The sequence below is a fragment of the Bubalus kerabau genome, chromosome 18 (genome assembly GCF_029407905.1).
Source record: "Bubalus kerabau isolate K-KA32 ecotype Philippines breed swamp buffalo chromosome 18, PCC_UOA_SB_1v2, whole genome shotgun sequence".
In the NCBI taxonomy this organism is placed as follows: domain Eukaryota; kingdom Metazoa; phylum Chordata; class Mammalia; order Artiodactyla; family Bovidae; genus Bubalus; species Bubalus kerabau.
Genome location: NC_073641.1, coordinates 7,624,706 through 7,768,884, shown reverse-complemented (window position 1 = coordinate 7,768,884; position 144,179 = coordinate 7,624,706). Strand labels below are relative to the sequence as shown.

Sequence of the window (144,179 nt, the reverse complement as noted above, 5' to 3'; positions counted from 1 at the left end):
CAAATAGCTGTGAAAAGAAGAGAAGGGAAAAGCAAATGAGAAAAGGAAAGATATACCCATTTGAATGCAGAGTTCCAGAGAATAGTAAAGAGAGATAAGAAAGTCTTCCTCAGCGATCAATGCAAAGAAATAGAGGAAAACAACAGAATGGGAAAGACTAGAGATCTCTTCAAGAAAGTTAGAGATACCAAAGGAACATTTCATGCAAAGATGGGCACAATAAAGGTCAGAAATGGTATGGACCTAACAGAAGCAGAAGATATTAAGAAGAGATGGCAAGAATACACAGAAGAATTGTACAAAAAAGATCTTCATGACCCAGATAATCACGATGGTGTGATCACTGAACTAGAGCCAGACATCCTGGAATGTGAAGTCAATTGGGCCTTAGAAAGCATCACTATGAACAAAGCTAGTGGAGGTGATAGAATTCCAGTTGAACTATTTCAAATCCTGAAAGATGATGCTGTGAAAGTGCTGCACTCAATATGCCAGCAAATTCAGAAAACTCAGCAGGGGCCACAAGACTGGAAAAGGTCAGTTTTCATGCCAATCCCAAAGAAAGGCAATGCCAAAAAGTACTCAAACTACCACACAATTGCACTCATCTCACATGCTAGTAATGCTCAAAATTCTCCAAGCTAGGCTTCAGCAGCATGTGAACCATGAACTTCCAGATGTTCAAGCTGAATTTAGGAAAGGCAGAGGAACCAGAGATCAAATTGCCAACATCCACTGGATCATTGAAAAAGCAAGAGAGTTCCAGAAAAACATCTATTTCTGCTTTACTGACTATGCCAAAACCTTTGACTATGTGGATCACAATAAACTGTGGAAAATTCTGAGAGAGATGGGAATACCAGATCACCTGATCTGCCTCTTGAGAAACCTATATGCAGGTCAGGAAGCAACAGTTAGAACTGGACATGGAACAACAGACTGGTTCCACATAGGACAAGGAATACGTCAAGGCTGTATATTGTCACCCTGCTTATTTAACTTATATGCAGAGTACATCATGAGAAACACTGGGCTGGATGAAGCCAAGCTGGAATCAAGATTGCTGGGAGAAATATCAATAACCTCAATATGCAGATGACACCACCCTTATGGCAGGAAGTGAAGAAGAACTAAAGAGCCTCTTGATGAAAGTGAAAGAGAAGAGTGAAAAAGTTGGCTTAAAGCTCAACATTCAGAAAACAAAGATCATGGCATCTGGTCCCATCACTTCATGGGAAATAGATGGGGAAACAGTGGAAACAGTGTCAGACTTTTTTTTTTTTGGCTCCAAAATCACTGCAGATGGTGATTGCAGCCATGAAATTAAAAGATGCTTAGTCCTTGGAAGGAAAGCTATGACCAACCTAAACAGCATATTAAAAAGCAGAGGCATTACTTTGCCAACAAAGGTCCATTGGATGTGAGAGTTGGACTGTGAAGAAAGCTGAGAGCTGAAGAATTGATGCTTTTGAACTGTGGTGTTGGAGAAGACTCTTTAGAGTCACTTGGACTGCAAGGAGATCCAACCAGTCTATTCTAAAGGAAATCAGTCCTGGGTGTTCATTGGAAGAACTGATGTTGAAGCTGAAACTCCAATACTTTGGCCACCTGATTTGAAGAGCTGACTCATTTGAAAAGACCCTGATGTTGGGAAAGATTGAAGGCAGGAGGATAAGGGGACAACAGAGGATGAGATGGTTAGTTGGCATCACCGACTCAATGAACATGAGTTTGGGTAAACTCCAGGAGTTGGTGTTGGACAAGGAGGCCTGTCATGCTGCATTCCGTGGGGTTGCAAAGAGTCAGACACGACTGAGCGACTGAACTGAACTGAACTGACACTGAAAATGTATTTGTCCATTTTTAAAGCTTTATCATTCAATAATAACTTTCTAGGAGGGAGAAAAAGAACAACAACTCCATGATACACCATGAAAAAGACCTTTGGTGCTTACAAAATTGACCAGGAGCTTTGGGAAGCTCAGCAAGCTCCCTGGACTCACCCTCTTCATGCTCCAGGACTGCCCACTGTCTTCAGACACAGTCTGGCATATCAGGAGCCAGTCCCACCTCTCCATCTGGGCCCAGCTCAAGAGCTGTCCCCTTGAAGTTGGCCCTCACTTAGATGACCACCTGGTTCCTGGGACTGCCTTCACCATGGGCTTCCTCCTTCTATCATTCCCTAGCTTTATCTCCTCACTCCCAAGACTCATCCAGCCTAATGGGGGGCATCCAGACCTTCACATCAGGGTTGTACAGAAAGTGGATTGCCAAGGCAATGGCCCCAATTCACCTAGCCACATGCACCACCTCCATCCCCCACCAAGGAGAGCCAAGAAACCATGTGGCCACCTCTGAATACCCATCCTTTGCCCTCACCCCCTAGCCTTTTATGCCACAAATATTTTCACAAAGCAAACTATTTCCCACTAGAATGAGGGAGACAGGGACTGGGCCCTGTTTACTGTCTCTCCCATCCCCAGGGCCTGGAAGCATGCACGGCGGGCACTCAAGAAACTCACTGGCTGAGCTCAGGAAGTCACATGTTCTGTCTTTAAGTCCACCAAGTGTGGCCAGTTTCAAATTCTGAAGACATAGACCCTCAGCAAGCAGAAAAGGAGTAGCTTCTTCTGTCCTACCCATTGCTGACCAGCTGTGCCCTCAGTGAGCCTGGACCTGTCCTGATAAGATCCCGGTTGTGGACTCGCCCTGTGATTTCTGACCTCCTGTGGGCAGGTGCTTCCCAGGTGGCGCTAGTGGTAAAGAACCTGCCTGCCAATATAGGAGAGGTAAGTAATGCGGGTTCAATCCCTGGGTGGGGAAGATCCCCTGGAGCAGGGCATGGCAATCCACTCCAGTATTCTTGCCTGGAGAATTCCCATGGACAGAGGAGCCCAGTGGGTGTGAGTGTGGGGTCCATGGGGTCACAAAGAGTTGGACACGACTGAGCGACTGAGCAGCGCATGGGCAGCAAGATGCCCTCCTCCCTCCTGATGGGCAAGTCCCATTTTCTTGCCCCAGATTTTTTTTTAAGAAAACAAACCACCTTATCTTGTAGGCCTCGGGCCATTTTCCTCCTCTGAGCCTGAGTTTTCATTTCCTGAATAATGTAATCCTCAAATCCCTATGTCAAGGACAAGTCAGGGCTCTGCAGCCAACACCGTTCCTGGCTTCTAGGATAGCAGTTATAGAATTTGCATTTTTCCTCGAGCTTGATCTCATAAATTCCCCCAACACACCCTGGCTGAGGATTCATCAGACTAAAGATTTCCTATATCTCCTTTCCACAACCACACTCAAGGAGAATATCTAATTTTCTGCCGAGCCTCGGTGCTAAGCGGCTTCTTTCCCAAGGTTTTGCTTCACCAAAAATATTGATTGCTTGAAGAAAAAGCCACCATTGATCGTGCTTTCCCAAAAGCCTTAATGAACAGAGCTTCTGCAGGCAGAGTCACGATGCTTTGTGTCCCAGTAGGGGCTGAGGACTGTCGCAGGACACAGCCATACAGAGCCCCCCAGGAGGGAGACTGACAGGCACCTCATTAACTGGCTCACTCTGTACTGAGCTGAAAGCTCTGGGTGAGGCAGCCTCTCAGATGAAGAATAGAAAATCCTATGTAGAAGAAAGAGAAGCAGTCTGACTACAACCCATGAGACTGTGGGAATGAGGGCTAACATCCCTGAGCCTCTGTCTTCTCATCTGCAAAATGGCCATAATCATGTTCCCTTCGTGCTGTTCCAGGACAACACAGTGATCAAACATGCCCCGCACAGACCAGTTGCCCAATAACCTCTTCCTTTCCCTCCAGACGTTTATAAGACTGGAACTAATTCCTCCACTAAGAAAATGAGCCTCTTACACAGTTTTTGTGTTTGTTTTTGTTTTGTGATCATGTGAAAGTATCAACTCAAAGTGTCATTTTGAGCATGGACTTTGTACTTAGCACTGAGCCCAAACAGCCTGGGGAGACGACAGAGAAACCTAAGTGGTGTCTGCTGCCTGGGGAGAGTTTATAACCTGCTGGAGAACTTAAAAGGGGATGCTTGCCAGCAACGAACATCCCCTAGAGGCAGCTTTTCCTCCAAAGCCCTGAGGACAGGGTCCAGCTCTGGCCGCTGCCAACCATGTCATGTGGACCATTAGTTAGTGTCATGGAGTCTGCTTTTGCATCTACGGAATTGACTTTTTAACATCCACCTTCTGGGGATTTTAAAAAGCCTAAATAAAATGATGTAGGTGAAATACTCAGTATTGTGCCAGAAGCGTAGCAGACATGCCATCAATGTTTTTTGAATTTTATGACCCAACAACCAGGGAATAATTGTATGATGCATCCGATGTATGATTGAGCTGCACTAGAGGGAAGTGAACGGAAAATGCTGAGGAATCTTGACCACAGTCTTGCAGCTTGATTCACAGTAGCTTTTGCTGTTCCCCTGGGATTCCTTCCCAGCAGGAGGCAGGGCGTACAGAGAAGTAGATCGACGTACGCTGCTAAGCGGGACACATTGAGTTTCAAATCCAGCTTCATGAGTCACCTGCTGTGTGCCCTTGGCTGGCTGGCAGGCTTCATAGACCTCAGTATATTCTCACATCTATAGGATGGCAACAATGACAGGCCTCTTCTCCCAGGCTGGGTGAGGGTGAAATGGTGTAATACACACGGAACTGGACCATAGTGAGGCTCAGGAGATGTCGGTTATTATCTGGAGGAATTCTGGTCCCTCTGTAGGCATGGGGCTTCCCGGGAGCCTGGTGAGAAGCAGGGAAGAGAAGAAGGGAGGAAGCAAGCAGGATGGAGGCTCCACACACACCCAGGGTGAAGGAGTCCAAGAGAGGAGTCAGCATCGCACCAGGAACAGGAGAAGAGACATGAGATTTCTTGAGTCCCTGAAACTCCTCAGCCCAGGCAGGCCAGGACAGCTGGTCAGCCAAAGACATGCTTGAAGCAGCAACTGCACGTGGAGAAGCTGAGCTCAGCCAAGAGGACAGTGAAGGTGAACCAAGGGGAGTGCTGGATGGTCCAGGCAAGGCGAGCTAAGCCTCAGAGAGTATTTCCCAGCCCCAGGGGCTATTGTTCAGAGCACCAGTTTGGCACAGAGCCTTGCTTGTAAGGACATCTTGTCAACCACTTCTGTTGCCCTACACATCCCCTAGCACCCTTGCCTGGGTTGCACTGACGTTTCCCAAACTGGTGAGTCCCCTGCCACCAAAACAGGGGATGCTAAAAGAGCCACTAACCTTCCATCCAACTAATAAGAGCCCAGAAATAAGTAGAGATACCAGGAGGAAGGTGAAGTATCAAGACTAGAGGACAGAATAAGGAAATGGGTATGTGCCCAGCCCCCAACAAGGAAGCAGTGATGGCTGAAATCTTCAAAGGGATTTGTAATAAACATACATGTGTTTGACTTCACAGTTCAACGAATGTGACTATAATTGCATAAACCATGACAAGCAGTAATGGTGATGAGGAGAGTTAACATTTCTGAGCATTTACTGTGTGTCAGGCACATTGGATCATTTTTAAACCCTCAGAGCAATCCCACCACACAGGCATAATATAATCTCTATGCCCATTATATAGATTAGGGACCTGAGGCTTCCTGAGGGCAGCTCACTTGTCCAGATCACTGGAGCAATAGAAGACCTCAAAGCACTGTTTGGCTAAGTCCAAGAATTTGATTCTTTACAACCAAGAACCGCAGTGGGGAGGTGTATGCCCCTGTAAGCAACTAGGGTAGGGTGTCCCCAGAAAGAGAGAGCCAAGCATAGCTTTCTTGACATTAGAGAAGCATTTTTGGCCAAAGTCATTTTGTGATCTAAACCTGGGCATGATGCTTGCCCTTGAACAGGTCTCTGTAACTAATGATCTTAAGGGAACAAAAGGATGCAGATTAAGTGGAACTTAAGAGATGATGATGTTGATCTTTTTTGACCTTCCTGACTGCAATCAGCTAAAGCTTGGACTCTGTCAACTGCCCAAGCCCTTCACAGATATACATGTTTCCTTAGCTTAAACTTTCCCCCCATTTTGCTGTCTGGGGAGACACTGCTTTGGGAAAAATCTCCAGCATTCTCCTTACTTGCTGCAAGTCATATACTCTCCTCTCCTGATCTTTGGCTCAGTTGTGTCTTTTGGCTCCACACCCAGCAAGAGGCAAACCCAGATTTTTGGCTAACATCCCCCAAATGAAGATCCGTAACTCCAATAAGGGGGAACACGTGCTGGGCAGGCAACCCCCAAGCCCACAGCTCACTGCACCTCAAGACACACTACCATCCCACACTTGCCTTTAGCACCAGCTGTATGCAATAAAATCCAATCTAAAATTAAGCCTTGCCTCAGCCTTTTTGTGTTTCAGTTATAGAGTCATTAAAAGTAAAAACCTTCTAGATGCAGAGTCATTGGCCATACGCTCCACATCCTCCAGCCCCCAAAGGCATATTTTCACATTTCACATTTCCCCAGTTCAGTTAAAATAGTCGTTTCTGACAATTAGTCAAGAACTCTCCCTCAACCTAAGAAGCCTATTTTTTTGCTTTCTATCTCTAGGAGAACAGGGTGTGTAATTATAAGAACCTAATTATCAGCTCCTTCAAAAGAATCAGGTTGCTTGGGCTGTGTTAGTGGCGTTGAACTCAACAGCACTGAAAACCATACTTGTACCACATTATAATTATTGTCATCAATCATGCTCCCCTTGAAGCATTAAGTGGAGACCTTTTCTCTGGAAAGAAAACAAAGCAAACCCTTTCTCACCCACAAGTAGTAGCAGAAGGAGAGGCTTAGTCATCCAGATGAGAGCTCCAATCCCAGTCCTGCACCAGGCCCTGACCTTGGATGAGTCACTCAACATTTCCGTGTCTCGGTTTCTTCATCTGTTGAGTCGGGGATGACATGGTTTCCCTCACGTCATCATGTGAGGTTAGCAAAGCAATGGATGTCAAAGCAAGCCCTAGAGTGCCTGGCCCAAAATAAACACTGGCTAAATGGTAGCAGGGCTTCTATTTCATATCTTTGTGTAGTTTCATTGAATGAAGATGTTGGGCTGACATGCTCTCAGTCCTGTTATAAGCTATTGTTTATTATCCAGACAAGAAGTTCATCTCTTTGGCTTGAGGATGTCACTCCCCTTCCCTCCTCTTCCTTGGGGGAAGCCCAGATCATAGTACTCCAGGAGACAAGAAAAGACCAGTAGCTTAGGTTCCCCAGCCTCAGTTACCCCGTCTGTAAAAACTGGCTGGTCATCTCTCGTCCCTGGTTGGTTATGAATATTAATAAAATTACATGAAGTGTCCTCCTCAGCACCCACACTGCTGCTCCATCAAGGAGTTGTCTTCCTCCTGGTGCCCACTAAGCCACCCGGCGCTCCCTGTGCTCCTACCCGGGAAGCAGAGTGAGGATCTGTTTCCTCCTGATCAGAGAGGGCAACAGACCTCTTTGAAGGTGCTCAGCTGGCTAAAGCTGGAATGCAAACTTGGTCTCTGTGTTCCTGTGCTGTTTCTGGTAATCCACAGCCACCTTATTCATTTACTCAACAAAGACCTCCCATGTGCGTCCAATGGGCCAGTCCGGGCTACTGCGCCAGTCCAAGCTCATTTGGCCAGGGCCTGAGCCCGAGCTGCAGCTGCACAGAAACGTAAGGGGGAGCGTCTGTGTTTCTCCTTTCCGCGCCTCCTCTTCTCTCTTCCCGGCTTATTCTTCCTCTTGTTTTCTTCTCCCTGGGGCTTCACCACCCACACAGCCACGTTCTGATGAAGTTAATAATCAGGGTGTCAGCTTTAAATACCAGTTAGCTCAATGAAGAGAACCTACTTGCAAAGAAAGAAGAAGAAAAAAAAAAAAACCTAACTAAAGGAAAATTCCAGTTGAGCTAATCCATTACCATGGTGCCCAGACTGTAGGACATAGTTATATTGCAACCATGAATTCATTCATTCATTTTTATTCTCCAAATATGTATGAGCATCTCTCTTTTAGGTATTAGATATAGCTCTGGGCCAGAGGTCAGCAAACTTTTTCTGTAAATGGCAAGATCGTGAATACATAAGTCTTGTGGGTCACGTAGTTTCTGTCACAACTACAAACTCTGTGCTGTTATGGTAGCATAGACAGTACACAGGGAAACAGAAGTGACTCTGCTTCAGTAAAACTTTATTTACAGAAAAAGGAGGCAGGCTGGAGTTTCCCCACCCCTGCTCTGGAGCTGGGTCCCAGAGGAGACGGTGACCCAGGAGCCCCCTTGTGGAAATCAGAGTCTGAACATGAGGCTTTTCTCAGACGGAGCACTGTGGTAAGAGTGAGGATAAAAGGGGCAATGATGATAGATAGCAGTTAACTGCATATGGAGTGACTACCATATGCCAGAAACTTCACCCGAGTTATTTCATTATTTTTCCAACAACACTAAGAAGGAAATATTATGTATCATCACTTACAAATGAGAAAAATGAGGCTCAGATGGGGAAATGACTTGCCTGGACCACATGGTAGTGATGGGTGGAGACTTTGAAGGGGAGGGTTTGGGGTCTCCGATGGTGACCTACTGCTGAGTTTAGTAAAGATACCGTTGGGGGAATCCCCTCTCCTCCCACCACAGAAGATAACTCCTTCTCTCACTAGACAAAGTGAGCACGGACCCCGGGAGTGCCCAAAGGCCTGCAAGTATCCCCAGGGCAGGAACTGGGTTTTGTCCAGTCTATCTTCCCTGGGCCCTGGAGGAGGTCCTGGAAAGCCTTCTGAGTTGTTGGCTAGCTTCCTCCCCCAAGATATTCCACCAATATAATGGGAAAGACTAGAGATATCTTCAAGAAAATTAGTGATACCAAGGGAACATTTCATGCAAAGATGGGCAGAACATTTCATACAAAGGACAGAAATGGTAAGGACCTAAAAGAAGCAGAAGATATTAAAAAGAGGTGGAAAGAATACACAGAAGAATTATACAAAAAAAGATCTTCACGACCCAGACAACCACAATGCTGTGATCATTCACCTAGAGCCAGACATCCTGGAATGCAAAGTCAAGTGGGCCTTAGGAAGCATCACTATGAACAAAGCTAGTGGAGGTGATGGAACTCCAGCTGAGCTATTTCAAGTCCTAAAAAATGATGCTGTTGAAGTGCTGTACTCAATATGCCAGCAAATTTGGAAAACTCAGCAGTGGCCACAGTACTGGAAAAGCAGTTTTCATTCCAATCCCAAAGAAAGGCAATGCCAAAGAATGCTCAAACTTCCACACAATTGCACTCATCTCACACGCTAGCAAAGTAATGCTCAAAATTCTCCAAGTCTGGCTTCAACAGTTCGTGAATCAAGAACTTCCAGATGTTCAAACTGAATTTAGAAAAGGCAGAGGAACCAGATATCAAATTGCTGACATCTGGTGGATCACAGAAAAAGCAAGAGAGAGAGTTCCAGAAAAACATCTATTTCTGCTTTGTTGACTATACCAAAGCCTTTGACTGTGTGGATCACAACAAATTAGGAAAATTCTTAGAGATGGGAATATCAGACCACCTTACCTGCCTCCTGAGAAATCTGTATACAGGTCAAAAAGCAACAGTTAAAACCGGACATGGAACAATGGACTGGTTCCAAATTGAGAAACGAGTACATCAAGGCTGTATACTGTCACCCTGCTTATTTAACTTCTATGCAGAGTACATCATGCGAAATGGCGGGCTGGATGAAGCACAAGCTGAAATCAAGATGGCCGGGAGAAATGTCAATAACCTCAGATATAAAGATGATGCCACGTTTATGGCAGAAAGTGAAATGGAACTGAGAAGCCCTTGATGAAAGTGAAAGAAGAGAGCGAAAAATTTGGCTTAAAACTCAACATTCAGAAAACTAAGATCATGGCATGCGGTCCCATCACTTCATGGCAAATAGATGGGGAACAATGGAAACAGTGACAGACATTATTTTCTTGGGCTCCAAAATCCCTGCAGATGGTGACTGCAACCATGAAATTAAAAGATGCTTACTCCTTGGAAGAAAAGGTATGACTAACCTAGACAGCATATTAAAAAGCAGAGACATTACTTTGTCAACAAAGGTCTGTCTAGTCAAGGCTATGGTTTTTCCAATAGTCATGTATGGATGTGAGAGTTGGACTATATAGAAAGCTGAGCACCAAAGAATTGATGCTTTTGAACTGTGGTGTTGGAAAAGACTCTTGAGAGTCCCTTGGAGCAAGGAGATCCAACCAGTCCATCCTAAAGGAAATAAGTCCTGAATATATATTCGAAGGACTGATACTGAAGCTGAAGCTCCAATACTCTGGCTACCTGATGTGAAGAACTGACTCATTGGAAAAGACCCTGATGCTGGGAAAGATAGAAGGCAGGAGGAGAAGGGGACGACAGAGGATTAGATGGTTAGATGGCATCACCGACTCAATGGATATGAGTTTAAGCAGGCTCCAGGAGTTGGTGATGGACAGGGAGGCCTGGTGTGCTGCAGTTTGTGGGGTAGCAAAGAGTCAGACACGACTGAGCGACTGAACTGAACTGAACTGCCTCCCCCAAGGACACACAGGGTATGTGACTGGATCAGGGATGACTCCCTCCAGTTCTTGGCCCCCCTCTCCTAAGAGCTCATCACAACCTAAGGACAGGTGTGTGTGTGCCCCTGCCTCAGGATTGGAGGCAGCATCCTTTACTCACCTTGAAAGAAAGGGCGGGGGAGCTTCTAACCTGCTGAGGCCACTGCAGCCTCAGCCCCAACTGTCACAAGAAGAGGTTAAAGAGGGAAAAGAGCTTTCTTCAGACACACACAGAGGAACATTCATTTCCTAGTAAATTCTAACTGGTAAAAGCAAAATCAGTCAAAACTACCATAAATAAAGCATCACATTCGTCTTTTGCGAAACCACTGTGATCTCCTGTGTCCCAGGACGACGGGCAGATGTGTGTTGAGTAGAAACAACCAGCTAGGGTTACTTTCTCCTTTATTTTTAAAAAATAATGAGCAGAAACAGTAGCCAATTTTTTTGCCCATTAAAATTTTTGATTTCCCATGCTTATTGTAACCAAGGTCAGAAATACAGAAGTCAAATAAATTTTTTCATTTCTGCCTTTCACTCTGCAATGGCACATTTGTGAGCTTCCTGAGAATGAAATGTAGCAGGCTTTCATCACATCTCAGAGTCTCAGCCCACAGGATTGATCACTGTGACCATTGCTTTTCTGAAGCAAGTGCTTTCCTGGGGTGGGTAAAGATGTGTGGGAGAGAGAGGTCCAAAGAAGGACACATTTTAAATCATTGACATTGAGCTGACTGCCAGTCTGTTTCCGGATAAATGCATGTCATGGAAATCTGCAAGGAATCTTTAAGAGACAGGAAACTATATATTTCTTTTGACACTCTCTGGGTGCTAGAAGGATGTTTCCAAACCTCGTCTCAAACAGTGGGCCCAGAATGTGTCATTACCCTTCAGGCTGCTAGCTGAAGGACTGTGTACAGGAGAATGTGTGTGGTAGGATTCAGTCTATATTCAGGAAGAAGAATTTAAAACACTCATGATCTCAATTCCTCTCTCTAGGGGAAAAAGCAGGCTGTAGGGATGCCAAAAACTGTAGCTATATCTGTTTGCAAGCCTTTTCTCTTGTATATTCATTTAAAGGAAAGCTATTATAGGGAGACCTGAGCTTATCGCATTATTTCCCTCCTTTATTTTTGTGTACTCGCCGGTCCTTTTGCCTTAGATGCCCTTTTCTCGCTATTTCCTTTAAAATTCCAGCCCAGAATTCTGCTTTGAATGTGATGAGTTAACTCCTAGCAAACATCAGTCCTCCCAGAAATTACCACTATAAACGATGCACAGAATACAAAAAGCGACTACATCGAAGGCTCTGGAGACTGATCGAAAGCAGACACATTTTGGAGGAGAGTCAAGACATAGCAAAGACTGGAACAAAGCGAGTTCTCCATTCCTGCAGCTTTAGTCTGGGGGTGGGCTGTGATCTTAGAGTGGTGATAGAAAACCATCTTTCTGACCTGAGGAACCAGTGGATAGAGCCCACCAGAGAGCGAAGGGAGGAATCTAGGAAAGGAGCGAGCTAGAAAAGGGGATTCCCAGGTTCTGCGTGTCAACTTTACCCACGTATCTGGCCAACCCTATGAACCATGCATGCCTGGGGAAGACTTGAAACAGCCCAATAAGGATGAAACACTGCCCTGACAAGTGACTGACCACATCCGCAGGTAAGCCAGAGATGACAGTCTGAATCCAACTAACTGCTAAAACAAAAACATCAACGTCCTTGTGAAGAGCATACTCAGAAATAAAGGAGTCACCATAGCATGTTATAGCAGTATGTGGTGGCTCTTACCTGCTAAGGAAGAAACTACCTGCCGATGCAGGAGACACAGGAGGTGTGGGTTCAATCCCTGGGTCAGCAAGATTCCCTGGTGGAGAAAATGGAAACCCACTCCAGTATTCCTGCCTGGAAAATGCCGTGGATAGCAGAGCCTGGCGGGCTGCAGTCCATGGGGTCTCAAAGTGCTGGAATTCTCTAGGCAAGAATACTGGAGTGGGTCGTCATCATGAAGTCGGTCAGTCGTGTCCGACTCTTTGTGACCCCACCGGGCTCCTCCATCCATGGAATTTTCTAGGCAAGAGTACTGGAGTGGGTTGCCATTTCCTTCTCCAACTGGAGTGGGTAGCCATTCCCTTCTCCAGGGGATCTTCCTGACCCAGGGATCGAACCTGCATCTCCTGCATTACAGGTGGGTTCTTTGCCACTGAGCCACCAAGGAAGGCCTGGACATATAAACTATAGGGACAGAAACAGATCCATAGTAGCCAGGGCCTGAGAGTGGGAGAACGGTTGACTACAAGGGGCCTGAAGGACTCTGAGGGATGGTTAATGGAACTGTTTATTATCTTGATTGTGGTTATGTTTATACAACTCTAAACGTGTCAAAATGTGCATTGCAGGGGCATACACTAAAGGGGTAAATTCTACTCTACGTAAATCATACCTTATTTTTTTTAGAAAAAAAAGAAAACATCACTATGATGTCTGAAAGTAACCATACACATTCTGCATGAGTCCATTTATCTAAAATCCTAGGAAAGGCAAATTAATGTATATTAATCAGATCAACAGTTGTCTGAGACTGTGGGGTGTGTGAAGGAGGCGTGCACTGGACAAGGGTATGAGGGATCTTTGGGGGATGCTAGAAATAAAGCTGTGTATTGATTGTGATACTTTTTCATAAGTACATGGATGCATACGTCTGTCAAAACTCATTGCATTTTAAACTTTAAATGGATGCAATTTGGTGTATATAAATCGTACCTCAGGAAGTTTATTTTTTAAAATCCAGCTCAAATTTTGTCTTGTCTATGAATTCCTCTAAGCTCTCCCCAGGTATCATGGATTCTTCCCTCCTCTGGATTCCATGGGTATATTATATACATGAGCACCTTTCACAGAACTACATTGTCATGTCTCATTCTTCTCTAACACCCAACACAGAGCTGAAAATTCATTCTTTCAACAAATATGTAATGTGCACCTATTACGAGCTAGGCAATTACTGCGCCTTCATGAAGATTACAGTAAAGCTGAGCGACTGAGTGACTTCGCTTTCACTCTCACTTTGGAAAGGGTCGTGGGGTACCTTTCTGAGAAGGCACACTGAAGTTGGAACTTGAAATCTGAGAAGATGCCAGCCAGGCAGAGTGTGTTCCTAGCCTGTGTGATGCCCTGAGAAGGGAACTGGAGGGCCTCTTGGAGAAGCTGTAAAGAAACCAGGTGGTTTTCACCCAAACAGGGAAGGGGAGAAAATAGAGGAGATAAGAGAGAGGCAGGGAACCCTGAATCAGGGCCTCAGAAGCACTTCCATGGTTTGGTAAATGTTCTCAAATGTTGGTTGGATAAGTGGCTGCATTGATGGATGGACAGACAGATGGATGGATACAAGGACAGATGGATGGGTAGATGGATGGATGGTAATATGGACAGATGATGGCCACTCAACTCAGAAGGTACACAGATCTGAATGTGAGCTATCATTGCCTCTTAGCAGCTGTGCAAAAAGGCAAGTACCTTCCTATATCCCAGACTTTGCCTCCACATCTGCAAAAAATAGAGTTTATAATCGTAGTGACCCCAGAAGGATATTGAGAGAATCTAGTAGGATCATGCAAAGAAACTGCCATTCTCTGATGAGCATGCTCTCTCTCACCTACGTGTGTGCATATGTATTATACCCCATCATGCTCAGGAGCCTTGCCTCAACTTGGCATGACTAGAAACAGAACTTGGTGAGGTGCCTGCAGTCAACTGGGCTCAGAATGCATCAGAGTCACCAGGTTGGATACGTAAGCCAGAGTCATGTTCTGTCATTCCCTGAGAAAGAAGGGCTGAGCCACTGATGTGAGGACATGCTTGGCAATCATCAGAAGACAACTGAGGCAGAGCAGGGCCAGGGAATGGATGCATCTCAGGGGCAGAGTAAGGGGAGGGAATGGACAAGGAAAATGGTAATGATCTATTGAAGCCTTCTTGGGGTGGGAAGCGCTTACACAGATTTTCTCATTTGATCCTCACTGCAACTCTGTAGGTTCTATGAACCTCTCTTGTAGGTTCTATGAAGACCTACGAGACCTTCTAGAACTAACACGCAAAAAAAGATGTTCTTTTCATTATAAGGGACTGGAATGCAAAAGTAGGAAGTCAAGAGACATCTGGAGTAACAGGCAAATTTGGCCTTGGAGTACAAAATGAAGCAGGGCAAAGACTAATAGGGTTTTGCCAAGAGAACGTACTGGTCATAGCAAACACCCTCTGCCAACAACACAAGAGAAGACTGTACACATGGACATCACCAGATGGTCTACACCAGAATCAGATTGAGTATATTCTTTGCAATCAAAGATAGAGAAGCTCTATGCAGTCACAAAAACAAGATCAGGAGCTGACTGCATCTCAGATCACGAACTCTTTATTGCCAAATTCAGACTTAAGTTGAAGAAAGTAGGGAAAACCACTAGACCATTCAGGTATGACCTAAATCAAATTTCTTACAATTATGCAGTGGAAGTGACAAATAGATTCAAATGATTAGATCTGATAGACAGAGTGCCTGAAGAACTGTGGACAATGGCTCATGACATTGTACAGGAGGCAGTGATCAAGACCATCCCCAAGAAAAAGAAATTCAAAAAGGCAAAATGGTTCTCTGAGGAGGCCTTACAAATAGCTCAGAAAAAAAAGAGAAGCTAAAGGCAAAGGAGATAAAGGAAAGATATACCCATTTGAACGCAGAGTTCCAAAGAATAGCAAGGAGAAATAAGAAAGCCTTCCTCAGTGATCAGTGCAAAGAAATAGAGGAAAACAATAGAATGGGAAAGATTAGTGATCTCTTCAAGAAAGGTAGAGATATCAAGGGAACATTTCATGCAAAGATGTGCACAATAAAGGACAGAAATGGTATGGACCTAACAGAAGCAGAAGATATTAAGAAGAGGTGGCAAGAATACACAGAAGAACTGTACAAAAAAGATCTTCATGACCCAGATAATCACGATGCTGTGATCACTCACCCAGAGCCAGACATCCTGGAATGCAAAGTCAAGCAGGCCTTAGGAAGCATCACTATGAACAAAGCTAGTGGAGGTGATGGAATTCCAGTTGAGCTATTTCAAATCCTAATAGATGGTGCTGTTAAAGTGCTGCACCCAATATGCTAGCCAATTTGGAAAACTCAGCAGTGGCCACAGAACTGGAAAAGGTCTGTTTTCATTTCAATCCCAAAGAAAGGCAATGCCAAAGAATGTTCAAACTACCACACAATTGCACTCATCTCACATGCTAGCAAAGTAATGCTGAAAATTCTCTAAGCCTGGCTTCAACAGTACATGAACTTGCAGGTGTTCAACTGGATTTAGAAAAGGCAGAGGAACCAAAGATCAAATTGCCAATATCCTTTGAATCATCAAAAAAGCAAGAGAATTCCAGAAAAACATCTACTTCTGCCTTATTGACTACACCAAAGCCTTTGATTGTGTGGATCACAACAAACTGTGGAAAATTCTTCAAGAGATGGGAATACCAGATGACCTTACATGTCTCCTGAGAAATCTGTACGCAGGTCAAGAAGCAACAGTTAGAACTGTACATGGAACAACGGACTGGTTTCAAATTGGGAAAGGAGTACATCAAGGCAGTATTTCTCACCCTGCTTATTTAACTTATATGCAGAACATATCATGTGAAATGGCAGGTGGATGAAGCACAAGCTGAAATCAAGATTGCCAGGAGAAATATCAATAACCTCAGATATGCAGATGACACCACCTTTATGGCAGAAAGCAAAGAAGAACTAAAGAGCCTCTTGATGAAAGTGAAAGAGGAGAGCGAAAAAGTTGGCTTAAAACTCAACATTCAGAAAACTAAGATCATGGCATCTGGTCCCATCACCTAATGGCAAATAGATGGGAAACTGGAAACAATAACAGACTTTATTTTCTTGGGCTCCGAAAATCACTGCAGATGGTGACTGCAGTCATGAAATTAAAAGATGCTTGCTCCTGGAAGAAAAGCTATGACCCACCTAGACACAGTATTAAAAAGCAGAGACATTACTTTGCCAACAAAGTCCCATCTAGTCAAAGCTATGGTTTTCCAGAAGTAATGTATGGATGTGAGAGTTGGACTATAAAGAAAGCTGAGTGCTGAAGAATTGATGCTTTTCAGCTGTGGTGCTAGAGAAGACTCTTGAGAGTCCCTTGGACAGCAAGGAGATCCAACCAGTCAATCCTAAAGGAAATCAGTCCTGAATATTCATTGGAAGGGCTGATGCTGAAACTGAAACTCCAATATTTTGACCACCTGGTGCAAAGAACTGACACATTGGAAAAGACTCTGGTGCTGGCAAAGATTGAAGGCAGGAGAAGAAGGGGATGACAGAGGATGAGATGGTTGGATGGCATCACTGACTCGATGGACATGAGTTTGAGCAAGCTCCAGGAGTTGGTGATGGACAAAGAAGCTTGGCGTGCTCCAGTCCATGGGGTTGCAAAGAGTGGGACACGACTGAGGGATTGAACTGTACTGAACTGAACAACTCTCTGACACTAGGAGGGGAGTGCTCTTTATCGACATCCCCATTTTACAGATGAGGAGCCAGAGGTTCAGAGAAGCATGTTGCATTTCCAACCAAGGTGCCCCTGTGGAGTTAGGGGTGTTCTGAGAAAGTATGCACACCCTCAGCATTGAGTCCTGTGCCCTGTAGAGTTAGGGGTGTTCTGAGAAAGTATGCACACCCTTGGCATTGAGTCCTGACTGAGCACACTCATCTGTCTCCATCACAACAGACCAAAATGTATGCATTTCCTATGTGTTCTTTGATCTGGGAAATGGTTAGAAGCACCAGGGCGATTAATTTACCCAGGGTCACCCACAGGTGAGTGGTGGAGGGGGTATTCAGACCCTGGTTCCCAAGTTCACCCTCCACAACAGGAAATGCCCTGCTATTCCCACATCCTGGCCCTGAGGTCTCACACAATGACCACTTTGCTCTCCTCACCTCCGGCAGGATGTAGTCAGCCATGAGCCTCTTTGACCCTCCCACAGACCTGGCAGGGCAGGTAGGATTCCACCCACTATACAGATGAGGACATCAGAGCACCCTGCAGGTCTTCTTCCCACTCGCAGAATCTTGTCCAGGCCATGCCTTCTCTACCTTACCAGAGCAGGGGCAGTGGGGCCAGGATAGCTCATGCTTGGTTCTAGAGCTCCCTGGGGGCCTCTGTCAGCAGCTGCTTTGTAAGCCTGGTGACCACTTCCTCACCCAACCTTCCAGGCTCAGCTCAAATCCCACCCCTTTGGTCCCACCCTCAGAATCTAGTGATTCTCTGCATCTCACGCCCAAGGCTTTGTAACAGCAGCTTCTCCTGGGATTATAACTGGCTCTGCAATGGCAGCATCCTATCCTGGAAAGAACTTCGGAGGAAAAGATCTCCATGCACAGGGCTGTGATTCACTGGGAGACAGAATTAACAGAACCTGAAGATGAAGTGGATGTGGGGAGAATGCTTGCTGAAGGAGGGGTAAATACACCCAGCTCTCTGGTATAAGCAAAGGTGGAAAATGGTGCCATTTGCTGAGAGGGGATGGAGGAAGCCATCTGGGGCATCTATGGAGGGGACGGGATGATTGGAAGTCCCCCATGGAAGCAGGAGTCCCAGCTCCCATGACAACAATGTCACAGCAGAGAAATCTTCACAAGGAATTGAAACCTTTGGAAGCAAAGTCACCTAACACCCCCTTTCCCTCAAGTCCCAGCTATTACTGATATATTTCTAGACCTTCATTTGAATGGTGGATGAATCTAGAAAGAAATGGAACCAGGAATTTTCAGTATGAATGAGCTCAGCTGGGCTTAGATGGTAGGAAGTCACCCACTTTTTCGATTCCAGCTGTTGTCTAATGAAACCCTTGTTTGGGGGGAGGAAGGAGAGAAGAGAAAGGTGAGGGGAGACAGATGTCAACAGCATCTGGGGTCCTGGGCTAGGCATAGGGCTGGCCTTAGAGTCAGGAGGTCTGCCTTCTGATCACCGTGCCACTGTAACGATGGCTGTAAGCCTGCCCTTTTGCTGGAATGCTCCAGCTTGCCTGGAGACTTTCTCGTTGTTTCAAGGCCACTTTCTGTGACTCTCGAATCACTCTCAGCAGAGTTAGGCACTTTCCTCTTTGCTCCTCAGCAGCCTGTTCACCCTCAACTACAGCAGCTGCCATATCTAATTATGATCATTCCTGGTCAGTGTCACAAAGTAGAAAGAACCAGGAGAACAGACTATTTGGGGTTCCCAATCCAAGCCTTTCCTCTCACTATATGTGACCCTGGGGAAGTCTCTGTTGCTCTTTAGGTTTCTAGACCTCACTGTTGTGAGGTCTCAAACATGGGAAGAAAAATGTGCATAAACTGCATATTATCATGATGGGCACATGCTAACTTAACGATAAAAAGTAGGCCCTCAACCCAAGAAGATGGCAAGTTCTGTTAGGACAAAGACCCTCTATCTTCTGTATTTTCAAGGATCTGGACATTGCTACTAGCTTGAAAAGTGTCCACGTCCTGGCTCTGCTTCTTACCAGGTGTGTGTGTTGTTCGTCGCTCAGTCATGTCCGACTTTTTGTGACCCCATGGACTGCGGCCTGCCAGGCTCCTCTGTCCATGGAGTGGGTGGCCATGTTCTCCTCCAGGCGATCTTCCCAATCCAGGGATTGAACCCAAGTCTCCCACATTGCAGGCGGATTCTTTACCATCTGAGCCACCAGGCAAGCCCAAGAGTCCTGGAGTCGGTAGCCTATCCCTTCTCCAGGGGATCGTCCCAATCCAGGAATCGAACCAGGGTCTCCTGCATTTCAGGTGGCTTCTTTACCCAACTGAGTTACCAGGGAAGCCTCCCTTTATCAGGCAAGTGACCTTAGAGCAGATGATTTTATTTCTCTGAGCCTCCATTTCCTCATCTGTATGGTGACTTATAGGGAAAATGTATATGAGAAATGTGAAGTGTCTGGTAGTGTCTGGCACCCACTGTTATAAAAGCCTCAAATTGTTGGATTTAGCCTTTTAAAGTGTAGAGTCTGTGAGATCAGGAGCTGTTTCTGTTTTCACTAATGTAACCCTAGGCCTGTCGTGTACAGTGGCACAAGTCGTGCACTGCTCCAGAGCATCCTTCCTACAGATTCGATGTGCATCCTGTCCTCTAGAGTGGCGCAGTGCATCCACCCTGCAAGCAGTACGTCTGGCATTGTTCTGGGTGCTGAAAACAGGGTCCTACTCTCATGAGCTTGCATCACAGTAAGGAAGGGTAAACACAAATAAGACAATAAGCTAAATATTACAATAAATAAAACAGGGTGATGTGACAGATGGTGAGAGCTGGGGAAGCCTTCAAGGTGACAGTGACTTGAACTGCAGCATGAGTGTCAACTGTGCAAATGTGGAGTGAGGTGTTACAGGGAAATCACAGAGACGAGGGCCCTGGGGCCGTCATGAGTGTGGTGAGAAGCAGGCAGGGGGCCAGCCATCTTGAGCACACAGGTCCTTCTAAGGGATCCGGGTAGCCACAGAAGATTTCCATTAGGGGTGGGATGTGATCAAGTTTGTGATCGGCAAAGGGGAGGGGTGGAAGCAGGGACCAATCAGGAGACTGATCCAGTCATCCTGATGGTGAAGAATCCACCTGCATTGCAGGAGACACGGGATTGATCCCTGGGTCGGGAAGGTTCCCTGGAGGAGGAAACAGCAAACCACTCCAGTGTTCTTGTCTGGAGAAGTCCATGGACAGGAGTCTGGGGTGTTACAGTCCATGGAGTCGCAGTGAGTTGGACACAACTGAGCAGCCAACACTAGGATCAGAGGGCGAGTATTGGAACCAGAGAATTCAGTTAGTACATACCAGAGGTAGAGAAGCAGTAGACACAAATGGATGGGATTTGGAAGAGAAGGACTGAGAACTGCTCTCGTCTCGGGTTAATGGGGAGCTGCTTATGGAAACAGGAAACCTGAAAGGGGAGAGTCTGCAGTGTCTACGAGGCAGCCTCATATAGCTAATGTGGCTCAACTGGTCAATAAAACCCACTGGATGAATGAATGAACGAATGGGACTCCATGTCCTCTCTAAACTTGGGATAATAATTCCTCCCTTTGTGAAGATCAGAGGAACTCATGGAGGTCATGGAGGAAGAACCTTGTCTCTGATGCTGCCCTGAAATGGGACAAATGGCCCCAGTGGTCTGACCCTGAGGGGCCCGCCCCCCTTCCACCTGCCTCCTCCAGGAGGATGGGAGGTGGCACTCCTGGTGTCCTGGGGAGGGGCCGGGACTCTGCAGGACAAAGCTGCTGCTCATTCCCTGTGCATTCCTGTAACCCCCTAACCCCACTGTTCTCCACACCCCTCAGCTCTCACATCTGTTTTTTTCATTTTCTGGCAGGTATTGTCTCTGAACCAAAAGTGTCTGGAAACACTGCGGATTCGTGAAAATGTCAGTGCTCTTCTTTCTGCTCCATTTCACTGTAAATGCTCTTCAGAGAGACCTACAACTTCACAGTAGAGCTATGGGACCAGAGAGATTTGGGCTTAGATCTTGTTAGTCTTGAGCAAGTTGCTTCCAGTCTCTGAGCCTCAATCGCTCACCTACAAAATGGGCTACTTGTTCAGCCTAAGTGTTTACCCTCAGATAGGCCCTAGACCCCGGCAGAAGGTCTGGCCCAGAAGAGTAGCAGATTGAACGCTAATGCTCAGCTTTCTCCCAAATGAATGTAAAAGCACAGGCCCCAGGAAGCTGACTTCCCAGATTCAAACGTCTACTCTCCAGCTGTTCATTCATTCAGAAGGTATTCCTGAGGCCTGTCCTGTGTGCCAGGGCCTGGGCCAGATACTGGAGCAGATGGAGTGTGAGTGAGACAGGGAATCCCAGATCTTGGCAAAGGAGAGTCATGTGAATGGGCAGAGAGTGGGCTGCAGGGGGATCTGGGAGTCAAAAGGCCCCCCGGTCAGCCTCTGCACAGGCTGCGGAGAGGATAGGTGTCTGAGCTGAAACCAGAAAGGGAAGAGCTCCCAAAGGCAAGATGGGGAATGTCACTACTCCAGGCAATCAACAGCTCAATGAAGCCTAGAGGAAAGAAAGCACTTACAAAAAGGAGGGAGGAGGAAGCATCAAAAGGGGAGGCCTCACATGCCATCCCATCCCTTCACAGAGGGCCTGGCAGCTTTAGGCCCCACACAGCAGTGCTATTCAATTTAAGGAGTGTCCTGAGGGTACGGGCCATGTGGGTGGGCCATTAGCAGGAGCACAGGTCTGAATTCTGGTTGCTTTGCAGAGAATGAATTAAGGATGGTAGATGGAGCAGGGAGTGCTGAAATCAGGCAAGAAATCAAAGCTGAATTTCTCTTCTACTCATGAGCCCTGGAATCAGAAGGGGCCTCAGTTTAAATCTCAGATTAATATTTAGACAGACATGGCTAAGTCATTTTTTTCTCTTTAAATCCTGCATTTCTCACCTGTAAAAAGGGAGTAGTTGTAACATTCATCTTTGAGCTGTTGCGTGTGTGTGTGTGTGTGTGTGTGTGTGTGTGCGTGCATGCTTAGTTACTTCAGTTATTTCTAATTCTTTGTGACCGTATGGACTCTGGCCCACCAGGCTCCTCTGTCCATGGGATTCTCCAGGCAAGAATACTGGAGTGGGTTGCCATGCTCTTCTCCAGGGGATCTTCCAACTCAGGGATCAAACTTGCATCTCTTACATCTCCTGCATTGGCAGGCAAGTTCTTCACCACTAGCGCCAACTGGGAAGCCTCTTGGAGCTGTTATAAAATATTAAATGAGTTGATCTATGGACAGTGGCTGGCACGGGACAGGTGAGTGGTAATCAGAAGGTATCACCTCTGCTCCTCTTCCTCCCTGTTGGGCACGTAAACACCCGCTACTCTAATACACCCTTGGATTTCAGGTGAATCTCTCCCCATTTTTACAGCCAGTTCCAAAGCAGCCACTGTCAGCAGGTCTGGGTTGAGGGGTGAGTCGCAGAAAGGCCTCACAGGATTTGTGCTGTAGCTCAGTTGCCTAGCAACAGCATCAGCCTCTGCATCATTGTGGAGCCAGGCGGCATCAAGCACCCATCAAAACAAAGGCAGCAGCAGAGCTGACTCACAGCCAGTCACTGGGAACTGGTGGGAACAGGGCCTTTATTGGAGGGTGAGGGGAATCAAGTATACCCAAATTCTAGCTTGAGGCAGGGACCAGCCTCAGTTCCAGCTCCGGTTTTCTCTCCAGGGGCCCACCCCTCTCACCAGCCCCTGGACTCCCTGGTACCAGGAGGGGACTGAGAGTTGCTCATGTGCCACTGTTTGCCAGAGCACCCTGTGGGCATTATGTGTGCTGTCTTCAGGATGGTTCTTCTCCAGTTCCTCTGGAGGAGGAAATGGCAACCCACCCCAGTATTCTTGCCTGGAGAATCCCATGGACAGAGGAGCCTGGCAGGCTATGGCCCATAGGGTCGCAAAGGAGTGGACATGACTGAACAATTGCACTGCACTCAAGAAGATCAAAACTGGGCTCCTCGTCATCCCTCACCCAGCTCTTCCCTCTCCTGAGTCCTCCTCTCTGTAATGGTATCAGCACCAACGGGGAAGCCACATGGAATAAAGTAGGTGTCCTGGTGGGCCTTCCCTCCCTCCTCGACTTCAGGCCTGTCACCAAGTCAGCAACTGTCCCCTCCCCACCCTTCTTCCCAGGTCATTTATCCAAATCACTCTGACCTTGGTCTCCCGGCTGGTGTGTTCTCACCCCTGACTGGTGACGGCTTCCCACCCCACACTCCACCCCACAGCTCCTCCCAAAGGCCAAGTCTGACCCTGGCACTTTTTTGCTTCAACCTTATATGGCTCTACCCACCACAATTTAAAGCCCAGACTGCTTACCAGGGCCTGCAAGATCCCACTATGCAGTCCCCATGCCTGCTGCCTACTGTACACAGATGATACACACACACACAGCCATCCTGGAAGCGGGTCCCGCTATCCATCAAACCTTCAGATGACTGAAGTATCAGCCAACCCCTGGGTTAGAGTTTCATGAGAGAACCCGATCCAGAACCACCCAGCAAATCCACTCCCAGAATCCTGACCCACTGAAACCTTGAGATAATAAAGGTTGGCTGTAAGGTGCCAAGTTGTAGGGTGATTTGCTCCACAGCCATGGATAACTAATAAGATGTCCTGGAGGAAATTGTCTAATCTCTCTGTGCCTCCATTTCTTCATCTGTAAAATGGGATTAATAAGAACACGTGGACAGTGTGAAAATGTGAAAAGAGTTAGTGACTAGGGACTGTTTATCACAGTGCCTGGCCTCTGTGAAACATTCAATAATTATCAGTATTGCTTATAGTTTCTATTATTATTTATTATAAAATGTTTCTTCTTCATCTCCAAAGACTCTCATTTCCAAAGTGTGATTCTCCATAGTAACACTGAACAACTTTTTGGTATTTTATTTTTGAATATAACTTGCGATGTTTGACAGTTTGTGGAACAGCACCCTTCAGTATTCTCCACTGTTTTCTGGTTTCAGTCCCTGAGTCATGTCCGACTCTTTGTGACCCTAAGGGCTGTAGTCTGTCCAGCTCCTCTGTCTATGGTATTTCCCAGGTAAGAACACTGGAGTAGGTTGCCATTTCCTTTTCCTCAAGATCTTCCTGACCCAGGGATTGAACTGCATCTCCTTCTTTGCAGTTAGACTTTTTACCACTGAGCCACCAGGGAAGCCTCTCTGCTTCTTTACTTGCTTTCTTCAGTTCAGTTCAGTTCAGTCGCTTAGTCGTGTCCGACTCTTTGCGACCCCATGAATCTCAGCACGCCAGGCCTCCCTGTCCATCACCAACTCCCGGAGTTCACTCAGACTCACGTCCATCGAGTCAGTGATGCCATCCAGCCATTTCATCCTCTGTCATTCCCTTCTCCTCCTGCCCCCAATCCCTCCCAGCATCAGAGTCTTTTCCAACAAGTCAACTCTTCGCATGAGGTGGCCAAAGTACTGGAGTTTCAGCTTCAACATCATTCCTTCCAAAGAACACCCAGGACCGATCTCCTTTAGAATAGACTGGTTGGATCTCCTTGCAGTCCAAGGGACTCTCAAGAGTCTTCTCCAACACCACAGTTCAAAAAGCATCAATTCTTCTGCGCTCAGCCTTCTTCACAGTCCAACTCTCACATCCATATATGACCACTGGGAAAACCATAGCCTTGACTAGAGAGACCTTTGTTGGCAAAGTAATGTCTTTGCTTTTCAATATGCTATCTAGTTTGGTCATAACTTTTCTTCCAAGGAGTAAGCGTCTTTTAATTTCATGGCTGCAATCACCATCTGCAGTGATTTTGGAGCCCCCAAAAATAAAGTCTGACACTGTTTCCACTGTTTCCCCATCTATTTCCCATGAAGTGATGGGACCGGATGCCATGATCTTCGTTTTCTGAATGTTGAGCTTTAAGCCAACTTTTTCCCTCTCCTCTTTCACTTTCATCAAGAGCCTTTTTAGTTCCTCTTCACTTTCTGCCGTAAGGCTGGTGTCATCTGCATATCTGAGGTTATTGATATTTCTCCCGGCAATCTTGATTCCAGCTTGTGCTTCTTCCAGCCCAGCGTTTCTCATGATGTACTCTGCATAGAAGTTAAATAAGCAGGGTGACAATATACAGCCTTGACATACTCCTTTTCCTATTTGGAACCAGTCTGTTGTTCCATAACACTTGTCAAATATGGAAACATACCAAACCACACCATGCTCTATTTACCTCAAATTTCCAACCATAGCAGAGACTATTTCTATATAGGAAGACCAACTAATTTCTGTTACCACTCTCATTGTTTGCAAAAGATAAGAGAATGAAACAGTTTCTGGGAATTCAGCTTCCCAATGAGGGAAGCCCACATCATCCATATTAAATGCTAAATAGAAAAAAAAAAATCACCAGCCTATTATCTGCACAGTTGTTCTCAGCTTATTAGATCTGTCAAAAAAAGCCTATATTCTGTGATCGCTGGAAGTCAATGTCATTACTCTGCTTAGAAAAAATTTCAGCCTGATGATTCTCAGCCTTTTCCTGTAGTGTGATGCTTACCCTAAAAACAATAACAATAGAAATAAAATAATAGGTAGCCACAGTCCTTACTACCAAGCTCTCACTCTGCTGAGTGCCTTATGTGCGTGAATCCTCATGTGCGGGAGCGTCCTCTCCAGGGATAGATGGCAGACTTGAAGCTCAGAGAGCTGAGAGCTGTGGCCGAGGTGCCCCAGGGAGCAAGCTGCAGAGCCAGGGCACAAACCTGCCCCATCAGACTTAAAGCTGCTGCCCAGGGGCATTTGGCGATCTGGTCCCCCCTCTCACCTCCTCAGGCTCTTCCAAAAGATTGAGCTCTGGCTGCAGCCAGTTTCTGAGGCTCTGTCTTTAGAACATGCTTCCACTTGCGCATCAGGGTCACAGGAACCCAGAGAGCTCTCCCCTAAGCCGGGAGCCTGGCTTTGCTTCAGGGTGTAGCACATGTCCCAACCCCCACACCATCCATCAGCTGCCCCAACAGCCCTCTGAGGCCTGCAGATGGAAAGAAGGCCCGAAGGCGTGGAGCAAGTGAAAGTGCCATCCAATCCCGGCTGGGTGACCCCAGCATCCCCTGGCTGAAATGTCACAAAGGCCCGGGCACCGGAAAGCAGGAGGGGCCTGGCTCCATGCTTCAGGACTTCTGATTCAGAGCTCTGCCATCAACACTCTCCTTGAACTTGTCTGTTTGGACAATTCCTGTTCCACCCCCTCTTCCACCCAACAGATGCCCCAAGAGGTGGCTGGCTGTGGCTGTTAGCCCAACAGTGACCTAGCCAGCAGCTATCAGGAAAGTCATCTCTTCTGGCCCTTTGTCCTGGGTGCCAGAATAGGAGAATGTGCAGAATTGAGATTCTGGCATCTGTGTGAGACCCATCAGATATTAAAGTTCAAAGACTTTGTGTTCATCTGCCAAAACACAAGCTAGCTTTCCGATCTTCTTTCTCACCCAGGAGGAAGCACTGAACACCATACAGCTAAAGCGTGAAAGACGGCAGGCTCTCCTTTTGGTTATCTCCCAGAGGCAGGGGGACAGAGAGCCTTTATCTGGCGATGTGATGTTTGCACGACCTTTCAATAGGAAAGCCAGAACTTGAGAGTGGGCGGGAGAGGCCACACAGCCTGCCTTTCACCCTGTTGCCTCTTCTATTCCCTTGTTTAGGGATACTTAGCTTCTCCTTACATAACTCTACTGATGGAGAGCTTACCGCTTCTCAAGACAGCCCTCCCGGAACCCAGATTTTGGAATCAGAGCCCTGGATTGGGTATTTGGTCCAGCACATGACCCTGGAGAAGCCACTTTACTCCTGTCAGTTCTAGCCTTTCCCTTTCCATAAATAGGGCTCCTGGTTCACAGGTCTACAGGGAGATTCATATACAATATTGGTTATGGATGTTTTGAAATGGCAAGCTGCATGCAGACGGCGAGGGTTATTTTTATCATAATTGCCGCTATTATGAGGCTGTGACACAGGGCTAATTGTTCTGGAGCTTCTCTGATGCAGCGCCCACACTCGCTCCCCATCAGCCTCTGTGCACTGGGTTCCCACCATGGGTCGATCACGGTGGTTGTGGCGAGAGAGAGAAGCATTTGTCCACTTTCTGAAGATGCCAATCCAATGTGAGAATTGTCATTCTGGAAAAATACTGACCAAGGTGGCACTCACTTAGACTCCTCACTAATGAGCCAGTCATAAGGTCATGTGCACCCAAGAGAGGGACATGCTCCCACCACCTCCCTCCCCCTCCTCCTTTCTGCCAGCAAGCATTCTAGAAGCTTCTGTGGTAGACCAGAGTCCTTCCCAGATCACCCAACATAGTCCCAACACAGGCCGCCCCCCTAGTCCTTCTCCTGCTAATATTTTTCCTTCTCTCTGCTTATAACCATCAGACACTTCTTATTTATTTCCCCCTAGCTGTCCTCTCCTGCTAGAGTAGGGCCTTCTGTCTCATGTTTTCCACCCAGGTCCCAGTGCCAGCCCAGGACCCGGCATAAGAGATTTTGAATCTATGGCAGTTGGATGAATTTATAAACAAGTGCAGAACAAAGTGCAATCTCTGGACCCATAGAGCTCTGGTGGAGGAATAAAAGACAAGTATAAAGATGGTATCAACCCAGAGCGATTAGGGCCATGATGACAGATAACAAGGAATAGCAGGAACTCTGCTCCTGAGGTGTCGGGGAAGGCTTCCCTGAGTCCAGACTTGAGCTGGACCTTGACGGGTGAGTAGGAGTTAGCCAGGTGGATGAGGAAGCTCTGTGTCCAAAGAATCAGGGTGTGGAACAGTGGGATGCATTGGTGGTAGGACATTTTGTTCTTATGGCTGCAGCTGAGGGTTTGTAGGCTCTGCTGAGACAAGTGGGGCTGGGGTGGGGAGCTGTTTCTGAAATACAAGGTTAGGACCCAAGCACTTCACCGTTAAGAGCAATGCAGTGTTCAGAGAGCTTCTGGGCATGAGTGTGGTGGGATACAATTACAGTTAGGAAGATCAGTTTGATGCAGTGGGGAGGAGAAGGTAGTAAGAGACTGGACGCAGCAATGGACAGGGAGGAGGCTGGTGGCAGAGAGCAAAGGTGTGGTTTCAGGGGAAGGACAGGTCTAGGAGAGGGGTGTGTCCAGGGGAGGGGCACGTCTAGGAGAGGGGCGTGTCCAGGGGAGAGGAGGAGCCTCCTGAACAGGGCAGGAACTGGGAGCCAAAGATGCTGCCTGAATGAGAATGTCTGGAATCTGCATGAGAACAAAATTAGCAACTTCAAAGACCTGAGAGATTTTTACATGAAAAACTCAACTGCTTTGTGACATTAGCACTAGTCTAGATTCCAGAGGTAAAAAAAGGAGATAGAGCCACATGTATATATTTTCTATGTGCCAGATACTTTTGGTTCATTGCTTAGCTTGGTCCATGAGGTGGGCATTATTTTCTCCATTTTACAGGTGAGGAAAAATGTTAAGAGAGGTTGAAGAAGCTGCTCAATTTTTCGTAAGTAAGGCAGTGTCAGGAATTAAACCCAGATTCTTCTGATGTTAAAAGCCAAGCACCTCACCTTCTATCACCACCTTCCAGAAGACTCAGTGGGCATGGGTTTTAGAAAGAGGGGAAGAAAAGAAAGTAGCAAGGGACAACACTGTGCTGCCTGCTATGGTATGAATGTGTCCCCTCAAAATTTATATGTTGAAACCCTAACCCCTAAAGATGATGAAATTAGGAGGTGGGGCCTTTGGAAGGTGCTTAAGTTCAGCACTGCTGAACACCACATTGCTCTTATGAAGAAGTGCTCGGGTCCCGACCTTGCATTTAAGGGTGGAGCGCTCATGAGTGGGATTAGTGCCCTTATAAAAGAGGCTCCAGAGAGCCCCCTCACAATTCTCACCATGGGAGGACACAGAGAGAAGGTGTGGGCTATGAACAAGGAAGAGGACATTCCCTGGAAGGTGGCAACCATGCTGCATCTTGATCTTGGACTTCTAGCTTTCAGAAATATGACCAACATGTTTCTGTCATTTATAAGGTACCCAGTTACAGAGCAGCCTGGCAGGCTACAGTCCATGGGGTTGCAAAGAGTTGGGTACAAGTGACTAAGCGTGCACACACACACACATACACACACACACAGTTGGTGGTATGGTATTATAGCAGTCCCAACCAACCAAGACATTGCTATTGGAGCTCACCTCCATGGGGATCTTTATTGCTGCTAAATTCTGTCTTGTCTAAGTGTTAATAGTAAAGAGAACAAATTATCTTTTTTCTTCTGTGCTAGTTAGGTTAACATCAAACATTTTTTAAAATCCTGCCTCATTCCTGGATTCAGGCACCATTCTCCTTTTCATACATTAAACTGAGACTGTGGAAATGCAAACTCTGACCTGCTTTGCTCCCTCTTTTCTGGCACCAATTGTCGAAAAAACCTTTGGCTTTAAAATGAGAATTTCAGAACAGACGGTCCAAGCTCTTAAAAGGGAAGGAAATCCCAGTTATTGAATACCCAAGAGAGTGCTATTACCGGAGATGCCTTCTGTGGGAGATTGTTGAATCATGACATATAATCATCTTCATTTTACAGATGAGAAAACTGCGAGTCAGAGGTGAACTTTTTCACACGGGGTCACACTGGTAAATGAAGACCAAACATATCAGATCCAGCACATGGGTCCATGCCACCAAGTGGCAAAGGCCATGGCCATTTCTTCATCACTGGGCACAGCATGGGTACTTAACAAATGTTTGTGGAATGCATGAGTGAGTAGATGGATGCGTGTCATCTTGCTCACTGTGACATCCACTTCTGTACCCGCATTTCCATGGAGTAACGAGTGTTACTTCATCCAGGTTTGTTGAGAAGATTGACAAATCATGTCCTTCTTGGTGCGGAGCAGCAGAACAGTCTCCTGCTGGGGTCCCAACAGTATACCTGTAGTACAGAGCTGTCCCTGCCCCCAGACCATGACTGACAGAGGGTCGAGCCATCAAGGTGGGCTTGTGTAAAGCCACTGCAGAGAAGGCAGGCTGGGAACTTACCCAACCCATCTGTCTGGTTTCCTAGGCATAGAGGGACCTTCCATTTGTATGCAGATGGGGCCATGTGACTGGAAGAGGGTATGATAAGAACAAAGAGCTTGAGGCAGAAAATAACAGGATTCAGGGTTGAGTTATTAATACAATAAAGTGGTAAGTGTGGCTGGGGTCTGCCATGGCCACTTTTACCTGACATGGCTTTTCTGGGGGTCATACAAAGTTAGATAAGGGGAAAATCTTAGGCAGCAGACTCCTCTTTGCTTTCTTCTTGGACCTGCCACAGAGAGATGGACCAGCTGAAAAGATGGACAAGAGCTTGAGCTTAATGGGAAGTTGAAGATGATGGGACTGAAGGTGATGATGGTCCAGGAGTGTACCACTGTGTGGCTTTCAGTTGAAGTGACAAAAAGTGCCCTGACTCTGGTTCCTGTACTAAGAGCATTTATTTATCTCTCATAGAATAAGTCAGAAAGTGATCCAGGGTTCGTATGTGAGCTCAACAGTACTAGCAGGCTAAAGCAATACCCCTGGGGTTCTCTTGTCCTTCTCATAGTTGCAAGATGGCTGTCATGGCACCAGGCATCACAGCCTCACTTGATCATCTTCAAACATGGAGGCAATGGTGGAATGGGGCAGAGTTTATCCTCACACACCTCCTTCTTATTATGGAAAGTTTTCACTGGTCATATGCTGGGAAGAGACTAGTATTTTATGTTCCTGTGGTCACCATGCCCCCACAGCCGCTATTCAGTCTCTAAATTTTATTGGTCAGTTCAGGAAAAGTAGACAAACATATTGAGCTAATCAGTCAGCCAGCAGGAGTAATAGCTCATCTTCGAACAGCACTTTATGATTATAAAATGAGTTCACATACATTATTTCCTTATGTACTCAAAGGCAACTTTTCAGGAAGAGGAGATCATCCCCATTTTACAGATGAGAATACTGAGGCTCAGAGAGAATGACTAGCATATGGCAAAGCTACATTCATCTGACTCAAAACTTCCCCCGCTGCATCTACTTACTCTTCCTCCATCCAAACCATCTGCCTGGTTGGCTAAAGGGTTCTCACTGCCCAGAAGTTTCCTTCAGAAGGAAGGGGAAGGGGAGAGGGGTCCTGGGCTGTTAATCCTCCACTCTATGCAGAGAACAGATACACAAATCTCCGAGTGATGTCTCTAGATGGTCATCTGGAGTTAGTTCACATTCTAGGCTCTACTGATCTTTCTGTAGACTGGAGGTCTTGGCATGGCCATGTGGGGAATTTGGGTCATCCAAACAGGAAGACCAAGAGACAGACATGGCAGATGTGGGCCTTACTGACTCCCAAAATCGGCTCTGGAGAATCAACAGGAGAGGTTGTGCAGGAAGCATGGTGCAGAGTTTATGAGCCTATATTTGGAAAAGAGAAGAGGGGGAAATTTATGCCTCTCTTGCCCTCACTTATGCCCCAGGCATGGAAGGAGTGAAACCGGGGAGTGTCTCTCTTCTGTGTCTCCCTCCCTCTCTCTCTCATATCCTTCCCTCCCTCTGTCTCTCACTCCCTCTGTCTCTCTGTCTCCCACTTTCTAATCTGTCTCTTTACAAACACACACACACACACACACACACACACACACCCCATCAGGAAATCTCAGACCGATCCTTCAAAACATTAAGTACACAAGGGGTTGTCCCACCATCATTGTTATTTCTACTTTGACCTTCTAGCCACCCTCACATCCTAGATCCCGCCAACGTCATCTCTCACCTGAATTGCTGCACGAGCCTCCTAACTGACTCCCACACTCATCCCGCTACATTTTCCTGCCTCGGCAGTCAGTGTGTTCCTTTAAAACCACAGGTTAGATCACGACACTCCTCTGCTCAGACTCCTGCAGCACCGTCTCACCTCACTCAGCATGAAAGCAAATGCCTTCTGTGCCCTGCAAGGTCCCACCTGCTGCCCCCAGAACCATCTCCCAGTCACATCTGCTGTGTCCACTCAGCACCAGCCACTCCACTTCCTAGTTGCTGCTCAGACACACTGAGCTCACTCTCTAGCTCAGGGTCTTTGCACAGGATCTAGAATGCTCCCCGGCTGGCACAGAACTGACTCCTTTAATGTATTCAGGTTTGGGCTCAAACACTACCTGAGAACCCAGTCTCTATAGGTTGGGAAAGCATGGCTTTGTCTAGTTCTTTCATGGCTGTATCCCCAGCACCTAGGACAGTGCCTGATGTTCCTTTGTGATCAGTGGATACATACTGGATAAATAAATATCCCGTATTGGCAACTAACCAAGGGTCAGTCAGGTGGAATTCTGGATTTTGATGGATGTTGACAAAAACCAGATTAGCCAGCTCCTTCACTCCTCCAGATCTTAGGCTCCACTCTAGGAAGAAGCAGGGGAATATTTGATCATGTCCATCACCCTAGAATGGGGACTAAAAATAGAATTAATATAAATGATAGAAATGATGTTTCTTGCACTAAGTGTGTGGCCTGGGATTTTCAGTAGGCATATTTTCCTTGAAGCAGAAATCATCAGCCAGTTGGGGGCAACCCATCCACAGCCTTTACAGTTTTCTATAGGGCCAACTCATCTGCTTTTTTCATTTCTGGGCATACTTAAAGAGTAGTGACTCCCTTCTCTGTGCCATACCTGGGCTGGTGGGCACTAGGCTACTGCCAATGATAAGGATTAACGTATATTGGACATTTACAGTTTCAGAAACTTTGCTAAAGGCTTCCCAATGACCCTGTGAGGTTTGTAAGGCTTGCACTATTATTAACCACCTGTTAGATGGTCCCTGACCTAGAAGCACTCAGCGTTCCATTGGGAAAGCAAAGACACGAATCAATAATTACCATACAGCACAGGCTTGAGCAGAAAGAAGCACAATGCTGCAGAAACACAGGTGGGAAGCTGATTAATTCTCTTTAGGGTGAGGATCAGCAAATGTTCCTTTTTGCAGCTACCCTCCCAGCCTCTTCCTTTTTAGGGCTTCCAAGTCACTAGTGCCTTCTTTCACATACCCTGTCCTGGGCTGTTTCCATAGCTCCTCCTCCTTCAGCTCTAGTCTCCTCAAAAATCTGCCCCCCAAAGTAGGATCCCATCTCCCCCACTAGAATGCAAGCTTCCTGAGGGTAGGGCCCCTGTCTATCCTGTTCACTACATAACAGAGATGCTCGGTGGGTATGTATTTACTGGACCAATGTCTATAGGAGTGTGGGAGTAAGTTAACTGAAATTACAGCAGGCTTGGTAGGCTGAAGGGAGGGGAGAGAGGAGCAGAGCATCCTTGTTTTTGGATGGTTAAGCTGGAGAAGGGTTGCCAGAATGGTGGCAGGAAAGAGCAAAGACCCATCATAGATGTCCCCTGCCCCACTCTGCTTCAGAAACCTTGTGGTCATTATTACTGGCCCCTGGTATGAGTACTAGAGAGTTCTAATAGAGCCCTTAGAACACTAAGCAGAGTTCTTAGAACCTACTAGCGTCTCTTGATATTTGATGAATGAGGGAATAACTGGAAATTACTACCTTTCACTAGCAAGAAAGGACATGATCAAATATTCCCCTGCTTCTTCCTAGAGTGGAGCCTAAGATCTGGAGGGGTGAAGGAGCCTTAAAAAGGAAGAGGCTGGGAGGGTAGCTAAGCAAATGCACAGCCAAACAGGGAGGTGCCTCCCCCAGCTTTCCTTCCTCAGCGAGTAAATGACTGTTCTCACTGGCCCACTCACTGGAAGCTTTGATTTAGGCAGATCTGAGTTGGTACCCCAACTCCACCACCTCGGAGAAGCTGCTAAGCCCCTGACCCCCAGCTTCTGCTCCTGAAAACAGAGGTGACAGTATCTGCATGAGAGCTGAGAGGACTGAATGAGATGAGGTGGTCTGTAAAGCCCTCTACATATGACCGGTGCATAGTAAAGTCATAATAAATCACTGAGGCTGAAGGAATGGATGGATGAATGAATGAATGAAAAAGGGAATATGTGTTTTGGTAAGACCTTAGAGTTTGTAAATATGAGACACCTGGATGCAAGAGAAGCTGAAAATCCACATTTCCAAGCATCCTGAGAGATCGTGCTAATTGAAAAGTGTGATGTGAGCCATGCTGGAGCCTTACTTCATAACCACCCTCCTGATAGAACTAGAGTGGTGGCTTTAAGGGCATGGTCCAAGGATGCTGCTGTGATGATCAGCATCATCCTGTCCTAGTCTGGCCAATCAACCAGAGGCGTACCTCAGCACATGGAGAAGGCATCGCCACAGCAGAGACTGGGTGTTTTAGGCAGCTCCTAGAGAGCTTACTGGACTTTTGCAAACTTAGTTTAGTAGCTGAGAGTGTGCACTCCTGAGCTGTCTGAGTTTGAAAATCAACTGTGCTTTGTATTATTTGAGCAGCTTTAGACAAGTCACATGACCTCTCTATGCCTTGGTTTCCAAATCTATCAACTGAGAGTAAAATAGCATCTGCCTCTTTGGGTTGTTGTGGGGACTAGTGAGTTCTCACAGGGAAAGCATGAGAGCTATGCCTGGAGCACTGTAGATACCCAAGAGACGGATACCGGTTGAAAGCAAAATCAAAGAGATTTTATAACCCTCCCTCACTCCATGTTTGCTCTGCTCTGGATTCTGGACTTGGAGGATACAGAGGTAAATAAGATGTGACTTCAGTCCTGACGTCATGCCCCATCTGGTGAGGGAGGCAGCTGTATCAACAGACAGTGGCCCTCGGTGATCTTGGTGCCATGGTGGAAGACTAACAGGCCGTGAACCCCCACAACAAGGGCATCCAAGCCAATCTAGGAAACCAGAGAGTCCTTCCTGGAGGAGGTGAGGGACTTCAAGTGGGAAAGGGCACCGAACCAGGAAGAGAGCAGGGGAAAGAGCATCCTATGTAAAACATCCTATGTATTTACAAACTGTAAAAGACTGTGTGTGCCGTAGCCCTGAGGCGGGCAAGGTTGGCACAGGCAGGCCACAGGAGGGTGAGAAACACACTGGCAAGGTAGAGGGTGGTGGTCGGCGGGAATCTGCAGAGCCCGCCCTGTGTGCAGACCCTGTGCTCAGCGCTGGGAATGGGAAAAGCCGACTGGAGCAGCTCTCTAGGGGGCACGCACTCTAGGAAGAGCAATGGAAACCTAGATTACTATATTATTGTCAGAGTAATAACGTAATACGGAGGGCACTAGGGCTAAATTTTGCTCAGGTGCTGGCAGGAGCCCTAGGCAAGCACATGAGAAGAGTTTTAGAAGCATTCTCAGAGGAAAAAATAACTGCAACCATGCTTTTCCTTTCCTTCCTGCTCCCAAGAGGTGGCATGGAATGTGGTTGAGAGTGCCAGCCCTCCATTTCAATCTCAGCCCTCCCCATTTGCCAGGTTACTGTGTGGCCTTGGCTGAGTCTCTTAACTTCTGCATCTTCACTGGGATCGTTATAGAATTACACAAGTTAACATAACTCAAGCACGGAAAACCATGCCCCCCACAAAAGTAAATGCTCTATACGTTTGATGGAACAGACCCACTTATTCAGTGACTGTGTATTAAGGTGCACTGCATGCCAGACATAGTTCTAATCACTGGAGACACGAACAGTTCAATTCAATTCACTCCAGTTGCTCAGTCGTGTCCGACTCTGTGACCCCATGGACTGCAGCACCCCAGGCCTCCCTGTCCATTACCAACTCCCAGAGCTTGCTCAAACTCATGTCCATTGAGTCGGTGATGCCATCCAACCATCTCTTCCTCTGTTGTCTCCTTCTCCTCCTGCCTTCAATCTTTCCCAATATCAGGATCTTTTTTTTTTCTTTTTTTTTTTAATTTTATTTTATTTTTTAACTTTACAATATTGTATTGGTTTTGCCATATATCAAAATGAATCCGCCACAGGTATACATGTGTTCCCCAGCTCATGGCTCTGGCTGGACTTCAGGGTGGTTGGTGTGGGTAGTGATTGGAGAAGATGTTGCAGGGATAAAAAGGCACTTGAGCTCTAGCCTCCGTGCCATAGGAGTCACCATAAATCAAACTGGATGTTTTAGGAAGATCACCATACTGTGTCAGTTTCCTCGGGCTGCGGTAACGAAGCCCTACAAACTGGGTGTTTTAAAACAGAAATTGATTGGCTCACAATGTAGAGGCTAAAAGTCTAAAGTCGAGGTGTCAGCAGAGCTGTGCTCTCTCTGAAAGCAGAAGAATCCGGCATCACCTCTTCCAAGCTTCTGGTTATTTGATGGCAATCTTCATAGTTCCTTGGGCTTTCCAGGTGGTGCTAGTGGTAAAGAATCTGCCTGGCAATGCAGGAGACATAAGAGATGAGGGTTCTATCCCTGGGTCAGGAAAATCCCCTGGAGGAGGGAATGGCAACCCACTCTAGAGTTCTTGCCTGGAGAATTCCATGGACAGAGGAGCCTGGCAGGCTACAGTCCATGGGGTCACAAAGAGTCAGACACAACTGAGCTAATAACAGTTTAACTGTTTTTTTTTTTCACTAGTGATCTTCACTTGATTACTTATTTCCAAATATAGTCATTTTCACAATTACCAGAGATTAGGATTTCAGCATATTTTTAGAAGATGCAATTAAACTTGCAAGTATGGATAACCTCAGAGTTGTCTCTGGCCCAAATTAGCACATATCTGTATGCTGGAAAATAGAGGCTGGCCTGGGAGAAAAGGTGAAGACACATGAGAGCTGTTTTTTCGAAATTTCAGCCATAAACATTTGCCTTTAAAACCTTCTCAAAAGTGTCTGGTGGGATTTGTTGCCTGGATTCAAACAGCTGTTACCTTCCTGCTGAGGATATGAATCAATGATCTTTTCTCAAAGGCTATAAAATTCAAGACCTTATCTCCCCAGTAGAGAAGTGTTTGCCTCCCCTGACTTCAAATGCATTTCAGAGACACAGCGGTCCTCCTGTTAGCTCCACCTGAACAGCAGTGGGCTCCAAGGGCTGAATTCCGTCTGCCCCCTGAAAGGGACATCTCTTTGCCTCTCTGGTCTCTGCAGTGGGAGGTAGGAGGAAGGGGTGGGGTGGAAGACTGAAACTTACCAAGCTCTGCCACATGCCCAGTGGGTTATGGACTCTGGAAAGAACCAGAATTTGAACCCAAAGATGCTAAACTTATCAGCCTTTGCCACAGTCATGCCTCCCTGCCTTCCTCTCTAGGCTAGAAGAGTGCTAAGTAGGTGGCAGTCTTGCAAAGTCCTTTCAGATCCTTTGTGTGTGTCAGAATAGACCAATTGCTGTAACAAACAACCCCCGCATTTTGGTGGATCATCGTAAGAAAGTCTCTTGCTCATTCACACAGAAGTTCAAAGTGAATGTTCCTGGGTGGTAGATTCCCTAGGTAATGAGGAAGAATCATGAGGCTCTAAGCTGGCTTGTCACCACTCCATGGATGCTGGCAGAAGGCACCGGACTCTGGATCAGAGGCACACAAGCTGAGTGCCACATTCACATTGGCTCCCCTTGCCCCCAAGCCCCATGGCAGCCAGTCTGGTGCTGCACAGCCAGCTTACATTGGATGGGGAGACCCATGCTTCCGGAACCAAAATCTTTTGGCTTGGGTGGTAAGTCTACCTGATCTTTGCCCTGGAAGGAAGTATTATCTTTATTCTAAAGGCAGCAAACAAACCTGCCCTCTGCTCCAGAAGCAGACACCTCTTTATCTTCCAAAGCTCTTCACTGTAGAAATATCCTTGAAAAGAGTAGTCCAGAGTGAAAATTGCTAGTGCCTCTGCTCTCAAGACATACAGAAAGGCAAGAGCCCCAGCAAACGCTGTCTCCCAGAGGGACTCCCCACCAAACAAGGGCTCAAGGATCCAGCCTCCTTCCAAACCCTCCTCCAGATCCTTAGAGCTTTCTCTATGTAACTGGAGGATAGTGAAAGAGAATAAAGGATCAGGAGGAGAGAGAATTTAATGGTGCAGACCTGAGGTGGTGTGGTCATATGACACTGGCCAGAACTCAGTCTCTGAGCCATGACTGTCCATAGAAGGCTGGGAAGTGTAGTCTAGCTTGTGGGTGGAAGGAAGAGAAAAAAGGAATGATTTCATGAACCACTAGCCAGACGCTGCCATTCTTTTTTTTTTTTTTTTTCTTGAGGTATACTTAATTCGGAGAAGACAATGGCAACCCACTCCAGTACTCTTGCCTGGAAAATCCCATGGACTGAGGAGCCTGGTAGGCTTCAGTCCATGGGGTTGTGAAGAGTCAGACATGACTAAGCGACTTCACTTTTACTTTTCACTTTCATGCACTGGAGAAGGAAATGGCAACCCACTCCAGTGTTCTTGCCTGGAGAATCCCAGGGACAGAGGAGCCTGGTGGGCTGCTGTCTATGGGGTCGCACAGAGTCGGACACGACTGAAGTGACTTAGCAGACTTGATTCACAATGTTGTGTTAGTTTCAGATATACAGCAAAGTGATTCAGCTAGATAGACAGACAGACTTTTTCAGATTCTTTTCCCTTATGCTGCTGCTGCTGCTAAGTCACTTCAGTCGTGTCGGACTCTGTGCGACCCCATAGACGGCAGCCCACCAGGCTCCCCCGTCCCTGGGATTCTCCAGGCAAGAACACTGGAGTGGGTTGCCATTTCCTTCTCCAATGCATGAAAGTGAAAAGTGAAAGTGAAGTCGCTCAGTCGTGCCTGACTCTTAGCGACCCCATGGACTGCAGCCTACCAGGCTCCTCCGTCCATGGGATTTTCAGGCAAGAGTACTGGAGTGGGGTGCCATTGCCTTCTCCGTCTTTTCCCTTATAGGTTATTGCAAAATATTAAGTATAGTTCCCTGTGCTATAGAGTAGAATCTTGTTGTTTATCTACTTTATATAAAGTAGTGTATGTATGTTGACCCCAAACTCTCAGTGCATCCATGCTGCTGCAATGGCACTAATTTATTCTTCTTTATGGCTGAGTGGTATTCCATTATATATATGTATTCATGTATGGATGTGAGAGCTGGACTGTGAAGAAGGCTGAGCGCCGAAGAATTGATGCTTTTCAACTGTGGTGTTGGAGAAGACTCTTGAGAGTCCCTTGGACTGCAAGGAGATCCAACCAGTCCATCCTAAAGGAAATCAGCCCTGGGATTTCTTTGGAAGGAATGATGCTAAAGCTGAAACTCCAGTACTTTGGCCACCTCATGCGAAGAGTTGACTCATTGGGAAAGACTCTGATGCTGGGAGGGATTGGGGGCAGGAGGAGAAGGGGACGACAGAGGATGAGATGGCTGGATGGCATCACTGACTCGATGGATGTGAGTCTGGGTGAACTCTGGGAGTTGGTGATGGACAGGGAGGCCTGGCGTGCTGCGATTCATGGGGTCGCAAAGAGTCGGACACAACTGAGCGACTGATCTGATCTGATATATATATATATATATGTATATATACTACATCTTTCTCATCTATCCCTCTGTTAGTAGACATTTAGGTTGCTTTCATGTCTTGTCTGCCATTGTGCTTTAATCCTAAGCTAAACTTTACAAAGATGTTTCAAGATTTCCAGGAATCTCCTAGGAAGCAGAGGTAAAGATAATGGGGAGTGGGATCAAGAAACAGAAATAAAGGGAGGACTACTTCTCTGAACATACAGTGAGGTGTCTGTTTAACAAGAGTACAGAGACTTCCCTGGTAGTCCAGAGGTTAAGACTTCCACCTTCCTATGCAGGGGGTTCAGGTTCAATCCCTGGTCAAGGAGCTAAGTAAGATCCCACATGCTTCGTAATCAAACATCTAAAATATAAGTCAGAAACATCCAAAATATGGGAAAGAGACACGTGTACCCCAATGTTCATCGCAGCACTGTTTATAATAGCCAGGACATGGAAGCAACCTAGATGTCCATCAGCAGATGAATGGATAAGAAAGCTGTGGTACATATACACAATGGAGTATTATTCAGCCATTAAAAAGAATACATTTGAATCAGTTCTAATGAGGTGGATGAAACTGGAGCCTATTATACAGAGTGAAGTAAGCCAGAAAGAAAAACACCAATACAGTATACTAACGCATATATATGGAATTTAGAAGGATGATAACAATAACCCTGTGCACGAGACAGCAAAAGAGACACTGATGTATAGAACAGTCTTATGGACTCTGTGAGAGAGGGAGAGGGTGGGAAGATTTGGGAGAATGGCATTGAAACATGTAAAATATCATGTATGAAACAAGTTGCCAGTCCAGGTTCGATGCACCATACTGGATGCTTGGGGCTGGTGCACTGGGACGACCCAGAGGGATGGAATGGGGAGGGAGGAGGGAGGAGGGTTCAGGATGGGGAGCACATATATACCTGTGGCAGATTCATTTTGATATTTGGCAAAACTAATACAGTTATGTGAAGTTTAAAAATAAAATAAAATTTTAAAAAAAAAGAAAAAAAAAAACAAAAACAAAATATATACAGTAACAAATGCAATAAAGACTTTTAAAATGGTCCACATCAAAAAACCCTTTAAAAAAAAACAAAACCACAAGATTTGAAAAATGAGAGGCACAATTTTAGAGACTATACTTAGTATATTTAAGAGACTATTTGAGACTATATTTCCCTGGGATGACTCCTCACCCCAGTGTGAGGAGTTCTTTGGATGTGGGACTTTGGGTATTTGAAGCCAACTGAAGCAGCCAATCCAACCAGTCCATCCTAAAGGAGATCAGTCCGGGGTGTTCATTGGAAGGACTGATGCTGAAGCTGAGACTCCAATACTTTGGCCACCTCATGCGAAGAGTTGACTCATTGGAAAAGACCCTGATGCTGGGAGGGATTGGGGGCAGGAGGAGAAGGGGACGACAGAGGATGAGATGGCTGGATGGCATCACCGACTCAATGGACGTGAGTCTGAGTGAACTCCGGGAGTTGGTGATGGACAGGGAGGCCTGGCGTGCTGCGATTCATGGGGTCGCAAAGAGTCTAACACAACTGAGCAACTGAACTGACTGACTGACTGCCTGAAGCAGCCAACATCTTGGCTCCGTAGCCTCCAGAAGTGATTTTGCCTTTCTGAGCCCCATGCTCTTCATGTAGGAAGTGAGACATAACCTTGTCAGCTACCTTACAGACACTGTGCTGAGGGGCCCAGGGAGATGATGGGTGGGGAAGTCTTCTATAAAGGATCTCATGCATGTGAGCCAATTTTGAAATATTGTTTTTCTAGTTTTCTAGTTTTCAGAAATTCTAGTTTTCAGAAACTAGAAGGTTGGGGTGGAGCAAAGGGAATTGGATCTAAGCAGGGGGAAAGCTCGGAGACCTCATCATTGAACTGGTTTAACCTATAAAAGAGGAATCATGAGACTCAGGGACAGTAGACCTGAGAAGACTCATCCAAGGCCCCCCAGGGAGTCTGTGGCAGATTCGGAACCCAGGCAGTGAACACATGCCTTTCCGCTGCCTCTCGTGGAATCTCTGCCTTCCAATCCCTGTATCTAGCAGGACCCTTGTGGAGTCTACTACATCCCACACAGATGAGTGTTCCTGAAAGCCATTTTTGCTGTAGATGGGGAGAGCCATCATAGATGCTCAAATCCTTATTCTCTGCTCCTCTGCCCTTCTGGTTGCCTGCTGCTGCTGCTGCTAAATCGCTTCAGTAGTGTCCGACTCTGTGCGACCGCATAGACGGCAGCCCACCAGGCTCCTCTGTCCCTGGGATTCTCCAGGCAAGAACACTGGAGTGGGTTGCCATTTCCTTCTCCAGTGCATGAAAGTAAAAAGTGAAAGTAAAGTCACTCAGTCGTGTCCAACTCTTGGCGACCCTGTGGACTTCAGCCTACCAGGCTCCTCCATCCATGGGATTTTCTGGTTGCCTACTGCTACATAAATGGAGTGATCGCAAAAGGAAATTTTTTTCACTGCCATGAGTATTTATTTCCTTCAATAAACTCTGGCATTGTATTATGAGAGCCCTAAAATATTGATATTCCCCATGATTTGGAGTCAATAGGGAATAAAGTACTTTGCACAAATCCTGGCTTATAACTCTGAGATTTAAAAATGAACTTCAGCATTTCTGTTCAAATTTCAAATAAAAATATTGGATTCAGTCTGAGTCTGCCCAATTTTCTAACCTTCATTGGAGTATAAATATGATTTGCTTTCTTCTTAAGTCCAGAAATGTGTTTGACTAAATCTCCTAACTGTTTTTGTTTGCAAGAAGCTAATTTAGCATGCAGCTTGTGTAGGATTAGGCAGGGAATCTGCTCAGATGGACTGCCCCAGTCTTTATCTGCAATGAAATGTTCACACGTTTCATCGTGAATGCACTATCGTGTATTAACAACCAAAATAGAATTCTTTTTTTTTCCACCCCAAATCTGGTTCTCTTCCCAGGTTCCCTGTCATAGTAATGCCAGTACCATCACTTAGATGCCCAGAAACACAAGAATATTCTAGACTCTTCCCTATTCCTCTCTGCCATGCTTAATCTGGTACATGCCTCATCATTTCTGCCTCGTCGTGTATGTCTCCTAAATCAGTTGACATGCCTCAAGCCCTTTTATGTGTTTAGTTCAAGTCTTACCCTCTTTCCCCCAGACTATTACAACAGAGCCCTGACTGGGTCCTCTGACCCCCCTCCCTCCTCTGAATTCTACACCACCTAAGCTCGCAGTCAAACATCCTTCTGATGGTCTGCATTTTTCTTTGTTTTACTCTTCTCTCCTTCCTTCCTGATTCTTTCTGAGCATTACCCACCTCAGCACTCAGCTTAATCTATCTCATGTGCGTGTGTGTGTGTGTGTGTGTCTGTGTTAATCACTCAGTTGTGTATGATTGCAACCCCATGGACTGTAGCCCACCAGGCTCCTCTGTCCATGGAATTCTTTATGCAAGAACACTGGAGTGAGTTACCATTCCCTTCTCCAGGGGATCGTCCCAACCTAGGGATCGAACCTGGGTCTCCTGCATTGCAGGCAGATTCTTTACCATCTGAACCACCAGGAAAGCCCAAGGTATCTCATATGTGACATTAAATATGCATAGATTCCTATCAGTTAAGAAAGGTTGCTTTGTATAAAATGCATTTTAATTTAAATAAATAGTATCATGCTATTAAGTTCATTCGGTTTCCCTTCTTTCTCTGTTGTGTTGCATGGAGATCTTTCCAAGCAGCTATAAATATACCCGGTTTGAGGTTTCAGGCTTCTGCAGACTATCCCAGTGGGCATCTGTTATATTTCACTTGTTCTTGCCCCAGTGCTGTTCACTCAAGTTGCCTTCCATCCTCTCTTCCACTTCCATTCAGAGCCTAGCAATGACTGTCCTAGGACATGCTCCTTTGCAGACCTCAGAAGTGAGTTATCTGTGCTGTAAACCTAAGAATGTGCTAAAGGGAATGTACGGAATATGCAGGCTTCATTTTGCTAAGCGCTTCAGAGCACTTTCCAGAAGGACTCTGCCAATCAATGTTCCTGTTTCTAAGCAGGGGAGTTCTGGTCTCCCCACATGCCCATCAGCATGTAGAATTATTTGCTTGTTAATGTTTGCAAAGTCATACATGTAAACTGGTGATCACAGTTGTTCTCACTTTCACTTTCCCCCATTTCTAGTGACTTTGAGCCCTTCTTCATGTACTAATTAGCCATATGAATTTCCTCTTCTGTCCCTCTCTTTTGCCCAATGTCTTATTGAATCCTGCCTTAAAAAAATTGATTTGTAAGAGTTCTTACATACCATTGGCTTCCTTGGGGGCTCAGCTGGTAAAGAATCTGCCTGCAATGAGGGAGATCTGGGTTTGATCCCTGAGTTGGGAAGATCCCCTGGAGAAGGGAAAGGCTACCCACTCCAATATTCTGGCCTGGAGAATTCCATGGACTATCCATGGGGTTGCAAAGAGTTGGACATGACTAAGCAACTTTCACTCACTTTTATATACCATTAACTTGTTGATACGACATACTACAAAGACCACCACTGAGTCTGTCATTTGTCTGCTAACTTTTCTGGTGCAATTCCTCATTGAGGGAGAATCCTCCACTTTAATGCCAGATTCATCCAGGTTTGCTCTATGGCTTGTCGGGAATGCCTCCCGGTTTACTCCTGGTCCCAAGCAGGTGATGACTGCTGAGATAATCTCATGCCTTCAGGGTTATCTTCCCTTCATGGATACACATGACTGAGTCACAGAAGGGCACCTGGCTTCGCTGAGCCAGTGATCTCATTATTAAGGAAAGTGAAATGGGGACTCAGAGCAAATCAATCAATCTCTTCCCAAGTGTGGCTATCAAATGTGGAAACTGTTGATGACTATTTTCTGCTGTGATAAAGCTTCAGGATGACCCCAAAATATAACAGGTGTGTGGAGAGAAGCAGAAGCAGGACTCAATGGGAGGATGTTGCAACACAGATGTCCTCCCCACTCTCTTGCTCCTGAGGTCCAGCCCCCTAAGATGACCTAGGGATCTTCCTTTCTTATATTTCCCAATCACCTTACAAAAACCAGTGTTTGGGCATTCAAACACCATTTTTTTTTATATTGATCACATTCTTTCGCCACATCTGCTACTACTTGCTAATACTTTTCTCTCAATTGACTAGATACTTTTTTCTTAACACTTTTGATTTGAAGAGGAAATTTCATGCGAAGGCTGTAAATAAAAAGTTTACAGAATTTGTCTACCCAGAAGTAATAATGGAAGTGAATATAATAGAAATTAAAGGATGTAAATGCTAACTTGGTACCATCACATGCTGAAGAAATGCATTCAGACAGAGTGGACCCAACCTGAGACTTTCTTCTCAATGTAATCAGGATCCATAGAGGTTTAGAGAAAACGTAACCCTTTCTTGGAGTCATTCAGTGTGACTGCATACCTTCTCTCCAACTTCCTAAAAGCGTCTTCCTGCCTTAGTGGTTCTGAAACATGGACACCAAAGGGGAAGGGGAGTGGGATAAACTGGGAGGTTGAGATTGACATATATATATATATACGCTACACTGTGTATGAAATGGATGACTAATGAGAACCTACTGTGTAGCACAGGGAACTCTACTCAAAGTTCTGTGGTGATGTAAATGGGAAGGAAATCTAAAAAAGAGGGGGATATGTATAAGTATACCTGATTCACTTTGCTGTACACCACATAATAAAGAAACTATACTTTAATAAAAAATTTTTAATCTAAAAAAAAAGCTAGTTTTCAAATAAATCCCTTCTCTCTCCCTCTGATAAATTTGTTCTCCTTTATCTACATGTATTAATAGCAAGGAGATCCAACCAGTCCATTTTAAAGGAGATCAGCCCTGGGTGTTCTTTGGAAGGAATGATGCTAAAGCTGAAACTCCAGTACTTTGGCCACCTCATGCAAAGAGTTGACTCATTGGAAAAGACTCTGATGCTGGGAGGGATTGGGGGCAGGAGGAGAAGGGGACGACAGAGGATGAGATGGCTGGATGGCATCACCGACTCGATGGATGTGAGTTTGAGTGAACTCCAGGAGTTGGTGATGGACAGGGAGGCCTGGCATGCTGCGATTCATGGGGTCACAAAGAGTCGGACACGACTGAGCGACTGAACTGAACTGACTGATTAATAGTTTTCTGATCATGGCAACCAAACACATAACAACAAAATGACGTACTTGCAATTAAGGGGCCCAGTGGTTCTAATTAGCCAATAAGAACCAGGCTTGCCAGAAGATGGTGTGCATCACCTCCATGAACAAGTAGTCCAGGACTCGGTTATAAGAACCCCTCCTAGAAGCAAGAGAGTCTGGGAAATGTAGTCCAAAGCTCAACAGCTAATTCCTTGCAACAACTCTATACCATGGAAGGAATGCATAGGTCTTTTATGGACGGTGTCTGCCACACACTGTCCCAGCTAGCACAGGGCCGAACAAGTTATAGGAACTCAGTTGAGGGAGGGAAGAATGGTAGAAAAAAGGGACAGAAGAAAACAATTTGCCCTAGTTCTTTTCCTTTAGGTGGGAAAAAATTCTACTCATCCGTAAGTCTCATCATTTTAAAGGAGCATGAACTACTTTTTCTACAGATGTATGAATAGTTAGGATAAAGCAGTGAAAACTTTATTGTTTTATTAAGCAGATTTATCTTCACTCCCAGAATCTTTGGGGGAGTATATCATGCATAGATTTATTCCTGAAAGGTCACTTGTAAAATACTTTTCTATAAATTAAATCTTATCTTCCCTTGACCTTCACAGCGCTATCGGAGTTGTTCTCTGGAAACATATTTCTAAGCCACATCCTCTTTACGAATCCAGTGAAACATGTAATATCACAGTCTTGAGTGTGTGTGTGTAAGATGGCCCTTGAAGCAAGTCACACAGGGAAATGACCTGGGACGAAGAATTGCTTAGATATGGTATTCGTTTCCTAAGGATGCAGTAACTAAGCACCACAAGCTGGGTGTCTTAAACAACAGAAATTGATTATTTCATAGCATCTCCTGAGATGGAGTTGGTGGTGTTGGTCCCACATGTTGACTATGAGGAAGAACCTACCCTGTGCTTCCCTCCTGGTGCCCAGTGATTTGCTGGGCACCTTTGCATTCTTTGACTTGTGGGTGTGCCACCCTGCTCTCTGCTTCCAGGTTCCCAGGGTATTCTCACTAGGGCATGTCTGTCTCTGTGTCCAGATTTCCCCTTCTCATCAGGACACCAACCGTATTGGATTATATGACCTTAACTTGATCATCTGGAAAGAACCTATTTTCTTTTTTTTACCCTACAAATTATTTTTATTTTAACTATATTTTGTTATTGATAACACTATTGATATTCCTGTTTCAGAATACCATCTATGTGGTATGGCTTCCTTTTTAGAAAAGTTTTAGGTTCACAGGAAAATTGACCGGCAGGCACAGAGATTTCTCACGTAGCCCTGGTGCCCACATATGCATCTTCTCTCTCACTATCGACATTCCCCATCAGAGTGGCCCATTCCTTACAACTGGTGAACCTGCTGAAGTGTGTCATTTCACCCAAAGTCTATAGCTTACTGAGGGTCCACTTTGAGGGTTCACTTTGGTTGCTGTACTTTCTATGGGATTGGGCAAATGTAAAATTACATATATCAACCAGTACAGTGTCGTACAAAGTAGCTTCACTTTCCTAAAGCTCCTCTATCTTCTACCTATTCATTGCCTCTCCTCCCTAAGCCCTGGCTGATATTTTTACTGTCTCCTTAGTTTTACCTTTTTCAGAATCATATGGTTATAATCACACAGTTGCAACACCTTGGAAAAACCCTTTTTTCCAAAGAAGATTGTATTCTGAGGTCCTGGGGTGTCAGACTTGAAATATGAATTTGTTGAAGACATAATTCAACCCATAACAGTCATTGTCTCAAAATCAAAATGTCCAAAGGAGAAATAGCAGGGACTGTGTCAGAACAAGGCGCACTGCCCGGAAGCCAGTCCGCCTCTGTGATGCCTCCTGATCCGCAGCGAGAGGACAGAACACACCTCTGATTTCTCCAGGGTTCTTTACCAGGACTGAAAACAGGTACTGACCTCTAAATAATGGGTTGTGGGCTCATCCAGAGAATTAGAAGGTGGGTGCAGAGGCGGGCGGCCTGGGCCCTGATCCAGGTTTACACTTAACCATAAATGACTTTATCACGAGCCTTTGCTTTCTCCTCTATAACCTAGGCTGATGCAGAGCTCATAAGATCATCATAATGACTCAGTGAGCAAAACACCTGATAAGTAGCATTGAGCTAAGGCGTACAGAGCGATGCTTAGGACAAGCTTACCCTAAAAGAGTTTTATGGTGAACAGCCATGTGCCCACCACCTAGATGACATTAGTGCTTTGCTACATCCCCGTAACACACGTTTCCATCTCTCCACCTCCTCTACCCCTCCATTACTGCATCTCATATTTGATATATTTCAAAGTAAGTTGCCAACATCAATACTCTGCCTCCTTAACACTTCAGCACTCATTCAGCATTCAATATGTTTTTGAGATAAAATTTAGCATAGTGAAATGCACAAATCTTAAAAGTACCTTGTATTTTGACAAGTGATACCCCTATGAAATGCAAGCAATTATCAAGACACAGAACATCCATCGACTCCAGAACTTTCCTTCTTGCCCCTTCTGAATCAATTTCTACACCCATCTACTCCACAGAGGCAGCCCTTGTCTTGATTTCTATCATTAGAGACTAGTTTTGATTGTAGCAAAACTTTATATCCAGAATCAGACAGTAGGTACTCTTTGCGGCAAGCTTCTTTCACTCACAACATGTTTTCGAGCTACCGCTGTGTTATCATATGTCTCAGTGGGCCGTTCCTTTTGTCTCTTGAGTCATCTTCCGTTACACAGATAGATCACAGCTTGTTTAGCTATCCTCCTACAAATGGACACCTGAGCTGTTTTCTGTGTTTTGGTTGTTCTAAAAAACAGTGCTATGGATATTATTACATGAGTCTTTGTATCCGATGTGCTTTCATATTTCTTGGGAATTTAACTGTGGGTCAGAGAGTAGGGATATGCCTAATTTTATTCAAAAAAAAAAAAACCTCCAGAATGTTTTACAATGTAGCTAAATCATGCTATGCTCCCAAAACCTTCCTAAGATTTTGAAAAAGGAAGATCACCCAGGTGGCCTCTCAGGAAGGTGAACTGGAGGAAGGAGGGCCCAGACCAGGCAGATGATGGACAGAGAGGCCTTTGCAACCTTCTGGAGCAGGGGACAGGAGCTGCGTAAGGGCCTCCCGAGTCCCCAAGACCTCTCTCTTCTGTTTAAAAGGTTCATAATGCAGCAGAATTTTGATCCTGTGTGTGTGCTCAGAATAATCCCACACTACTACCGGGACACCAGATGGGGCTGAGAGAAAGAAGTCTCCATTCTGAATTTAGACAGTAATTTCTTGGGAGAAAAGAGACTTATACATGTGGACTACTTTAACTTTTGTTCGAGCATTTTTTTTTTTTTATTAACTCTAAAGAGGTTTGACCTATTTCATACCAAAAGGGGACACTCTGGGCCTGAAACGAGGTATTTCTGTGCTGTTTCTCCATTTGTTCTCCAACCAGAAGCTGGTGCAGTGAATGGTCTCCCTGGCAGCGTCCCCCCACAGGGTTCTGGGTGCTGCCCAGGGAGCTAGGCTTAGCTTGTGTTGGAGTCTCTAGCTCTCTTAACCAAGCTATGAACCTCTTAGAATTTTTTTTTTTTCTTTTGGCCACACCTGTGTAGCATGCAGGATCTTAGTTCTCTGACCAAGGATCAAACTCATGCCTCCTTCAGTGTAAGGCTGGAGTCTTAACCCCTGGACCACTAGGGAAGTCCCCCTTAGCAAACTTTTTTTATATTTATTACTTTATTTATTTATTTATTAGGCTGTGCTGGGTCTTAGTTGTGGCATGGTTTTGGTGGTTTTGTTGTTAAGTTATGTCCGACTCTTGTTACACCATGGACTGTAGCCCACCAGGCTCCTTAGTCTGTGGAATTTCCCAGGCAAGAATCCTGGAGTGGGTTGCCACGCCCTCCTCCAGGGGATCTTCCTGACCCAGAGATTGACAGCCTCCTGCATTGCAGGCAGATTCTTTACCTCTGAGCCACCAGGGATAGATTGTCGCAGCATGTGGGATCTCTAGTTGCCACATGTAGGATCTAATTCCCTGGCAGGGATCAAAACCAGGCCCTGTATTGGTAGCATGGAGTCCTAACCTCTGGACCAGCTGGGAAGTCTCCTGTAGCAAATTTTAATCAATCCCTTTTCCTCCTATACTATGTGGCAATCTTCAAACCAAGGTGGGGAGCAGATCCCAGAGAGAATGCAAAGACTCAGGTATGTTTTGGGGACTCAGTTTCCAGATCTTCAGCCTCCAAGAGCCTGTTTGTAAAAATGCGCCCTCAGGTGACTTCCAGGATCTGCCACTTCTTTCCCTTCTTCTCTTTCACAATCATGCCTCTTGCAGTTCACAAAAGAAAGCTTGCTTTTCCTCCAGGGTATTATTGCTACAAAGATCAAACACCTCCAGGACCAAAGAAAGGGTAAGAGTCCAGATGACCAGCTCCCGGGTGAGGGAGTCCCTGAGCAGTGAGGAGTCCCTCCCTGCAGTGAGGAGCTCCAAAGCAGACACCTTGCAGGAGCCCTCTAACTTGATTCAAATATCTGTCTCTGTCTAACTTATAATTTTTGTTTTTCAATTTTTTTTGAAATATAGTTGATTTACAATGTTGTGTTAGCTTCAGATATACAAGAAGTGATTCACGTTTATATCTTTAAAAGAATATATATATGATGTGTGTGTGTATATATGGATGTATATACTTTTTAAGATTATTTTCCATTATAGGTTATTACAAGATATTGAGTATAGTTCTCTGTGCTCTACAGTAGGTCCTTGTTGGTTATCTATTTTATATACTAATTTAGAATTCAGAAGTGCAGTAGTTACCTCATGGTCAAGTTTATTTGAACTAAGTAATGAAGCTAGATGTTTTCTTTCGAACACTTTGAGTTGGTTGATGGTTTCAGTAAACGACTTTGCAATTTAGGTTGCCATTTTTCTAAGTTGAAAGCTCTAAATGTGTAGCTTCAAGATTTCAAAGAAAATTGATTTTAATAAAATACTTATACAATGAATAGTAAGCTATATATTTTACAACCATTTAAACTTGTCACTTAAAAGAATTTACATTATCAACCTGAAAAAAAAAAAGTGCAAAGAGAAATAAAGTTTTAAAATTATTATTGTTTTAGGGGAATTTGAAGTAAAATTTTTTCAAGACCCCTGCCTTGGGATATCACCCTTCATCCAAACTGGCTTCTCAAGGTGCTTCTTCCAAATAAATACTATTTGTGTTCTTTTCAGGAGGAAGTCTGGAGAATTGAATTCTCCGCATCTCATGGCATTAGAGGAAGGAAATGATAAAGCTGTCCCTTTACTGAGGGGAAAGGAAATCCATTTGCAAAGGATTTGATTAGCCACAATAAAGTTGCCTGATGGGCCTTGATGAAAGACTGCACACGTCAGAGACTAACAGAATCACATGGTGCTCTTTTCAGCCCATTCATATTCCACAGGCCTCCACTGAAAGAGGCTTTCTTCCCAGAATTGCAGGAAGGGGCTGCAGGCTAAAGTCCAACCAAAACGTACTGCTTGTTGCTTCCCACCAATGCAGAGTCTAAATCCCACTTGCCACCTCCACTTGGAGGACAGTGCTCCCTCCAATGAAGAGCTTTTCCCACCAACAGTGGCCCCTTGCTTGTTTAGGAAACGTGGAAAGAGGATGGATCTGGCTGCAGGGCGGGCTCGAGTCCACCTCCACCGTTCCATGTGTGCTATTGAGAAAAAGGTCAAAGAACAACTAATTAAAAGTACCACTTCTCACGCTGGAGAAAATACAATAATGCCTTTAAAAGATTTTCTTGTTTTGTTTCTGAACACGATTATATGCCAAGCACCTTGGCTGATCTCAAGTCCAAATGGCTGATGCTATTTTATCTAACTCATGATTATAAAAGTGTTGGAGAGCTAACAGCAAATATGCGAGGGAGAGAGTTTGTTTTCCAGCTCATCTAGTCTAAATGAAGTTTCTCTCTTTTTTTTTTTTTTTTTTTCCCTCTGTAGGCAAGCTCATGGTTGGGCTGCGGTGGGGGGATGTGTAACAGTTTTTTTTTTTTTTTTTTAACTCTCTTTTTAAAGAACACGACCTGTTTGGTTTTTTTTTTAAATATATATTTATTACTTGCATATTTATTTGGCTGCACCAGGTCTTCATTATGGCACTTGAGATCTTTAGTTGTCACATGCAAAATCCTGCTTGCAGCATGTGGGATCTAGTTCCTTGACCAGGAATCAAACCCAGGCCCTTGCACTGGGAGTGCAGAGTTTAAGCCCCTGGACCACCAGAGAAGTCCCATGACAGCTGTTATTATCTGTGGAGTGTGCTTCCCTCAGCACACTGTGGAACCCTCAGCATCAGAGTTTGTGGCAAACTCCCTTCCCACAGCCCCCTCTAAACTGTTTATAACCCTGCCTCCTGTCTTACAAGGGTCAATCTGGGAGCTCTATAAGGGCAGAGACAGGTCCTCCCATCTGAAAGTCCCAAGCAGCTGATCCAGGCCATGTGGGCACTGCCTGTATGGCTCCAGGATACTTAAAGGGATGAAAGAGCATGGCTTTGGAGCTGTATGTGTTTGGTATCTGTCACTGTCTCTGTAAAGGGGCTCCCCAGGTGGTGCTAGTGGTAAAGAAGCAGTCTGCCAAAGCAGGAGATGTAAGAGACTTGGGAAGATCCCTGGAGGAGGGCATGACAACACACTCCAGTATCCTTGCCTGGAGAATCCTATGGACAGTGGAGCCTGGTGGGCTACAGTCCACAGGTCACAAAGAGTTGGACATGGCTGAAATAACTTAGCGTGCACACACACACACACACACACTGTCTCCTTGAAGGTGAAGTCTGCATTTTAGATGTCACTGGTTACTCAGTTCCTAGCAGCGACTCAGCACACAGGAGGTGAGCAGTGAACACTGAATGGGATGGATCACTCAACTTTTTATTCGTTTCTTGTAATGATGCTGATTCTGGCCTCTGTATCCTGACACCAAATTAAATCTCAGAGACAGAGTTTTGGGTGAAGTAGAAAGAATAGCTTTATTGCTTTGTCAGCAAAGGGGGCCACAGTGGGCTAAAATTCTCAAAACTCTGTGTCCCAACCTGGAGAAGGTAGTAAAGAGTTTTAGAGTAATAGTTCAAAGAGGCTCTGATCAGCTCATGGACATTCCTCTGACTGGTTGGTGGTGGGATAAGTTGGAATCAGCATCATCAATCTTCTGGTTCCAACCAGTCTGAGGTTTGCATGCTTGTGGACAGCATACAGCTAATTTCTTTCACCTAGTGGGGACTTCATTATCTGCAAAACAGCTCAAAGATGTTGTTATGATCATCCATCGATCACCCCTCGATGGGGGAACTAGGACCCTACCCCAAGGCTGCACTGTTGCTTCTTGATTGTCCTTTATAGTTTCTGCATCCCCTCCCTTCTTTGATTAGCAGCTGTTTGAACCTGCCCTTGGGAACTCAGCGAAGGTCATGGAGGCTGAATTAAGCCTATTTCCTGTAATCAAAAAATGGGGGTAGAGATTGGTTCAAGATGGCAGAGTAAAAAGATGTGTACTCATCTCCTTAAAAGCACCAAAATTGCAACTAGCTGTTGAACAATCATTGACTAGAGGACACTGGAACTCACCAAAAAAAGATACCCCATGTCCAAAGCAAAGGAGAAGCCACAATGAGATGGTCGGGGGAACATCAGTTCAGCCACTCAGTCATATCCAACTCTTTGTGACCCCATGGACTGCAGCACACTAGGCCTCCCTGTCCATCAACAACTCACGGAGTTTACTCAAACTCATGTCCATTGAGGTGGTGATGCCATTCAACCATCTCATCCTCTATTGTCCCCTTCTCCTCCCACCTTCAGTCTTTCCCAGCATCAGGGTCTTTTCAAATGCGTCAGGAGGAACATAATCATGATAAAATCAAATCCCATACTTGCCAGGTGGGTGACTCACAAACTGGAGAACAATAATACTGAAGAAATTCTCTCACTATTGTTAAGTTTCTGAGCCCCACATCAGGCTTCCCAGACTGAGTATCAGCAAATGGAGTAGGAACCCCAGGGAATGTGAATTTGAAGGCAGCAAGATTTGACTGTAGGACTTCCACAGGACTGAGGAAAACAGAGACTCTATTCTTGGAGGATACAAACAAAGTCTTGCATGTACCAGGACCCAGGGGCTAGGAGCAGTGGCCCCACAGGAGACTGAACCAGACCTACCTGCTAGTGTTGGAAGGTCTCCTGTGAAGGTGTGGGTCACCAGTGGCTCACCGTGGGATGGGGGCACCAGCAGCAGCTGTCCCAGGAGGTGCCCTCTGGCATAAGCCTTCTTGCAAGTCACCATTAACCCTACCATAACACCTGTAGACTCCAGGGCTGGGTTGCTTCAGGCCAAACAACTAACAGGAAGGGAGTACAGCTCTACCCATCAGCAAATAATCAGATTAAAGTCTTTCTGAGCATGGCCCTGCCCACCAGAGCAAGACTCAGTTTTTCCCACTGCCAGTCTACCCTACCAGAAAGCTTATACAAGCCTCTTAGACCCATCTACCATGGGGCACACAGAAGCAGTAAAAGAACCACACTCCTGCAGCTGACCACATCACAGAAAGTTCATCAAAATGAAAAGGCAGAGGATTATGTCCCAGATGAAGGGACAAGATAAAACCCCAGAAAAACAACTAAATGAAATGGAGATAGGCAACCTTCCAAAAAAATAATTCATAATAATGATAAAAAAGCTGATTCAGAATCTTGGAAAAAGAATAGAGAAGATGCAAGAAAAGTTTTCCAAAGACCCTGAAGAACTAAAAAACAAACAGAGATGAGCAATACACTAAAAAAAACAGATAGCAGAATAACCGTGGCCAAAGAATGGATAAATGGCCTGGAGGACAGAATGATGGAAATCACTGCTGCAGAACAGAATACAGAAAAAAATAAAGTGAAGACAGTCTAAGAAACCTCTGGGACAGCATTAAATACACCAACATTCACATTACAGGGGTCCCAGAAGGGAAAGGGAGAGAGAAATATTTGAAGAGATAATATCTTAAAACGTCCATAACATGTGAAAGGAAGTAGTCAATCAACTCCAAGAAGCACAGAGAGTCCCAGGCAGGATAAACCCAAGGAGGAACACACCAAGATACATAGTAATCAAATTGATAAAAATTAAAGACAAAGATAAAATATTAAGAGCAACAAGGGAAAATGACAACATACAAGGGAATTCACATAAAGTTATCAGATGACTTCTCAACAGAAACTCTACAAGCCAGTAGGGAATGTCGTTATATATTTAAAGTGATGAAAGGGAAGAACCTACAACCAAGAACAGACTATCTAGAGAGACTCTCATTCAGATTTGATGTAGAAATCAAAAGTTTTACAGACAAGCAAAAGTTAAGATAATTTAGCATCGCTAAGCCAACTTTACAACAAATGCTAAAGGAACTTCTCTAGGCAGGAAACACAAGGAAAAGACCTACAAAAAATTAACCCCAGACAATTAAGAAAACGGTAATAGGATCATCAGTTCAGTTCAGTCGCTCAGTCGTGTCCGACTCTTTGCGACCCCATGAATTGCAGCACGCCAGGCTTCCCTATCCATCACCAACTCCCGGAGTTCATTCAGACTCACGCCCATCGAGTCAGTGATGCCATCCAGACATCTCATCCTCTGTTGTCCCTTCTCCTCCTGCCCCCAATCCCTCCCAGCATCAGAGTCTTTTCCATTGAGTCAACTCTTCACATGAGGTGGCCAAAGTATTGGAGTTTCAGCTTTAGCATCAGTCCTTCCAAAGAACACCCAGGGCTGATCTCCTTTAGGATGGACTGGTTGGATCTCCTCGCAATCCAAGGGACTCTCAAGAGTCTTCTCCAACACCACAGTTCAAAACCATCAATTCTTTGTTGCTCAGCTTTCTTCACAGTCCAACTCTCACATCCATACATGACTACTGGTAAAACCATAGCCTTGACTAGACGGACCTTTGTTGGCAAAGTAATGTCTCTGCTTTTGAATATGCTATCTAGGTTGGTCATAATTTTCCTTCCAAGGAGTAAGCGTCTTTTAATTTCATGGCTACAGTCACCATCTGCAGTGATTTTGGAGCCCCCAAAATTAAAGTCTGACACTGTTTCCACTGTTTCCCCATCTATTTCCCATGAAGTGATGGGACCGGATGCCATGATCTTCGTTTTCTGAATGTTGAGTTTTAAGCCAACTTTTTCACTCTTCTCTTTCACTTTCATCAAGAGGCTTTTTAGTTCCTCTTCACTTTCTGCCATAAGGGTGGTGTCATCTGCATATCTGAGGTTATTGATATTTCTCCCGGCAATCTTGATTCCAGCTTGTGCTTCTTCCAGCCCAGCCTTCTCATGATGTACTCTGCATAGAAGTTAAATAAGCAGGGTGACAATATACAGCCTTGACGTACTCCTTTTCCTATTTGGAACCAGTCTGTTGTTCCATGTCCAGTTCTAACTGTTGCTTCCTGACCTGCATATAGGTTTCTCAAGAGGCAGGTCAGGTGGTCTGCTACTCCCATCTCTTTCAGAATTTTCCACAGTTTATTGTGAATAGGATCATATATATCAATAATTACCTTAAATGTTAATGAATTAAATGCGCCAACAGAAAGACAGAGACTGGCTGGATGAATGAAAACATGTCTATGCATGCATTTCCACTTACCACATCACTCTACTTGACCCCTCAAATTTATGTAATTAATTTGTATTGTTAGGTTCATCATGTTTCCATTATGGCTTACAATTGTAATTATCTTTTATTTTTTTTGGTCTGACTATTGATTGTGAAAACTGATAAACATCTTTTACTATTGTGATTATGTAACTTTTATTCATTTTAATACCATTGTATCATGATTGGTCAACAGAAAATAATAGAATTCTATATCACTAAAACGATCATTTAATAGAAAAAAATGTAATCACGCTGTAAAATCTAGATGCAATTAGAATTAGCTTGGCATTTTTTGAAAAATAAAAATGCCCAGGTATTGTTTTTTTTCCTCCAAAGCTCCAGATATGATTCTAATGAGGAGGCATGTTTCAAAATAAATGGTCTACCTGATTATCTTTTACTTTTATCTAGTTTGTTTCACTTTTTCTATTTCATATTCAGTGCTCCCATTTCATTTAGTTTGTTTTCCAATTTCTCCATCTGTTTTTTGTTGTTGTTATTGTAATTAATCAAGTATAGTAGAAAATCTTTTGTATACATATACAAAGTGTGTATAATATGTATTTTAGAAAACATGAATTTCTGCTTAGCTAAAAAATTTATGACATTTTGGTTCCACTTGTTTTACTTAGTATGAAAGGAATGCTAGATTTCTAATTTATATTCACTCAAAATCTTAATATAGTTTTATTTATTCTGGCATCTAGTATTACTGCTAAAAGTCTAAAAAGCTTATAATTTTAGCAATTAAAAAAATTTTGAATGAGGCTTGAAACTTCTAATCCAATTCTGAGACTATAAAGAAATACTATGTTTTTAAAAAAAAAAAAAAGGAAATTAACATGTAATACAGTATTATTAACTAAAGTAAAAATTTTGCTGAAATTTCACAAAATTTTATACTAGTGTCAATTATCTGTTTTCATAACTTATTCAAGATTCCATGTTGTATTAAGCTGCACTGAGCAGCTTCAGCTGCCTACAACAAATTCTGGTGAATTCTCTTTTCATTTTTATTCTATTACAAACGTTTTCTATTTCCTTGTTATGGCTTCTCAGATACATCCATCATTTAAAAGTAGACATTTAATTTCCTAATATATGGGGTTTTTTTAAGTATCTTTGATATTAATTTCTCATTTAAATGATTTATTCTCTGCAACTGCTCTCTGTGTTTTTTCAGTCTTTTAACTTTATTGAGGCTTTCAATGGTTAAGTCAAAGATCTTTCTTGGTAAATGTCACACTGCACTTGAAAATTTGTGGGCTATTTTCAAATATCTTTTGATATGGATTTCTGACATAATTCCACAGTGATAAGAGAACAGACTCTGTATCATTTCAATACTTTTAGACTGAAATTTTTGCACCTTGTTTTATGCCCCTGATATGTTCAAGTGTCTCCTGGTCTATAGTCTATGGGAACCTGAGTAAAATTTGTATTCTATACTGGAAATTGTATAAATCTTAATTATGTTGAACTGGTTCCTAGTACTTTTCAGGTCTATTATATCCTTCTACTTTTCTGTCTATTCATTCTACTAATTTTTGAGAGTTTGATATTCAAATTAAAACTAAAAAATCTTAATTTATCTACTTAAAAATTGTAATATATAGTTGAACTGTATGTAATTTTGTTCTGTATTTTCCAAGTCTCCTGTAAATGTGTTATCATATTTTTATAATTTAAAAAATAAAAAAGAAAGAAGAAAAATAAAATATGACACAAATAAAAAAAAGAAATGGGAGTCACCCAGAAAGACTTTTGTTCCCCAGAGCCCCCAAGTTCTGCTTATTTTCAGTAACAACTATACAGTGACGTTTGTTACATGCAGTTCAGGGAAAGAGCACAGCTCTGAGGTCTGTATTAGTTTGCTAGGACAACAGACTGAGTGGCTTAAAACAATAGAAATATGCAGTCCTCGTGGTTCTGAAGGTTGGAAGTCTCAGATCAAGGATGGGTTGACGGGGTCTGGGCTGTGGGGGAGAATCTGTCCCTTCCCTGCTCTGCATTCTGGAGATGTGCAGGCAGTCTCTGTGTGTGTCAGTTTGTAGCTGCATTGCTCCCATCCTCTGCCTTCACAAGGTGCTCACCTCGTGTGTGTGTTTCTGTGTCTGAACTCCTCCTTTTTGGACACTAGTCACATGGGATTAGGGGCCACCTTGCTTGAACTTGGTTATCTTGCTAATGACCCTTTTCCCAAATAAGATCACAATCTGAGATGCTAGGGGCTCTCGCATATAATAAATCATTTTTTGGGGTGGGGACACATTTCAATCCACAGCAGAGTCAACCAGACATGGGTAAGTTTTCTGCAGTGGGACCCTATGCTCTAGGGTCTTAAGAGGATACACTTGTGTGTTTTACTGCAATTTAATGTAAAGCACTATTCTTTTCCTACTGCCAGAGTACCTTAGAATTCCCAAAACACCTGAATTCTTTCTCAAATGAATTTTCTAGCCATGCTGTGCAGTAGCGATCAGCAGCACAACTTCAAAATTGAGGAAAGTGAGGCTCAGAGAGGTGAAGTGACCTGCCCAGAGCTAGTGGGCAGAGAGCAAATAAGACTGGGATTCAAATCCAGGTCTGTTTGACTCTCAGCCCAGGACTCTGAATTCCACAATGAAAACTCCTTCATTTTCCCTTTCAAGAGCTCACTGGTCTGACATGTTGTTTTTTCTTTGTTAATTAGTGGGAAAATTTGCATGGAGGGGAATAAATTGCTGGCATAGAGAAATACATCCTCCTAATCAAGTGTGTTTGTTTAAAAGCTGCGGGGAAAAGAGCTGGCCTGTGGAGAGGCGGTGGATGCTGAAATCGTGCAGGAGGGCAGGACCAGAGGCCTCCAAACCAGATGGTGGATGGCTGCAAGGAGGATGGAGGGTGGCAAGGGCGGGCACAAACAGAGTCCCGGCCAGGGTGCTGAGGCTGGGCACCCATGCGGCAGGGAGCATGCAAACTCAGCACTAACCCTTCTGAGCCTGTTTCTTCACCTATGAAATGAAAAAAGACGAAGAATACCGACCACACATTCTACTGAATGTATAAAAAGATTACAAAGTAAGGAATGCAATAGAGGAATAGTCAAGGAGCTCGGAACGTCCAGAGGAGGGGCTCATCCAGCCACAGCAAGTCTGTACCACGAGGCTGATGAGACTGACCTGAAAACATGAAGAGATGAAGATGATGAGAAGGGCAGAGAGCGTATGTACCTCCGTCCATAAGTGCAGGGGAGAAGGTCTCTCTTTTCTCCCAAAACTCAGTGAACGCCTACCTTGAGCCCTCATCCTGCTGGGCCAGCAGGAGCTGCTGCCTCAGCCCTGTGAGAAGTCTGGTCCTGTGACCTGAGGCGTCTCTTGGAGACATAATGTGCCTGTTTCGGCCACCTGTTCAGTCTACTCCGGAGCCGCAGATGGGCCCCGACAGTCTCCTGGGTGACTGAGCACTCTCCCAGACATGCAGTTCCCCTTTCTCTCCTGGGCCTTGGTGCCCTTGCGGGAGGGGCCACCTGGTGGGCAGTGTGCAGGGCCCTCCTCCGTCTGAGATCCCCAACCTCTCTGCTCCACCCCCTGCTGCCTTCAGGAAGAGAATCTTTCCTGGAATGAGACAGATTTTCTGTATATTTCTTCAAGACACTTGATGTGTACCTAGGAACGGTCTCCCCTCCGTGGTATGGATTTTGGAAACAAGTGCAAGAAGGTCAGGAAAGCGCTTTCTGTTTTCCTTGCTGCCTCATCCTTCTCCCACGAAAGGAGCACAAAGACAATTATCAGTCTCAGTCGGGCGTGGTGAGGAGGATGGAGGAAGGCGAAAAAGTGAAACAGTCTCCATCATAGTGCCCCAGCTCACAGGGCATATGGGACTGTGCGTGTGCTGTGAAGCCCCAGTTCAGTGAGACTGAGAGTGCATGGTGGGGGCAGCGGGCATGGTCCATGGGAAGACATGAGGGGGTGAGAGCAGCCGGGGGTCAGACTGTGATGGGCTTTTGATGTCAAGGTCAGGGACCTACACTCAGATTCTGGCAAAGGAAGGGGCCGACTCGAGCCACTTTGAAAATGGAATGGTCAGAACTTAGCAGCCAATCCAATGTTCACTGATGTAAAGGGGAACATCGAAAGTGGCACCTGGGTCTAGGAAGCAGAGCAGCGGGTGCGGTCATCACCCCACTTAAAGGACAGGGGACATAAAGCATCTTGGGGGAAATATGATGAAGGCGCTAAAGGACATTTTGACCTTGAAGTGCCTGCAAGGATATTCAGTTAGCAAGGACCAGAAAGAAAGAATATACATGGAGTGAGTCTCAATAGAGAGATCTGGACTAGAAACAGACATTTAAAAGTTATTGGCACAGAGCTGATTTTTTTTCACCCATCCATTCAGCCATCCATCCAGGATACCATCGACAAGTTAATTTGATGACAAAAATAGATTGTAGTCATTCTGTGACACAGGGATGTGCAGAACTAGTGTGTGTGGGAAGGTAGGGACTGCTGTGGAGAATCCTATCCAGTTTGGGGAGATCACAGAACAATCGGCACCTGACCTGAGTCTTGAGGTCTGGACTGGAAAGAGCTTGATGGATGAGAGGGCTTGGAGCCTGGGGGGCTTCCTTGAGAGAGCTCACCTGAGGACGGAGCTGGAGTCACAAGCCTGACCCCAAAGGAGTGCCTGGCTTTTGTCACAACCAATCCTAAATACGGCGTGGTGCCCAAATGGAAAATAGATTTCCTGTGTGTACTGGTCATGGTAATTCTTTTTACTGTAACAAATAGACCCCCAAATCTTGGAAGTTCTCTTTCATTCATATAAGAGCCCAGTGTAGGAAGATGGCTGTCCACCTGGGGACTCGGGAATCTGGGCTCCTCCCACCTTGCATCTCCATCATCCCCCCAGGGGTCCTCAGCTTCACCACATCACAGAGCAGGGAGGAGAGGGAAGGAAGAGAGATTAGAGAAGCTGCGTCACCTGCCTACAAGTGCCATCCTAGAAGGGACACACATCACTTCCACCTTCCACTCACGTTCGAATGCTGAAAACTAGTCTAATCAGGCTTGGAAATGAGGGGCTGGGAAAGAGAGTCCCTTACCAATCGAGGCCATCCTGGTGACAACTCCAGGCTGTGGAAGGAAGTCACGGGGTTTTCAGTAGAACCAGTGATCCCTGTCACTCTCAGCATCAAAGTGAGGAGGGGGGGGGACGTGGAGAACTGTGGTAAGGAAAGGTAATATGGCTGCAGCAGGGCTCAGTAAGAAAGTTGATGTGATAGAGTCATCGTCTGCTGCGGGTGCAGGTAAGAACAGTTATGGTGTGTGGCCAGTTACTTTCAACCCCAGCGTCATAGCTCTTCCTCAAATTTGCCCTTTAGTGCAGTTGCATGGATTCATGTTGGGGTCCCAGGTAGAGTGTGAAGGAGGTAAAGGCGATGTCAGTAGAAGAACGAGTCATTTGGTTAAACTCTGGAGGGCACAGGAAGCACAAGCCATCCTAGGTGGGCCCCGAGAACAGAGTGAAATGCGAAGGGAAGAGGACGACTTCTTTCCTCACACCACCAAAGCCTGAGGGAACCGTCGATTGCACGGCCCTAGCACATCAGTGGCCTCGTCCATCAGTTTTAAAAGTTGGGGACATCCATGGAGCTCAGTGGAGAACAGAGTCAGCAAGTTCACACCTGTTCTCCAGCACATGTGAGAGTCCCCCTGGGCTGGGGAGAGTGGTCTTCACAAGGGGGCAGAAGATCCCATAAGCAGTTGGGAGCAAGTGTCTATGACATTTAGGGTGCTATTGTGTGTGGTTTTTTTTTATTTTATTTTTTAACTTTACAATATTGTATTGGTTTTGCCATATATTGAAATGAATCCGTCACAGGTAAGGGTGCTATTGTTATTAAAACCTTGTCACTACTCTGAATGTAGGTGGTGAGACCTGAGAAACTCAGCTTAAATATAATACAATACACTGTGCTAAGTCGCTTCATTCGTGTCCAACTCTGTGCGACCCCATGGACTGTAGCCCGCCAGGCTCCTCTGTCCATGGAGTTCTCCAGGCAAGAATGCTGGAGTGGGTTGCCATTTCCTGCTCCAACACAATACACTGATTCCATCCAAAATGTTAGCCTAACAAAGTAAGTGGCTTTATATACATCTTTTGGAGAAGGAAATGGCAACCCACTCCAGTATTCTTGCCTGGAGAATTCCATGGACAGAGAAGCCTGGCAGTGTACTGTCCATGGGGTCACACAGAGTCGGACACGACTGAGCAACTAACACATATACATCTTTACGATGAAACACAAAGCAAGATGATATATCCTAAAATACCAAGTTAATTACTCAAAACATCTCTCTAGTGATGTCAGAAATTCTAAATGTCAAAAAAAGTCACATATCTGAAACGACTTTGTATGTATATAAGAGATGAAAGAGTACGTAAATATGTTGTAAATAATAGAGTCATCTTTCTCACTATCAGAGAAAGAAGCTACAATCAAGCAAAGAGAGGATGGTACAATGCACCCTTTGGTTTTGCATTGAAATCAGAGGTATCAAAATAAATGTATATTTGATTTTGATAGAGATAGAGAGATAGATAGATGATAGATAATAGAAGGTAGATAGAGAGAGGTGTCTGTGCATACATGGACTGCTATACATCCATCATATCCCAACTGTCCATGAAGAGGACAGTGAGAAGCAAGGAGACTTCTCTAGCAAATGAGGGTGGGTGGGAGGTAACTGACTTTTGCTATGGGCACTTCACAGCCACTGCCTTGTTTTAATCCGCAGCAACCCTATGAGGGGGAGGGGTTGTTGATAAGTAATTCCGATTTACAAGTGAGGAACCTGAGTCTGAGAGAGACTTACTCAAGATACAGCAGCTACAATTTGTTGAGTGCCTGCTATAGGTAGAACTTTACATATTTCATTGCATTTTTTGCAAAATGAGGCAGATAAAAATTATTATCCCCATTTTAGAGATGGGAAGCTGCAGCTCAGAGAGAGAAGAAGGGAACCAACCAATGCCACAGAGCCAAGAGGAGCAGAATTTGAATGCCATGCTCCTTCTGAGCTCCTCTGAGCTGTCTTGCCCTCTGCCACACACTCCACCCCACACCGGACCCAAACCCAGCACAGTGCTCACGAGGGCCCTCAAATTGAAGCATAAATTACAGCACCAGTCCACACCTCCAGACACCGCTCCCTTGGAGCCAGAGAGGCAGAAACAAAGACATGGACAGATCCAGATGAGAAGGGGCAGGGCGTCCGAGAGGGGTGTGGCCATCTCTCCAGGCAACTTGGACTCGTGATCTCTGGGGCTGGGTTCTCTGAAACACATCATTTCTGACAAAAGAGCAGAGTCAGATGAACACCCCGCCGTGCCAGCCTGCTTCTCATGGCATTGATGTTGCCATGGAAACCAACCCTTTTCCCTCAGTGATTCAGGCGTGTTGTTTTTCTAAAGAGACTGTGTTGTGTGCTTGTTGAGTTAGGGACTGAGGATTTCTTTCTCTTCCTCCACAAGAGACCCCCTGGGATTAGAGCACATTGTAGGGGTGGAGATGGGGGAATAAAGTGATTGACGGCAGTTCCGACAAGTGGTCTTTCAATTTGCCAGAAAAATGTACCTTTGCCTCTTATCTTCAGACCTGAGTGATGGCTGGGATCGCCCCAGGCACCATCCCTGCCTCTCCCCGAAGTGCAGCAACGGTATCATCATTTCTCTCCTTCCCGTCCCCCAGCCTGAACCACGAGCCCCAGGGCAGTGGCAGCAGCTTCCTGTGCCTGTTTAACCTTGGGGTCTGGCACTGGCGGCGGGGAGACCTCCCAGCCCTGGGCTGTCTCCCCTTAGCACCTTTATGATGCAGTTCCCAGGGCCTGGGGGGATGACTCTGGGGTGTCTTCTCTGCACCTTCTGATTTCTCCCTGTCAAAACGCAATGGATCAAGGCTGAGGTCGAAGTCGAGCTCCTCCAAGAGCCCCTGGCTGGCACCCCACTGCCATGCTCTCCCTCCTGAGAATTTCTGCCCCAGCTCCCCTTCCTGTGCACATGTGGAATGTGTGTCTGCCCTGCCCACAGACTGGGAGCGTCTTGAGAGGGGTCCCCACTGCTGGTGAGCAGATTCAAAAGTGCAGAGGCCACAAACAGAGCTTGTTCTATGAACCAAAGAGCTATCTTTACCATTTTCTGGCTTAACCCTTTGTCAGCCAGCAGAGCCCTGCAAGATCCCATTCTCCAAAACCCAGAGGAGCTTCCCCCAACCAAACCCCACTTGATTAAACTCTCCTAGAACTAATCTCCCACTCTTTGGGTATTTGTGGGAGGAGTTAAGCATCCTCCTTTTTTTTTTTTTTTTTCTGATGAGGAAATTCTGACTCTGCCAGGAATTACACATAGCCCCAGGGCCTCTCTTCAAACCAGAAATTTCTGCCATGTCTCCAGTCCCTGACATGTGCCCTTCCTTCAATCACACACTCACAGAGCCTACTCATTCTGGAGAAAAGATAGCTTTGGTTTATTTTTTTGAGGCAATGGAGTGGCAAATCCATTTATGACAGAATGTTTGAACATGTGTTCATTAAGTCTTTAGCTGACTCTGTGTAATTGAGAAAAATAGTGGGTGTTTACACACTGGTCGTATGGATGAGGCTGCCTCTGTAAGTGGGAGGCCAGCAAAACAGCCCTGCCTGCCCAGATCACTGGGCCCTGAAACCGCAGTCTAAAGGCTTTGTGGGTGCAGGCGGGGTTGTCTAAGGCCCGTTCGTGCTCAGCAGCCTGTGCAGCCCCGAAGGGCAGGGCTCAGGTGGCCCCCCTCCTCCTTCCCACCAGCCGTGCATGCACGGCCACCACCCCAGTGCAGCACTGAGCCTGGAGCCTCAGCCTTCAGCTCTGTCCCCAGTTAATCCTGCCCTCTCCCTCAATGGCCTGCCATCTGAGTCTGAGAAGAGTTGTGAACACACACTAGAAACTCCCAAGCAAAGTGCAGAGATGAGCTGGTAGAATGGCGCCATTGTTGAGACACTGGTATTCAACGTGTGGGTTGGAATCGGCTGCCTCCTAACGGCAGGCGCCTCCTTTGTAGATGATGCACTGCTCTGAGCTTCTATTCCTTCATCTCAAAGTGGGGGTGATGATCATATGAAGACAGTGATGTTGAGGATGGGGGTACCCAACTCACGAGACTGGAGGAACTTACAGGAACCAGGACGCCCAGAGCACTTAACGCTTGGCCTGGAGCAGTAGTTTAGTGCCAGTCACTCAGTCGTGTCCCGCTCTTTGTGACCCACTGGACTGTAGCCCGCCAGGCTCCTCTGTCCATGGATCCTCCAGGCAAGAATGGAGTGGGTTGCCATGTCCTTCTCCAAGGGATCTTCCCGACCCAGGGACTGAACCCAGGTATCGAACCCATTTCTCCTGCATCGCAGGCAGATTCTTTACCATTTGAACTGCGGGGAAGCTCTAATGGTATGTGGCATGTAGCAAAGGGCTGTTAAATGTTTACTATCCTTAACACTCACTGCTGATGCTGATTCGGGTAAAGGATAAGCTAGTTCGCTTTTATAAATGTGACTTGACTTTCTGAGGCATGAACCTTGACAGTGTTGCTCTGGGTCTTATAAAAGCAGTCGAGGGGGATAAAGTAGTCACACACACACCTGAGTTTGAATCTCAGCTCATCTGCTAGAGCCCCAGGCATCTCTCCATCCTCCTGAGCCTCAGTGTCTTAATCTGTCAAATGGGGACCAATAATCTCTACCTGCCTAGGTTATAATAAGCTTTAAGTGGGCTCATTATGAAAAGGGTCCTCTCATCACCCATCAGCTTCCTCCTCAAACTGTTGGCAAATGGCCAGATGGCACTCTCAGACTCTTCTCATGCCAATGTCTATTTCCACATCTGATTCTACCCTCAGACTTCAGGGGGTGAATACGTGTCATGTGGGGCTGGGTGCCGCATACCCAGCACAGCCTGGCCCTCTGCAGGTGCTCATCAGATGCTCACAGGATGAAGGATGTTGTGCTGCAAGACGAGAGCCAGCTGCATCTCTTGGTCCTTGCCTCTGATCTCAGCATCATTTCACTGGTGGAGGATGGAGGTCCCCCCACCTCAGTTCCACCCCCAGCCTAACAGGACACGGTGCCCGCTGCATCTTCCCCACCAGGTTCACTGAGCAGAAGATGAAGAAAAATGCAAAGGAAGGTCAAGACTCTCAGACACATCTATCTTTATTTGTTTCCTGTCAGAAAAGTTCAAGAATTACACCAAAAAATACTTCAGCCTCTGCTACCTACTGACAAAAATACACCACAAAATTATAAAGCGCTCAGCAGTTTCGCTAGGGACAATTTGTTATTCCACTTTAGATGACAAATGAATTTACAGGTGACTCGAGGTGACTGGAGGGTGGGGGCGGGGAGAGGAAAAGTCAAATGATAGCTTTTAGCAGAATAGTTTGAGCTATGCTAGTCTTGTCACCCAGCTGTTGTGTAGGATGATTTCAGCATCATAGCAAGCCACTAAAAAAAATGCCCTTTAAACAGCCTGTTCAAGCTTCATGGGAAAACAGAATCACATCTCAAATAGCCAACTCTCCCAGCCAGTTCTGGCTCTGCTGGGCCCAGAGCCAACACCACACAGAGGGGTCTCCCCAAAACATTAGTGGGAGAGCTGTGTGGGAGTGCCTGATGTGGGTGCAAGGCAATGGGTAGCCTGGGAAATGCCAGCTGTCGCCTCCTGATCAGAAGCTTCTAGAAGCAGATGGGAAAGTTTGGACTATGCCCCTGTCAACACAGTGAAGTGTGCACAAGACGGCCATGGTTCTCAGTTTGCCTTAGACAAAATGACTTAGCATTGCTGAGACCCAGTCGAAAGCCTCCCTGGCTGTCACCTGGTCACGACCCTTCCTGTTCTTCCTGGTCATTACCACTTTGGGAAACAACAAACCAACAAAAATGTTAAACTTGGGTGCTGTGCTTACAGCTCGGTCAAATGCCACCTGCCTGTCCATCCTCTGCCTTCTTCATCCTGCAGTCCCTCCTTCCTCCTCTTTCTACCCCTGCCATCTCCTAGACGTGGGCAGCACCCAGGTGTAGGGCTAGAAACGCAAGAGAAAGGCAAAGAAATCCTGCCTGCTGTTGAGTGTTCGCTTCTATCCTCTGCATCTCCAAACCATGCAGCCCAAGCCCCGCTCTGATGCCCATACAGACAAGTTTATCCTCACTCTGCAAAACACACATGGTTGAGGCTTCTCTCTTTGGGTTGTGCACGTCCCGGCCTTACAAATGCCAAACTCAGTCTTCTTTCTAACTTGACAGTTCCTAACTTTCAGTGTTCCTCCTCTGCAGACCAGAGGCCAAGCGAGCAGACTGCCTGCCTCACTCACATTCTGCACCTTCCAAAGCCTACCCTGAAGCAACCATCTCCCCCAGTCTGAGCAGCCCGGAATGTCTGTGCTCTTCACCATCCTTCAACACACGCCAGATGCAGCCAGTCTACGACTTCCATGTTCGTTTTCTTTCTCTCCTTTCCTGTTTTTAAATTTTCCTAACAAATAATAAGCAGTGGCTTTGAAAATATCTTGAATGGGAACAGTCAACACGAAACATGCCTTTGTACATGGGCCTGACTCAGGGACGAATCAACGATACCAAAGGACAAAAAGAAATACTGATTCAGACAACTCCAGCGCACGAGATTTGCGGTGAGCTCCCCCCACCCACCCCAGCCCCACCCCCGCCCCCTTATCCCAGGAGTACAGTGTTGTCTTGTAACTGGAGCTCAGCTTAGCCAGCGGGGTTCTCCTCCCCACTCCCCATGCTGGCTGGAGGGGGCGGCCTCTAGTGGCCCTGGGTCTTGGGCGGCTTGGGCTCGTGGATGACGGCAGCCGCCGACAGCCACGGCCCGATGGCCCGGGCGGTGCTCTGCTTGGCCACGCTGTAGTGGCTGATGACCGTGTAGAAGCGGCTTCTGGAGCTGGGGTCCTGGGATGAGTAGTAAGCATCCAGGGAGGCCGGGATACAGCGCTTGTGCTGGGGAAGAGAGAGACAGTCAGGAAGAGCTCAGCGAACGCTTCCCACCTGCCCTGCAACGAGGCCATCCCATCTGGGGGCCCCGGCCATCCCCGGCTCGCAGCCAGCCGGCAGGGGATGGCATCTGGCCCAGGCCTGGTACTCGTCAGACCTTCCTTCATGTCATCACCATCACCATCATCAAAGCTGCCACCTACAAGAAGACAGAAGAAACTAACCTGATGTTAGAATCGTTTCCAGAGGCGGAGAAGGGGTGAGAGAAATGGGTCAAGGGGATCAAAAGGTACGAGCTTCCAGTTATAAAATGAGTATGTCCTGGGGGTGTAATGTACAGCATAGGGACACAGTTAATAATACTGTAGTGGATATTTTAAAGTTGCTAGGAGAGTAGGTCTTAAAAAGTCTTTATTGCAAGAAAAAAATTTGTGACTATGCAGAGTGATGGATGTTGACTTACAGTGGTGATTATTCTGCAGTATTTACAAATATTTAATCACTATGTTGAACACTTGAAACTAATACAATGTTATATGTCAATTAAACCTCAATAAAAGGAGAAGAAATAAAGGAAGGGAAGGAGGGAGAGAGAAAGAAAGGAAGGAAGAAGAAGGAGGGAAGGAGGGAGGAAATTGATGCCAATACTAATTCAAGGTCAACACCCTCTGCTTACTAACTGCAGGGTCACAGTGGACACTGTTGATAGCTCTTTGCCTGGCTGATTCACCCATCCCCTAACTGCTTCGCTGGACCACTGCCTGTAGCCAATTGCTGCCCATTTCTTTGATTGGCTATTTATTACTGTTTCTTCTTATATCAAAGCCTTGGTTCCTAACAACATATAATTATATATTTGCATTATCCTACAATATCAATCAAATGGTCCCAAAATAACAGCAATATGATGAGTAACAGACTACTGAACGGACTATATCATTTCTCTGCAGCTCTCTATGTCCTTAGAATATATTCCACTGAGGGCGTGGAGTCAATATACTGTATTATACAGTCATCTGGAGCAATTACTTTCTTGGTAAGTTTAGTCCTCAACTTGACATACAGCTGGATTTTGACTTGGTTTTAATTTTAGGAAATTTTTTTTTAATTTAGTTTTTACAAACATGTCAAACATTGACAGGCACCCAGGACAAATGCTTATCAAGACAAAGGCAGAGAAGCCCCGCTCCTCATCGTTCCTTCTGTTCCCTCCCTGCCCACCTGACTCAATGTATTTCTCAGTCGTTGTTGTTGTTTTAATTTATCCTTCCAGAATTTCTTTCTGAAAATATACAAACAGCATTCACACTCCCTCTTCTCCTCAAAAACAGCACCTTTTGTTCTTCACTCTTATCCCAGAGGGTGTTCTCTCTCCGTGCCTGGAGACCCCCTCACTCACTGTCGAGTTGTTTGGGATTTCATATGCAGACACACCCTAGTTTATTCCACTGTCTCCTACTGACACCCCAACACTGATAGTGCTTGCTAGTCTTTCAGAACCACAGCTTCTAATGCCCAAGAAGGTCATCTTAGGAAGTCATGTAGCAGAACCAAAAGACATGTGTTTTTAAGGCAGAACAGTCCCCGTTTGATTCCCTCACTTTGGAACGTAACAGCAGTGATGTCTTAGAAAACTCTAAAGACAGAATCTCTTAATCTCCGTTTCCTCAGATGCAAAATGGGGGCAATGAAACCTCCTTTTCAGAATGGGTGGACAGCTCAACTGAGATACTATTTATGAAAATAGTCTAGGAAGAAAGGTGACATCTAATTGGTACTCAGTAAGTGGTAACTTATCAACATTCATTTCAACTCTGAACTAGATTCTAGCTTTATTACCTCTAATAGTTATTGCCAGCCCATTCTCTAGCAGGCCCTTTGCTGTCTTGATTTTACTTAAATTTTCTCCAAGATCCTGTGGGCAGACATCATTGGTGCCCACTGCAGGCGAGACACCCGAGGCTCAGAGGGGTGGGGGAGGGCTGGAGGTCATGCAGCCAGTTCAGTCTTTCAAGGGAAGGCATGCAATCAGAGTGGGGAGGAGGCGGCCCAGCTGCAAGACAGGGAGGCCACCTCAGAAGTTCTGTTCCCTGTCTTCACATCTCTGCAGGGACAAGGAATCAGCCATTAAACCAGGATCACCCCAAGGCGCAGTGTTCTGGAGATGGAACGAGGAGCTCTCCCCAACTTCTGACTCGTAGTCCGAAGCCGGCCTGCCTCCCTTCCCCACACTCTGGAGAGCACCCTCTATTACCTACTGGCGACCAAGTGCTTCCTGAAAGCCTGAAAACTCCCTGCCACACATAGGACTTTTTTATTGTGATTTTATCATTTCACATCAAGATGTATTGTAAATATACAGTATTTTAGAGAGTGAAAATAATTTTAGATTGCCACCATCGATTTTGCTTTGGTGTTACTTCTGTATTTCTCTGCACTTTTTTTTAAAAACATATTTCAATCCCTTTATTGAGTGCATAAAGTTTTCTTTTTTCTTGAGGTATACTTGCTTTATAATACTTTACAAGTTTCAGGTGTATAACAACAGGAGTCGCAATTTCTAAAGGTTATATTCCATTCATAGTAGTTATAAAATATTGTCTCTACTCCCTGTGCTGTACAATGTATCACTATAGCTTATTATTTCATATACAGTAGTTCAAACGTCTTAATCCTTTACCTCTATCTTGCCTTTCTCCACTTCCCTCTCCACACTGGTAACTGAAGTTTGTTCTCTATGTCTGTGAGTCTGTTTCTTTTATGTCATATTTACTAGGCTGTTGTATTTCTTAGATTCCACATATAAGTGACATCATACAGTATTTGTATTTCTCTGTCTGACTTATTCCACTTAGTATAATGCCCTTCAAGTCCAGCCATGCTGCTGTAAGCGGCAAATTTTCATTCTTCTTTATGGTTGAGTAGTATTCCATTGTGTGTATAACAGGTATAAAACATGTGTGTATACACATCACACGCATATGACATCTTTATTCATTCAGCATTGATGGACACTTAGGTTGCTTTTATGTCTTGATATAAATAGTGCTCTGTTATCAACATTGGAGTGCATATATCTTCAAATTAGTGTTTCCATTTTCTTCAGACACATATTACATTTTAAACAATTTGCAGAGAGGTGACCATACCCAGAATTTCGATGCCAGTGAAAAGATGTTGACCCTCTAACTGAAGTTGATGGTCACCGGGAGCCACTCCCCTGCCAGAAGCCCCTTACCTTGTAGACAAATCCCTCTGGGCAGCTGTGGTCGTAAGTGAAGGCTTTGTAAACCACCAGGAACACGATGCAGGCGAGGAAAGCTAGGGCCAGGCTGACGAGGATGGTGACCTGGAGAAACACAGGACAGAAGGCTCCAGCCTCAGCTTGCCTGCTTTCTGTCCACACATGCAGCCTTCAAAACCTGGAGCTGGTAGGAAGCCTGGTATGTTATAAAAGGTAGGGGGTGACCAGGGACCCCAAGAACCAGCTCAGTCTCAGCTCCATCACCAACCTGCAATCTTTGAGCCTTGGTGTCTCCGTCTTCCAATATTCTTGGAAGCTCCGTCTTGGCCCCATGTGTGAGGTCCACTCCCCTCCCCATGTACTTTCCCTGTTGATTTTGTATAGGGGTTGATCATCAAGCGATCACTTCTAGCAGTTCTGCCTTTGATCACCACCTCCCTGCCACTACTGAGTTCCAGTCTCAGATATCAAAGCTTATGCTACCTCCACTTGGATGTCCAATGCTCACCTGAATTGCATTCTCAAACCCCTGCTCCCCTCCCATCCTGCTCCACCCATACTTTCCCCATCTCAGAAAATGTCAACGCTACCTTTGCAGTCACTGGCCAAAGAATTTGAAGTTCTCTCTGACTCTCTCTTCCTCAGGCTCTACATCCCAGCCACCAGCAGAAGCTATCATTTCTGCCTCCCAACACATGCCTCATGGAATCGCTTCTTATGCTCTCAGGCAGCTCCACAGGGGCCAGAGCCGTCATCAACCCCCACCCGCGGGACTGCAACTCCTTCTAACTAGTGGCCTCCTCGACCCCCATGTGCGTTCACACAGTAACCTGAGAACGCCATTCAAAATCCAATTTCTGCTCAGAAGCATCTAATGGTCTCCAAAATTGCTCACAATGAAAGCCCAGCTCTTGATCATTATCAACAAGCTTTAAAAAAAAAATACAACACCAAACAAACCGAAGGCACCGTCAGGCTTTACTAGAAAGGATGGAGTGGCACCTTCAGGTCTGCACTGGCCCCATGCCGCCACCTGTGTACAAAGTGGGGGGGCGACCGCCCCGATGCTGGGCTCTGGGTGCTATACACAGAGCTGCCACCTGTGTACAAAGTGGTGGTGTGATCGCCCCGATGCTGGGCTCTGGGTGCTATACACAGAGCCGCCACCTGTGGACAAAGTGGTGGGGCGACCACCCTGAAGCTGGGCTCTGGGCATTATACACAGCATTTTTTTCTATATTACTTTCAAAGCTGGTAGCCTTTTGAGTCAGTTGACCTAGAAATACGGCAGAATTCCTATCATAGAGAGAAGGCTTATTTTGATTTGGAAGAAAAATAAAATCATTTTGGGGTGGTGGGTGTGGGGAGGTCCCTATCCCATCCCCATCTCAGGCCATGGTTTATAAGGACAAGAGGAGATGGGATTCTGCATTGCTCCCAAAGGAGTCGTATGTTAGCAGCCATAAATCCTGAAAGGAAGGAATCTGAAGTGGAAAAGAGGAAGATGGATGTGGGATGCAGTCATGTGAATCCTATGGGCAGACACTGTCCATGAAATTCCTCTGCATGTGGGTATGAAGTTTCAGGTTAGTGGACTATTGTGATATAAGAAACACATCTATTTGGTCTTGTTCCCAGTTCCTGGCACGGAGTTAAAACCCATATAATTTCCTACATGATAAGAGCAGGGTAGCAGCATCTTTTGTTCTAATATTTGGGTTTTGTGCCCAGTTCCTGAAATAATTCCAATTCATAACAGTGAAAGGAGCAACTTTTATTATTCATAACAACCCCTTTCAACTATACCTGAGTTAATGCTATGTTATGTTATGAGGTTACTTTTGGAAGGCCCCTAAGGCTGGGGAAGAAACCACTGACTGGAGGCTTGTAACTTAACTGCCTCCCTCACCTCAGAGGGAAGAAAGAGGGGCTGGAGATCAAATTAACCACCAATGGCCAATGCTTTAATAAATCATGAAGGCTCCAGAAAACCCTAACTGAAGGGCTCAAAAACCTTCCAGTCTGGTGAACAAGAACACATCATGCCTCTGAGGGTGGTGCACCCCAAACTCCACTGGAACAGGAACTCCTTGCTCAGGAGCCTTCCGGCCCTTGCCCCATGTACCTCCTCGTCTGGCTGTTCATGTGTATCATTTAATATCCCTCACAATAAATCAGTAACAGTAAGTAAAGTGCTCTCCTGGGGTCTGTGAACCATTCTAGCAAATCATTGAGCCTGTGGAGGGTGTGCTGGAGAACCCCAGTTTATAGCCTGAGATTTGCGAGTGGCATCTGAGTGGATGCAGGCTTGTGGGACTGAGCCGTTGACCTGTGGGGTATGTGCTAATGTAGGGCAGTTAATGGCAGAGTTGAGTGAAGTTGTAGGGAATTCAGTCAGCCTCCACCAAGAATTGGAGAATCGCATGGTGTGGGAAAAACCACACATTTGGTGTCAGAATCAAGGGTACAGAGAAAAAGTATTTTTCCCTTTTATATGGTGACAGGTGAAATTCATTTCTAATGACTGCCCACACCATGTGCTGTCCGCCCTCTCCACTGACATCCCAAGCTCTCTGCTGCAGCCTGTTGCTCACTCATCAGCCTCCTGGCCAGGACCGGGGTGGTGGCAACAGAGGGGTGAGATGGTACAGTGGGCAGACTGGAGTCCCCCGGCAAGTTGTGGAAAGAGAGAGAGGTCAGAGGCCAGAACATGGAGCAAGAGGTGCCTCAAAGACGCATATCCCCCTTGCTATGCTAAGCTGCTTCAGTCGTGTCTGACTCTGTACAACCCCATAGACAGCAGCCCACCAGGGTCTTCCGTCCACAGGATTCTCCAGGCAAGAATACTTGAGTGGGTTGCTATTTCCTTCTGCAGATTCCCAATAACCAGTGCATAAAAGGTAATTAAATGGATACCATAATTCACCACTGGCCAGACCAAAAAATTAAAGGAAAAAGTTTTAATCTTACATCTGATTAAAGATCAGTTCAGTTCAGTTCAATCGCTCAGTCGTGTCCGACTCTTTGCGACCCCATGAATTGCAGCACGCCAGGCTTCCCTGTCCATCACCAACTCCCGGAGTCCACCCAAACCCATGTGCATCAAGTCGGTGATGCCATCCAGCCATCTCATCCTCTGTCGTCCCCTTCTCCTCCTGCCTCAAATCCCTCCCAGCATCAGGGTCTTTTCCAATGAGTCAACTCTTCGCATGAGGTGGCCAAAGTACTGGAGTTTCAGCCTCAGCATCGGTCCTTCCAGTGAAAACCCAGGACTGGTCTCCTTTAGGATGGACTGGTTGGATCTCCTTGCGGTCCAAGGGACTCTCAAGAGTCTTCTCCAACACCACAGTTCAAAACCATCAATTCTTCAGCACTCAGCTTTTCTCACAGTCCAACTCTCTCATCCACACATGACTACTGGAAAAACCAAAGCTTTGACTAGATGGACCTTTGTTGGCAAAGTAATGTCTCTGCTTTTGAATATGCTATCTATGTTGGTCATAACTTTTCTTCCAAGGAGTAAGCCTCTTTTAATTTCATGGCTGCAATCACCATCTGCAGTGATTTTGGAGCCCCAAAAAATAAAGTCAGCCACTCTTTCCACTGTTTCCCCATCTATTTCCCATGAAGTGATGGGACCGGATGCCATGATCTTCGTTTCCTGAATGTTGAGCTTTAAGCCAACTTTTTCACTCTCCTCTTGCACTTTCATCATGAGGCTCTTTAGCTCCACTTCACTTTCTGCCATAAGGGTGGTGTCATCTGCATATCTGAGGTTATTGATACTTCTCCCGGCAGTCTTGATTCCAACTTGCTTCTTCCAGCCCAGCGTTTCTCATGATGTACTCTGCATAGAAGTTAAATAAGCAAGGTGACAATATACAGCCTTGACACACTCCTTTTCCTTTTTGGAACCAGTCTGTTGTTCCATGTCCAGTTCTAACTGTTGCATCCTGACCTGCATATAGGTTTCTCAAGAGGCAGGTCAGGTGGTCTGGTATTCCCATCTCTTTCAGAATTTTCCACAGTTTATTGTGATCCACACAGTCAAAGGCTTTGCATAGTCAGTGAAGCAGAAATAGATGTTTTTCTGGAACTCTTGATTTTTATATGATAGAGCGGATGTTGGCAATTTGATCTCTGGTTCCTCTGCCTTTTCTAAGACCAGCTTGAACATCTGGAAGTTCATGGTTCACGTATTACTAAAGCCTGGCTTGGAGAATTTTGAGCATGACTTTACTAGCGTGTGAGATGAGTGCAACTGTGCAGTAGTTTGAGCATTCTTTGGCATTGCCTTTCTTTGGGATTGGAATGAAAACTGACCTTTTCCAATCCTGTGGCCACTGCTGAGTTTTCCAAATGTGCTGGCATATTGAGTGCAGCACTTTCACAGCATCATCTTTCAGGATTTGAAATAGCTCAATTGGAATTCCATCACCTCTACCAGCTTTGTTCCTAGTGATGCTTTCTAAGGCCCATTTGACTTCACATTCCAGAATGTCTGGCTCTAGGTCAGTGATCACACCATCGTGATTATCTGGGTCATGAAGCTCTTTTTTGTACAGGTCTTCTGTGTATTCTTGCCACCTCTTCTTAATATCTTCGCTTATGTTAGGTCCATACCATTTCTGTCCTTTATCGAGCCCATCTTTGCATGAAATGTTCCCTTGGTATCTCTAATTTTCTTGAAGAGATCTCTAGTCTTTCCCATTCTGGTGTTTTCCTCTATTTCTTTGCATTGATCACTGAAGAAGACTTTCTTCTCTCTCCTTGCTATTCTTTGGAACTCTGCATTCAGATGCTTATATCTTTCCTTTTCTCCTTTGCTTTTTGCTTCTTTTCTTTTCACAGCTATTTGTAAGACCTCCTCAGACAGCCATTTTGTTTTTTTGCATTTATTTTCCAAGGGGATGGTCTTGATCCCTGTCTCCTGTACAATGTCACGAACCTCCATCCATAGTTCAGCAGGCACTCTGTCTATCATATCTAGTCCCTTAAATCTATTTCTCACTTCCACTGTATAATCATAAGGAATTTGATTTAGGTCATACCTGAATGGTCTAGTGATATTCCCTACTTTCTTCAACTTAAGTCTGAATTTGGCAATAAGGAGTTCACGATCTGAGCCACAGTCAGCTCCCAGTCTTGTTTTGTTTTTGCTGACTGTATAGACCTTCTCCGTCTTTGGCTGCAAAGAATATAATCAATCTGATTTTGGTGTTGACCATCTGGTGATGTCCATGAGTAGAGTCTTCTCTTGTGTTGTTGGAAGAGGGTGTTTGCTATGACCAGTGTGTTCTCTTGGCAAAACTCTATTAGCCTTTGCCCTGATTCATTCCATATTCCAAGGCCAAATTTGCCTGTTACTCCAGGTGTTTCTTGACTTCCTACTTTTGTATTCCAGTCCTCTATAATGAAAAGGACATCTTTTTTGGGTGTTAGTTCTAAAAGGTCTTGTGGGTCTCCACAGAACTGTTCAACTTCAGCTTCTTCAGCATTACTAGTTGGGGCATAGGGTTGGATCACCTTGATATTGAATGGTTTGCCTTGGAAATGAACAGAGATCATTCTGTCATTTTTGAGATTGAGATATCCCCCTTAGGTTCCCCAAAGATAGTATTTGACTAGTACAGGGACAAGAGCACCCAAGACCACTGCCCAACACTGAGGACCTAGGAATACTCAGTGAGCAGATGTCTGGAGCATTGACATAAAGAATTTTAAATGCTCAGTCTTCCCAGTAACCAAAAGGTAGAAATAGCCTGAATGTCTATCAACCGATAAATGGATAAACGAACTGTGGTCCATCTGTACAACAGAATATTATTCAGCTATAAAAAGGAACGAAGTTCTCATACAAGTGTGGATGGGCTTTGAAAACATGCTAAATGAAAGGCCACATACTGTATGGTTCCAATTATATAAAATATCCAGATAAGTAACTCCATAGAGACAGAGTGCAGACTCTGGTCGCCAGGGGGCATGGGAGATGACTGCTAACGGGGACAGCGTCTCCTTTTGGGGTACTAAAGCATTTCAGAACTAGATGGAGGTGATGTTGCCCAACACTGTGAATGTACTCAGTGCCACTGGAGTTTTTACTCTAATGCTCTTAACTTTACGTCATGTGAATTTTTTCAGCTTTTGCTTTCTTTGGCTGCTCCAGGTCTTACTTGCAGCACATGGGATCTTCAGTCTTTGTCGTGGCATGTGGGGTCTTGTTTCCTGACCAGGAATCAAACTCAGGCACCCCGTACTGGGAGTGTGGAATCTTAGCCACTGAGCCACCAGGGAATTTGTCCTACCTCAACTTTAAAATACATGCCCCGAGCTCTGGCTGATTCTGTCAAAGGGACCTTAAGCTCCTGCAAGCACCCCATCACCTGAACTCCCCCAAGGCTGAGACAGACATGCTCAGAGGCAAATCCACAGGCATGCAGACCTTGAAATTGCAAAGAAAAAGTCTAGAGCTTTTGCCCACTCTGCCACCACCACCAACCTGATGCAGGGTCTGGGAGAACCCATTGACAACCCCCCATTCTAATGGCCACACGCGGCTCCAGCCTCTGCCTGAGCAGACAGCCAGGCCTCTCTGTGACTCAGGAGCAGGGCAAGACTCCAGCTCAGGCGTCTCTGGCGGGTCTGGGCCCCGGCAGCCCGGTGAAGCTGCTGGGACCTGGAGCAGGGCCCTGCAGGCTGGCTGTGGGACAGGTTCCCTTACAGTGGGTTTCTTTTTGTGTTTGGGTTGGTGGAGGTGGGGGTGCTCTTTCATTCCTAACAGCACTGAGCTAGCAGCCTCCACCTAGCAGGGGCATTGTCTGATTGACCACAGCACTCAGGCTTGACTGGCAGAGCATAGCACATGTTTCTGGAAAAGAAAAAGAGAGGGAAGAAAGAAAGGAGAGAGGGAGGATCCTAAAGAATTCAGGGCTGATGCCTGGACGGCCACCAACCGGTGCGTTCTGATTTATCAGGTCAGGGACGGCGGGCTCAAGATGCTCTCCAGGCGACTTTAGTGTACAACCAGACATGAGAGCCACTACTCCAGGATGACGAGGTCTGAGGCTTCTGGAGCTTAGAATCGCCTGGGTAGTGCTTTAAACGATCCTGATCTTCTGGCTCCATCCAGCCCAATTACATCAGAGTCCCCTGGTGTTTGCCATGTGCAGGCAAGTGTCGAGAAGAGTCGGCACAGAGAGAGACAGAGGCGTGCATACGTGACCACAGGAGCCAAGGGTCTGACACTGACTGGGACGCCAGGAGCGCAGCCCACCCCAGGGGATTCTACCAAGCAAGGCAGCCCACCCCAAGGGATTCTACCAAGCAAGGCTAACTTCTGCCATGCGTTCCACAGCCCAGAATGAGGGGGATGGGAGGCTGTTTTAGGCAAAGATAAGTCTGCCTTCCCACACTGAACCTTGCTAACTTCTGAAACAACTCGAGGTCAGTCATCCCTTAGGGGCCTGTGGAGGTCAGAGAGGTCAGGGCTGTGAGCTGGGCACCAGTCTTCGCTCGAGGCCTCACAGGCCACAGGGCGAGGGAGAGGTGGGCCCGAGGACACAGGCACTTGGAACACAAGGGTGGCACCATGGTGGGGGGCAGCCCGGGGGGCGGCCAGACCTAACCAACCTGGGGGTGGGGGATCAAGGAAGGCCTCCTGGGGGAGGTAACTCCGAAAATGACTTCAGGGAAGAATGTCAGGACAGGGGAGGAAGAAGGGTCTGAGCAGAAGGAGCTGCATCTGCCATAGAGCAGACTGGGGCTGTTCTAGAAACATCATATGGCTTGTCATGGCTGGTCCAGAGGATGCAAGTGAGGGAGAGATGGGCCTGGGGCAGTGGGCGGATAGGAGAGAATAGGTAAAGAAGGACCAGGCTAAAACTTAGTCTTTAGCTCCAGACTGACAGAGAGCACCTCAAGGTTTTAAGCAGGAAAGTGACAGGATCAGAAAGATGGTAAAAGAGGGAAGTGAACACAGAGGCATATATAATTTGGGAGGGGCAAGGCTGGAGGCAGGGAGGCTGGTGGGAAGGCTGATGTACCAGGGCATGACCTAAATGCTGAGACCAGACCTGGGATTGTGAGGGTGGAAGGGGTCGCCAGCTTGAGGAGGCCTGGGAGGTGAGGAAGGTGATGTGAAGAGGAAGGAGGAGGGGGCTGATTCTGTGGAGGACATTTGAGCTGCATCTGGATTCTTATCCTTAATGACCGAGTCAGTGTTGGCTACTGGGTGGGGGGATGGGAACACCACTGAGGTTTCTGACTGGTGCCAGGCTGAGGTTTTTCCTGAAGGCAGGTCTCCATAGGGCACCCTGCAGGCAGCTACACTCTCCCTTTCAGAGGGATTAACCTCACGGAAGGGGAAGGTCCCAGTGCCTTCTCCAGGCAGCAAAGCTCCCGATGCAGGGGCGGGGGGACTGTGGGAGCAAGAGGACCTGGGAGAGAACCAACCCCCCTTCCCCACAGACAGCCTCTGAGCATGAAAGCTGGCCATATTTCAGCATCCATTGGCTCGGTTTATATAACTTCGTTGCTTGCAGATGGTGGAAAGCCCTTGGCTTTACCTCCCGAATGCAACAGCCCAGGATTAGAAATAAACAAGTTCCTGGCGCTGGATTTGAGAGTTTCCTTGAGATGTGATCCTCCCTGTTCCCCGTCTCCCTGCTCATCCATTCATTCCCTCAGCACACGGGGAGTGCAGAGGAGAGGGTCAGATTCTGAACAAGCAAATCACCTGATAAAAAATGACAAAACCAGACCTGAGCAGGATCTGGACAGCGAACAGGAGAGGAGCCTGGATACGGTGGGCAGGGGCGGGAGGGGGAGCCCCACACAAGAAGACCCTGGGCCAGAGCCGCCTCAACTGAGGGTCCGCCTCAAAGCCTAAACAGAAGAGGAGCTCAGAACCTGGCAGGAGCAGCTGCCTGAGGTGGGGAGAGAGCACTGAGGGGAGTCCAGGGCTGTGGAAACCACGGTCACCTCCTCCGACCCAGGAGAGGAGCTTCCTCCTGCTTCAATCCGGTGCTTTCCTGGACAGGTCCCGCTCAGCCTGGCCTCCCCTGCCAGCCTCTAGCCTCCTTCTGCTGGGAGTGCCTCGGGCAGCCCCCAATCTCATCCTTTTCCCCTGTGCCCGGCACCTTGACTCCATGAGGGGACCGGTGTTTCCTGAAGAGAAATGCTGAACTGAATTAAGACCCAGAGTGCGAACACACACACACACACACACACACATTCACACACACACACACGCACACCCCTCTCCCCAGACACACACCCAAAGATATGCAACCTGCCCCAAAGCACACTGTATTCCCATGGGATGCGATGGGCCCTGAAACATCTGTTCTTCTCCAGTCACTAGTCTCAACCCCTTCCACCACCCACACATAGGCTCAAACTAAAGAACCTTAACCTTGGAAAGAATCAAGGTGTGGGGTAGCTTCAACTAAGACCTGCCCAGATTCTTCTCCAACTTTTGAGCATAGGTTAAGGAGAGAACCACTTCAGTATTCTTGCCTTGAGAACCCCATGAACAGTATGAAAAGGCAAAAAGACAGAACAGTGAAAGATGAATTCCCCAGGTCAGTAGGTGCCCAATATGCTACTGCAGATCAGTGGAGAAATAACTCCAGAAAGAATGAAGAGAAGGAGCCAAAGCAAAAACAACAACCAGTTGTGGATGTGACTGGTGATGGAAGCAAGGTCCAATGCTGTAAAGAGCAATATTGCATAGGAACCTGGAATGTTATGTCCATGAATCAAGGCAAATTGGAAGTGGTCAAAAGTAGATGGCAAGAGTGAACATCAACATTCCAGGAATCAGCGAACTAAGATGGACTAGAATGGGTGAATTTAACTGAATTTAACTCATCTGAATTTAACTCAGATGACCATTATATCTACTATTGTGGGCAGGAATCCATTAGAAGTAATGGAGTAACCATCATAGTCAACAGAAGAGTCTGAAATGCAGTACTTGGATGCAATCTCAAAAACGAAAGAATGATCTCTGTTCGTTTCCAAGGCAAACCATTCAATATCATGGTAATCCAAGTCTATGCCCTGACCAGTAATGCTGAAGAAGCTGAAGTTGAATGGTTCTATGAAGACCTACAAGACCTTCTAGAACTAACACCCAAAAAAGATGTCCTATTCAGGTCCCTAGGGGACTGGAATGCAAAAGTAGGAAGTCAAGAAACACCTGGAGTTGTGGCAAATTTGGCCTTGGAGTACAGAATGAAGCAGGGCAAAGGCTAATAGAGTTTTGCCAAGAGAACACACTGGTCATAGCAAACACCATCTTCCAACAACACAAGAGAAAACTTTACACATGGACATCACCAGATGGTCAACACCAAAATCAGATTGATTATATTCTTTGCAGCCAAAGATGGAGAAGGTCTACACAGTCAACAAAAACAAGACCAGGAGCTGACTGTGGCTCAGATCATGAACTCCTTAGAAAAAAATCAGACTTAAATTGAAGAAAGCAGGGAAAACCACTAGACCATTCAGGTATGACCTAAATTAAATCCCTTACAATTATACAGTGGGAGTGAGAAATAGATTTAAGTGACTAGATATAATAGACAGAGTGCCTGAAGAACTATGGATGGAGGTTCATGACATTGTACAGGAGACAGGGATCAAGATCATCCCCAGGAAAATGAAATGCTAAAAAGCAAAATGGCTGTCTGAGGAGGCCTACAAATAGCTGTGAAAGGAAGAGAAGTAAAAAGCAAAGGAGAAAAGGAAAGATATAAGCATCTGAATGCAGAGTTCCAAAGAATAGCAAGGAGAGAGAAGAAAGCCTTCCTCAGTGATCAGTGCAAAGAAAAAGAGGAAAACAATAAAATGGGAAAGACTAGAGATCTCTTCAAGAAAATTAGAGATACCAAAGTAACATTTCATGCAAAGATGGGCTCAATAAAGGACAGAAATGGTATGGACCTAACAGAAGCAGAAGATATTAAGAAGAGGTGGCAAGAATATACAGAAGTATACAAAAAAGATCTTCATGACCCAGATAATCACAATGGTAGGATCACTCACCTAGAGCCAGACATCCTGGAATGTGAAGTCAAGTGGGCCTTAGGAAGCATCACTACGAACAAAGCTAGTGGAGGTGATGGAATTCCAGTTGAGCTCTTTCAAATCCTGAAAGATGATGCTGTGAAAGTGCTGCACTCAGTCTGTCAGCAAATTTGGAAAACTCAGTAGTGGACACAGGACTGGAAAAGGTCAGTTTTCATTCCAATCCCAGGAAAAGGCAATGCCAAAGAATGCTCGAACTACCGCACAATTGCACTCATCTCACACTCTAGTAAAGGATACTCAAAATTCTCCAACCCAGGCTTCAACAATACTTGAACCATGAACATCCAGATGTTCAAACTTGTTTTAGAAAAGGTAGAGGAACAAGAGATCAAATTGCCAACATCTGTTGGATCATTGAATAAGCAAAAGAGTTCCAGAAAAACATCTGTTTCTGCTTTATTGACTATGCCAAAGCCTTTGACTGTGTGGATCACAATAAACTGTGGAAAATTCTGAAAGAGATGGAAATACCAGACCACCTGACCTGCCTCTTGAGAAATTTGTATGCAAGTCAGGAAGCAACAGTTAGAACTGGAATGAAACAACAGACTGGTTCCAAATAGGAAAAGCTGTATATTGTCACCCTGCTTATTTAACTTATATGCAGAGTTCATCATGAGAAACACTGGGCTGAATGAAGCACAAGCTGGACTCAAGACTGCTGGGAGAAATATCCATAATCTCAGATATGCAGATGACACCACGATTATGGCAAGAAGTGAAGAAGAACTTTTATCAAGAAGCCTCTTGATGAAAGTGCAAGAGGAGAGTGAAAAAGGTAGCTTAAAGCTCAGCATTCAGAAAAATCAGATCATGGCATCTGGTCCCATCACTTCATGGGAAATAGATGGGGAAACAGTGGAAACAGTGTCAGACTTTATTTTTTTGGGCTCCAAAATCACTGTAGATGGTGACTGCAGCCATGAAATTAAAACACACTTACTCCTTGGAAGGAAAGTTATGACCAACCTAGAAAGCACATTAAAAAGCAGAGACATTACTTTGCCAACAAAAGTCCATCTTGTCAAGGCTATGGTTTTTCCAGTAGTCGTGTATGGATGTGAGAACTGGACTATAAAGAAAGCTGAGAGCCAAAGAATTGATGCTTTTGAACTGTGGTGTTGGAGAAGACTCTTGAGAGTCCCTTGGACTGCAGGAGATCCAACCAGTCCATCTTAAAGGAAATCAGTCCTGAATATTCATTGGAAGGACTGATGCTGAAGCTGAAACTCTAATACTTAAGCCACCTGATGCGAAGAACTGACTCATTTGATAAGACTCTGATGCTGGGAAAGATTGAAGGCAGGAGGAAAAGGGGACAACAGAAGATGAGATGGTTGGATGGCATCACTGTCTCAATGGACATGAATTTGAGTGAACTCCAGGAGTTGGTGATGGACAGGGAGGCCTGTCGTGCTGCATTCCATGGGGTCACAAAGAGTCAGACACAACTGAGCAACTGAACTGAACTGAACTGAGAGAAGAGAAGAGGGGAAAGGCAACCCACTCTACTAGTCTTGCCTGGAGAATTTCATGGACAGAGAAGCCTGGTGTGCAGTCCATAGGGTCGCAAAAAGTCAGACACAACTGAGTGCCTTTCACTTAAGGAGAGAAGAGAGGAAGAACTTAAACAGAGCATGCATCCAGGTGTTCTGGCAAAGGTGTGCTGAGACCTCAGTCATCATGCCCGTTCTCAGCGGGTCACACTCCAAAGAATGATAACAGCAGCAGTAGTGGTATTCATAGTAACAGCAGGTGCGGAGAGTTACTGGGAAATTCAGTCAGTTAAGTTCAGTTGCTCAGTCGTGTCTTACTCCTTGCGACCTCATGGACTGCAGCACACCAGGCTTCCCTGTCCGTCACCAACTCCTAGAGCTTACTCAAACTCATGTCCATTGAATCGGGGATGCCATCCAACCATCTCATCCTCTGTCATCCTCTTCTCCTCCAGCCTTCAATCTTCCCCAGCCTTAGGGTCTTTTCCAATGAGTCAGTTCTTCGCATCAGGTGTCCTAAGTCTTAGAGGAATACTGGGAACTTACTGTATATTAATATCACCACCATCATATGAAGCAAATAGAATTTTTAACCCCATTTTGCTGATGGAGAAACTGAGGCTCTAAGAGGCAAGGTGATTTGCTTAAGGTTCCACATTTAGTAAAAGATAAGTCTGGCCAATGTCCTCAAGGACACCTTGAGCTCACCATGCCAAAACCAGCCTGCTATCTTTGCCTCACCCATGGTGGGAAGTCACTCTGCCCACCTGCCTCTGGAACCTGCCTTCCTGCAGCCAATCCTGCCATCACTCACTTGTTTCCTTGAACCCCACCCCAGTCGGCCACCAGTTCCCGGAGCTTCTGCCTCCAGCATGGTGCTTTGTCTCTCTCCACCATCTTCATCATAACTTCCCTGGGTGGGACCACCATCCATGCAGCGGCTTCCTCAATGCTTCCCTGACCTCCAGCCTCCTGGCTTCCAGACCACCCTAGACTTTCTAATGACCCAGCCTCGGCACGCGGCTGTCCTCGTGAATGAACTGTCACAACTACAGGGTCAAGTCTGAACTCCTTACGCAGCAGACAAGTCACTTCCTGGTGGAACCTCAGTGTGCCCCTCTGCCCTAACCCCTCTATTGCCTGATGGCACCCTCGTTTCCCCACCTCCAAGCTCTTGAGCCTACTGGTCCCTCTGCCCCGAACGTCAGCCTCCCCTCCTGAGTGCATCAAGCCCCTGTTCATTCTAGACCTAGGTCAAGTTCCTCCTCTTCCCCAAAGTCTTTAGGTGATATTTAGCCACTTCCCCGTCTGCTCACAGCTCCTGAGACACTTCTCCCAGAGCACTCTAATTAACACCACCTGCATGCCTCCCCTCCCTAGAGACAAAGTACAGTAATACTTCACATTTCCATTTACTAAGCACTGATGATGTCCAGGCACTCTTCTCATCACTGTATATGAATTTGTTCTTACAACAGCCCCATAAGATAGTACCATTTCATTTCTTTTGACTAAAGCACAGAGAGGTTATGTCGTTTTCACCAGGTAACACAGATAATTAAGTAATACAGTTAGGACTCTATGAAGTATGGCCTAGGTTTTTACCTATGATATATTCCTCATAAAGCATTTATTCACTAAACATTAACTGAGCACCTACAATGTGCCAGAGAATCCCACACACTGAGAGTAGAGTGCTGAGGAAGGGAGGTCCCTGCTCTCCTGAAGTTTACCTTTAATCTATTTTAACAAATGTCCACTTCTGTAAAGCAGAATAGTAATGGTATCTGCCCCTCAGAGGTCTGAGGATTAAATCAGATGGTGCATGGGAAGCCCTGTAGTGTGTTGAATGATGACCTCTTAAAAGATAGGTCCACATATTAATCACCAGAATCTACAAATATCATCTTACTTAGAAAAGAGGTCTGTATGCCGCTGCTGCTGCTGCACTTGGAAAAGAAGTCTGTATAGATGTAGTTAAACTAAGGATCATGAGATGAAACCATCCAGGCTGTCCAGGTGGGTCCTAAATCCAAGGACAAGTGCCCTTATGTGAGACACACAGAGGGAGATAAACACAAGGAGGAGAGAAGGGCATGGAACTAGAGAGGCTGAGATTGAAACGATGCAGCCACAAGCCAAGGGACACCTGGAGCCACCAGAAGCCAGAAAAGGCAAGGACAGATCCTTCTCTAGAGGCTTCAGAGAGAGCATGGCCCTGCCAACACCTTGATTTTGAACTTCTGATCTCCAGAAATGCAAAAGAATAAATTTCTGTTGCATTCATCCAGTGTGTGGCAATTGGTTGTGGCAACCCCAGGAAACTCACCCGGTGCCTTCCCACACTGCCTGGCATATGGGCTACAGATGTGTGTGCTCCCCTTTCTTGCCATGTCATCTGCCATGCTCTTCAGCACGCACTTTAAGGGCTCCAATCACTCAGGAAGACTGACAGTTCTCAACACGGATTTCTCTTGTATACATGTCCAGCCCTTTTTTCCTTGGAGAACTCCTATTCATGCTTCAAAACCCAACTCACAACATCTCACCTCCTCTAGGAAGCCTTCCCTTGCTAACTTGTTTTCTCACCACACTTTGCTTTCCCTTCACCACATAACACTCAGCCACTGTATCATGACTATCCAGACCATACCTTGTTTGCCTCTGTGGTCCAGCTCACGACTTGGCACAGATCAGATTTCCCATCCCACATTCTGATGCCACACCTCTTTCTTCATTTTTGGCACACAGCACTTCCTTGAGTGAATTTTAGGGCCCCATTTAACTGTTCCACACCTGACAGAGTAACCGGATAAAATCATTGCATTGAGCCATCTGAGGCAGTCTGTCTGATGCTGGGAAATGATTAGCCTTTCCCATGAAGCAACCTCCTTGTCTGCCTGCTGTGCCCTGAGAAGATGAGAAACTTCTCTCTGATGGCTGGGAGAACTAGGTTTTTCGTTCTAGGCAATGTCCATGCAGTTATCTGCATGTGGCTGTGGCCCCATCCAAGAAGGTTCCCATTCCGCTTCAGATTCTGATGAGCTGTGTGACCTTCCACAAGGTGCTTCTTCTCTCTGAACTCCTACTTCCTCTTCTGTTGAATGGAAACGAAAATTCCACCCCACAAGATTGGTGTGATGATTGTATGAAATGATGCCTGTAAATTACCTGGTCTTGTCCTGGTCCCTGGCCTTAACCGATTCGCTTATTGACTGTTCAGTAAGGTGCTGGGTACTGTGTCAAGAGCTTCTTATATAATATCTCCTTTAATCCTCATGATAGCCCCATATGCCTCATTATTACATCTATTTTACAGCTTTGCACACTGAGGCACAAAGGCATAAAGTAACTTCTCTGAGCTCAGGTGGTTATTGCAGTAACAGAGCCTGATTGGAATTCTGGAATATCAGCTTCTGAAGCCCTCAACCCTAAACGCTACCTTGACAGCCCTTTGGATAAATATTTCTCTGCCCTGCAGTTTTATTTGCTTGGAACAGTGCAATGAAGCAAGATGATGTGTACAGTAAACTTATTCCAGGAAGATAACGTCACAGCAGACATGAAACCCCAGGAGTGAGGAAGAGAGAAGAGAAAAACACTGTCTGTTAAACCAGGGCACTGATCTAGGACCCTCATTATGCAGTGAAACATAAACTTCATTAGCATTCATGTACTTCACCATCTCGGCACCATGATACCCAATAAACCGTCCTTCTTTATGAAGAATGCAAACCCTGGAAACCTCAAAGCAATAGAATCACTCACATCGGAGAAATAAGACTTTGTGGGGAGATAAAAACAGAGCTGCCCAACAGATATTCGTCTTCCGTATGTGACAGCTGGAACCTCTAGAGACAGAATTAGGCCGCCCAACGCCGTGCTCCTGGCTCGGCCCCAAAGATCCTGACAAAAGGGCTTGAGTAGAAAGAGCAAGAGGATCGCCGAATCCATAAATTCTGCCCAAATGACACCCTCTCCTACCCCTCTCCCTAGTAGCAAGCAGCAAATGGAGTAGAGTCTCCAGGGGGTCTAGTCTTCAAGTCTAGCTCCGACTCTTATTTGCTGTGGCCCTGGGCAAGTTGATTGCTTTTTCAAATCTTCAAAAGTCCTTTCCACCAGCTGTTGTGAGATGGAATTTGATCGTGTCTGAAGCCCTAAAGCATAGGCCTAGCCCAAGGTAATGACCTCAGTTAGCATCCAGAGGGAACACACACACATCACTTTGTGTTCTGCAAATCTGTGGGAAAGGTATGAATAATGTACCCATTTTACAGATTATCTATCAGAGGTAGATGGAATGACTTTACCTACATGATGGGAGACTGAGGATTTGAACTCAGGTATGTCTAACTCAGAAGTCAGCTACCTAACCATATGTATTCTGCCAATAAATCACAATAACTGTGTTAGAGTTTATTTTTACTAAAAATGTATTGTGTTATAAGAACAAAATGGGAAATCAAGAGGAGAAACACCCGTTATGACGCTGCCACCATCTCAAGTCCGTTTTTACATGCTTGCTATATGTTTCTATCCATATAGAAAGTCCTGATCCCCCTGCTCCTTCTCATTTTACCCATTTGTGATCCATTCAACTTTTTCTGATCACGTAGAACTTCATCACAAGCCCAGTCCAGGCCATCCCAGAACAAGACAGGTCTCAACTTCACCATCTACAAAATGACTCCAAACCATCACACTAATCTGCACAAAACTGTCATGAGGTGCAATGAAGATGAGTAATGCAGACGACGAGTCACTCATGTAAAGGCAAAAAAGGTAAACTAATGCTTCTTATTGCCACCAATGCTGTTGTTACAGTTGTGCGTTACTAGAGTTAAGTTTAATTCAGTTATTTCCTCAGCACAAGGACCACTGGGTGTTACACTGCATGGTAACATCACCTGTGGCCTGTCCTCCCAGACTGACCAGCAGCCCCTCAAGAGCGGAGCAGTGCTCTGTCTTTCAGCGTCTGGGGCCCTGAAAGTAGAACGTGTTAGTCCTGGGCCCTGCACTCACAGATCTGGGTTCCTTTGGTCTGCGCAACACTCACAAATCAGCATTCCGACCTAAGTCCAGGAGGTTTGGATGCAAGTGACCTGGAGCCTACAGTTAGATCAAGACAAGGGCCAACATGCTTTGCCTGGCTTCTGAAAAGAAGGCGACAAGGACCGTACGTCCTTGAGAGTCAGATATTAAGCACAAAAAGGGTCTCAGTCAGTCCCTCCCAGTGTCCCATTAAGTGGGTACTGCCCACATTCTTGCTTCTCAGATGAGGAAACTGAGGACTGCAGAGGCTGTATAGTTGTCAGGACTTTCCAGGCCATCAGTCGTAGAGCAAGACCCAGAAGCCAGGTCTGTGTGGATCTAAAACAGGTTTTCGTCCCTTGGCACTGCACTTAATCCTCTGGTCCCGCTTACCTATCCTACAACACCAACCGCTGTGACCTAGGAGCCCTCTCCCATGCACACAGAAATGCACAGATACACACACAGGCAAATACAGACACACAGAGACACACGTAGACACAGAGACCCATAGACACACAGACATAAATATACACACACACAGACTCATGCATACAAATATACAGATATACACAGTAACACAGACACTACAAGTACACCCAGATTCACACAGGCAGAGGCACACACACACACATGCACACACACGCACACACACACACGAACACCCAGAGACAGAGAAACACAGCCGCACAGACACACACAGATGAACACAGTATAGGCCTGGTCCCTTAAACCCCAGGCTCTTTGCTGCTGGCACGCCTTTCCACTGTCTTCCCCTGGAGGGTGTCTCCCCGACACCCCAGGATGCTGCCCCAGACCTCTCCCTCAGGAGGGTGGTCTCTCTGGGTTCCCCCAAACTCCATCCTGGCCACTGTCACGTGCTGCTCCATGTCATCACGACTTCTAAACCCATCAGCCTGCTCCACCACACCATGAGCCTCTCGGGGGCAAGCACTGTACCTCACCAACCTCCAGCCCAGCTCTCAGCTGGAGCTCAGCACCACAAGCACACAAATGAGCTTCAAAGATCTCATATCCCTTTGCTTCAGCCAGCCCAGAGCTAGGCCCAGCACGGGGCAGGTGGTCCCCTCCTCCAGGGTACCAGCCACACACGTCTTGGCCACTGCCTCACTGCATCCAGCCGAGCCTTGTCCAGACGCAGCCTGCATCTTCATCTCCATGGAGATGCCAGCCCTGCAGCCCAAATAGCCTGTTCTGTTAAGCTACTTTCATTCCTCAATCCTCTTTCTTGGCAGAAGAACTGATAAAAAAAAAATCAGGTCAGCAAAATTGGTTTGGAAAATTAGAAATCATCTTCTCCAAGTTCCCATGTGTGGCACCGCTTGGATGCCAGTGGGGGGTTCTGAGCCAGATAAGCTGTTCCACGTCTTCCTGTAATTCCTGCAAGGCTGAGCGCCGATGCCTGCCAGGAACACAACAGCACACGCAGAGGGATCGCCTCTGTACAGAAGGTGGCCACGTTTGGGGGAGGCAGCATTTCTGCCTCTATTCAATTCGCTATTTTTGTCCACGAGAAGGAAAGAATCTCTACCCAATCTTCCATCTCCTCACTCCTCCTGCCCTACATATATACATGCATCCACACACACACACACACACACACACAGGCACACACTCCTTACCTAGGAGGAGTCTTGGAGGAGTTTTTACAGAATACAGTTAACATAGCAGACCTGAGACTGCTTCCCTTGGCAAGGTCCACTTGCTAGCTGGCATCCAGGAATTTGGTAACAGGAGGGTTCCCATGATGCTTGCCTGGTGGCTCAGATGGTAAAAAAAAACTGCCTGTAATGCAGGAGACCCAGTTTTGATCGCTGGGTCAGGAGGATCCCCTGGAGAAGAGAATGGCAACCCACTCCAGTATTCTTGCCTGGAGAATCCCATGGACAGAGGAGCCTGGCGGGCTACAGTCCGTGGGGTCGCAGAGTCGGACAGACTGAGCAACTAACATTTCCCATGAGTCCCAGAACTAGTAAGAAGGACTCACTGTGCCTACACTATTCAAACAACATGGTTTACGCTGAACACCTGCGTTCTTTCTGGAGTCCAGAACTTAGGTACATGCAAGTCTGCTGATGTGACCCAGCTCCCAGCAGAAGCCCTGGGCACTGATATCTAGCTAGTTCCCTGGTCCACCACTCTCCATGAGTATGCTCACAACCCCTTGCTGGGGCGCGTGAGCATGTCCCGAGCAACTCCCGGAGGAAAGGCCTCTGCCAGCTCCCACTGCTTTCCTCTGGCGCAATCCCTGCGCCTTTTCCCTTTGCTGCCTGTGGTTTGTATTCTTTCACTGCAATAAATCATAGCTGCACTACAGCTACACCCCGAGTCCTGTGAGTTCTTCCAGTGAACCATCCTCCTCAGTGACCTCTGATACAGCTCCCTTGCTGTCCCCTTTTTGGTTTCCCCTGGATCTTATTTTTCAGAGCCTGGCAGCAAAGGTTATACTTTACTACAGACGTTATGCCTTAAAAGCAGCATGAGGTTCCAGCTGTAAACCTTTCCCTTCCTGCCCCCAGCACCCAGACCCCATGCCTCCTTGCCACATGGGTCCGGATGGAGGTAAAGTTCCCACTCTTCATACGTGGGAGGAGCCTGTGCGATCTCTTTTCCATCCATCCTTCCCCGCACCTGCAGCATCTTGACCAAGGTTATCACTGGGTGAGACCGACACTAAGAATTAGGAACAAACACTCTCCCTCCTGCCTTCCGCCTCAGTTTTCTCTCCAGGGATGGTGAGTATCCATCAGCATGAGATCCCTCCCTGGGGTGAGGGTGGGAAAAACAGGCTGAGAAGCTAGAAAACCACCCATTCTGAGCCTCAGGCCCAGCCGTGCTCATGGGAGAAGCTGCCTCCTGGATTACCGGATGCCTGGCAGGTGAATAGGGTGGTTCTTCATCTGCCGTTTGGGGTTCATCCTTATGTTCAGATCTCCTTGACAGTAGCCTCAGAAGGAAAGAGTGGAAGGACACTGGCACTAAAAACTCTTTCCAGCCCCCGTCAGTCTACAGCTGTGGGTGTGTAGGCTGACCCCTTCAGCCAGCTGACTCGGTCAAGGGTTCACCATTCTCACATTTCAGTCGCTCCTAGAAGCTGAATCTACCCTCCAAGTACAAACGTTCCCAGGTCAGCTAAGTATGTTTCAGTGTGGCCTTGATGGAAAATTTTCCATTATCCTGTTCTGTCTCAATAAAGAGAGAAAAATGGGGTGGTGGCCAGAGCCCTGACTTGGAAGCCAGAAGTGCCCGTGTTTGTATTCTAATCCCACCACCTCCTGGTTCCCTTTTTACATTTCCTGGGTTTCAGCTTTCTCATCTGGAAACGGGGATCCTAACGTTGGAGCATCAGTGTAAAGATGATACGAGATCACTCAGTGAAAACACTGCAGGCAACACCTGTCACAGAGTCAGTGCCCAGAGATGTGTCCTGAGGATCCAGAAAGAAGGGACACATCTCAGGATATAAAACCGCGTGCCCTCTGACTGTCCCATCGGTCCACGATTTCAGTGGTTTTTTTTTCTTCATACCAAACAGACACATCCACTCAATCAGTGCTAAGGAATTCATTCTCCTGTTTTGGACTCATCAGACTGACACACATAGCAATGCATGGGAAATAACCAGAAGGACCAAAGCAAAGACCTACAGCGTTTTTTGTTGGATGTTTGAACTAATCAGAAGAAAAGAAACTGTTTCCTTTGGGGGGGGGGGGGCTGTGAAATATTGGGACAAGACTAAAGACAGCCATCACTGCAAGCCAGAGCCAGACCAGAGCCAGTGCAGACTCGGAGAACACCCACGTTCTCCACTGGCAGCTGAGAACCCAGGTGACTTCAGACAAGTTCTGTGACATCTCTAAGGCTCAGTTTCTTCATCTATGAAATGGAAGTTACAACAATCCCTAGTTCCCGGAGGCTTTGAAAGACAACATGAGGTCATACAGATCACCTGCATGGCTTTGGTCTGAAGCAGTGTTCAGTAAGTGGCTTCTAAGTGAATGTATCAGAATGCTTTCTATCAAAATGCTCTCTCTCAGGTAGGAATGCCAGCCCTAAAATGGCAAGACAGGTCTGGAGGGTGAACATCTGTTCTGTTTACTGCTTGTATTCTGTTTAACTCCTCAGTCGGGGTCAGTTTCTAAAGAAGGAGATGGTTTTGCTTATGAACTGTGCTCCCATGAGCAAGACAGTTTCACTGGAAAGGCATAAGATAAACATTAAGGATTAATAAACATGGTATATATGTGTATATATATGTATAATTTATTTCTTATTAATAATTTTTAAAACCTAGAAGTTAGGTCTTATCATTTTTTCCTGTTTTATAAATGAAGAACCAAAGACCCGAGGAAGTGAAGTCACTTGCCTAAGTAAATTCAAATAGTGAATGAAGTAGATTTTGAACTCAGGTATCAGCCCCAAGGCTGTGTGTGCTACTCACTCCCTCCAATTCCCCTGGAATGGATGCTACCAGATTAGCTGTTTGGAATACAAGCTTCTCTCTATCCCAAACCAAAAAGATTATGTATCATACTGGTTAGTCAGTTCCCCATGAAAGCCCCGCAATATCCATTAAAGAAGCCTATTATCTAGGGCCCCAGTGAATCCCGTTGAGTAAATTGCCTTCTGAAAGGAAAGGGAAAATGAAACATCTGTGGCCTCAAACTTTATACGAGCAATAATTCAAGGGTCTCTTTCAGAACCCAGAGAGGACAACTCCCCACGGAGGCAGGGGCAGTACAGAAGCGTGAACCTGGCCAAAGCCAGAAATTCATTAATATCAGCAGAACCCTTGAAAGAGAGAAAGCACAATTTAAATTGGAACACTCCAAAGCAATAACTCATTTTCCAATTTAATTTGCTATTGGCGCAATCATTAGAAAAAAGAAACGGGGGCCTGGGGCCCAGTTTACATAGGAGATAAATCTCTGACCTCCTGAAGCATTTTTTCATTTTGAAAGTGCAGACCCTTGTTCAACTTGGATCAGAGGATATCTTTGAGAGTAAACTTCTTACAGGTTGGAGAAGCTGAGGGCTTACTTCACAAGGTTGTGTCTTTATCAGTTGATTAACAAAGGCAAATGTAGAACACAGATCTTAACCAGTATGCACGTGCGCATGCTCAGTCACTTCAGTCGTGTCCGACTCTTTGTGACCCTGTGGACTGTAGCCCGCCAGGCTCCTCTGTCCAAGGGATTCTCCAGGCAAGAATAGTGGAGTAGGTTGCCATGCCCGCCTCCAGGGAATCTTCCCAACCCAGAGATCGAACCCATGTCTCTTTTGTCTCCTGCATCTTCTTTACCACTAGCGCCGCCTCGGAAGCCCCTTAACCAGTGTACCTAGATTGAAACAACCTAACAAAGGGAGGAGTCGATGTTTCCTGGTCACCTACTCTGTGCAAGCCAGGTAACTGAGGGAAGAGGGCCAGGTGTGGGGAGTGGAGGGAAGAGGAGGGAACGTGCCGCATCCACATGGAGCAGCTGCCCAGTCCCTGACAATTGTCAAGGGTGGGAATGAGGCCCTCATATGACTGGTGATCTGCGTTTTCCAGGAAATATGGAGATTTTGTCCATAAGTAAAATGTCCCGATCTTCAAACTAGTGGCAGCTGATACAACACTATGCTTTCTTTCATTATTCATTCTAAACCTTTCAATGACTCTGTAAAGTCAGTCTTTTAAAACCTATTTTACAGGAAATATGGTTCCAAAAAGTGGTTGGTCCAGGGTCAAACAGCCAGCAACGGCTGCAACCAGCACATACTCACAATTTGTTCTGAGAGGGAGGTGCCCAGGTCTAAGGGGATGAGCTGGGGAGTGTGACTGGTCTGGGGCTGAGTGGAAAGTCAGTGCAAAGTGGAAAGTCAGTGCACCAAGAATATCTGTGACACTGTGTCAGGCAAGGTGGGGATTAGAGGGGTCTGGAGTGTGTTCTAGAAAACAGCTGAAAGTACTATCTACTGTGGCGGAAGGATTGGGGGTCATGGAGGAGGACCTAATATTTACTGAGCAACTACTAGAAGCCAGACCCCAGGCTCTATACACATTGCTTTACTGAATCTCCACACAAGGCTGCATATTGTCAACCTGCTTATGTAACTTCTATGCAGAGTACATCATAAGAAATGCTGGACTGGATGAAGCACAAGCTGGAATCAAGATTCCCAGGAGAAATATCAGTAACCTCAGTTACGCAGATGATACCACCCTTATGGCAGAAAGCAAAGAAGAACTAAGGAGCCTCTTGACAAAAGTGAAAGAGGAGAGTGAAAAAGTTGGCTTAAAACTCAACATTCAAAAAATGAAGATCATGGTATCCGGTCCCATCACTTCATGGAAAATAGATGGGGAAAGAGTGGCAGACTTTATTTTTTTGGGGCTCCAAAATCACTGCAGATGGTGACTGTAGCCATGAAATTAAAAGACGCTTGCTCCCTGGAAGAAAAGTTATGACCAACCTAGACAGCATATGAAAAAGCCGAGACATTACTTTGCCAATAAAGATCTGTTTAGTCAAAGCTATGGTTTTTCCAGTAATCATGTATGGACATGAGAAGTGGACCATAAAGAAAGCTGAGCACCAAAGAATTGATGCTTTTGAACTGTGGTGTTGGAGAAGACTCTTGAGAATCCTTTGGACTGCAAGGAGATCAAGCCAGTCCATCCTAAAGGAAATCAGTCCTGAATATTCATTGGAAGGACTGATGCTGAAGCTGAAACTCCAATACTCTGGCCACCTGATGTGAAAAACTGACTCATTTGAAAAGACCCTGATGCTAGGAAAGACTGAAGGCAGGAGGAGAAGGGGACAACAGAGGATGGGATGGTTGGATGGCATCACTGACTCAATGGACATGAGTTTGAGTAAACTCTGGGAGTTGGTGATGGACAGGGAAGCCTGAAGTGTTGCAGTCCATGGGGTTACAAGGAGTCGAACACTACTAAGCGACTGAACTGAACTGAACACAACTCTTTGAAGATGTTATTATTCCTGTCTTCCTGAGGGCACTTCCCAGGGCCAGCCCAAGGTGAACCTCTTCATTCTAACATTTACTCAAAACACCTGGGCTTTAGGCAAGGCGAGGCCTGGAGCTTCCACTGCCATGTGGTCAACCACTAGCATTTTGTGAATAACAGTCCAGGACAGAAGGCCTCACAAATCTTACCAGGGTTATTTTGCACGTAGTGAAACTCAGTAAATTAAGATGTCACACAAGCTTTGCTATTTCCACGGGGAGGGACTGTAGCTACAAATCTGTCCCAACGTGCAGGCAAATGGGCTCTGAGCAGATAGGTCATGAAGTTTGTTTACTGCTGCTATGATTATGATTTTTATTTATTGTTAAGAAAATGAAAGGCACCAAGGGTCCAGGGACCAGGGTGGGTGACAGTCCACTTGTGGCTCTGCAGAGACTGGGATACAGACATCTAACAGGGAAGCAATTTCAGGTGGTGTGAGAGCGAGCCAGGCCCTAGCACCACACTGACCTGGATCCAATCTCTGCTCCACCACTTACTGGCTGTGTGACCTCAGGCAGGTGATGCCACCTCTCTGAGCCTCAGTCTCTTTATCTGCAAAAATGGGATTGATCATAATGCTCACTACCAGGTACATTGGTAGGACTCCCAAGGACACTGGGTGTAAAGCTTCCAGCAAAGCTGGATGTCATCACTGCCATCGTTACTGAAGTACATTCCATATGCAGTTGCCCATAAAGCCACCTGCTTGACATCCTGTCACTGAAATAGCAGGATGCCTGGACCTCTTAATTTCATCAAAATCATCTGTTGAGTCACAGCTTCAATTAACCTTCCCATGGTTTCACTGGGAAACCATGTTTCAGGCCCTTGCCTTTCGTCCCTTCTCCCTGGTTCCACATGATGGACGTTCACGTCTCTTATAAACCATTCTGACTCTACACAGATGAGTAAATCACCCATAGAGCCACACGTGCAACCAGACTGCAACAATGCAAGGCTTTCCACAGAGCATTACAGAGGCAAAGGCTTGGAAACTAAGGAAATCGCCTTCCCTCAACGGGTTCCCTACAGTAGCTGCGATCTGGGTCCCCGCATGGTGAGCGTACTCAACTGTGACCTCAGGCCGCGTCTTCCCAGCACCCCTGGCGCGGGGAGCTGGGCTTGGTGACCCAGAGCAAAGGGTCAGTGTGCTTCACATATGTGAAGCTGCTCTTTGCAGGGTTGCTGGAAAGCATGGGGCTGGGAGGTGAGGTTCAGGTTGGGGCTGCTTCCTGAGTACAGAAAATAAAGCAAGACAGGATATACCAAGAGGGCAGGATGCTCTGAGCTACAGGCTCCGTGGTGGGAAACTGCCAGCTGGCTGAGAAAGCTTGTGTGGGACTTGAATTTTGACTGAGCTGTTTGCTCCTTGGGGGCCCCAGCCCTTGAGGATTTATCTTGGTAGCCCCTGCGTTCAACTGCAGTGGGTGCAAGATAAATCAGTGCTTAGTAAATAAACGCCCTTAACTAGTTTCATTCATCTTATTTTCATTACACTCCTTTTTCCAGAAATAATTTAAGACAGCTTACAGGCTACATGATTAGTAATCACTAACATTTGCTAAGTGCTCCCAATATGCTAGGTTCTGCCCTAAGCATTTCATATGGTTTCCTCATTCTGTCTTTACAGAAATCTTTTATGATAGGTATTATTATTATTGTCCCTATTTTACAGATAAGGAAAACAGGAACACAGTAAATGGAACATCAGGAACAGACCCTAATGCTAAGAAAGATTGAGGGCAAGAGGAGAAGAGGGCGGCAGAGGATGAGATGGCTGGATACCATCGCTGACTCAATGGACCTGAGTTTAAGCCAGTTCTGGGAGATGGTGAAGGACAGGGAAGCCTGTGTGCCACAATCCAGGGGGTCACAAAGAGTCAGACACGACTTAGTGACTGAACAACGACAACAAAATGGAAAAAGGATGAGTATTCATCAGAAGCAGGTGTTACAATAGTGCCTGTACTTGCTGCAGGGGGCAAGACACTGGTGAAAGGTATTTTAGAAGCCTAGCCAAAGACAGGAACTGGATTCACTGTAACACTTAGAGTCCAGAAGATAGAAACAAACCAATTGCTCAGAATATGCACAAATTGCTCCTATCTAATATGTGGTGTTGGAGAAGACTCTTGAGAGTCCCTTGGACTGCAAGGAGATCCAACCAGCCCATCCTAAAGGAGATCAGTTCTGGGTGTTCATTAGAAGGACTGATGAAGCTGAAACTCCAATACTTTGGCCACCTGATGCGAAGAGCTGACTCATTTGAAAAGACCCTGATGCTGGGAAAGATTGAGGGCGGGAGGAAAAGGGGACGACAGAGGATGAGATGGTTGGATGGCATCACTGACTCGATGCACATGGGTTTGGGTGGACTCCGGGAATTGGTGATGGACAGGGAGGCCTGGCGTGCTGCAGTCCATGGGGTCACAAAGAGTCGGACACGACTTAGCGACTGAACTGAACTGAACTGAATATGTGTGGCCATGGGTAAGTCACAAGTCACTTCTTTTTCATCCTCTGGCTTCTTGTTTTTTTTTTTTTTTTTTTTTCCTGTTCAAAGAGAGTGATTACAATAATGTCCCCATCACAGAGCAGTTACAAAGGTCAAAGGAGATGATAAATGCAGCAAGCCCAGTGCCTGGAACCCAAAAGCTGTTCCATCAATTACTCAGCCTGTCATATTTCTGGCCTTCTCTCTCCTTCCACTTATTGAAGGAGGCCTCTTGGAGTGTGGATGTTTAACTGTAAAGTCATTGGCAAGACTGCCCAGCCAGTTCATTATTGCCTAAAAAGAAGAAAGGAGCTGTGCAAGGCTTTTCAAGCATCCCTGCTCCTAAATTTCACGAGCAGTAGGCAGGTAAATGGTTCAGTGAGTTCCAGTCTGGGCTCTGCCTAAATCCATGTTAAAATGGAAGGTGCCTCTTACTCCCCATTATAGCGCTGTGCCCTGGGATGCTCAGGAAAGTCACGCTTTCCATAGTCTCCTGCAGCCAAGAAATGCAATTGATTTTCCTGGCCTCGTTTTCATATTTTAAAGAACTGTGTCCCCAGGGCTCCTCAGAGAACTGAAATGGGGAAAATCTCATCCATATTTTACCATGTAACCCAAAGACTAATCATGTACCCGACAACAGATCCTGGTGGTACACCTGGTCCAGAGCAGGGCCAGGACCAGACACATGGGATGCAGGATGACACACGTGTGGCCTCTGGGCTTACAGGAGAATTCAGAAGGCAAGACAAGAAGCACTGTGATGGAGAAAGCACTGGAAAAGGGGTTCCTAAGCCAGCCTGGGAGGAGATGGAGAAAGGGTAATTCAGGCAGAGAGGACAGTCTGTGCAAAGATACGGAGGTGTGGGTGGTACATGAAAGATGAAGCTTAGAAGGTAAAGAGAGGCAAGCTCAAGAAGGGGCATGGCTGTCAGACTAAAGGGTTTATTGTGAACATTGGAGAGCTAACAGCTATTTGATATCTGGTATTCACTGATATGGCTTCATTGTTTTATAATGAAATTGGATGGGTGGAGATTTAATTGGAGGAGATGAAACTGGGAGGTAGGAGAACCAGGCAAAGGCTCTAAAAATAGTCCAGACCTTAACAAGTATTCCATGAGTGTCTTCTTCACAGCCCAGTACTGAGTTACTTTGGGAAAAACCAAAAATAAAGAGGGAGAGATAAACTGACTGGGTGCCAAATGTATTTCCATGCTTTACAGATCTTGTCACATTTAAGTATCACAGAACAAGATTAGTACCTCTATCTTACAGATTAAAAAGCCTTAAGTTCAGGAAGGTAAACAGAAGTGGTTCATAGGGGGAAAGCCTGTGATAAGGTAGGTCTAACAGGCTCCACCCACTGCTGAGCAGTGTGGCTCTACCCTGGAGACCAGTATCAGAAATGGGGCAGGCTCAAACACAGAAAGTGTGTGTTAGTCGGTCAGTCGTGTCTGACTCTCTGCAACCCCATGGACTGTAGCCTGCCAGGCTCCCTGTCCATGGGATTTCCCAGGAAAGAATACTGGAGTGGGTTGCCATTTTCTTCTCCAGGAATAGAACCTAGGTCTCCTGCATTGTAGGTGGATTCTTTACCGTCTGAGGTATCAGCCTGCTGCTGCTGCTAAGTTGCTTCACTCGTGTCTGACTCTGTACGACCCCATAGATGGCAGCCCACCCGGCTCCTCTGTCCCTGGGATTCTCCAGGCAAGAATACTGGAGTGGGTTGCCATTTCCTTCTCCAATGCATGCATACATGCTAAGTCACTTCAGTCGTGTCCGACTCTGTGCAACCCCATGGACAGCAGCCCACCAGGCTCCTCTGTCCATGGGATTCTCTAGGCAAGAGTACTGGAGTGGGTTGCCATTGCCTTCTCCAAGCTACCAGGGAATTCCCTCAAATACAGAAAGGAAAGACAATATGTTGCCTCTCTGTGTGCAGCTTGGAATGAGAAGTTGTAGTCTCGATCCAAAGATGACTAATGTGTGCCTAAAGGGTGATCTGTAAACACAGAGCCCCGAGCTCTATTAATATTCAATGATAAACGATGTTGCTTTCAAATCAAATTCATACAAATGGAGGTTTCAGCTGTGTGCCAGCATCCCGGGAACATCAGGTTGGGGGCCATGCCTGGTACGTCCGTGAATCACCCACAACCTTCCTCAAGGCTGGAGACATGGTGGCTACTGTCTAAATACATACTGACGGAATGGGGCCACTACAAGAAAAATTACTAAGGGAGCTACAATTGGGAGAATGTCAATGAGTGCACTTCGTATGTCACCTTTTAAAGCTTCAGAGAGATATCTGGGTACAAATGGAATTTGTTTATTATTAATAACTCTCCACTTGTTTACTGAAAATGATCCACGCCCTCCCAACAACACTAAGCCAAATGACTTTATGGGTTAACTTTGTTTTATAAAGGGCTCAACGAATCATTATTTCTCGGCCTTTTCCAATTTTCTAGAGCGTGGACAAAGGAAAAGGCATGTACATTCTCTTTACAAAAACAGCATAACTCTAATAACCTTACCTGACAAAAATGGCACATACACGAAAAGAAGCTCAACAAAACTTTTCGTTATGATTAAAGTGACAGTCTTAAATAAGATATTAGCAAACAGGATGCAGCGATACACAACGACCAAATAGGAAATGTAAGAGTGAATTAATATTCAAAGATCTGTCAGTATAATTTACCAGGTTGAAGAAAATGAACCATATGATCATCTCCATAAATGCAGAAAGAGCTTTTGAGGGGGGAAAAAATCATCAAAATTTACATGGTGAGATGCTAGAAACAGTAGATCTAAAGTACTGACCCGTGCAAAAATGACATTAGGAGCCTAATAATTTCAAGGAGGAAATAACATAAGAAAACTAAATATACCAAAAGGGAAGCAATATTAGTATTATGGACAGAAGATACAATTATATATGTAGAAAAGACAAAGAATCGAATTTTTAGAAAAACTACTAGAAACAATAAGAGAAATTGGTAACTGTGTGGTGGCAAATAAAAGTACAAAATTCAAAGTATCTTTATTAAGTATAAGTAATAACTTAATAAAAATTAAGTTAGCAAATATAATGGCAGAAAAGGGCCTTTTAGGATACCAACAAAAATTAGGTAAAATACTTTGGAATAAATTTAATAAAAACTGTAAAGATGATTTTAAAGTTTAACTGAGAACCTCAAAATGAGATTTTAACAAATGCAAAATTAAATCTTACTTGATATCTCTTATGCATAGAGTCCAAAAAATTGTACAAAACAGAAATAGAATTATAGATGTAGAAAATAATCATGGTTACCAGGGGTGAAAGTGAGGGGAGGGATAAATTGGGAATTTGGGATTGACATATATGTACTACTATATGTAGATAACTAATAAGGACCTACTATATAGCATGGGGGTACTTTTGCCTAGAAAATCCCATGAACGGAGGAGCCCAGTAGGCTGCAGTCCATGGGGTCACTAGAGTCAGACATGACTGAGCGACTTCACTTTCACTTTTCACTTTCATGCCTTGGAGAAGGAAATGGCAACCCACTCCAGTGTTCTTGCCTGGAGAACCCCAGGGACGGGGGAGCCTGATGGGCTGCCGTCTATGGGGTCGCACAGAGTCGGACACGGCTGAAGCGACTTAGCAGCAGCAGCAGCATATAGCATGGGGAGCTCTACTCCATACTCTGTAATGACCTATATGGAAACAGAATCTTAAAAAGAGTGGGTATATGTATATGTATAACTGATCTACTTTGTTGTACCACAGAAAGCAACACAACATTGTAAGTCAACTATAATCCAATACAAATTTTTTTAGACTAAATAAAGATGTAGTCCTCTTCAAGTTAATCTTTGAATTCATGTAACCCAAATTTGAAAGTTAACAAGAGTTTTTGGACCTAAAGATACATTAATATGTATCTGGAAAAGTAAGTGTGCAAGAATGGATTGAGAGTTCTTAAAAAGTAGAAGAATATAGATTTTTAATACACAGATTTTTAAGAAGTATTATAAGAAGTATTATAAAACTATTAATTGAAACAGTTTGGCATTGTCTCAGTTATTGATAGCAAATAATTGTCAGATACATGGAAGAAAAGTGCAGAGAAGTAAACTCAAATGCATGTGCAATATCTAAAAAATGTGGCATGTCAAGTCAAACAGAGGAAGGACAAAGGAAAAATCATAGATCAACTGTCAAACTGCCGTTCAAAAAGAAGTAAAACTGGACTCCCACTCTACTGTTCACAAATTCCAGATGAATCCAAACATTAACACAAAATCACAAAAGTAGCTGAAGAAAACATGAGTTTATGATGAGAGAAGGCTTTAATTTTTATAGTGTCAAATGTACCCATAATCGGGAGTCTGTGATTAATTTGAATTAAAGCAAAAGTAAGAAATACTGCAGGCTGAAGAAAGAAGTTATACCATAAACAAAACAAAAAGGCAAAGGACAACTGAGAAAATACTAAATAAGTGAGAATGACTAAGTTCTCAGCTTCTGGAAGAGGCCATGCAAATCACTAGGAAGGAACAGCAAGTGGCCTGATCAAGCAGGGTGTGTTCCAGGAAGGAAGCATTAAACAGTCAATCGGTATGCGGGAAGAGGCGCGCTCTCACCAGCAATGAAAGACATACAGACCGAAGCAAAGGTGAAGAGCCTTTTTCTACCCATCAGATTTATGAGACTTTCTTTAAAATTTAATTTAATTTTTTAATTTTCAAAGTACAGTCGATTTACAATGTTGTGCCCATCTCTGTTGTACAGCAAAGTGACTCCATTATACACATATAGACATTCTTTTCATATTCTTTTCCATTACTGTTTATCCCAAGGAAATATATCCACTCTTCCAGTGAAACTGTTAAACTTAATTAAAACAGATGCTGGAAATGTGGGGGAAAACACATTTGTAGGCACAAAGGAGGATGTATAGATTCTTGGGAACTTTTTGGAAGGTAATTTGGCAAAATTTATTAAAATTGAAGACTCACATTAACTCTGGAAGCTTTGACAATACAGATTCTCATACCTTACAAATATACTTGTAGAAATATATGAAAGGTGTGTGTGTGTGTAAAAACACACATACTAGGAAAACGTACTGAAGCAGAGCTCTATGCAGCAAAAGACTGAAAGCTGAAACAATAGGGGACTGATAGAGAAAGACTGCAAAAATCCTCAGTCTACAGTCATTAACAAGAATAAAAAAGGAGCCCAATGTGCTGATGTGGAAAGATATCTGAGATACATTATTAAGAGAGAAAAAAAAAAGCAAGGTACAGAAGAATGTATATAAAATGGTCTCATTTGAGAAAAAGAATATCAAATGTGCATATGCATATATATGTATATGCTGATGTGTCAAAAATGCCTCTGGATAGAAACACAAGGCGATGTTCCTGGGCTAGTCAACAGAGCTTTCTGCAATATGGTGATGCCCTGTAAATCTGTCCAGTATGGTAGCTGCTAGGCTCATGTGATTATCGAGCACTTGAAATGTGGCTTGCATGACTCAGGAATTCAATTTTGAATTCTAGTTTATTTTTATTAATTTAAATATATATAGCCACATGTGGCTAGAAGCTTCCAATCTGGATAGCACAGACATGGACAATGGATAGTTTGGATGAAAAGGATTATGGAGAGAAGGGGAGATATTTTTTCAGTTTTTGTCTTTCTATACTGTTGGAATTTTGTGCATGTACTGTATGTATTACTTTTTTTACAGTTTAAAGCAGATTTTAGTTATTGTCAACTTCTTATCTGTGTAAAGTTTTCTCTACCCAGCCATCTGAGTGCTCTTCAATGGGCATTTCCTACACAAAATCTCCAAAACTTTTGCTTTATTTATTTCTCCCAGTTTTATTGAAATATAATTGACATATAGCATTGAATACGTTTCAGGTGTATAGCATAATCATTTGACTTACATACCTTATGAAATGACTGCTACAATAAATTTAGTGAACACCCACCATCCCATATGAATACAAAATAAAAGAAAAAGTTTCTCCTTGTGATGAATACTCTCAGGATTTACTCTCTTACCAACTTTCATATGTAACATACCGCAACATTAATTATATTTATCATGTTGTACATTACACCCCTAGTATTTATCTTTTTATACATGGAAGTTTGTACCGTTGAGTACCTTCATCCAATTCTTACGCATATTTTAAAAGTTACTGACCCCTAAGGTCCCAGGGTCGATAGTCATAGGAGAGGATTCAGAAGTGAACCAAGGGTAGTGCCTGTCCTCAAGAGCCCAGGCTTTCATAGGGCCAGAGAAAACACATGCAAGAAAACCACTGCAAGGAGGAGGTTGAGCTGACAAACTCCCCATGAGTGAGGTCCTGGGGAAGACAGGGGCAGGACCACAGCTGACAGTGTGGGCGCGAGCAACAGGGGCAGGACCGCAGCTGACAGTGTGGACGCGAGCAGCAGGGGCAGGACCACAGCTGACAGTGTGGGCGCGAGCAACAGGGGCAGGACCGCAGCTGACAGTGTGGGCGCGAGCAGCAGGGGCAGGACCACAGCTGACAGTGTGGGCGCGAGCAGCAGGGGCAGGACCACAGCTGACAGTGTGGGCGCGAGCAGGGGCTGTTAGGACAGCCTTCACCCGGAAGGGGATGCGTGAGCCAGCCTGTGCGATGAAACGGTGCATGCTAGACCACGGCAGAGAAGAAAGCATTCAGGGCGGAAGAAACAGCTGTTTGGAGGAGTGGACGCAGGATAGGGCAGAGTGCGTCCAGCATTCCATGAGTAATTTAGGTTGGTGTGAGGGGTGCGCAGTGAGAAAGGAGAGGAGGCTGAAGAGATGAGAAAGAGGTTCTGAGGACCAGGGACAGTAGACTTAGGAGTTTAGGTTTTACCCTGAGGGCCAGGGGAAGCCCCGGAAGGGCTTTAAGCAGCGGGGAAAGGTGGTCACAAAAAGACTCTCAGAAGAGACAAACACTGGCTAGGGCTTGGAATGTCAAAATTAAAGACAAGCTGGAAAATGAGGGATGCAGTTGAAATATATACATGACTTATTTTTGTCCTACCTATAAAGATAATAAAGCTATTTATGGATTTAAAATTGCATCGTGTACATTTTACTTTGCCTGTGAACAATCACCTTTGATCCATTAAGAGTTATGCAGTACCAAGGGAAAATAAAATTCAAAAGAATTCATTTTGCCCACTTTCTGTGACTATCTTGTATTTTATCAAGTCCCTTAGGACCTTGAGAGGTCTTGTTTTTACCTTTACTAATTTTTCTAGGGCTTCAAATCTCTAGGAGACAGCTAGGATAAGAAATTGAATATTCAACAAATCTAATATGTCATGGTAGGTTGATAGGGGCATAATGCCCATTTTCAGACCAATAAATATAGTGATAAATCCTGGGCCAAGTTTTCCTCAGCCTCAGCACTATTGATATTTTAGGTAGGTTAATGCTTCATTGTGGGGAGCTGTCCTGTTCATCATAGGATATTTAACAGCATCTCTGGCCTTACTTAACCCACTGGATTGGAGACCAGTAGCACAGATACATGCAAACACCCATACAGACTGGTGACGACCAAAAATGTCTCCTGGGGAACAAAGTCATCCCTGATGGAAAGTGCTGCCTTAGAACATCTCACACAGAAGCACCCTTGGGGACCCTCCCACTCAACTCCCTCATTCTACAGATGAGAAAACTGAAGCTCAGAGACTAAGACTAGAAACCAGGTTTCCTTACTCAGCTTAGAATATTTTTTTAGAGATCAGATATCTTTTTTCTTAGCCTCAGAGAAATGCAATTGTTTTTAAAGTGTTGGAGGAATTCTAAATATCAGTTTCACATGGATGGGCCTAAAGATTATCATACTAAGTGAAGTCAGACACAGAAAGACAAATATATGATATCACTTATATATGGAATCTTAAAACACACACACACACACACACACGACAGAAATGAACTTATTTACAAAGCAGACTCACAGACTTAGAGAAGGAACTTAATGGTTACCAGTAGGGAAGGAGTGGGGCTAGGGCTAGACTGGAAGTGAGGGATTGACATGCACACACTGCTGTATTTAAAATAAGGTAACTGACAAGGATCTACAATAATAGGTCCTTGCTGGTTGTCCATTTTGAATACAGCAGTGTGTACATGACCTTCCCAAACTCCCTAACTATCCCTTCCCCCCCAGCAACCATAAGTTCATTTTCTAAGTCTGTGAGTTTCTTTCTGTTTTTGTAAGTAAGTTCATTTGTGTCATTTCTTTTTAGATAAAAGAATTTGAAAAAGAATAGATATATCACTTTGCTGTACACCTGAAACTAAAACAATATTGTTAATCAACTATGCTCCAAAGTAAAAGAAAAAAGAAAAAAATAAAGCAAATTTAGTTTCATCTAGCTGAATATTAATTTGTTTTTCCTCTCTCCTCTCTTTTCAACTCTCTCTCCTTGATATAAATTATTCAGCCTAGAATTTCTATTTACTTGTTTTCCTAGATACAAATGCTAACAAAATTAATAATAATAAAAAAGATTATGAAAACATCCATACTTCTCTAATTCAGTATTTTTCTTTTTTCATTTGTTAGCAGTGAAGAGGTGAAGGGGAAGATGTCCAATATATATATTCAAGTGTCTGTGTGCCAGGCATTTTGCCTGGCACACCCTAAACACAGTTATTACAACAACCCTCAGAAGTGGGCATTGGCAAGCTTACTCATATTCCTAAAGAGGAAACTGAGGCTCAGGGAAGTAAGGTGACATGCTCACACAGCTAGTGAGTTCTCAAACTGGCATTTGAACTCAAGTCTGTCAGACTGTATAGTGAAACTGAGCTCAGGTTGTAGAGACTTAGAATGGGTTCACGATTACTGCCCAAGAGAGAGCTGAATCCCTTCAGAGAAACAAACTCCCCCGCAATTGTTCGGATCACAGAGCTGAGGAGCTTGCCAGCATCTCCAGGAGGAAGCCAGGCCTCTGCGGCAGTTGCTATGACGACTAGTTTCTTATAATTATAGAACATGGAGGTGACACGGCAAAGCTGTGCAGACAATCACTTTGTTAGGACCTGTCTTCCTCTGACAGTTCCAGGAGCTTAAATATCATAATTTTTTTTAAGTCCCATTTAAAATAATCATGCATTGCAGCAGCAGAGGCCCAGAGAGTGAGAAAGTCAAGGAGATTAACCCTCCTACTGTGTGAGGGGACCAGGAGGCAAGACACATGGCAAGCCATGAGGAAAATAGCATTTCTCCCTTGGGAAATGTTTGCTTCTCTTTTTTCTTTTGGATCAATGCTTTCAGGATTTGGCCAAACAGGGTATTTAAAGAGAAGAAAAAAAGAGAGCCAAAGAAAAATTGGCCTAATGCTTGGCAAATAACAGGGTAGGCAGCAAAATTTTAGCATAGTAAACCACTTTTCAGTTTAGTTTAATTTAGCCAATTCCCCATATGTGCAGGGTTTCCTGATTTGGAAGCTGATACAGACAAAAGGGCACACTCACAAACATATATGCACATCATAGACAAACATACCCCTCTGAGCCAGAAAGCCTGACTCTGTACCTTATTAGCTGTGTGACGTTGAGCGTCTTGACTAACCTCTCTGATCCTCAGTTTCCTTACCTGTACGTCAAAAACAATGCCTACTTCATGAGTTAAAGATAAAATGGAAAATGACTAGCAAACTACACAGCACATAATAAGAGCTCAATGAAATCAATTAAGTAAATATAATAATTTTTTAAATCTTGTTTCACTTTCCATGAACATCTATCTTCCTTTTATTACCCCAGCAGGGGACGTGAGAAAACTTTATGAAGCCCTTCACTTCTTTCAGCAATCCAACCAGGTATCTCGGGAACTCTAGGTGAAGTCAATGTGCCATCTCAGGGGAGTGATGGGTACAGGAAAGGCTGGGACTCTGGGACTCCAGATGAGAAAGTGACTTGGGGAATCAAGGGTAAGTTTCAGAAGGAGGTGAGACCTGGTCTGAGTCACAAGGCAGAAAATGTAGGCAGTCGAGCCGAGGAAACCGCATGGGCAAAGACCAGGAGAGGTGAAAGGAGAGGTGGTTTTGTAGAACTGAGAGAGGCCTGAAGCACTGAGAACAGGGAATGCAGAGGGACAAGCAGCAGGGGCCACCTCTGGGGAGCCTGCAGTGCCAGCTGAAAGCTCACGCTGTTGCCCACAGGACGTGGGGGCCGCCAGGGATTTCTCAAGCAAGATCTGACGGTTGTCCTAACCACACAAAGGTGGAAAGGCGAAGGTCGGATGGAACTGGAAGGCCAAAAGCTGGCCTGGTGGAAAGGGTGGGCGAGGAGAAAGAGCTGAGCCATGGTGTTGAGACGGAGGGCCTAGTGAGATGCAGCCGGCTGTGGCTCCCCACTGAGGCCCGCCCTAGGAGGGAGCATTCCATCCATTGCGTGACCAACTTCCCAGAAATGAAACAGGAGGAGATGCACATTTCTGAAGCTTCTGTGGGGCTTATGTTGTCTCATTTTGTCCTCAGGCCAGGCCTATGGTGCAGACAGCATTGTCTTATTTTACAGCTTGGGAAATGCAGGTTCAGAGACATGAAATGACTTGCTGTCATTCGTATAAACCCACAGTGCCAAATCTCCAACCCACGGATTTCCCCTTTTCTGTACTGCTCTTCACACAAGCTTGCTGGTTAACTGCCCTGGGCTCGGAAAGGAGGGTGATGCATGATTTAGTGTTTGCTCCTTTCCATGGTATAAATATTCCCCCAAAGCTTGGTTACATACTTCTAACAGTTTAACAACTGGTGTGCAGACTTTAAATCGGCCAACTCCCTCAGGAGTCCCACAGGAAATAAGAATATTCACTAAATTCTAGGAGTCTTCTATACCAAACTTACTAACAAGTAACTTGCTTTATTACAGCATTTATGTGCCAGTGTTTGAATCAATGAGAATGACAACCTGGCAATAACAGCAGCCCAGGCATCAGGCTCTGGAATGGAGCTGCCACCAAATCGTCCAGGGCTCGCATGTGCCTCACACCCTGCGCACATTCCGCCTGAGACAGCACCACAGACGTTTTCTCTCCCAGGGAAATGTTTTGTTAAAAAAAAAAAAATTAAGCCACATTCGCTTTTCAATTCTCAATAATGCATGTTTCTCAAGGTTACTCCAATAGTACAATTTCATGAGGCCAAGAGAAAGCACCCAGCCATAAACATAGGCTTGCATCTTTGTTCTGATTTTCAATAAAGCCCTAGCCAGAAGTGCCATAATGAACATCAAATACTCTTGCAGCCTTTTTTTTTCCCACCAAGCACTCACATGCAAATTCTCTTCATGCCAGATAATGACTCTGCTCCTAACCCAGCAGGCAGTGTTTTTAATAACTTACCTAAAGTGTTTCTCAAAATTAAAAAAAATAAGAGAGCAATAAAAACCAAGACAACAGATAATAAAGTAAAATCGCGTATCTCCATTTGCTGCTGTCAGCAAATATTAGAATCCCGTCAATGGAAGGCAGCCTCTGGGATTCTGATGAAAAACTGGAAGAAGCAAATGACAAAGCTATAAAAGAGGTCTCACCTCCCGGGGAATGTGATATCAGGAAGAGGACATCTATGAGGATGTATCATCAGCAAGAAGCTTAGAAGCAAAGATATGGCCCCAATTTTAAATAAATATATTGAAAGTGAGTCAGCCAGAGCTCTGGTGTTTATCAGCATGGAGTTCTTCCATCAACCATGGATTTTTTGTTTGTTTGTTCATTTACCTGCTCATTTATTAAAGATATAATTTGGTGCCTAGGGTGGCCAAGCATTCACTAGGCTTTTGGGGTGCAAAGATGAAGATAGTGGGAGACACAGCAGGTAAAGTTGATGCCAACACTGTGTCACTGGAAGGTTATACAGCAGGTGCGGGAATCCCAAGGGGTAAGGACAGATTGCACATAGGTGGGCAGGCAAGCCTTCACAGGCAGGGCCATTTGAGTTGGGTGCTGAGGGGTGAGAAGGGAGTTTGCCCAATGGCGGAGGCGGGTAAGGCAGTTTGGTTGGAAGAGACAGCATGAACAAAGACAGGGAGGCATACGACGTACGTTACGAGGAAAGGACCAGGACTTTGGGCAGGTGAGGACACCTGTGGGAGGAGGCAGATGAGCAGGGCACCTGTGGAAGCTGTGGGATGGTTAGAAGGACAGCAAATGTATCATGTATGTATGCACCCATACATGCATTAGGAAGAGTCTTCCTTTGGGGAGAGAGGAGAATGGGCAGGAGGGGGCTGAGAAAGGAGGCAGAGGGAGCTGGAAGGAGGCTGGGCCAGCAGATGATGAGTGGGACAGAGACCAGAGCAGAAAGCGTGGTGACCACAGACTTGCAGGCGGGAGAGTGGTCTGGACTCTGCCGACTGTTAGACACGGCCACCCTCCTGGGGAGACTGGTTCTGGCATTCCACCGTGTAGTACTGGGGGGAAGGTGAGAAGAGTTGTGGCCTGAGACAGAATGTGAACATCCCCAACCTTTGGCCAGAAGAGGAAGAGAAGAAGGAAAGAGGTGACTGGCAGCTCGATGGGCTCAGCAGCAGCCCCTGGCTGTGATTCTCTGGTAGCCAGGCCCCCCTTCCCCTGGCGGCAGCTTCCCTCACCCCTTACACTCAGCCAAGGCCCCTGCTTAAGGCCTGTAAGTACAGCCTGGCTCCACAGCTTCCCGGGCATGGAACTCGGGAAAATGCCCAGCCTCTGTGAGCCCGTTTGCTTCACCTGCAACCAGGGTGACAATCTCACCAGCCTGGTGTGCTGGGGTCATTCAGTGGGCTATCTTACATAGTGCCAACCACAGGTCAGGTCAAAAGCAGAGCACAAGCCTCAGACATTGAGTGGACCGACAAATGGATGGAACACTAAGTCAATATCCTGTAATATTAGTCCCGAGGCTTCAACTGGGTATCTGTTTCTTTTTGTTTTATTGGTGTGCTGTTGCTGCTTGTTTTTAGCAACAGGCCACAGTCACCAACCCTTTAAAAACTGCTAGCTTCTCACTTCTAATTCTCCCCCACCAGTTTTATGCTAATGTGTCCATCTGCCTGACAGGAATGATGAGGTCTGGCCCCTTGGCACTGATGTGTCCCTTGCATTCCACATTCTCCCCACTGACTGTGCTGAGGGTCTGGTCTGCAGGCACCCTCAGGATCTTTCCCCACATACCTGGACACCCTCCAGTCTGAGTTTACCCAGGTCATAGCCACCAGAGGCAGGTTTTCTGAATCCTGACTCAGGATGTATTATCAGGGATGGATGCTGAGGCAGTCCCAAGACTGCGTGGGGCTCAAGCTGTAACACACCGGACACACACTCTATACTATACCCTCTTCCGAGAACTGAGAACACATGAGTGGGCCACTGCCACCCTACCCTCCAGGGACCAGAGGCTGAAGGTACCAGAATAGCGCAGCACAGTAGTATGCATGACCCCCTTATGACCTGCAGAGCTCAGACGAAGCATCAGACTCGGAAGATCAGGGGAGGCATCTCAGAGGAGGTGACCCTACAAGGACACAGACAAGAAGTTGGTTGGCATCTTCTTGTCTAAACCACACATTTGCAAGCTCCTCCAGAGCGAGGCTTCAGTCTTGCACGTCTGCGTGTCTCCCAGCAACACATCTAGTGCAGCCCAGTGCAAATTTGATAAAGACAAAAACAAAAGGGGAGAAAGGGCAGAAAGGGAGGAAGTCAGGCAAGCCACAGCTGGGCAGGGTGTCATCAAGGTATAGCAGAGAAAATGGGTTATGGAGCCATAGTTCTGGGTTCTTATTTGTCCTTAAATGTCCTTGCTGCGTGGCCTTGCCAGACACTTCACTTCTTTGAGCATCAGTTTCCTCAACCATAAAATGGAGGTAATAATAAGAGTGGTGATAATATAATAATAAAAGTGGTACTGATAATAATAAGAATAGTAGTACATAAGGTTGTCATCAACCTGAAAAGTGGATATAAAGGCATTTTTAACAAGTACTAGGATTATTCATGTTATAACTGATGTGTTGAGAAGTAGCTTACCAAAAAATACTGCCTGCATTCCCCAAGAGGCAAAGAGATGGCTCCCGAGGTCACTGTAGAGAGCCAGAGGCAGCCCATGGGTTCTGACATTGAATTGGCTACTCTTAGAACAGTTCCTCCCAGAGAAGGCAATGGCAACCCACTCCAGTACTCTTGCCTGGCAAATCCCATGGACGGAGGAGCCTGGTAGGCTGCAGTCCATGGGGTCGCTGGGAGTCGGAAACGACTGAGCGACTTCACTTTCACTTTGCACTTTCATGCATTGGAGGAGGAAATGGCAACCCACTCCAGTGTTCTTGCCTGGAGAATCCCAGGGACGGGGGAGCCTGGTGGGCTGCCGTCTCTGGGGTCGCACAGAGTCGGACATGACTAAAGCGACTTAGCAGCAGCAGCAGAACAGTTCCTCCAGGTTTATCCAGTCACTTTCCCAGGAGGAAAAGCCAGGAAAGGGAGAACCAGGTCTGTCTCAACCAATTGTCAAAATCCAGCTAATTAGGCAGGAAACTTAAGAACCCAGGATGAAGGAAAGGGATCCGAACAGGAAGAGAATAAAATGATCATTCACTGAGAACTAGAGTGCTCCAAGAACTTACACTTCGGGCTATCTCAAGACTGTGTCTCAGTTAATTGATGAGGAATCAAGAGCTCAGAGAGGTGAAGAGAATTCCCAAGGTCATGAAGCTAAGAGGTGACAGGGACATGACCTGAGTTGCCTGGTGAATCTAGTCCCAAAGTACAGGTGTTCCCTAGAATACCTCTCCTCAGGTTAGCACAGCTTCCAAATGCAAGACTCAAGTTTCTTCTCTCAGGTGAGCCTGGGGACAAACAGCTCCTTTCACAGCAAAATCAGCTTCAGAAGAAACTCCAGCTCCCAGGACTAAGAAAGAAGGTGGGGCTTCTCTCTACATGCTCCCATCTTCTCAAAGAAGCCTGATGAACATTCTCGCAAGTCTGTGACCCTTGGCAATGACTGCAAGAGCCTTCGTGTTAAAAAAAAAAAAAAAAAAAAATCCAGGCGATTCTTTCAATCTTTCTCCATTCATCTCTCCCTCCCTGCTCTCTCCTCTCATTCTCTCTCAAAGTACAATTGCTATGAGCTGATCTCCCCAGGTCAGATTTGAGCTGTGAAGTCACAAGCTGTTCCACCTCCTCAAAGGTACTGGGACTAAGGGTCAGATGCCTCTTTGTCATCCCCATGGTTACTTCTGCCGTGGGTGATATCCTGGAGGGGGCGCCCGGCCATTGTTTATCAGCCTTATACTCTCTGAAATGAACTGGGAATTTTCTGACTTCAAGCTCCAGTTCCCTAGCCTCAATTTCCATCCTGAGCTCCAGACCAGTTACATTCAAGGGTGGCCAGACTGCCTCCTCCCCGACTCACCTCTCCCATGGTACCTGCACACCCTCCACTCAATGTGCTCCCTACTGTCCAGTCCCCCATCTCCTATCCAGTCAGCCAAGCCAAGCACCCAGAAGCTCCTGATGGAGCCTCTGATTCTCCAACCAGGAACAAGTCCTGCAAGTTCACCTCCGTAACAGCCCACCTGGATGCCTGAGTGCCCCTGCAGCTGACGCTCAGACCCTCAGACTCCTCTCAGTCACCACCAGCCTCCTCCTTAGACTGCAGCATCAACCATCACCCCAGTAGAAACATCCTCCATGTGGCCAGGGGAAGCTCTCGTTAAAGAAGTGAAAAGCTGGTCAAATGGATGCTTGCAGCTTTACAAAAGCAAACAAATTTGCTCCATTCCTTCCATTTTGTTCCAAGTGGCAGGGCCCTCCACCCACACCAGTGCTGAAAAGGTCTGACCCCGAATCCCAGCACCCTTTTTTTCCCACCCCCAGGACCAAATCAGTCAAGTTGTGGGGGGCTAGGGGGCGGGCTTCCACAGGCCCTGATCCCTGATGAACTACTCATTTTTTCTTGGCTGACTCACTTCTGTTCTAACCCAGAGTTACCTATGGCAGGCCGCGTGGATGAACAGACAGTCCCGGCCACTTGCTAGTGGGGGAGCAGGTTGCATTGCTGCTCTGAGCTTAAGTTCCTCTTGAAAAAAAAAAAAAAAAACGGGACTATATCAGCCTCTCAGGGACCCATGGGCCTCATGATATGATATGATATGATGTTTACCATATGATAAAACAGCCACATCACCGGAAGTTGCCAACAAAGAGGAAACAAAAATGAAACAACGTGGTCCCAGCACCGCTGCTGAAGACACAGCCACAGACGACATTCTGAGACATTTCTTTCCTCTGTGTGCTTGTGGTTTTTTCATAGTTCCAATCATAGAAAACATACAATTTTAATCTCTGCTTTTTTCACTCAACCTCCTCTATAATAAGTATCTGCCCAAATTATCACATGTCTTCATAACCATCATTTTAAATGATTGCTAAATAAGGATTAATTCCGTCAAAAACTGTAACACTCTATTTGGTAAAACGAGCAAAATTTTTAAATGCGTCTAATTTTTTTCTGATTATTGTAGCAAGTCATGCTCTTGTAGAATTGGGAAAGTAAAAGAAAGAAGAAAATATCTCACGAGCCCGTAATTCAGAGTAAACTGCTCACCCCGCAAAAGTGGTTCTTAAAAAATTGTTGAACTACTCCATCCTATGCATGTGGTCTTACATATGGAATCATGAGAAAGTTGCTGAAAACCTAGCATTGTTTCCAATGCTTTGAGTTTATCAATAACACTGCAGTAAACATTTGTGCTCATGAATCTGGACATATTTCTGATGATCTCTGCTGCTAGGAGGACAGGTCAGCTTCACTCCCTGGCCTGGTCCCCGCACACTGTGTACCAAGACACTCCCACCCTCCCCTCATGGCTACCTGCTGGCTCTTGCAGGTAGGTACCTGCACGCAGTTCAGGCCAGGTCCAAGTTCACTGGGCCCATGCTGTGTGCCAGACACTAAAGCCACAGTCAGAAATAAAAGCAATCCTTGCCCTCTAAGAAGGGGTCAACATCTAGCGAAGTCCCACATGCTGGGGGATGTACACAGAGGTGCCATGCTCCCTCCCAGGCTCACACACCCAGCTGCTCTAATGTAGATCGAACAGGGAAAAACAGAGGGACAGAAGCAGACCAGCATATGCACCCACACACATACTCCAATCCCCAGACAAGCAACCAAGGACTGTTTTCACGTCCAAAGCCCCTGAGCCACAGTTGACACGAAATAGCTGCTATTAGTCATATACTTCTTCTGCTTTGCATGTATTCTGTACGTCATCCTCACAGTAACCTTCTGGTATTTCCCTTTGATAAGTGAGGTTTACTGACTTGCTTGTGCTTCCCAAGTGGCTCAGTGGTAAAGATTATTCACCTGCCAATGCAGGAGATGCAGGAGACGTGGATTTGATCCCTGGGTCAGGAAGATCCCCTGGAGAAGGAAATGGCTGCCCACTCCAGTATTCCTGCCTGGGAAATTCCATGGACAGAGGAACCTGGTGGGCTACAGTCTATGGGGCTGCAAAGAGTCGGGCATGACTTAGCAACTAAACAACAACTGACTTGCTTGTGGCCTTACGGCTGGTATGAGGCAGAAACAAAAGCGCAAACCCTGCCAGACTGCTCCAGCATCCTTCTACAGAACCACCTATTCTACTGCCTCCATGGCAGATTTTGCCTCCAAAATATCTCTTAGGTCTCTAATCCACTCACCACCCTTCTCAAAGCCACTACTGGTGTTTGAACGTGGACAAATGCAGTAGCCCAGCAGTCTCCGCATGTTCCCTCTTGCCCACTACACTCTGTTAGTCATGTAAAAGCCAGTCTGCTTTTTCAAAAAACCAGCTGTAATCATGTCCTTCCTTTACCTGAAGTCCTTCTAGGGTGTCTTCATAAAAACCCAAATTCCTCCATACAGCATATGAGGCCTAGGATTGTCTGCACTCTGCCTATTTCTCCTGCCTCCTCCCCACACCTCTCCCAGAGCCCAGATTTGCTGCCCTTATGCCTATTCAGTGTTGGGTCCAATTCCCCTCCAGCCTCAGGGCCCTAAGTCCTAAGTGACTTCCCCATGGTACTTTCCTGAGATTCCTCCACACATCTTTGCAGAGCAGGTTTCATGGCTCCTTCATGCAATTCATCACAGTGATATATACTCCTCAGTTCTCCTAGTGACCCCTCCACCAAGAAATAGAAATTCAATCATCTAGTTTTTACCACTCAGTCAACTTTTCTCTACCTTTGTTGTTTTCATATTTGTTGCAATCAGCCACTGTCTACAATTTGCGTTTCTTTACACATTTCCATCACATTTCCTGGAGACTGTGATGGAAAGGCAGAGAGACAGGGACCGGATGTAAAAGAAGAAATGAGACACATTTAACAATTATCAAATTGTCTAAACATTTCGGGGCCAGAGAAAGGCTAATTCATCCTCAAGAGGCAGAGTTTTGTTATTTGACTAGACTCAGTGACTCATATGCAGTCTTTCTGTCACACCATCAAGACACTGACCGTAAATTCGGCGATTTTCGGCACCCGGAACTTCCCTTTGTTCTTCTGTTCAGGCTGATATTCTGTTCTTGTCTTCACAATCACCTAAAATGATCAACCAGTGTTAGCACACATAAATACTTGGAAGAGTTTTCTCTTCCTTTTTTTTTTAGTAACTAGAATTAACTATATATTGCATAAAGATCAGAAAACACACACTTCCTCAAACACACACAAGAAAATTAAAAATTAAAATTACCCATAATATTTTCCCATTCCAACAGAGACAACCATAGGTGACAATTCTGGTCACACCTTTTCAGATGTTTTTACATGCACATATAGTGGGCTGCCGTCTCTGGGGTCGCACAGAGTCAGACACGACTGAAGCGACTTAGCAGCAGCAGCAGCAGATGTATTATATTGTATTTACGTATTAGCTATTTATACAAATATATTTTTGTGAAATGGACTGGCACTTCATTTTATCACACAACACTACACTAACATTTTTTTCCATGTAGATAAATATATGATTTCAGTTTGCCTTTTGATGTCCTTTATTATTTCATTGTGTGTGTGACTACAATTATTCTAAGCAGTATTGACCGTTGAACATGTAGGGTGTTTCCACAGTTTGGATTATCTAAGCAAGTTATGATGAACATCTTGTAGCTAAAGTTTTGCACATATACTTAATTCCAATTTAATTTGGAGACTTCCACAAAGCAAAATATAAAGGTCTATTGAATCTATTGTATCATCTTATTTTTCTGAAGTCTGAATATTTTGCAGAGGCGGCTAATATCTTTTCAAGATAAGCTGTCAACCTGCCAAGACATGTATGGAACTTCATCCCACTGTGTAGGCAAAGTGGAAGAAAAAAAGAAACTTGACAGATAATCAATAACTATTGCTGAGTGCCACAGTGTCATGGGGGGCACAGGAGCTGTCTGAGCCTTGGGGTCTCACCTGTAAAGTAAGGACAATGATCATAATAATAACCCCTATTTAACAAGATTGTTTTGAGGGTTAAATGAGATGATCATGGGCAAAATTTTTGGAATAATTTATTATGTGCCAGGGCTAGATCAAGCTCTCCATATACTTCATCCACAAACCACTACTATTTCCATTCTCCTGAAAGGGAAACTGAAGCAGAGAGCTGCCAAGTCACATATCCAAGGTAACACAGCTCAAAGGAAGCAATCTTCTAACTATGATCGGTCTTCTTCTTAGAGCTTAAATTAACTGAATTTTCACTGAAAACTTTCATCCTGAGTTTTCCTAGAAATGACAGTCAAGTGTATGGACTCCTGCAAGAATTCTATGAAGAATGCTCGTGAAGGTCTCTGAGGCATACTGTGGACAAAACACAGCCCACAAAGGAAGGGGCAAGGGAGGAATGTCCATGATTGAACATCTCCTGTGTGGCACTTAAATCTGTTGGTTAGGAGGAGCTGGGTCCCAGCCCATGCAAAACACCGCTCCCTCCCTGACACACAGAATTCATTTGCAGATGTAAATTCTGTTGCTGTGGCCCACCCTCTTTCAATTCTGCTCCTCCAAACAATAAAAAGTGATCCCTGGCTTCCTTAAACTAAGAAATGATACAGTCAAACAAGGGTGAGGGATTTGTGGGGAGAATGGGGTTAGGGGATGTTCAATTTTTTTTTTCTATCTCCTGCTCTAAAGAAGAAGAAAACAGAAGCCTCCTTGCCACAAGTAAAAAAATATCCCTCATGCTTTGCAAATGTACCGTACAGCAGACACTGAGCACTTGCAGGCACTATCTCATTTAATTCTGTGTTGTGGGGCAGATACTGACATTGTCAATATTGTAGGGAGGTGAAAGATTGCACAGTGTGCTTGAATCCCAACTCTAGCACTGAGCCTTCTGTGTCTTGGTTTTCTCATCCATTAAATGGGAAATAACCATAAGTTTTTAGGAGGCTTATATGAGTCAATATAAGTCAAGCACTCACATCGTTTATTCAATAATAAATGTTTTTTTTTAAACACTGCCTCTGAGTGCTGCCAAATGTTTTTCCAATAGATGTCTGAAGCAGATGTAGCTTGGGCCTGGCTTGCACATGTCAACCTGTAGCTCCTCCCTATCCAGCCCTTACAGAACAACACAAGGAGTTCTCAAGAATGATGCTCTTCAAGCATGGTCTAAAAAAGGGGGCTTTCAAGGATGAATACTGTTTTCCTGAGTGAACAAGCCAAGACATTTTATGCAAAGTGAACCACATGGTTTAGGAAACAAAAGTGTGAAACAGCATGTAGCCTATGTGTTTGGATGCTTGGGTGTCACATGAACTTCAATGTATAAGTAAGAATTGAGAGCTAATATAACTACAAGAGCACATGCAAAAGCACAGCTCATAGGCCGTGCTGTGTGCTTAGGTGCTCAGTCGTGTCCGACTCTTTGCAACCCCATGGACTGTAGCCCACCAGGTTCCTCTGTCCATGGGGATTCTCCAGGCAAGAATACTGGAGGCGGTCACCATGCCCTACTCCAGGGGATCTTCCCAATCCAGGGATTGAACCTAGGTCTCCCACATGCAGGCAGATTCTTTACCGTCTGAGCCACCAGGGAAGCCCAAGAATACTGGAATGGGTAGCCTTTCCCTTCTCATGTGACTAAGCACAGCACATCACATCCCTTTTCCTGGGGATCTTCCTGATCCAGGAATCAAACTGGGGTCTCCTGCATTGCAGGCAGATTCTTTACCAGCTGAGCTACCAGGGAAACCCTCTAGAGATGGCTGTGTAGCCTCCATAGGCTAGCTGTTTCTATTAGAAACTCACAATATTCTGGGAAGGGCCAAATGAAATATGCTGGTGTTCTGTGAACTTAAAAGATACTCTACAAATTGTAATCATTAAAAGTTGTTGGGATAGTACTAGATCAACTGGCAGGTTATGAAATGTATAGAATATTTAGATGTCTGACCATTTTTAAAAACATTTACAAACTTGGAATTATAATTTCTTCATGTTATATGTGTGTATATGCCTAATGTGTGCATGTATATATAAACATATTATAATACAACTCAGTATCTATTTCTAAGCTTAGTAAATTTCCTGGTCAATGTGCTATGTAACCCATAAAACTTGGGGCAATAATTGCCTTTGCCTTTTATGCTAGACAGCATTCTAAGATAGTCCCCAAACTTCCCAGCCTATCCCCACCCCTATATAATCTCCTTCCTCAACAGTGTGGACAGGACCCATGAATATAATGGCACAGTCACTCCCATGAGTATGTTATGCTATCTAAAACTCCATCAGAGCAGATTGGAGAGAGATGCTCCTTCTGGCCTTCAAGTAAGTCAACATGTTGGAGAGGGCTATGCAGCCAATGCCTGAGGGTGGACTCTAGGAGCTGAAAATTACCCGGGCCGATAGTAAGGTCATGCAAGAAAATGGCACTTAGTCCTACAACCACAAGTAACTGAATTCTGCCAATAACTGGCATGAGCTTGGAATAGGGCCCCAAGCATCAGGTAAAATGCAGCCCAGCTGAAACCTTGACTTCAGAACTGTGAGATCCTCCTGAGCAGACAACCCACCTAAATTGTGACTGGACTTCTGACCTATAAAAACCTGTGAGGTTTCTGACCTGTGAGGTGTTAAATTTGTGTTGTTTTGAAGTACTAAAGCTTTGGTAACTGGTTACATAAAAACAGAAAAACCAAAATTCCTCCCCACATTATCAAGTCCATCTCAACCATCTCTTAACTAGACTTATTCATTTCTTGATCCTTAGCCATCAGACTCATCTCAAGCATCACACATCAAATGTCAAGAAGTATTTGCTACTTAGTCTTCTCCTTTGCCCTTCTATTTTATAGACATCTTTCTCAAAACTTCTCAAAGAGTTCTAGACCATTTATATCATTCCATTTAATTTAAAAGACCTCACGCAGCAGTCAACATGTTGAGACAGGAACAAAGCTAAACAAATATTACTGCTGAAATGAGACAATGAATAACCATTACAGGCATATCATTCTGCTATAAATGCCATAATAAATATTTTGTGGTTGTTTCTCTAGTATCCATTCCCATCTTCAATCAAAAGCCCCCAGTCCTCCTTTCAAGAGCCCTGTCCTATGTAACAGCCATGTGGTTTGGTGGAATTGTTGCCTTCCTTGAGGGCAGGGATGGTCCCTAATTAAGTTAGGCCAATCAGAACATATTGTTTTATTGATCACAAAATTTGATTGACTCAGAGATGCACATGTTATCCAATTTGGATCAAAGTATATGAGACGGTTGGGAACACGGAGCCGATGGAGTCTATTCAACAGGGTTCCAGACCGAGCAATGGAGCAGGTGAATGAGCTCAATGAGAAGGGCAATGAGGCCCTGAGAGCTGGCAACACTGACGATGTGCTACAGCGCTGCTCTGAAGCCATTAAGTTAGACCCCCAGAACCATGTGCTCTGCAGCAATCACTCAGCGGCCTATGCCAAGAAAGGAGACTACCAGAAGGCTTATGAGGATAGCTGCAAAACCGCTGACCTAAAGCCTGACTGGGGCAAGGGCTATTCATGAAAAGCAGCAGCTCTTGAATTGTTAAACTGATTTGAAGAAGCCAAGCAAACCTATGAGGAGGGTTTAAAACATGAAGCAAACAATCCTCAGTTCAAAGAAGGTTTACAGACTATGGAGGCCCGGTTGGCAGAAAGGAAATTCATGAACCCTTTCAACATGCCTAATCTGTACCAGAAGTTGGAGAGTGGTCCCAGGACCAAGACTCAGCTTGCAGATCCTACCTACCGGGAACTGATCGAGCAGCTGCAGAACAAGCCCTCCAACCTGGGCACGAAACTGCAAAATCCCCAGATCATGACTACTCTTAGCATCCTGCTCGGAGTTGATCTGGGCAGTATGGATGAAGAGGAGGAAGTTGCAACACCTCCACCACCACTTCCTCCCAAAAAGGAGACAAAACCAGAGCCAATGGAAGAAGATCTTCCAGAGAATAAGAAGCAGGTGCCGAAAGAAAAAGAGCTGGGGAATGAAGCCTATAGGAAGAAGGTCTTTGACACAGCCTTGAAGCACTATGGCAGAGCCAAGGACCAGGATCCCACCAACATGACTCACATAACCCACCAAGCAGCCATGTACTTCGAGAAGGGTGACTATGGTCAATGCCGGGAGCTTTGTGAGAAGGCCATTGAAGTGGGGCGAGAAAACTGAGAAGACTACCGACAGATTGCCAAAGCTTATGCACGAATTGGCAACTCTGATTTCAAAGAAGAAAAGTCCAAGGATGCCATCCATTTCTATAATAAGTCTCTGGCAGACCACCGAACCCCACATGTGCTCAAGAAACGCCAACAGGCAGAGAAAATCTTGAAGGAGCAAGAGCGGCTGGCCTACATAAATCCTGACCTGGCCTCGGAGGAGAAGAACAAAGGCAATGAGTGTTTTCAGAAAGGGGACTACTCCCAGGCCATGAAGCACTACACAGAAGCCATTAAACGGAACCCCAAAGATGCCAAACTGTACAGCAACTGAGCTACCTGCTACACCAAGCTCCTGGAGTTCCAGCTGGCACTCAAGGACTGTGAGGAGTGGAGCCAACCTTTATCAAGGGTTATACCCGGAAAGCCGCCGCCCCGGAGGTGACGAAGGACTACACAAAAGCCACGGCTGTCTACCAGAAAGCACTCGACCTGGACTCCAACTGTAAGGAGGCCGCAGATGGTTACCAGAGCTGCATGATGGCCCAGTACAACCGACACGACAGCCCTGAAGATGTGAAGCGGTGGGCCATGGCCAACCCGGAGGTGCAGCAAATAATGAGTGACCCGGCCATGCGGCTCATCCTGGAACAGATGCAGAAGGACCCGCAGGCGCTCAGTGAACACTTAAAGAATCCTGGGATAGCACAGAAGATCCAGAAGCTGATGGATGTGGGTCTGATAGCCATCCGGTGATGACTTGCTCATCATCCCCTTCCCTTCACCCTCATGTGGAAAGAGGAGCTGGGACTGTGCCACGCAGCACAGAGCAGAAGGAAGAGAAGGGGAGACAAGCAAACAGCGTATCTATATGTTTATACAGACCTACATGGAAGATTCAGAGACTTACACTCGTGTATTCGTGCAGCTGCTGCCTCTGGGCCCTCCCAGCACACGCATGGCCCTTCCCCTGCCCCCAAGTCACTGTCTCAGCTGCTCTCCTGTAGTTGCTTATTTTTTATTTGGGGCAGTGGGCTTGTATGGGGAGGGGAGGGTGTTCTTCCCAACCTCAGATCCCAACTGTCTTCATTCACATTGTTAACTCTACGTCCTCTTCTCCAATAAGACAAGCCAGTCAGGTGTGGTTACATAAAAAAAAAAGGATATGAGGCAATACTGACTGGGAAGTTGGGGGAAGAAGCCTCCTTGCTCTTTACGAGTGTTCCCTAAAGAGCATGGTCTTCCTCTGGACTGTATAGTGAGGACCTCATTCTGAAACTGTTGATGCATTTGTTGCTACTACGAGGAGGAGCCAGGATGAGGTCAAAGGCAGCATATAAAAGAGGACAGAGTCAAGAGGAACCTGGAGAAATGGATGTGAGCCCTGATGACATCCTGCCCTCTGGATCATACCTTGCCTGAAACCAGACCCACACTGAACCCTGCAGTCATGGGGCAGGGGTGGAGGAGTCAAATCTTACTCTTTTGGCCTTAATCCAATTTATGCTGGGTTTTCTGATATTTGGTGTGAAAAGCTTTCTATCTGATACAAGTGTGTTCCAAGAAAAATGAACTGAAAAGCTATTAGAATTTAGTAAGATGGCCAAGTACTAAAATCATAACAAAAGCAATAGATTTGCTTGGCACCAGCAAAAAAAAAAAAATCACCTCAGAATATGATGGAGCCACCCAAAGATACATACAAAAATGTTCACAACCACTTTTTTTCATGATAGTCCAAACTGAGAACAACTCAAATGTCTATTAACAGGAGAATGGATAAATTGTGGTTTACTCTTAAGATGGAACATTACACAGCAACGCTACACACATGGGTGAATCTCACAGGCATTACACTGAACTGAAGGAATCTGATGCAAAACACTTTTTTATATCCTGCGTGATTTCATTTATATCAAGTTCAATATAAATGAAATAATTTTTATATGATCTTCTACTGCTTCTAAGTCGCTTCAGTTGTGTCCAACTCTATGCAACCCCATAGACAGCAGCCGACCAGGCTCCCTCGTCCCTGGAATTCTCCAGGCAAGAACACTGGAGTGGGTTGCCATTTCCTTCTCCAATGCATGAAAGTGAAAAGTGAAAGTGAAGTCACTCAGTCGTGCCCGACTCTTAGCGACCACATGGACTGCAGCCTACCAGGCTCCTCTGTCCATGAGACTTTCCAGGCAAGAGTACTGGAGTGGGTGCCATTGCCTTCTCCATTATATGATTGAAACAAATATATATACTATATATGTACACTATACAGTACATACATATATAATACTATATATATATAGTATCCCAGCTACCATTTACAGTAATAGGAGGGATGCTGAGTTTAGTAGAGTCAGGGTCATAGCCCTCCATGTCCTGCTTTGCCCTGAACACCTAAGCGATGTTACTTATGCTCTGAATGAGTTTCTAATGAAAACACTTCTTTTGGCTTCAGAATACTTCCCAAACCTCCAGGTTCAAACTAGGCCAACAGACAAGGGGGCCCCTGAACCCATGCCCATCCTCAGTCATCTGCTCCTCCCTTTAGCTAAGCCATACTTTCTCCAAAAGCAGCCCAGGTAATATTTTACCTGTGCCCCAAGGAAATATTAGCTTATTAGAAGCCCTTCTCCACATCAAAAGCAGGTCTTTGTCTGTTTGCCTGGAACAAATGGGCAGTCCTCTGGACTGGTCTTTTTCAACCTCTCAGTTATATTTGACAGGCTTGCTCACTCACTCCTCCATAAAGGTCCTCCTCCCAGGTCCATGGTCCTCTTCCTGCTCACTGACCATCCCTCCTCAGTTTCCTCCTCAAGTCCCACCCAGTCTGCTTAACCTCTAAGCATTAGAATCTCTCAGGGTTAGGTCATGGGATACTTCTTTACTACAAATTCCTTCTGAAGGTTCTTACTCCTATCACTTCAAGCTCCATCTTTATTCTCCTAAGTCTCAAATTTACATCTCCAGTTCAGACCCTATTCAGCATTCAGATTACCCTACTGGATGTCTGCCTTTGGACAGACACACCTGAATTTATCATGTCCACAGCAAAGCTCTTGGGTTCCCTGACTCACCTTCCCCAGCCATCTTGCCCTTGTCATTCTCTTCCTTGTGTATTCCCTAGCTAAGAAAAATAGCAGCATGATAAGCCATGTTTATGTCAAGTCATACAAAGGAGTCTCTCATGATCCCTCCCTTCCCTTCAGTCTCCAAATCCATCCCACCACCACTAGTCTCCGCTTCCTCAAAACTTTCTCTCAAATAAACCCATTTGTCCAGTTATACTGCCCTAGTCCAGAGCATCATCCTCTCTCCACGAACATTTGCTCTGACCATCTTCCTTGCTTCCATTCTTGCCTCCCAAAATCCAAATAAAAAGAGCTTTCTAGACTAAGAGAGCATCAGCCAGCAAACATTCAGAAGACATCCAGGAGGCTGGACCTGGGAGGACCACAAAGACGTAGTTTGTTTTTTTTTTTTTAATATAAATTTATTTAATTGGAGGTTAATTACTTTACAGTATTGTATTGGTTTTGCCGTACATCAACATGAATCTGCCACGGGTGTACACGTGTTCCCCATCCTGAACCCCCCTCGCACCTCCCTCCCCATACCATCCCTCTGGGTCATCCCAGTGCACCAGCCCCAAGCATCCAGTATCATGCATCGAACCTGGACTGGCACTTCATTTCATATATGATATTATACATGTTTCGATGCCTTTCTCCCAAATCAGTGGACTGGGAACAGAGCGGGTGAAGTGAGGGGTAAGCCGAGGCTCTGCATACCTTGCGTCACATATTAAAGATGAACTTGAGAGCAGTGAGGAGCTAAGGAAGGTTTATAAACCAGAGAATGGCTTTCCAGGCAGGCATTACAATTAGAGGAGAAGCCTCTGGCACAATGGAGATACACTGGAGAGATGCAGAGAGCAAGAAAAAACAGCCCTACATTTACTGGAACCAACCAGCTATTGGGCATGTCATGAAGCGTGGTGTGCTGTTCCCGTGGACTGCCGCCAGAAACAGATCCTTTCTATAAAAGGAGACATAGTAACAGTGACTTTTTTTAGTATTATGAAGGAGAAAGCATAAGAAATGTTAGCCAATCATTATTAATTGTACCTTGGAGGAATCAGCTTGCTTATGCAAAGAAAGAGAAGAGAGAAAACAAATTTGGTAAAAAGGTTCTATTTTCTGCAGTTGAAAAAAAAACTAAATGGAGCAAAATGGAGCTCTGAGCTGCTTGATTAATAACTGAAATGTAATGAAAAAGTGGGGAGGGGGGAGGAAAAATTCTTTCTACTTGTTTTTATTAAAAGTAGGGTTTTATAGATACTTGGAAGAATGAAACTCCTGGTTTTCAAATATCGTTTTGAATTTAGGCAAAGAAATAAATTTGTTTTCTTTTCATATCAATACATCAGTCCCTATTGTTCTGTTGGCAGTTGATATGAAGAACATAATTTAACATAATTGGCATTGTGAAAATGGGATAAATTATTCATCCCGAAAGGACCCCTTGTCTGGATATATTCCCCCTTCGCTGGCAAGGCCAGATAATACATGGTGGTTCAGATGGCGCAAAGTACAGATCATAAAAATTTAAAATACTACTTCCCAGGATTATCAATAGTGAAGAGGTTCCCACATGAAGAGGCCCTAGGATTGGCAGAAACAATAAATAAAAGTGCAGAAGTGCTGACAAGGAGCATAATTGTATTTTTATGAGCTGGACTGGCACAGGCCAGAAATAGATCTAAGCTGTACCTTTCAGCTCATTCTTGTAGCAAAGAGAGAAGTTAGCAGCAGGACAATGAACGGCTAGCCTATGAGCACCTCCTGTGTGCCAGACACAGTGCTACTCACGTGTACTCATAAAGTCTCATACCTACTCCCCCGCTTATAGATTCTCTCTGACCTTCATGTCTCTCCTTTAAGATCATTATTATGCCCATCTTTCAGATGAGGAAATTTAGCCTCAGAGACTTCAGTCACTTGCCCATGACCAAATGACAGATAAGTGGTTGAGCTGGTATTCAAACTGAAGAACATGATGCTCTTTTCTATAATTTTTAAGGTACCTGCTATGTGCCTGGCACTGTACCAAAAGCTTTACATCCTATATCTCAGACAATCCTTTCAATCACTTTGAGGAAGGAGAGAGTATCCCCATTTTACAAGAGCCGGATTCTCAGTGAGCAGAAATGACTGCACAACCTCACATAACCACGAATGGGCTTGTGCCTGGGCTTCTGGCTCAGATCAACTCCCACTGATAAGGCCATCATTCAAAAATCATAGCACTCAAACTCTGATCCTGTGGCACCGGATGCTCTATAAATGCTATTGAATGAATGCCCTAATGAGTGAATCCTGCACCTAAAGAGACAAGGTGAAGCTACCCCAGTGGGGCCTGGGTACAGAGCTGGGAACCTTCTCCCATTTACCACCTCACTCCTCAACTCACACTCCATCTCTTTGGGTTTAAGTCTCTCCCTGGGCCCCAGAACACAAGTAAGATATCGGTGTTCAAAGAACATTAGTGGTAGTATCGTCCAATCCCACCGATCCACAGATGGGAACATGGTAGCCCAGAAAGGGGGAGGGATTTGCTGCAGGTCACACAGCAAAGATCGTAGTATGGACCTGCTGACTCCCAGTCCAGGGCTCTGTCTGTGGGCTCAAATCTCTTTTCCTTGCTGGGCCTTTGACTACTCAGGGTAGAATGGAATATTGGCCAGGAAGGCCACATATGGATGGGCTAGCCCAGTAAGTCTATGACTCTTCAACTCTGTGACAAGGCATATAGCTGGGGAAGATGAGGGACTCTTCATTGGTCCCACAGGGACTGCCAACTCCTGCTCTGAGCAGAGGCTAGTTGCCTGGGCTGGAGTCCCTACAGCGAGGTCCATAGCTCTGCCATCCAGACCCATCCTCTACAGGGCAGAAGCTCAGCCCCCCTCACTCTTCAACCCTTCTTGCACCCCTGGGCACTCCAGGAAAAATGATCCTGACGATGGGACTGAATTGATGATGATGATTGTAAAAACAATAACAACAACAACCTTGCATTAAGCACATACCCTGTGCCAGGTACTGTCATAGACATTCGACATGCACTTTCTCATTTGACCCTTTAAACACTTCTTAAAGGAAGATACTACTGTCCTCAATTTAACAAGAAAACAGAGGAGCAGAGTGGTTAGTAAACTTGCCCAGGGTCACACAGCATGTAGGTTGTAGAATTAGGATTCGAATTCCAACTGCATTGTTACAATGCGTGTGTCTCTGTATAGGCCACCCTTTGCTCACAGGGGAACTGGCTCACTAGCTCGCTGTCTCTCTGTGCGTGAACACAAGCAAGTAAGGCACTTCAGCTCTCCAAGATTGCTTCACCATCTGTGAAATGGAAGTGATTTATTAAAAGATATATAAAATTTGATATATCCTCACGGTAAAAAATAATAGGTATGAAACTTGTAGAATTATATATATATACATACATACAGTCTTCAGATGGGCCCCAACCACCCCATCCATAGTCCCTAACCATTCGATGGTTTTTTGCATGTCTTTTCAAGACTGTTTTATGAGTTATAAGAATGAAACATACACCCATATTTCCACAAATGGGGCTCCATGCCACATTCTTCAAAGTTGTTTTAAAGGAGCAACGTGTCTGTTGCTTTTTCCACATTAGCACAAACACAAGCAAATCTGTCTCGTCCTTATAACAATTGCTTACTTTTCCACATCCATGCACTATGGTTTATTTAACCACTTCAATCTCATAGAACATTTGTTTAACCACTCCAATCTCCACATACATATATGGCTTTGCAGATTTGAAAAATATATCCGTAGGATAAATTTCTGCTGCCAGTAGCAACATACCAATCAAATGGGATATACAGTTTTAATTTATAACCAATTTCCAAATACCCTCTAAAAACCACCGCATCAAATTATATAACCAACTGGAGTGCAACAAGAAGATCTGCTTTCCCCTAGCGTTAGCAACACAAGGCATTATCACTTTATTTATTTATTTATTTATTTTTTGCCAATCAGATATGTAAAATGTTATGTTCCATTTAAAATTATTATGTTTTAAATTATAGAGAATTTTCAACCTGCTTATTGGTCACTTTCTGTCTATTTGTTGGAATCACCTAGTCAGAGCCTTTGCCCCAATTTGGGGTGATGCACAATCTGCCTCTTGTGAGCCCCTGAAGAGCAGAACAAGGGGGCTCTATCAGCCTGGAATCTGCAGGGGTGTGCATTTTCTGCTTCCCAGGGAAAGGCTGCTGGTTCTCTGATCCTGTGTATCAGGGAGAAAGATAAATCCTCTGGTGAAGCCACGACAAAGACCAAGAAGGCATACAGGACTCAGTGACAGGAGCAGCGTCTCCTTTGCTCCTTTCTTTCCAGATCTGCCCCATCGAACCCTGAACCTCCACCATTGAAACCCCATCCTTCTCAGCAAGTTTTACTTTTATAGTCATCCTCCAGAAATGTCACTTTGGGGAGACACAGTCTGAATATCCAAGGAGAGGAAGGAAACTGTCAATGAGCCCCATGTTTGTGTCATTAGACAATTTTGACTTGTTTCCTCACAGTAACCCTGTTAGGTAGCGATTATGCTCATTTCACAGAAAAGGAAAAAAAGGGCCCAGAGACACCAAGCAACATGCCTAAAGCCACACAGTACATGAATAGTTTAGCTGAGATTTGCATACAAGTCTCTAGGACAACAGAGCACATGTGGTCTACCACACAAAATGTGAAGTGTGCCAAACATTAATAACTGATCTTTTAAGGCCTGCATTCCTTTCCTCCCACAGGCAGGTGAGCCAGCCTCCTGTGGGACGTGTAAAGATTTAGTAATCAGGAGAAAGGAAAGGAAAGTAGCAAACTGCCTAGAGCCCCGCAGCTGGCTTTGCTGAATACATGATTCATCTGGGCCTTTGCCAAGGAGCATTGTGCCTATCTGGCTTGCTTTCAGGGGAATAACCATCCTTTAGCTGGCATTTCCCAGACTCCTGGGTGCAGATCTTGGTTGCACTGTTTTCTTTTGGTGTATCCTAGGATAGTATTTTACTTCTCTGAGCCTGTTTTCATATGGACATAGTGGTCATGACCTCATAGAGGAATTGTGCAGTTATCTGGGTTATCGTGGTCACGTAAATAAACCAAAGGCACATCCTGGAGTTTGGTGTCTACAGACTGATGTCCCAACTTCTCAAGAGCTTGCTCCCATGGCCTGGAGGGAGCTACCAAACTGCATAGATTTAAATGGATTAGCTAAGCCTACCTTTACACCAGGCAAGGGGCCGGGGGTCTCATTCAGCCATCATTTCCGGTTTCCCACCATATGCCAGAACCAAGGCTACAAAGATGAGACGGAGCCAGGACCCTCAGGCCTAGTGGGCAAAGCTCCTCAGGGCTGACCCAGCACTGTCGTAATCAGTCTGCCCATCTCCCCATTTCTGTGCCAATCACAAACAGCAGAGACTTTCTAGTTGATCTCCTGCCCGCCGCTCTTCTCTTCCCTGACTCATGGAGGGGAGGGTGCAGCTGGAAACCCAGTAGTCTCTATTTGGGGGAAATTTCTCTGGTGCTGCCTCGTTTGGAAGATGGATTGGAAGAAAGGAGGAAGAAGAGACCGGGCCGTAGGGTACCCCACAGCAGCCAGAGGAATCTTCCTAAAGTAGAAATCTGATTCTGTTACTCGACTTCTTTAAACCCCTTCCGAAAATGTACCATGTGAACTGGCGTCCACTGCACCTCGCGTGCCACATCGACCCCACTCAGTTCACCCAGGCAACTCGACCCCCTGACTGTCCTTCTCCTCCCCTCGGGGCCTGTCCGCATGCTGACCCCTCTGCCTCTACCCCCCTCACTCCCCCACCCACCCTCCAGCTCTCAGCCAGGGCTGATTCTTCAGAAGGACCTTCCCTGACCACTGTTCCACCATAATTAAGCCCTCTTAAGTCTTAGCCTTTACAATCTAGCACCTTACTCTTTCCTTAGTAGCCCTTCTTGCAAGTTGCATCTCTGAACTTCTATTTGTGTGCTGGCCTGTTTGAAGACCCTCTTTCCCACCAGGACTAGAAGCCCCATGAAAGAAATGATCATGCCTGACTTTTCCTGACTGTGTATGTGTAGCCTAACGTACTGCCCAGCACATAGAAGGTGCCCCATAGAAATGCTGGATGAGTGAATGAAAGAATGAGTGAGTTCCTTCCAGCATAGTAAGTATAACCTTAGCTATAATTATGAGCGGCTTGGGAGGGTGTCCAGGAGAGCTGCCCTCTGAACCGGGCTTCGAGCTGCCATGAGCACTGGCTTATCAGACAGGAAAAGGGACAAGCAGGGCATTCTGGGCAGAAGGGATGGCATGGGCAAGGAGGAGGGAGCAAGAAACACCCTGGAGAGTATGGAAAATCCCAGGGCTAGTTTTTCAGCCTCGGCACTGTAGACATTTTGGGCAGGACAGTCCTTCAGGGGTGGCATTTTGTGCATTGTAGGGCATTTACCGGCATTCCTGGCCCAAAGCACCCCCCCCTTATTGTCACAACCAAAAAGTGTCTCCAGACACAGCCAAATGTCCCTCTAGCAGGGAGGGGAGTCACCCCCTGGTTGAGATCAATGGCTCGAGGTAGCTCTGCCATGCTGGTGTTCAAGGTACAAAGTGAGAAGTGGTAAGAATGGAAGCCAGTGGGGCAGGTGATGGAGGACCTGGAGTGTCAGGGCCAGGATTTGAGGACTGTACCCTGCGGGGAGGACTGTACCCTGTGGAGAGGACTGTACCCTGTGGGGAGGACTGTACCCTGTGGGGAGCACTAGAAATGCTTTCCAAGGGAGAAGGACTGATCACAGCTCTGGGGGCACTACCACAGGTGTGGTGTGGAGGACTGATCAGAGTGATAGAAGAGGTGGGGGAACAGGCACGAGGCCTCCTCTCCTAAGGCAGGCACAGCTCCTCTAGTACTGGGGCGGGAGGGAGCACTGGAGGCTATGATTCTGTCTTTCCAGGATGGCCTCAGGCCTTACCTGCAGGCCCAAGAGAGTTCAACAAGGACCCTCAGCCAGGGATGAAGGGATGTAGGGATGTAGAGTCTGAGGAAGCACTGCCTGGGGTGGGAAGTTTCTCGTTATTGAAGGCAGCAAGGTGCAGAAGGGGAAAATGAGGTGTCAGGGGAACTGGGCTTCCAAACTCAGCTCTTCCACTCTCTCTGTGAAGCTTGGGCAAGTCTATTGATACAAGCCTCAGTTTCTCCACCAGTGAAATGGGTGCACTAACACCCACCTCATAGGGTTGCTGGAAAGATTAACTGAAACCATAGCTGTGAATGCCCTGCATGGCCCCTTTCTAGCCCAGAGCAAGGGCTTCAGACATACTCATCCTCTCCACTTAGCCTCCAAAACCTTTCCCCCAGAAGCTCACATCCCATACTAAGAGTATTCAGTGGACAAATCTAGAAATAATTATCAGTATTACATGCCAAAGCACACTCTGTATTTTACATTTTCAGAAAGAAAACTCATGATATTGGGGTCCAATATACACCTTTATGATAACTTTTTAGTTTTAAACCCTCACCATCTGGCTGGACTGAATGAGAGAGCTGACAAATGTGTCAGAGCTCACCTCGCCTTCTCTAAAGCCCTGTAAGGTTGAGTGCTCCCTCTACCCACGAGGAGGCTGAGGCTGAGCCAGCTGGCCCCCTATTCCTGCTGAGGTGGAAGTTTCTAGAACAGCACTGCCTGGGCTCTGGGTCCTCCAGGAGGCTTACCAACTCTGGGAGTTGGGAAGTGACTTTACCACCATGCCTGAGTTTCATCATCTTTAAAAACTGGATTAAAGGAGCAACTCCTTTATTAGATCCTATTAACTACTGAAAGAATGAAAGAAAATTCTGTGTTTGTGTGTACGTGTGTACTTCTGACTTAAAATCTACCATAAGTAGCACATGAAAATGATAATTATTATTCTCTTGTGGCTGTATATATATGGCCAAATCTAACACTGCCCTGACTATTATGAAGTAGGTGTGATCCTCCTCACTTCACAGAGGACACTGAGGTCCACCTGGTATGAAGGCTCTGTTAAGGACACCTGCCAAAGTCTGTGAGGTGCCCCTGGGGGATGTGTCCACTCAAGGATTTTCACCCTTTGGGATACACTGATTTCCCTTTCCATGTCTGCAAGTCCACAATGTACTTATCTTCAGGCTTTGGGACAGTTTTTTGGCACATCTGGACTGGCTCAGTGGTTATCAGGCACATTTCCTGTCTCAAGGAGAGAAAGAAGTCCTTGGAGGTGGGAAATGGGGTGAGGAGGAAGGGGTGACAGAGACCATGATGTCTCTGGATGGCCCACAGGTGTGTGTAGAGTTAAGGGGAGAGGTAACCTCACCAGTCCCTTTTCCTTGCATGCCTCTCAGGGACGTAAAGATTCTTGAGACTACAGGGGAAAGATTTTCCTAAAACTTCACAAAACTTTGAGTGAATATCCCCTCTGCTTGTCCTCAATTTCCACTAAATCTGTGATCAAATTCCAGCGTTGCCACTTACTCCTCTGTGAGTTTGGATAAATCACCAAATTTCTCTGATCCTCCTCCACCTTTTGCCTGCAAACCGTGGATGGATGTATAACCCCCGGGTAATGTGCAGTGGTTCTCAACTTTGGTGGCACACAGGAGTCCACCTGGGAAGGTTTTAATTAATAGTGATGCTTGGGTCTCACCCCCCAGAAATTCTGATACAATTGTTCTGGGGTGTGGCCTAGGTATCAAGATTTTCCAAGGTTCCCCAGTTAACTCTAATATACAGTCACAAACTGAGAACCTCTGCTATACAGGTAACCAATACCCAATTCATATTACTCCTTCACAGTAACAGTGTTAACTGCCTGTTAGCAAATTTTATTTTCAAAGGGCCTTATCAGTTTCTCAGGATGGCTCAGTGATTATTTCTGGAACCCCTATGCATATTTTCATATTGACAACCTCTGCACTTTCAAAACAGATGACTCAACCCTCAGCCAATCAGCCAGGCCCTTTATCTAGCTTTGGCTTCTCTTCTGTTCATTGGATAGAGCCAATTGGTTAAGACAAACAATGCCCTCCTGGAGATGCCAATGAGAAAATCAAACAAATGGAATGATCCATTCACTCTTCAGCTAGGGAACTTCATCATTTGCCTCCTAATCTATCTCTTATGGCATGCAAAAGCTCACATTATAAAACCCCAAGTTCTCTCAGAGGGCTCTTAATATCACTTCTCCCGCCTGTGCTCATAGGATAACTGCCCCGCTTTGGTATAAATGCTCGCCTCCATTCTTCATGGACTACTCCCATGTCAGGAGATGTGCCATTAGCCAGTCACTCCTTTCCAGCCACGCCTCCCCAAAAACACTCTATTCCAGTCATGCTATTTTCCAAAAGCTCTCCATGCTTTGCACATTTGTGCCCTTTGCCTTAAATGTCTTTCCGTCCAATGGCCTACCTGGGAGGATTTTACTCACCTTTAAAAGCCAATTTCAAACGTTCCCCTCTGCAGCTGACCTAACCTGTCCTCCCAGTTCCCTCTCTGCCACAACAGAATTTAGCTGTTTCCACCCCGATCTCACAATCTTCATAATGCTCAGGCATTGCATTTACCATGATGCTTTATATTAATTTAAGTCTTATATTGATGAGGGATTTTGTAATGTGTGTTTTTTTATAACTAACTTCCAGGGTAGGAACATGGCTTTAGCAGGTGCAAACTAAATGCTTATTGGATTGAATCCAATTCTCTGCCCTCAGATTTGTAGTACTCAATTTTTAAAAGACCTTCCTCAAATAATCAAGACCATTTTCTTTTTCTTCAAATCTAGAAGCTTATTAGTATTCATCCACTGTGATAAAACTTTTTAAAAGAAAGATTAATTTTTTTGCCTACATATGTGAACAAAAACATGAATAAGCACTTACCATAAATCTGAAACAACACAGGAGGTGTCATGTCTCTAGAAGGAATAACTACATTTTACAAGAAAGGGAACGTATTTGGCTGATAAGGGAATGAAAGGGTCTGAGGGAGGTGGGATTTTCTTGCTGCTTTATTTCCTGAGATGGGGGAGCACGGGGGCTGCTGATGAGGACCAGGGCACCTGCTTTACCTTTTCCGGAGCAGGCAGCTGTAAGTGATTAACCTCCAGGGGCGTGATGAGAGGGACGGTCTGGAAGCCGTCCTCAACCGACGGTGGTTTGGCTCCCTTCTCACTGGGGTTACTGTTCAGCTTCACCATTCTGACGTCTTTCTTCCCAGACCTAAGACAAGCAGTAGAATTCTAGTTACAGTGGGGAGAGAGGCAGGAAAGAGAGGGCTGACGACGGAGAAGACAGCGCTGCCCTCAACAGCTCCACTCTGGCGGCTTCAGTGTAGACATCAGTCATCTGTCTTCCGCTAGATTTCCTGACATGATCCCTATTATCCAGGAAAACTTCTTTAATCATCAAGAAATGCCACCTGCCTATGGCACTTACCAGCTTTCAAATTTGAGAAACTCAAGGAAAATCCCAGTCTTATACACAAAATATACAACCTTAAAAATATAGCCAAGACACCAGAGCTAACATAATCACATAATCTCAGTGGAAAGCTAATTCTTAGTGAAAAAAAATAAATCCTATTATTCTGGGTCATCCTGCAGAATGATAAATTTCACCTTACCATCTTGATAGCTATTTTATTATATTGTGTTCTTCCCCCATTAATCTCCCTAAAATACAATAAATATATTTAATGCCTCTATGTGTAGTATACCCTTTTACACAATATGTAGGTTGTACAGGAGATACAATTTCTTAAAACAAAAAAGGACTGGCTTGAACCTGATCCTGTTATTCAGCCATGGAATGCCTCCATTTCCTCAATAGCAAAGGGCCATTTTTTATTTTTTTTATTTTTTGGTTCCACGGAAAGTTAGCAACCCCCGTATTGTAAGATTGCCAACTAAATAAACAAATCACATTTATTTCTTTCCAGCTCCCTTGGAAGTCAAACGGTGTTCCCACCCCACCCCCAGAAGCCCAGCACAACTGAATTTTTCTTGTCAATCCTGCTGATTGGAACGTTAGTAGACAAAATAGGGTTGTTGTGGGGGTGAAAGGGATGGGCAAGGGTTGGAGGATACTGGGGAGTGGTTATAGCAAAAACAAATGCCTACTTACTGTGCAGCACTCTTGGGGGTCAGAGCAGATTCAAACCAGTTTGAAGAGGAGGAGGACGGCCAGGAGTCCTGCCTCCTCAGCCGGAGCTTGTGGTGCTGAAAGGACAGCGCCTTGCGTGCGTCTGGTTGGGAGCTTCTGAGAGCGAGGCGCCAGCGAGCGGGCTCCTGGCAGCTGTCTGCCGCTTGCTTGCTCGCTCGCTCGCTCGCGCCCCCTCCCACCGGGAAACGGGCTCCCACACCATCTGTCATCTGGCACCACCTGCTGTTTCTCATGCATGGCCACAACCACAGCATGGGACAAAATGGTTTCAAGAAAGTGGGAGGGATTCTGGCCATTAAAAAAAAAAAAGAAATTAATAGGCACTGGCTTATTATACAAGCAACCCTTAAGCCTTTAGAAAAACTGGAGGAGGCTGCATATTCATTAGGAAAAGGGACCACTCCGAAGATTTTCCAGGACAATATTATGAAACACAAAATTGTTCAGGACTTAACACCGTGCTCTGACCTGTGTATGGAAAGAAGAACTAATATTTATTATCTCCCATGCCTTGGGCCCTTTTCCAGGTTATTTCAGACTATTTCTCTCATTTGCAAATTGTGATTTCTAATAGTGCCTACATGATGGGGTTAGAGTGAAGTGGAATGTGATAACTTGCAGAAAGCATTTAGCTCAGAGCAAGGTGTATGACTAGCAGTGCATAAACATAAGCACTTTTTCTCACAATGCTGTGACCATGCAGGTCAGCTAAGGTCACAGAGCTAGCAGAGCACCAGGTATCTGAACCCTGATCCACTGCTGTCAGTTTGTATGCAGTCCACATTACAGAGATTCTAGGTTGGTGTCCGGAATCAGAGAGGGAAAAGTGCTGGAGTCAGTTCTATGAAGTTCCGGCTATGGCGACATTTTGAATTCCCTCTCCAAGCCTTCTTTATCTCTGATGTGGGTATAATAACATCTCCCTTGCCAAGCGATTGTGAATATGAGAAGATTTTGCACTCAAGGAAGCCCCTTTCAGCTCAGGGACAGGGTTCTGAATGGTTGAACTGTTTCATCCCTGGAGATTGCTCTTACATGCCCTTTCAATCCTCTGAGGTCAAGACTGTTTCCACTAGTTCTTCCCAGACGTATCCACATCACCACTGGCCATTCATTCCCAGCTGCAATGCTGTTTATGATGTACTTCATAAAGGTCTCGGTGTAAGTAATAGCATCCTCTTTCACTGTCAAAAGTATCCCAGCTTGCACAATAAATTATTTGGTCACCTTGGTTGGTGTTCACATATGGAGCATAGCATACACTCTCCTAGTTAAAATGCCAGGAGAAGACACATATATTACCTGTACTGTTTAGGAATGAAGTGGGTGTGTGTGAGTGTGTGTTTGTGTATAGAAAAAGAGATGTTTCTGGGACAATAGAGGCTATATTGCATCAGAGCTGAGTAGGACACTTCTATTAATAGAAGAATGCATACATATAAGAGGGAGGTATTCCAATAAATGTGAGCCCTCCATTCCCTGCTTTTCCAAAGACCTGAGTGATCTTCAGGTGCAGGCACTAAGGGCAACATAATGGAAGCAACTGTGAACACTTGTTTGCTGCTGCTGCTGCTAAGTCACTTCAGTCGTGTCCAACTCTGTGCAACCCCATAGATAGCAGCCCACCAGGCTCCCCTGTCCCTAGGATTCTCCAGGCAAGAACACTGGAGTGGGTTGGCATTTCCTTCTCCAATGCATGAAAGTGAAAAGTGAAAGGGAAGTCGCTCAGTCGTGTCCGACTCTTAGCGACCCCATGGACTGCAGCCTACCAGGCTCCTCCGTCCATGGGATTTTCCAGACAAGAGTACTGGAGTGGGGTGCCATTGCTTTCTCCAGTGAACACTTGTACTTGATCCTATTACTGCTGCCTCCAAAGGAAAAGGGAAGTCCCTTTAACACAACTTATAACAGAGTCGCAAGTAGAAAACCACAGGACCTGAGAGTTTAGTAAGGTCCAGGATAAGGGCCTGCCTCGTGTAAAATCAAGGATTCTTGATATTTGAGGCCAGGAGAGAGGGTGCAGAAAGAAATTGGGGTCTGTAGTGATGTAGAGAAGCCCCTTGTTGGAGAATGGTATGAGGGGTGTTTAATATAATGGACAATTATTCTCTTGTAGAGCCCTGGAAAAGATGTTTGACAATTGACAACAAAAATAATGATATTTTGTCATGAGGTTCTCCAAGTATGTATATGTAGATGTAGTATATAAGACAGTAAGTGAAGCGTAAAGGGGCCAATCTGATGGTATTATTTCTGTATTCCACTGGAAGTGGTAAAGTATTGATTCCAATTAAACTGTAAAAATTTGATTATGCTTATTGTAACCCCTAGCATAACCAAAACATACCAAAAGGTAAAGTCCAAAATGTGACATATAAGTTTAAATGAAATACAAAAAAAAAAAAAAAGTTCAAGTAGCCCAAAAGAAGGCAGGCAGGAAATGGAACACAGAGGTACTGGGTCAGGCTTTCGGCTTTCAGCTCAGAGGAGGTCACACTGCAACTTTCTTCTCTCCTCCCACATCTGGGTTTATCTGATACCAGGTGCCTCTGTCATGCTGCCCAAGTTTGACCCCAATGAGATCAAAGTCATGAAACTTAGGTTCAACAGTGAAGAAGTCAGTACCACATCTTCCCTGACCCCCAAGATCATCCTTCTGGTCTGTCTCAAAAAACAATGCTAGTGATGACATCACTATGACAACTGGTTACTGAAGGGTCGAAGGATTACAGAGAAACTGACCTGACTCAAAAGAGGCAGGTGAGATTAAATCTCAGCTCTGTCACTTGCTATATTTCTGATTTTAGGTAAAAGTTACCTAATCTCTCTATGCCTCAATGTCCTCATTGTAAATTGAGGGTACTAGCAATAATTCACAGGGTCATTATAAAGATTGGATAAGTATAATGACCCTGTGAATTATTGCTATATATATACATTAGATCAGATCAGATCAGTCGCTCAGTTGTGTCCGACTCTTTGCAACCCCATGAATCGCAGCACGCCAGGCCTCCCTGTCCATCACCAACTCCCGGAGTTCACTGAGACTCATGTCCATCGAGTCAGTGATGCCATCCAGCCATCTCATCCTCTGTCGTCCCCTTCTCCTCCTGCCCCCAATCCCTCCCAGCATCAGAGTCTTTTCCAATGAGTCAACTCTTTTCATGAGGTGGCCAAAGTACTGGAGTTTCAGCTTTAGCATCATTCCTTCCAAAGAAATCCCAGGGCTGATCTCCTTCAGAATGGACTGGTTGGATCTCCTTGCAATCCAAGGGACTCTCAAGAATCTTCTCCAACACCACAGTTGAAACGCATCAATTCTTCAGCGCTCAGCCTTCTTCACAGTCCAACTCTCACATCCATACATGACCACTGGAAAAACCATAGCCTTGACTAGATGGACCTTTGTTGACAAAGTAATGTCTCTGCTTTTGAATATGCTATCTAGGTTGGTCATAACTTTCCTTCCAAGGAGTAAGCATCTTTTAATTTCATGGCTGCAGTCACCATCTGTAGTGATTTTGGAGCCCAGAAAAATAAAGTCTGACACTGTTTCCACTGTTTCCCCATCTATTTCCCATGAAGTGGTGGGACCGGAGGCCATGATCTTCGTTTTCTGAATGTTGAGCTTTAAGCCAACTTTTTCACTCTCCACTTTCACTTTCATCAAGAGGCTTTTGAGTTCCTCTTCACTTTCTGCCATAAGGGTGGTGTCATCTGCATATCGGAGGTTATTGATATTTCTCCGGGCAATCTTGATTCCAGCTTGTGCTTCTTCCAGTCCAGCGTTTCTCATGATGTACTCTGCATAGAGGTTAAATAAACACGGTGACAATATACAGCCTTGACGTACTCCTTTTCCTATTTGTAACCAGTCTGTTGTTCCATGGCCAGTTCTAACTGTTGCTTCCTGACCTGCATACAGATTTCTCAAGAGGCAGGTCAGGTGGTCTGGTATTCCCATCTCTTTCAGAATTTTCCACAGTTTATTGTGATCCACACAGTCAAAGGCTTTGGCATAGTCAATAAAGCAGAAATAGATGTTTTTCTGGAACTCTCTTGCTTTTTCTATGATCCAGCGGATGTTGGCAATTTGATCTCTGGTTCCTCTGCCTTTTCTAAAACCAGCTTGAACATCAGGAAGTTCACAGTTCACATATTGCTGAAGCCTGGCTTGGAGAATTTTGAGCATTCCTTTACTAGCGTGTGAGATGAGTGCAATTGTGCGGTAGTTTGAGCATTCTTTGGCATTGCCTTTCTTTGGGATTGGAATGAAAACTGACCTTTTCCAGTCCTGTGGCCACTGCTGAGTTTTCCAAATTTGCTGGCATATTGAATGCAGCACTTGCACAGCCTCATCTTTCAAGACTTGAAATAGCTCCACTGGAATTCCATCACCTCCACTAGCTTTGTTCGTAGTGATGCTTTCTAAGGCCCACTTGACTTCACATTCCAGGATGTCTGGCTCTAGGTCAGTGATCACACCATTGTGATTATCTGGGCCATGAAGATCTTTTTTGTACAGTTCTTCTGTGTATTCTTGCCATCTCTTCTTAATATCTTCTGCTTCTGTTAGGGCCATACCATTTCTGTCCTTTATCGAGCTCATCTTTGCATGAAATGTTCCTTTGGTATCTAATTTTCTTGAAGAGATCCCTAGTTTTTCCCATTCTGTTGTTTTCCTCTATTTCTTTGCATTGATCACTGAATATATATACATATGTATGTATATATATATGAAGAAAGCCTTCCTTGGTAGCTCAGATGGTAAAGCGTCTGCCTACAATGTGGGAGACCCAGGTTCGATCCCTGGGTCAGGAAGATCCCCTGGAGAAGGAAATAGTAACCCACTCCAGTATTCATGCCTAGAGAATTCCATACACCAAGGAGCCTGCAGGGCTACAGTCTATGGGGTCGCAAAAAGTTGGACACAACTGAGCGACTTCACTTTCACTTTCACTTTATATACAGGGGCTTCCCTGGTGGCCCAGATGGTAAAGAATCTGCCTACAATGCGGGAGGCCTGGGTTTGCTCCCTGGGTTGGGAAAATCCCCTGGAGGAGGGCATGGCAACCCACTCCAGCATGCTTCCCTGGAGAAACCCCATGGACAGAGGAGCCTGGTGGGCTACAGTCCATGGGGTTGCGAAGAGTCAGATATGACTGAGCAACTAAACACAGCGCGCGCGCGCGCACACACGCGCACACACACACACACTGCATAGAACAATACCTATAAGTGAAAAACAAGTATTTATTCTTACTATTCAATTATTAGATAATCATTTTTTATAATTAGCGTTCAGGGCTTTTTTAGTTTTATAACCTATCAATTTATTTTTAAAAATTATTTTCTTATTCTTTACTTCCTTATTTTTATCCCATTTTTCTGTTTTGAGCTTCCCCAGATAAATATCTAGTTTTGATTTGCTTTCTGTTTTATAATGAATGAAATTAATGCTACTACTTTAATGTATCTCTGATGAGTGATGCTTTTTATTATCCTCCTTCAAATAGTGTATAACTGAGTATTTGCTTCTTTGACTCAAGTCATTCAGTAATAGAGTTTTGTTTCATAAAATGAAAAAAAAATTTTTTTAAATGCTTGACTTTCATGGTTGCTAATTTATATCTCTTGAGACTAGTTTCTAGTTTCACTGCATGTAGTCCAAGACTGTTTTCTGTATATTTTCTGCTTTGGGGAATGTATTAAATTTTCTTTGTAGCCTAAAATATGAACTATTTCAGCTAAAATCCTCTGAGCATAAGGAAAGAAATCATATTCTATATGTGTGGACTGTGTGGAAAGTCACTCAGTCATGTCCAACTCTGCGACCCCATGGACTGTAGCCTATCAGGCTACTCCGTCCATGGGATTTTCCTGGCAAGAGTGCTGGAGTGGATTTCCATTTCCTTCTCCAGAGGATCTTCCCAACCCAGGAATTGAACCCGGGTCTCCCACATTTCAGGCAGATGCTTTACTGTTTGAGCCATCAGGGAAGCTTTTATATTCTATATAAATACAGATTATTATACATAACTATTAAGTCAAGTCTCTTCCTTAAGTTATTCAAATCTTCTATACTCTCATGGTTTTTTACTTATTTATCTATCAAGAAATGAGAGAGGGGTGTTTCTATTTTCCATTACTGTTGTGATATTTCTCCTTGATGCCACATCTTATAGGTTTTGCTTATAGATGTAAAATAACCTATTAATCATAATTAATGTTTCATGATTTGAATTCTTGTCTGTATAAAATGTAATTGCAAACATTGTAAATACAAACCCTAGTTTGTATTTTACTCTTCCAAACACAGGAAAACAATAGAATGGGAAAGACTAGAAATCTTTTCGAGAAAATTAGAGATACCAAAGGAACATTTCATGCAAAGATGGGCACAATAAAGGACAGAAATGGTATGGACCTAACAGAAGCAGAAGATATTAAGAAGAGGTGGCAAGAATACACAGAAAAGCTGTACAAAAACAATCCTAATGACCCAGATAACCACAATGGTGTGGTCACTCACCTAGAGCCAGACATCCAGAAGTGTAACATTAAGGGGGCCTTAAGAAATATCACTACAAACAGAACTAGTGGAGGTGATGGAATTCCAGTTGAGCTATTTCAAATCCTAAAAGACAATGCTGTTAAACTGCTGCACTCAATATGCCAGCAAATTTCAAGAACTCAGCAGTGGTCACAGGACTAGAAAAGGTCAGTTTTCATTCCAATCCCAAAGAAGGACAATGCCAAAAAATGTTCAAATTTTCATACAACTGCACTCATTTCACATATAGCAAGATAATGCTCAAAATCCTTCAAGCTAGGCTTCAGCAGTACATGAACTGTGAACTTCCAGATGTACAAGCTGGATTTGGAAAAGGCAGATCAAATTGCTAACATCTGCTGCATCATAGAAAAAGCAACGGAATTTAAAAAAAAAATCTGCTTCATTGACTATGCTAAAGAATTTGACTGTGTAAATCACAAGAAACTGTGGGAAATTCTTAAAGAGATGGGAATACCAGACCACCTTACCTTCTTCCTGAGAAATGTATGCAGAACTAGAAGCAACAGAACCAGACACGAAACAACAGACTGGTTCAAAATTGGGAAAGGAGTACATCAAGGCTGTATATTGTCACCCCGCTTATTTAACTTCTATGCAGAGCTCATCATGTGAAATGCCAGGCTGGATGAAGCACAAGCTGGAATCAAGATGGCTGGGAGGAATATCAATAACCTCAGATATGCAGATGACACCACCCTAATGGCAGAAACTGAAGAAGAACTAAAAAGCCTCTTGATGAAAGTGAAATAGGAGAGTGAAAAAGTTGGCTTAAAACTCAACATTCAAAATACAAAGATCAT

At 45.3% G+C, this 144,179-nt stretch overlaps 1 protein-coding gene and 1 pseudogene across 2 annotated transcripts; one reads left to right on the top strand and one right to left on the bottom strand.

The window, feature by feature from the left end:
• Positions 1-66,603: 66,603 nt before the first annotated feature.
• Positions 66,604-137,251, bottom strand: NSG2 (neuronal vesicle trafficking associated 2). 2 transcript variants are annotated; one of them, XM_055554741.1, is made up of 5 exons: positions 136,764-137,251; positions 135,710-135,860; positions 117,354-117,437; positions 71,657-71,767; positions 66,604-68,424 (listed from the first exon to the last, which is right to left on the bottom strand). In XM_055554741.1, the coding sequence occupies exons 1-5, from the start codon at positions 137,096-137,098 to the stop codon at positions 68,233-68,235; spliced, it is 873 nt and encodes a 290-aa protein (XP_055410716.1). In that variant the 5' UTR covers positions 137,099-137,251; the 3' UTR covers positions 66,604-68,232. The 2 variants fall into 2 exon arrangements, with proteins under 2 accessions (XP_055410716.1, XP_055410717.1); XM_055554742.1 differs by lacking the exons at positions 66,604-68,424; positions 71,657-71,767 and adding an exon at positions 101,170-102,530.
• LOC129632982 (stress-induced-phosphoprotein 1-like) lies at positions 121,671-123,341 on the top strand (annotated as a pseudogene).
• Positions 137,252-144,179: the final 6,928 nt, after the last annotated feature.

Coding starts and splice junctions, on each gene's coding strand:
- NSG2 (XM_055554741.1), bottom strand. CDS start 137,098: ATGGCCAGAATCCCTCCCACTTTCTTGAAACCATTTTGTCCCATGCTG. Junction 117,438..135,709: donor AGCTGCCTGCTCCGGAAAAG/GTAAAGCAGGTG, acceptor TGATCATTTTAG/GTGATTGTGAAGACAAGAAC. Junction 71,768..117,353: donor CGAAAATCGCCGAATTTACG/GTCAGTGTCTTG, acceptor GTGTTTCTCCAG/GTCACCATCCTCGTCAGCCT.